This window comes from Myotis yumanensis, unplaced genomic scaffold, assembly GCF_028538775.1.
Source record: "Myotis yumanensis isolate MYYU_CA2020_CCGP unplaced genomic scaffold, mMyoYum1.0.hap1 SCAF_16, whole genome shotgun sequence".
Taxonomy (NCBI): domain Eukaryota; kingdom Metazoa; phylum Chordata; class Mammalia; order Chiroptera; family Vespertilionidae; genus Myotis; species Myotis yumanensis.
Genome location: NW_027223767.1, coordinates 42,169,636 through 42,297,011, shown reverse-complemented (window position 1 = coordinate 42,297,011; position 127,376 = coordinate 42,169,636). Strand labels below are relative to the sequence as shown.

The window sequence follows — 127,376 nt, the reverse complement described above, 5'->3', positions numbered from 1 at the left end:
AATCTAGAAATGTAATTAGAGCAGAGGCTGGGCTCAGAGAAAGCTGCCAGGATTTCTACAGCATGATTAAATATACTAGGCATCCCTTTAGTGTGGGACTGAAAAAATAGGATTCTCATTATTATCTTTCCTTATCCAGGGAAAATCGGCAACCACGTACAGATACGGACTTATTGAAAATGCAGCATTAATTAAAAACTCAACCAGCCGCTTGACGAGTTTTGCGGGGGGCAGGGGAGATGTGCAGGTATTTAATTATTTCCTCCATTTATTGTTTTGTTGTTGCAACCATGACAAGCAAGAAGCCCCCCACCCCTCTCAAAACTCTGTCCTCAGAATAAGATTCTTCTTCTCTCCTCAGGAGGGACTTAATGAGGCTTTTATCTATGCAACAACAATCAAGCTTACAATGGCACCAATTCAATGCACTGCTCCTTGTGATGGTAGGAAACATGCAGAACTCGTTTTCTTAATTCCAAAACACAAAAGACAAAGTGTTCATGGGCTATCAGGAGCCAGGTCTGGGCAAGGACTGTGTCCCAAATGACCCTGAGAAGTCTGATATTTATTCTGCCAATGAGGACCTTTGGCTCCATTTCACAGTCCAGTAAGCAAAAGCATGCTGGAGGTAGAGGGGAGGTGGAGACAGGATGGAACAGAAGATGAGTACAAATTCCCATTTTGGTTGTAAGCACTGTTGGAAAATGAAGTCCTCTCCTCCGTACAGTTGTTTGGTTGACCAGTCACTGAACGCCCAGCCCAGTGGACTGCCCTGGCGGAGCCCCGCGTGGACATTAGGGATGGATCTACAGGAAGATCTTTAGTAGAGGCACGGTCCTGTGCTCTGGGGGTCTCCAGTCTAAAGAAACAAAGACAGATGACACACCCTGGGGCCCAGGCGTAAGACCACACACAAGGAAACATGATAACAAGAACACATTGATGAGGTTGTTCTGGAACCACCATGGGGTTACTAGAAATTAGCAGTGGAAAAATATTGATTTGATTGATTAAATTTCATAGTGAGGCAGGTGTGGCTTAATGAATGAGATCCAGCCTCCTTATCTGGAGACATATGTTCAAACCCAGCACTGGCACTTACTATAATCTAAACTTGGACAAATATCTCTGAGCCTCAGTTTTTCCATCAAAACAATGGAGAAAACAATGCCCAACCTATCATATTGTTGTGAAGATTAACTGAGATACTATTTGAACATAGCACAGTCCCTGGTAAAGAGTAGACCCCGCTTATGTATAGATATGTTACTGAATGTGCTTTTTTGTTGTTGTTTTTTAGGGTAAGTGTTCATCAAGTACCTTCTGGTCTTCAAGCCCCACTTTCATCTGTGCACCATGCTCATTCCTTTTCTCTGTGGGAAACATGAAATCAAGGAAACAACAGAGACTACTCAGCCAGAACACCGCCACTTGCTAGCCGGCTTCCTAAGCAAGCTCCTTGACTGAGGAGTCTGTTTCCTCACGGATCAGTCAGGGCTTCTGGTTGCAAGAATCGCACCAACTCTGGCTATACCAACCCAAACTGGAATTTACTGAACAAATATTTCTGGCTCCCAGAATTGATAGCTGAAGAATCAGACTTAGAAATTTGGCTGAAAACCAAAGTCTAGTAGAGGAAGAACAATCTTTAGCAGGACATTCTGGCCAGGAATTTCAACTGCTGGGCACTGCCCCAAAGTGCCACCACCAGACTCATGGCCACAACTCCTGCCACAGGAAAGGATGTCTAATTTTCCTGCCATCTTTGTGCCCCACGTTGCAAACCCAGAACCCTGTTGGTCAAGACCTGATCACCATGGTGGGCAACAAAGAAAGGTCTCGCTGTGGCCACGGAGTAATATCCAGTACTCCTTTTCACTGACACTAAGAACAGCAGCAGATTCGTCCCAAACAGGAAGTGGGTCAGATGCTGGACTGCCAATCCTCCCATCTCATCTGTGAAATGGGACATTTATTACAGGGTCATAAGCAGCATGGACTAGCATGACATTTGTCCAAAAAGTGCTTGGCATATAGAAGGCATTCTGTTACTTTACTTCCCTCTTTAATAAAACAGAAGGCTTGGAATGGTGTGGTTATCTGAGGATTTGATCAGTGTGCTTAGAGATAATGACATTCTGAGTTTTCAACCTGGAAAGATGGCTAGGAAACAGGATACTGAAGAGTGGAGTGCCGGGCAAAGAAACAGCAGCGGGAAAGAGCGAAGAGAAAATGGTAAGCTTGAGTTTAGCTTTCCTTTGATTTTTGGTCTTGGACTGACAACACAGCTCCTTCTCTGTCTCATTCATCTTTAAAACAGGTCTAAAAGTTGCCTGAAATCATTGCTTCAAAAATAAATCTTTAGTGGATTAATATTTGTTTTCAACAAAGAATATATGACCAAAAATATAGTTATAGTCACTGGTATGAATTCTTTTCAGTGGTTTTTTTTTGTTCTTTTTGTTTTTTTTGGTCCTTTTCTGAGTGGGTTTGATCCACCACCTGTTGGCATTTGCCCTAAAATAACCTCTACCTAAGTGTAGGCAATTAGTTTAGCACAAACACATTTTTTTTCTCTGACTCAACTCAAATAGAAATTACTTTAGATTTTATAATTTGGATTATCTTTGCCATGGCTCTACTTTATCAAAATGAATTGATTTCAATTGAAAGTTTACTCTATGTTAGAATCCTATTTTAAAAAGGAAATTTAATCTAAAATTCAATTATAGAAGGTCTGTGCCAAAGTGAACAGTCAACTAGCACTTACTGAATGCTCCCTGGGTACAGAGCTCTACCTAGGTAACTGCAGAAGTCAAAAGAAATAGAAATATTATCCCTTTTCACAGAGAGTTTTCAGTTTCAAATAAAAAATAAAATTCAAAACTGGAAGGAACCATAAAGATTCCCCATCCCAATGGTTTTCAAATGATTCTTGCTTCTCAAGCTCTGGGCTACTGTAGATTTGTCTCAGGGTCTCCAAGGGGGTTCAAATGGGGCTGGGGCAGATCAGCCAAGCCAGTCTGGTTCTCTATACACTCAGTCAGTCCAGAAATTAGGCATCATCCTTGCCTCCTCCTTTCCCCCTGATACCTCATATCTAATCCATTAGGTGTTCCCATAAATTCTAGTTTTAAATCCACCCACTTTCTCCATCTCCCCAGTCCTATCCAACTTTTAGCCATGATCCTTTTTCACCTGAACCACAATAAGAGGGTCCTAATTAGTCTTCTTATTTCTTTGTTTAACCCTCAATCCCTTCTTCACTCAGCACCCAGGCCAATCTAACTAAAACTTAAGTCACATCATGCTGCCGCCCTGCTTAAGACCTTTGAATGTCTTCTCATTGTACCAAGAATAAAATCCAAACTTTGTACCACTGCCCACAAGGGTCTCATATTCAACCACCTCTTGTGTCACTTTCTTCATCTTCACTTTAGCCGCTCTAGGCATCTATCAATATCTAGAACTGCTAGAACCCATCAAGCTCTTTCCCTCCATAGGCCTTCGTATTCACTGTTCCCTTTTCCTGGAACACTCTCCCTAGCTCTTCACATGGCTGGTTCTGTCTTTGCTCTCAGATCTCAGTTTAATTTTCACACCTGCAGAGAGCCTTCTCTGACCATCCTCCCAATCCAAAATAAGGCCTTTCTGTTCTTTTCTATCAAGGTACTCTGTTTACTTCCTTTACAAAACTAACAACAATTTGTAATTGTTTTGAGTATTTACTTATTTATTATTGGTCTCCCTTACTCATTTGTCAGCCTCATAGGGACCTGTCTATTTTGTTCTCCATAATGTCCCAGCATTCAGCACAGTGCTAACACATGGGCAGAGGTGCTTAGTACAGACGAATGAATGAATGAATGAATGAATGTCCTGGTCTTATCTGGAATGTTAGAAAGGCTTGAACAGAGGTCTGAAGCCTGAAGGGAAGGGTGTAGAGAAGGGGAATGAGGAAGGAAAGCAGTCCAGAGAGATAAAGATCTGAAGGTCAAAGAGCATGTTTTTGTAAAAACTCTAGGAATATTAATGTTGCTGGAACAGAGAACAAGTGGGAGGCTGTAGGAAGTGAGTCAGGAGGGTCAGGCAGAACCAGCCAGCGTCTCTCCCCTAGGATCCAAACCACAGGATTGAGAATATGGGAGGAGTGAATTCCCCAAAGGAAGGTCAGAGCGCTCTTGGCAGAAAAAGGGGGAAATGAATGCGGAAGGCCAACAACAGAAGACCATTGCTCCTGGTTTTCCTCCTGCCTCTTTGGCTGCTTCCTTTGGCCATCCTTTGAATATCGGCTTTCCTTGGACTCTGTTCATTTCCTCTCCTCTCACACTGTCCTCACTTTGCCTTGAGATGGCTCATTCACTCTCACAGCTCCACTGCCATCCATCTGCTGAAGAATATTCCAAATCTATCTTGAGCCAGGTCTTTCTCTAGAGCTCTAGATTTACGCATCCAACTACCAACCTGATATCTTCAGTTGGCTGTCCCATAGACACAAAGAGTCAGCAGATCTAAAACTGGTTTCTCCTCCAGTTGTTCTCCGTTTCACCAAGTAGCTCCAGCCTGGGAACTAGGAATTATTCCTGACTTCTCAAGCCCACTTCTAATTCAACACCAAGTTCAGACAATTCCATACTTTAGTTACCTCCCAGTTCTGTCTACTGCCTTCCATCTTCCTGACACTTCTTCAATTCTTCCTTGGATCACAGAAGCCTCCTCACCTGCTTTCCCCCTTATAGCTCAATCCCTGCTCTGCAGCTAGAGTGAGCTTTCTAAAATGCCCATCTGCCCGAGTCATTTCTTTGCTTATAACCCTTCACTGGCTCCGATTGCCTTCCAGATAAAGTCCATGCTCCTTAACAGGAGTGAAAGGCTCTTTACCAGTGGCCATGCCTTTGTCTCTAGGGGCTCGCTTACCCTCCCAACACCGCTTAGCAATATGGTTTCCAGCCATATACAGAGCTACTTTCAATTCCTTGAGTAAACCAAGTTCTCCCTTTTTGCACATGCTGTTACTTCTTCCCAGAACAGTCATCTCCATACCTTCCCCTGCCCCCATCTCCCCCAGGTTAATGCTCTCCTGATTCTGCAGGCTTTGATGTAGCCATCTGTTCCTCCAGGAAGCTGTGCATGTCCCCTAACTCTGAGCTATGTCTCCCCATATTTCTCCTCCCATGGCAATACCTCCTGATTCTTGGTTGCCTGATACCCTCTCTGTGTCCTTCACTAGACAGTGAGTTCCTTGGAGACAGGAATTCCTTTTTCTGTTTGTCTATGGTATTTCCAGCACCAAGCAGCATTCCTGGCACATAATAAATATTCAGAGAAATGCTTGTGTGATGAATAAATGGATGAATGAGTAAAATAAACATTCCTTTCAGGAACTTGGTTACTGTAGTTTCAGGCACAGAAGTCTCCAGTGGCTTCCTCTTCCTGCATCTCCTGTTTGGCCACAGGCTGGTTAGCAGCCTGGTCAGCAGCCTGTGAGAATGCTGAACACTGGCTCGAGGCTCCTTGACTCACACCCAGTGCTGGGAGCCCAGTCTTCCCTTAAAAGGCCACCTTATTGAAAAGTGCCTGTGATGGCGGTTATGAGCCCTATTTTTATCTATGTTGGAAAAGTTTCAAAGTTAATTCCCAAGCCAAAGACATTAAACTCAGGAACGCGGATGAGCGAGGAAGCATCTACGTGATGCCTTTGAGTCACAGCTTTGGTTTCCATGGCAAGGGACTCCATTCCTTCCCGTCACTGGGCCCTTGTTTTTAAGGACTGGCTGACTGTAAAAAGGCTTTTGATCCCATGTTCTTCATTAACACTAGATCCTGGAGTCCTTAATGGTCTATGAAATGGTGTCGTCTTCCCTAAGATTCTCTTAACTGTGCTGGGGCCCTCAGAGCAGAACACAGAACAAATTGCCAAACGTCTCCCAGTTTAGTCAAACCAGCTTTCCACCCCCTTCCCCAAAGGGATTTGAATCCTGGGTGATAGCATTGCTAGCAGCAGAAAGTAAGGAGGCAGGGTTGCCAGAGGAGAGAGCTCCCAATGAGCCTGGCTAAAGAAATAATTGGACAGAAGCTACAGAAATGAGGAAAGCAACCCAGCAGGGTTGGCGAACAAGTGAAGGGCTATGCCAGGGAAAGAATTCACCATCAGAGTTGGGGGGGGGTGAGGGGGGGAGAGAGAAATTGTGGAGAAAAGGAAAATGTCAGTGAAGGTTAGAAGGAAGGGAAGACAGGAGGGAAGCAGGAAGCAGCAGTGCAGATGGAAGGAATCAGGTAGTTTGTGGAGAAAGTAAGGAGGGGAGAGGGAGCATGAATTCCCTTTCATCCAGTGGAGTCATCTGGGGAGAGAGGAGGTTGGAGAGTCAGGGGGAGGCCCCAGAGAGATAGTCATCTCCTCCCCCACAGCAGATTAGAAATGAGAGCCAGGGAATAGATCAAAGAATGTTCTCACTCCCAGATTCAAGGTACTGAATTTGCTACCATCCCTGCCTCTGGGAATTTAGGAAAAATAGATTTCATCCAAGGGTCCTGGATTCAAGCCCACTGTTTGTTTTTTTGTGTATGTTTGTTTTTGTTAGTCCTCACTGGAGGACATTCTTTCCATTGATTTTAGAGAGAGTGGAAGGAAGGGGGGAGAGAGAGAGAGAGAGAGAGAGAGAGTGAGAGAGGTGAGAGAGACACATCAATCAGTTGCCTCCCACACTAGCCCCAACCAGGGGCGGGGAACCTGCAACCCAGGTATGTGCCCTTGACCAGAAATGAACCCAAGACCCTTCAGTTCTCAGACTAATAGTATGCTGTCCATTTTTTGTTTGTTTTTTAAATCCTCACTTGAGGACCTTTTTTTTTTTTTTTTTTTTTTGCATTGATTCCAGAAAGAGAGAGAGAAAGAGAAAGAGAAAGAAAAATCTATCTATTGCCTCATGCAGGTATTCTGACCCCCACCCAGGATCAAACCCGAAACTTGGGTATGTTCCAATCACGGAGCTACATCAGCCAGGGCTCAAGCTAATATTGAGTCTCCCTCCCCTTTCCCTTAGCAAAAGCCTAAACAATTCAGGATCCATGCCCCATTCTCTCTGCCCCACCTACCCCCCTTTTCCCAGCAGCACACACACAGCTCAGGGTCACAGCCCCCTATGTGCCACTGCCCCTTCCTGCTACTCTGGGGCAGGGACCAGGCTTAGAGCTTGGAGTCTGGGCTGAGTCAGCAGTGCCCGTAGAAGAGATTGGTTCCTGGAAAGTCTTGCTTCAAAGCTCCTGGCTGGCCAAGTGCTGGTAGGAAGCAAGAGGCACACTGGAGGCTGGAGGTAGCGTTAGCTTTCAAGATACCTCTCACCAGAGAGAGCATCATGGGATAGGAATTTCCATAGTCTAGCCTAATGAGTGCTTCCAATGTACTTCAAGCTGGCCAATACCCTCCATCCTCCCCAATTCAGAAAATTGCATTTTCCAGGCCTCACATGAGAGTTCGGAGCCAAGATGGAGGCTCTGATTCCTAAATGACCTGGTTACTTCTCCTGAAAATTAGACAAAGTATAGTTTCTAAATCTCAGATGTCTATTTTCCAAAGATATGTCCATATTCATTGGGGTAGCAAGAATACATACAGGATGCTCTGTGTGGGCTCAAGGCAGCATCCTCTCTTGACACACACACACACACACACACACACACACACACGCGGCCGGCATAGCCCTGGCCAGTGTTGCTCAGTATTTAGATCATCATCCCATGCACTGGAGGGTCTCGGGTTCAATTAATTCCCAGTCAGGACACATACCCAGGTTGCGGGTTTGACCCTGGGTGGGGGTCAGTATACCTGCATGAGGCAATAGATTGATTTTTCTTTCTCTTTCTCTTTCTTTCTCTCTCTCTTTCTGGAATCAATGCAAAAAAAAAAAACAAAAAACAAAACAAAAAAACAAAAAAAAAGTCCTCGGGTGAGGATTTAAAAAACAAACAAAAAATGGACAGCATACAATTAGCAACAATCAGCAGCCTGCTCCAGGGGCCAAGCCCTTGCTCTGTCTCGGGCTGTGATGGGCCGGCTAAGCCACCCCACCTTCTCTTTAATCTGGGAGTGTTGACCCCACTGCAGGGTGAAGGGTCATTTCGACAATCTCACTTTGGACAAGTGAGAAGAGAAAGCATTCTACTTTGATCCCCACAACTGCTTGCTATGCAGTGGGCATTCTACCGGGTAGGCAGTGGGTGACAACAGCTGCCAGACACCTTCCCCCAAGGATGTCTCAGTTGGTGCCAAAAGCCCACAGAAGCTCTTTCTGATCTCTGTGCCAGTGACTACGGGTCCTGGAAGAAAGCCAGGAGGCCACCAAGAGCCCTGCATTCTTCGCCTCCCCCTCATCCGCCAAGAATGGGGAGGGATGGCTTGGGAGCCCATCAAGAAAGGAGCTAGTGGTTCTTAGACATATTTTCCAGCTGTCACACCTGCTCACATGGGAACTCACACTCATGTAGACACACGCACACTCAGAAATAGTTTCAGGTTTTCTTGTCCCATGTGCCCCACACCCAAAGCAGCTGTAATAAAAACTCCCATCAATAAAACCGCTGTTCCCAGTTTGTCTCCTTCCTCCCTCCCTTCTTTCAGCCCTTCCACCGACATGTATTGATGTTTGACTGGCAACTACCATGTGCCAGCCACTGTGGTAGGAGCTAAAGACACAAGGACACAGTCTCGGGGGAGAAAGTATATATGAATACTAATCAGATGCAAGACAATAATAGAGTGTTACATGATGGTGGCCACAGGCCAAATCCGACCTGTAGGCATGTTTAGTGTAGCTGGCAAACAATTTTTAAAAATTGGAAAAGTTCATGTGGAAATCAGTATTGCCATCTTCTTTTGAAATAACAAATCTGGGCCTGGCCGGCGTGGTTCAGTAGTTGAGCGTCGACCTATGAACCAAGAGGTCACAGTTCGATTCCCGGTCAGGGTACATGCCCTGGTTGTGGGCTCAATGCCCAGTGTAGGGCAAGCAGAAGGCAGCCGATCAATGATTCTCTCTCATCATTGATGTTTCTCTCTCTCTCTCTCTCTCGCTCTCTCCCCCTATACCTTCTTCTCTGAAATCAATAAAAATGTATTTAAAGAAACCAAAACAAATCTAGCAACAACTGGAAAGACGTGAAAGTGTCCCCTTTAAGATGGGAAAGGCATTCTCAGTTTGTCACAGGCTACACACTCCCATCTCCCAGCCACACTCTTCACCATTAATTCAACTGGCTCTTCATTCATTCATGTTCCCTGCAATGATTGTACAGGTGTGAGAACATGGAGCCCTTAAAATGAAAAGACATCAAAGGATCCAAAGTAGAGAACCATTAACTCTGCTTCAGGAAGTCAGATGAGTTAACCCTTGAACTAAGTCGAAATACTTCATTGATTTAATTAGTTGTTGTTTCCCTCCTCCCCCTGGAGAAGATAGCATAAGGGAAGGCTATCTTCTCCACAGTATCTCCAGCGAGTAGCAGAGCCTGGTACACAGTTGGTCTCAATGCATACTTGTGAGATGTGTTGAATGAATGGAGTCACTAGAAGCACCAGGTGGGAAGGGCAATTCCAAGCAGAGAGAACTGTGGGACAAAGGCATGATAGTAAATAGTGTACAGGGAAACTGCAAATAGTTCGTGTGAATGGGAGTGCCGGAAGTGTGAGGTGGGTGGGATCACGAAGGGTAGAAGCAGCAGCAGTTGAGCAGAGAAAATAACACCAGTGGGATCATGAAGCACTTCTGATGCCACAGTAAGAAGGTACCCAGGGAACCTTGGAAGTGATTTAAGGAGTGAAGTGACAGGATCGGATTCTTGGTTCACAGAGATAACTCTGGCAGAGTGTTGGGTGGGGAGAAGTGAGCTCCAGAGAAAGACAGAAGAGGCAAATAGAATTCAAGTCAAAGCTCCCCATTACTAGTACCTTTCTGAGGCCCCTACACTCCACTGGGATCTATTTTAAGAAAATGGTGCCCCCTGCTGACTAAGTCTGGGCTTGCGCCTCCCCGGACCAAGAGGGAAATTATGCTTGGCCCCGAAACAGTGTCTGGAAGCCCTGTGCACAGAATTGCGAGTGGAGTGGTGATGTATCTAGAGGGCCTTCCTTCTCCTAGGAAAAGAGAAGCCCATGAGAATGTATGTGACAATGGCTAATGCCACAAACAGTCATGTCAGATAAATACAGAATGCTGACTAAATTTGAATTTTCAGATCAACAACACAAAAATGTTTGGTGTAAGTATGTCTCAAATAATGCACGAACAATTTGTAGTAGAAGTATGTCTAACAAATTGTGTTTATCCAAAATTCAAATTTAGCTGGGCATCCTTTATTTTTATTCATTAACGCTGACAATCCTAGATAAAATGTGTGTAGGAGCTGGGAAGCAAGCAGAAATGAAATTGGATCGATTACTCTCTGGGTATCTCTGCAATCTCAACCCCACCCCTCCATGTAAGCAGTGCGGGAGATGATGCTTTCTTATTATTTTGCAGTGGTGCCCAGTTGTTCACCTCTATTTGGGAAATAACTTTTAATGAAATGAGCCCCATTAATACGGGACCCTCTATATTTGAGAATCTGAAGAGAGCTTCTGAGAAACTGAAGAGAGCCATGGATTCTTTTTTTACAGAGAAATGAACCTATCGGTTTGACACGTGTGAGCACTTGTGCCATTGCTCATACACACACACTTTTACATGAAATTTCAGGGCGTTCCCAGCCTTCATGTAAGAGTGATGCATCCCTTCTAGGAATGTGGCAGTTCTAGATCCTGAGGAGGAAATGGTGCTCATCAGAACCTAAGCTGAAACATGGAGCTTCCTCTAGCTCAGGCCACCCACATACCATGACGAAACACAGAAGAGAGTCCATTTCTGACCTTGGTAAATGCCTTGAACCTCCTCCCTCTCCCACCTCTCCCAGAACTAACAGGGCAGGCATATTGGGACAGAAAACCCACCAGCCCTCATGGACTTGCGCCTCAGCCAAGTGGAAGGCCCTGAATGAAACAACCTGTCCTTCCAAGACCCTCTTGGTTTCCCTTCCCATCCTTCTTGCCATGGCAGGCATGGCCCACTGGTTGCCAGTCTGAGGGCTGTGCCTGTCAGAAATTGGCTTTCACTACTAGGTGAAACCTTCCAGAATAAGTGCTGGATACCCTCAGCTGGGTGAGCAAAACCATGGCCTGAACATTCGGGGATGAGGGAGGGGGGGGGTAGATTTTGGAGCAGAGGAGCGGAGTCTCCCTCTCGCAGCCCTAACTGGGAAGCCCCCTGGCCCCCACAGCCTGCTCTTGGCACTAGAGGGAGGGCAGGAGTGGCCTGGGTCAGGGTGCTGTTTTCACTCTCTCAGTATGTGCTAAATGATGTAAAACCTCTTTGCAGGTTGCTTCCATCTTTGTCAGCATGATTACGGGACATTCCAGTTCCAGTGCCCCCAATTGACCTAGTTGTATCAACAATCATAATGAAATGCCTAACCATGTGTTACCATAGGATGTTTTATGTTGAACATTTTCTGCAATTAAAAAATTATCTTTTTTTCTATATGGTGGTGTGATTTCCAACCATCATTTCTTTGGAGGAAAGGTTTGTTCTTCTGATATGGGTAGCTTTTCCTAATTTAAATATATAAATGTGTATGTGTGTGTGTGTGTGTGTGTGTGTGTGAAACATCGATCTACATGCAACCCAACTGGGGATCTAACCCACAACCTGGGTACGAGCCCTGACCAGGAATCAAACCAGCAACCTTTTGGTGCACAGGATGACAGTGAACTGAGCCACATGGGCCGGGGCTACAATTTACGAGTTAAAATGTCCTTTTCTAAGCCATAATGGTGATAATAGATTTTTAAAATATTCTTACTTGGAAAGATTTTTTTAAAAAGTAGCATACCTGTCAGCCCTCCAAATTATTTGGAAATTCTCCTAGACCAGGAAACCCAAACAGCTGGGCTTAGCTCGCTGACCTGCCCTGTGGTGAGTGGACTCACTCTGGGGCCCTGCCCTCCCACCGAGTCGTGTGACCTTCAGTTAATGCAGTTTCAAATGTGGGGAGACTTGTTTCTGGCCCGAGCTCTCCCCAGGAGTGTTGTAAGGATAAAATGTCACAGACTAAAAAGCTTTGGGAAAGGAGGAGCTCAATAAATACACGAGATTGCTGCTCCTAAGGACAGCTGGTGTGTTCTCAGTGGGAAGGGCCGAATGATCCCGCAGAGACCCGGGGCAATTGCTCTGCAGGGCATCTGGGGAAAGTGACCAGCACCACTCATAAAATGTGCAAACTGTTCCGCTGCCAGTGGGACCAGACAGGCTGCAGAGGCAATGGGTCTCCTGAGGGGCTTTGCTCCTCTCGCTCTAAGGGCACAGGTCCAAGATACTAGAACTCGGAGTCTTGGGTTCTAGCTGATCTCTCGGGGACATACCCAGGGACCTCCCACAGGTCACCCAAGCTCCCCTAACTTGTTTTTTCATTTCTACTAGGTGCAGATGCGTGCTCAGTCCTCTTCATGGGGGTGTCACAGGGCTATGAGAAAGCACACCATCCATTCCCTGAATACCTCACTTTAAAGATTAGCCAGTGTTTAAATCCTGCCCCTTTAAGTCCTCTGGAAAACAATGTATAATTTTTGTTTCTTCCAACGTTTAATTCTAGAACAGCTTTCCCCACGGTTTTATCCCAAATCACACTTGTGGGTGACTCTCCTTGCCCTCGGCTAAGGGGTGTACAGGACATGGAAAAACTGCTTGCCCTGGCTGGTTTGGCTCAGTGGATAGAGCGTTGGCCTGCAGACCAAAAGGTCCCGGGTTCAATTCGAGTCAAGGGCACATACCTTGGTTGCAGGCTCCTCCCCGGTCCGGGCCTTGGTCGGGACTTGCAGGAGGCAACCAATCGATGTGTTTCTCTCACATGGATGTTTCTGTCTTTCCCTCTCTTCCACTCTCCCTAAAAGTCAATAGAAAAATATCCTCAGGTGAGGATTAACGAAAAACAAACAGCTGAGGAGGTGGTTCTGATGGTTTGACCAAAATAGACACAGTACAATACACTTCAAACTCAGAGAACAGTGTCTGGGGAAAGCTGTGCTGGTTCCCTCCCTTTCACACATAGCTGAGAATTAACTGCACATGAAAGTCCTTTGATCTTTAGAAACACGAGGCATCAGGCTGCCCAAGGTTAGGGATCAACATACTTTTGTTTGAACTTGTCTGGCATTTCACATGTATCAGCCCTATCAAACCTAGCAGTGTTACTCACTGTCTAACCTGGCACTCTCAGTTCCTGTGATCCCGTAGGTAAGTATGCCACCCCGAACAAGCTGGCAGCTCACACGTTTTCAAATATCTCCCAACTCAATTGGAAGTTGTCTCACTGCAGAGCCACCCTTCTGCCTGAGCTCTCACTTCAAGTGATTGGAGGGAGAAGCCAGGCAGTTTAAAGCCCCATTCTCTGCTTGGCAGTGGACCCAAAGCTCACTACCTCCTCCTTCATCTTCCCACACTCCCTCCAGCTCAAGCCTCACCGTGCCCAGACATCTTCCTTCCTTGTTACCCCTGAACGTTTGAGATGCAATGATTTGTTTACTCATCTCCCTATTAGACTATAAACCCCTTAAAGGGTAAGTACTGGTTCTACTCAACTTTGAGCTCCCAGCATTTCACAGTATGTGGCACACAAAAGGGAGTGTTAGGTGGACAGGGGACTGGATGAACATACCAGAACTGGGCTCCGAGCCCTCTGTTGGTAGGACATGCTTGCTTTAGTAACAGGTGAGAGCCATGTGAGTTGTTGAGAAGTGTCTTGTTCTTGGTGACTAGCATTAGGCATGTCTGGTAACATACTACCTAACCGACCCACAAAGACAGTTTGGAAGAACAATCAGCTAATTATGCAACTTTCAGGATGAAAAAGAGTGGGGCCCTAACTGGTTTGGCTCAGTGGATAGAGCATTGGCCTGCAGACTGAAGGGTCCCAGGTTCGATTCTGGTCAAGGGCACATGCCCGGGTTGTGGGCTTGATCCCCACTAAGGGGGCATGCAGGAGGCAGCCGATCGATGATTCTCTCATCATTGATGTTTCTCTCCGTCCCTCTCTCTGAAATTAATAAAAAATATTTTTTTTAAAAAAGGAAAGGAGTGGGGTAAGGGATGAACGAATTTCAGTAGATGTACCCAAAACCTCTTCTCTCAAGTTCAAAATGAGAGGGGGCCTTAGGGCCAGAGCTGCAGTGACACCCAGGCCCCTAGAGAGAGAGATGAGTGCGAATGAGGCAGGGCTTGAAAGGCTGGGCGGGGGGTGGCAAGGCAGGGCTCAGGAAGGAGGATGGGCTCCCATCTGGAGAGCCCAGGGCCGGGGCTGCTGAACAGATGGAGTGAAAGTTGCAGCTGGTGGAAATGCACTTTCATGTGTAAAGTGTGGTCCCTGGAGGATTGCGATTTCCAACTCTGAAGGCAGCAGTAGGCAGGTGGCTCTGGTCCATGCTCCGCCTTCTCCCCCCATTGCCACCCAGAAAACTCAGCAGCGGCTCTGTGCCAGGACTCAGCCACCATGCCTTCCGCCAGCAACAGACAGAAGCTGGCATGGTGACACCTTGGCTCAGCCAGGACGGCAGAGGACTGCAGTGCTTTAGCAGCTGAAGGGGGCAGGAGGATAGGAAGGATTAATCCAGCCCCCCCAGGAGGGGACCAGGTGGACTCAGACAGAGATGGAGAGGGAATCGGACCTTCCAGGCTGTTCATGACACACATTTGGGGCTCTGCTTCTGGGTGAGCTTTGGCTGAAGGGGAGGCAGTGGGGAAATGTGAAAACAGCAGACTCTGAGGCTCTGGGCTCAGTGTACCCCAACCTCGAGAGAAATTTCCTCAGGCGAGAATATATATAGTTTTTAAAAGAAATATTTGCCCACCAGAGCTTGGAGAAAGTGTTTTTTTTTACATCCTAAGGCTCTAACCCAGCCACCTTTCCTGGCACATTTAGACTCTCACCTGTGGGATGGAGGATGCAATCTATTAAAGTTCCTCCCTATAATGGTTAGGCTCTTGAAGGAATTAGCCACCCAACCAGGTGACCACACCTGAGAGGAAGCAGCTTGGGGAATGGGCATCAAGGTCTGCCTCTTCCCTCTTTCTCTTTGTGTTAGGCTGTGCTCCAGGTCATCAAGAACACAAACTGCCAACTCTGTCTTGTTAAAATCCAAGTGCTTTTTTTTTTTTTTCCAGAATATGTGATTTTGCTTCCTTTAAAAAAAACACACAAAAAAAAACAGACAAACCCAGTCGTTTATCCCTATTGTGTCCATTTTCCTAAGAGATATCAATATTTGAAATAATAACTTAAATATTCCTGCGGTGGAGGTAGTCTCTCTTCCTAGTGGGATGTCTTCTTGGCTCCTTTCCCAAACTTGGCATCGAGACCGAGACCTATGGGAAGGGAGAAGATGGGCTGAGAATTATGGGGAAAAATAAAATCTACCAATGACTTGGGGGGAAAAGGGAAGTTCAGCCTTGATTCTCCAAAATTGGGGCTTTAAATAAAACTAGTTTCCAAACATGGGTTTTATAAAGCTCCCTCGGAGAAAAGAGAATGGCATCAAATGAAAAAAAAATCACCAAGACACAGGTAATTACACACACACACACACACACACACGTGAATGATTTCACGTGTGTGTGTGTGTGTGTGTGTGTGTGTGTGTATTACAGCAAGACTGAAACAGTCAAATTTCTAAGCTCATTCTCTCAACTCACCCATAGAAAGCACAAAGTACAGAATAAATATAATAATTTTACCCCGTTCAGTTTCTAGGGAAACCTGAGTCACTGGAAGGAAATCACTAAAATGAAATGCTTATTAGAAAGGTTGGATTTAAAAAAAGTTTCCTTACAAACCAGGAATTCTACTTCTGGATATTTATCCAAAGAAAATGAGAACACTAATTAAAAAAAAAAAGTATGTTCATTGCAAGGTTATTTACAATAGCCAAGACATGGAAGTAACGTAGGTGTCCATCAGTAGATGAATGGATAAAAAAAATGTGATACATACACACACACAATGGAGTATTAGTAATAAAAAAAGAATGGAATCTTGCTATTTGCAACAACATGGATGGACCTAGAGGGTGTTATGCTAAGTGAAATACGTCAGACAGAGAAAGACAAATACTGAATGATTTCACTTATGTGAAATCTAAAACAAACAAACAAACAAACAAACAAAAACAGACTCACAAACCAAAGAATAAACTGATGGTAAACAAAAGGGGAGAGGGGCAGAGGATGAGTGAAGAGAGTAAAGGGGAATGAGATGTACAAACTTCCACAGAGATGTAGTGTACAGCATAGGGAATATAGGCAATAATATTATAATAACTTGGCATGATGACAGACAGTTATTAGACTTATTGTGATGATCACATCAAGTATAAAAATGTCAAATCACTATGTTGTACAACTGAAACGAATACACTATCGTATGCCAAGTATAATTTAAATTTTTTTAAGTTTTCTATAAAATAACTAATTTCACAATTATACAAGTAAATTTTAGAGAGGAAAAACAAAGCTCTATCATTCTCTGTATGGCCCAGAGATGCCTGCTCTGCATGGAACTTACCCAAGAACACAAGCACAGTGCCCACCCACTGCATGGAGCTGATGGGGTTGGCAAAGAGGATCACAGAGGCCAAAATGGTGAAGAACTTCCGAGTTGTAGTGATGATAGAGCAGGTCAAGGGACCAAAATACACAACAGTCATGAAGATGAAGCTCTAGAGAAAGACAGAAAAAGGCGGGCTCAGGTTGGTTCTTGGGTATCTGCCACAAGGTCTAAAGTCTGAAACAGGATATCAGAGTTAATCTTGCCACCCCACCTCTCCCAGCCAGGCCAGTCTCTTAGGGAAGCCACGCCACACCGTCTCAAAGCACTCACCTGACCCAGGGCACTGGTTAGGCCAAACAGCAGGATGTTATAGATGATGGCAGGGTACCTTTCAGCAAAGCTCAGGAACTCCCAGAGCTCGCCAGTGAACAGGATTGCTAGGAAGAAATGTCAAAAGGTGAAGGGTGCATCTGTGTGCCCATGCCCTTGCACACACCTGCACACGGCCCACTAAAGTACTCTGAACGGGGATAGGATGTGGGAAATGCATGGAGTGAGCTTTTATCTTCCCATCAGGCATCCTTTTTCTATTTTCCTGACTAGAGAAACTTACTAAAGGCTCTTCCTAAAAAGGCTTGATAACTAACTAGTTACTTCTGCCAAAAGTGACTGAAAGCAGAGATCCTCTGATGTTGTGGAAATACTGATCCACACATCCCTAGTTCAAGGCAGCCCCAAGCACTGGTCACTTCCAGCCATCAGCAGCCTCCTCTGTTATATTGTAAAAAATATATATACTTTCTACATGTGCCCAGATTTGGAAAAGATTATGAAGTACTGATCTAAAAGCAAATACATCCATTTTCAAGCTACATTCGACATACCCCACATACCAATGTCTCACCTCCCTCGGAGGAGGACGAGTTCCCAAGGCACCCCTTGTTCTACCGCTGTGTGTCCTCCCCTGTTACTTAGCACAGTATGCCCCGACTGAGCCAGGAACGAGTAGCGAGCCGAGCCTGCCGGTGAAGGTTTACCCAAGACAATTCTCGGGGCTTGGACACAGGGCATCTTAGAGTCAAGGTAGGACTTTGGCCTGGGCAAAGTGAGCAACTGCCATTTGAGCTAGAGATCAACTGAGTGAGGGCAGTCTGCCCTCTGGTGATACACAGAAAGAACAGCAGAACTGCTCCTTACCAGCTCCCAGCAGCAATGTCGACCAAAGGTTAATGTTCAACATCATGTGGTTGGAGCCTGTTTGGTAATGAGCCCGCATGTGGTCCTGGGAAACACCTGTCAGTCCATCCAGGGTCAGAGATAATAACTGGAAAAGAAAGGTTGTACCCTGCGGTGAGACGGCCAACAGGGCCGCTACCTGACCCAGGACACAGGACTCTCACCTTTCTGAGACTCCTCAGAAAGCTGTTGCCTTAAGACAGAGTCCTCAGAACAAAATGCTGCCATTTGGTCATGGGTGGAGGATGGGGAGAGACCATGCAAGCTCCCTCGTCCCCCAGGCACTGGAATGACAGGCTATCTGAGCCATATAGTTGTAACGTAATCAGAACAGGGCAGGAAGCCTACCACTTTCTGACACAATGCCATGGAGCCTGGCGTGCAAGGACGTAGGACAGGTTGAGCCACATACATTCATCCATAACGCTAGAGAGAGAAAATCTATTCCCAGCACATGAGCCTGCTGGCATGGGGACAGCACTTGAGAGGCTGGATTCTGTAGTCACACTGCCTGGATCAGAGTTATGAGCAGTGTTAGCCACCAACTGCCACTTAGTAGCCATGTGATCATGGGCAAGTAACTTAACCTGTTTCAGTTTCTTCATCTGTAAAATGAAGATAATACTATTTATGTTAGGAGGTTATTGTTGTAAAAATTAATCAATTTGTATGTAAAACACCTGAAACAGTGCCTATATATAGTAAGCAATAGCTATCATAGTATTAGTAGAGGCCCGATGCACGAAATTCATGCAAAAGTAGGCCTTCCTTCTCCCGGCTGCTGGCACCCACACCAGCACTGGCTTCCCTCTGGCACCCGGGACCTGGGCTTCCCTCGCAGCCCTGGCTTCATCCTGAAGGTCGTTTGGCTGTCTGGTCTAATTAGCATATTACGCTTTTATTATTATAGATTTTTAACTCTGGCTTCAGGTTTCTCAGAAAGCCACAGTCAGAGACATACTACTTCTTCACTCTTTGCTCTCAGATCTCTGTGATGTCACACGAGCATTTAGACATAAGCCTCAGTGTCATCCCTTTCCCAGGAGAGCTGAGCTGCAGTTAAATATTTCAGGCTTCCTACTATGGCCTTAGCAGAGCCAGGGGTCATGTAGCAAGAGACAAAGGCCAAAAATGGGGGCAAGGAACACCACAACCTCTCTCAAGACATAAAAGTGGCCTTTTTGTCTGCCTCGGTGGGGTTTTTCCTTGGTTAAGATGACTGAAAAAGGCTGCCTTTCCCACCAGGAACACATACCAGGAGCAGCTCTCCATAGCCAATTGTGTGTTCTTCCATCCCAACTACTTTCTTGGGTTTGTACATGAAAAGGGCCACTCCAGCCACAATTAGCAACACACACAGGTACTTGGCCATTGGGTACTTCTTCTTCAAGAGGGTCACTCCCAGGAGCATGACTACAGGGAAGAAAGAGAATGGAAAATTCAGGAACCTGTAGACATTGATAAGCCCAACACCCTCCTCCTAGGAGCCAAGAAAAGACTCATGGGAGAAAAGTACATCCATGAAGGAAGGCCTATAGAGGATAAGAGGAGGGTGTGGTATGAGGTTGGCACCTAGATAGAGACGAATGAGCAACAGGGCTGAACACAGAGTATAAGGCAGGGAAAAGGTAGATAACCAAGATGAAAGGTCCAGGAAGAAACAGGGCAAAGGTGGGTACCGTGAGGAAGAGTGAAAGGTTGAGAGAAAGTAACTGATGGTCAAAATGGAAGTTAGGGTGACCATGTAAACAAATGGGCCACCAAAATGACTGACCACGTGAAGCCTCTAGCTCCCAGCTCACGTATATCCAACACCAAAGGTATTGATACAGATGAAGGATAGCAAGGGGAGGGATGGAGGGAGTTCTGGGGGTAGCTATAATGGGATGATGAAGCCTGTAGGGTCTCAGAGCTCCAGCAGAGAAGGGGAGGGTTTATTACAGGAAGAGAGGATGGAAGATGGGAGACCATCTTCTTCTCCTTACCTGGAATTGGTTTGCAGGATTTACCAAGGACCTGAAATTAAATTCAGCAAATAATTTCTGAGCATCTGTGATTTGCCAGGGACTATGCTAAGTGCTGCATTAAGATGAGTACATGTGGGCCTGCACCAGAGACGACAGCCTCACAAAAGCAGCCCTATCGTGGCCAACCCACCACCGCTAAACCTCAGACCCATGGCTCTTTACACTCTACATTCCTCAAACATACTTTCTTTTTATTTAAGTCACAGACCTGAGGGAAAAACCCTTAGTCCTTTTCAAATAACTTCTGATCCAACCCTCATCCCATCCTGAGGCTTCACCTGAGTTGGGTAGTTGACAAACTGTAGTGCTGAGTTGCTGGAGACCATGGCACCCAGATAGGAGATAGAACAGGCAGCATAGAGCCAACTCCGAGTACGATCCACCCTGGCAGTGTCAAAAAACTGGATCACTGGGGGAAGACAAAAAAAAAAAAACAGGCAAGAAAAACCTGGTGGGCCTAGAATGGACCACTGAGCAAAAGTTGAAGCCACATAAAAAAAAAAAACAACACAAAACTCGTCAAATAAGATAAGTACAAGCTATTTCTGTCCTCTCACACTGGGAAATATCTGTAGATTATTCAACCCAGCGGTTCTCAACCTGTGGGTCGCAACCCCTTTGGCGGTCGAACGACCCTTTCACAGGAGTCGCCTAAGACCATCCTGCATATCAGATATTTACATTGCGATTCCTAACAGTAGCAACATTACAGTTATCAAGTAGCAACGAAAATAATTTTATGGTTGGGTCACAACATGAGGAACTGTATTTAAAGGGCCAGAAGGTTGAGAACCACTGATTCAACCCTCCAATCCCACCTAAGCCTAACACAAGACCACATGCAGGGCAGAGGTGGGGCACAGAATCATTCCCTTCAAGGGACTAGTTAGCCTGCTGTAAGCCCCCAGGGAACAGGGAGAAAGCTCAAAACATGCCCGAAGTTGACACATAAAGGAAAACCAAAGGGACAGAAAAAAATTAAGTATTCTCAACAGGCAGCTGTAAGATGGAGGACTCATTCTCTGCACATCTGACCCAGGTGGTCTAATTTCAGGGAACAGGGCTTTACTCCATTCCAGAGCCATGCGTTTGAGAGACTCCACAGAAAGGCCATGCACGGGCTAAAGGGGGCGGGAGACCTTGGGAGTGAGACCGTAAGGTTGGGTCCCTGCCTACAGTCCAGGATACGAAGGGGAGGGGGCACCTCGCAAAACACTAGCTCGGTACTCACAGATTTTGGCAAACACGGCGTTGATCACACATTGAATGAAGACCAAAGTTAAGGCAAAAGTGAACGTCTCCTGCTTGGCGCCCTCCCCATACTTTCCTCTTGTTCTAGGAACGAAACGCATGAAAAAGAACGGGGAGGAATCAGTGTATTTCCTTCAGTGTCATCCAGTATGTCCAGCGGCGCTTGACACTTTGAAGTTATCTTGCCTCGCCGGAGGCAGGGAGAGTCTGGCAAGGACCACTGGGCTCATTTACCCAAGGGGCCCACCTGATTGGATTTAGAAACTAGACACCCCAGCTTGCTAATCCCGTGGCCCGGGACAAGAATGTCCGTACAGGATGGAGTTAGAAGAAACGAGGTACCCCCGGCAGCAGAAGGGATGTGGGCTACAGCAGCAGGACCGAGGGCGAAAGAGTCAGCTGTCTGCAAGCATCTGGCAATTCCAAAGAGGAACCGCGCAGGTCACGGAACCTGTTGGGGGTGGGGGTGGGGGTGGGGGTGTAAGCAAGTCCCAGCCCGTAAAACCCAAGCCCTTAGGACCAAAGGGGGGAGAGGGGGGAGGAATCAAGGGAAGAAAAATCACCAGGTCCCGAGAATCCAAAGACCAACTTTCATATTTTGGACATCTGGGGAGGCGGAGCGGCGCTGCAAAGGTGCTGGGGTGCTGGAAGGGCGGGAGGGCAAGAGGGAACACCCGGGGCCGGGACGTGAAGACCGCGAACCCCGCCGCGGGCTGCGGGGAGGGGCAGGATGGCGGGGGGCGGGGGGTGTCTGCCTCCCCACCCGGGGACCCGCTCACATCTTCTCCTGCAGGATCCCATAGTAGAAGTAGCAGACAAAGACGCCGAGGAAGCAGAGCGGCAGCCGCAGCCGGTCGGGCACCAGGGAGTTGCTAGCGGCCATGAGACGCCCAGGAGACCCCACTGGAGACCCGCTCACAGCCGGCAGCGGCAGCGGCGGCGACAGCTCCAGCCGGACATCGCCGACCGGCGACAGGGGCCTCATAGGAGCTGCATGCGACCGCCGCTCAGCAGGGCCCCACAGCCACCGCCACAACTGCCAGCTCAGGGCTGCCGAGGGGGAAACACCTCAGAGCCCAGAAACCGCTTCCAAGGAAAAGAAAAGCACCCTGGGATCTTGGTTTCGTCTCTACGGCCAGGGGGGGCAGCTGCCCCGAGGTGAATGTCTTGCCCTCGAGATTTTTCCAATCAGGCAACTCCGAGGACAACTACAACCCCGAGCTCCACGGGACGACCTACAAGCTATGCGGGCGTGGAGTGATGATGTAGAAGGATGTGGAGGTCACCGATTGGCTGCGCCGTGTAAAGACTGACAGGTGGGCGGGGAGAAGGCGGGGCGGGCGGATGGGCAAATCGAATAGTCTTTTTCCCCGGTCGGACGGCAGGCTTCTGCTGGGTCCTAACGCCATGAATTGCTTAGTGGAGCGTTAGCGCCCCCTAGCGCTGCCCAGCGCCTACCCCCCTCTACCACAAGGATGTGCAAGGCCCGGCTTCGGACAGCGGTCCTCCTCCTGAGGCAAACCAAGGGGGGCAGGCCTTCTGTCCCCTCTCCTTCACCCACAGGCAGGGCCACCTGCGTCTGTCACCTAATTTCGTGCCACAGTTTTCTGTCTGTAAACGGGATAATTCCTAAAAGCGTCCTGTCACCTCTCGACTGTGGTGAGGATCAAAGGAGCTGCGGTTTGTGAAAGTGTTTTATAAATTGTAAAGAGTGCTGTGCGAAGGTATTCATTACTCTTTCTCAGTCCCAATGGTATTTCCTCACGACCTGGAGGTGGAAAGGGAAGCTGTTGAAATAAAGTGTCTCTAGGGCAGAGGTTCTCAACCTGTGGGCCGCGACCCCTTTGGGGGTCGAACGACCCTTTCACAGGGGTCGCCTAAGACCATCGGAAAAACACATATATAATTACATATTTTTTTTGTGATGAATCACTATGCTTTAATGATGTTCAATTTGTAACAATGAAATTGGGGGTCGCCACAACATGAGGAACTGTATTAAAGGGTCACGGCATTAGGAAGGTTGAGAACCACTGCTCTAGGGTCTCACAACTTACCAACAATGGAGCAAACCCTCCCGATTCTTCCCTATCAGTGAGCTCTGTGTTGGACCCCTCCCTTATCCAAGTGTGGGGCACCCACCTGCTGGCACCAAGAACCAGGGCAAGACAGACCCCCGGTCTTTCCACTCCCCACCCCAACCCCCACTTTGTTGCATCTGGGCTCTCTGGGGAGAGGCGCCTTCTCCCCTCTAGCAGCAGCCGGCTCCTTTGGCACAGCCTCGGGCAGAGGAAGGAAACTCGGGCAGCACCACACCCATCACTCCAGGACTGGCTGACTAATGGGGCGTCAGGGGACAGGCCAAATACCTTTCAGCGGGAGGGGAAGGAGAGAGGAGATGGGGTCTGTCCGCGGTCCTCTCTCTCCTTCGTGTTAGTGGGGGAGGAGAGACCGCCATACATTAGCCCTGGCACTGTCTGTCCACCGAATCGGTCAGTGATTGCAGGGCACCAGGCAGCAGCTGGGAGAGGCCTGGGTTCCCGTCCCCTTCTCTGCCTCTTCACCAGCTGGGATTTCAAACGATCCCCTTGACCCCCGAGTAGTCTCCTCCTCTGAAATGAATGGGGATGTAACAAGTGGGCCAGCGCTGTGGTCAGAAGCATGGGCCCTGGAGTCAAATGACCTGGTTCCCAATCCCAGCCATTGTATCTTTCTTTGTCTTTGGGGTGAACGTAGTCAGTCTTTTCTGTCCTTCCCTCAGGAGTACAGTGGGATTTATCACATTTCTCTCATTGAGTTGTTTTAATCTTGAAATGATATCTTATGCAAGTACATCAGTGACATTTTATGCAAGCGTTCTCTGATGTTTACCAAGTTGGGGTAGAAGTTTGTCCTGAGGTCTTTCAGACAGATATAATTGTAGTCATTATAACTGCCCTTGGGGTAGTCAACTTCTCATCCATACCTTGGGGATTAGTGTCTTTCGAGAAAATGCTTTGTAAACTGCAAAACACCATCAGAATGTTGGGATGGTGGTTTCCATTTCCCCAAAAAGCCCAAGAGTTCTTACAGGTGTGGCACTGTTAATAGCTGAGAGGCAGCAGAAGGATAAGAAATTTCTTCTACTAGTCAAGGAGCACCCATGACATCAGATTGTCTTCCACTGGTCGCCCTAATTTCCTCTCTGAAACCCACTCCCCCGAGGTAGCGTTCCAGACTCATTCCAGAAAAGGATGACTCCCTCACCAAACCTCCACCACACTCTTCATTCTGGATGGTCTTTCCGTGGATCCACTGTTTACTCATCCACGTGAAGAATCCACGCCTGGTGGCTTGAGGACAGGGACTCTGTTCATTGACATCATTATGTGTTAAGGCTCCTCTTAAAGACAAGGATGAAGTAATCATTATAATACCCTCAATTTCCATCCCCCCCCCCCCCCCAAATATTGAACAGAACCTCAAACTGCTGGGAATACTTATTTATTTGGTCTATCAACACCAAGATCTGCCAAAAAAACAACTTCTAAACACAGGATAAGAAAACTTGAACATTAACATTCTTCTTCAATTTTGTGAAGCTCTGCGGCACGGAAAATATACAAACTTCAAACAGCTGCAAAAATAGTGTCTTTGGGAGAAAATAGAGTTTCTACATCGATACAAGAAAAATAGGCATTTTTCTAATCCAACCCAGTCCTGGGGCAGGTGGAGGGTACAGAGTCCCCACCTGCCACCTGGAGGAATGCCAGCTCTTCCTTCCTCCCCCTACCCACCTGGGGCTGGGCAGGTTGAGCTGCTGCTTAAGACAATCTTAGTCAGGATGAAAGCGAGATGAAAATGCCACTTGGGAAAACGCTAGGGTCCCCTCTCTGCCAGCAGCTGGATTGGTCAAGTGTTATGGCCCGTTAGGGCTGCTTTGGTCTGCTCCTCCAATGAGAGGGCAGCATGGGATGGAGGCTGAGAAGATGTGGGGATCTATCTTCCCGTCTCCTCTTCTATGTCTGTGGAGGAGAAGGGAGGAAATCTGTGTTGTCCCCTCTACTCCGATCAAGGCCAGCTTGCTCCATGACAAGGACAAGGGCCCCAAATACAGTCCTTTGGACTCACACCCAAGGGCAGGGGACCCAAGACCCTCTGGGTGAGTTTTCCACCAAGTAAGGGAGGTGGCAAGAACACAGGTATGATTTGTGAGCTGCCCAGTGGCTAGTGGAGAAGGCAGGTCCCCTCCCACTAGGAGGGGCAGCGTCCATCAGAGAGGGGACCCAGGGCTTTGACACAATAAGTGAAAGTGCTCGAAGGCCAAGAGGGAAGGGCGCCTTTATCCCCCACCTCAGGGGAGCTAGGGAGGGGCCTGCCACCAAGGCACTGGTCTCCGTGGTAAAGTGGTGGGGGTGCCCTCAGACCACCAGGGAGCTGTGGAAGAGCACGGGCTCCTCTGAGGGCGGGGTGTGCTGCCAAGGCTCGAACGGCAGCGAGGAGGCCTTGGCGGCCTCTGGATCCTTCCGAGGCGGTGGCCTGGGGCTGGCGGGAGGAAGAGGGGACCCTGGGCTTGAGGGGCAGTTTCGGAAGATGAAGCCCATGCCGGGGAAGAGGGGCTTCATCAGGCTGACGGGGCAGAAGGCCGAGCCGGTCGGGTTGAAATGGACTTTGTTCTTGTCGGGACAGGAAGTCAGGAAGGCCACGTCAGGACCTGGAGATCTGGAGGATGGAGAAAGAAACGCACAGATATACACGTGTGTACACACGCACGCGCACGCGCATGCATGCACACTCAGAGCAAAAGAGAAACCACCAGCGTCCAGAGAGCAGAGAAGCTGGGTCTCTGTTAAAACAGGATGGTAACTTGCCAAAAAAAACCGAAAGAGTACCGAGCACAACCAGTCTTTAGGCTCCTTGGCTCTTGTGTTTTAGAAATATGGCTGAACCACAGGAAATCTACTTTAATTGAAACAGGAGGGATTGAAGCGAGACAGAAAGAACTTCCTGACAATCCGATTCTAGAAGAGACTAAGGGATCTTTTAACTTGGGAGATTTCATCAATAAACAGTGTTTTGGGGGCAGGCCCCTTGCTTGAAAGCAGAGATCCGTGCAAATGACTTCCTAAGACTTTTACAGTCTAAAGCAGGGTTTCTTGGCCTCAGCACTGACGTTTGGGGCTGGACAGTCCCTGGTTGTGGGGGCTGTCCCGTGCATTATAGGATGTTAATGGCATCCCTGGACCCTACCCACTCGGTGCCAGTAGCACCTGACCCCTCCCTCCAGGCTGTGACAACTGAAAGTGTCTCCTGACAGTGCCAAATGTCCCGTGGGAGTAACAGTTGTCCTCCATTGAAATCTCCTGGCCTAAAGAATCTCATTCTTGAGCACATTGGAAAGGTGTGATTTTTAAAATATGTGCTAGGAGGGAAAGATAGCAACCATTGTGGGAAAGGCAGCCCGACCTCATCAGGAGCTCTAAGTTCTAACTCACCATGTGGTCGTGGCCTGAACTGTCTCACCTTTAACAAGGAAAGAGTCATCTGGACCCTTCTGATCATGTAGGGGAAATGGAAGGGTAAAAGGAGCTTAGGTCGGAGAGTCCTAGAATAAGGAATCCTTATGATAAGAAAAGGAAGTGGATAACCATGTTTTGAGGTTTAAACAGCCCGAGAAGCTGATGGTTGTGAGGATCCTGAGTGAAGATGAATGTGTAGGAGGATGGGGGACGCTCTGTCACCAGTGGTTCCTATCAACTACCTTTTCCTTGAAGTATAATATGTACAGAAAAAGGCACTGAGTGTACAGCCTGGTAAGCTGGTTACTACTTTGGGTGTAAATTCTAAGAGTTCCAAATCCAGGAAGAAGAGTGGAATGGGCAGGAGAGGGAATGTTCTCGGGGTGCGCAGACGCACGTGAGGAAGGTGACCCAGAGACCAAGCAACGTGTGAGGGACATGAGGGCAGCCAGCACGACCCTGAACAGCTTGACTCCCCCCCTGGGAAATCCAGGCCGTCTCACGGGTCAGCAGCTAGAGAGGAGAGGAAAGTGTGGCAAAAGAACCACGAAATACAAGAACTTCCAGGAGGAAAGTTGACACAGTGAAGAGACCCCGGTGAGCTGAGAATTTCCATCCTGGGATATCTTAGAAAGGAAGGGATGGATCAGCACCTTTCTTAAAGGGCTGACTGGGGCAGGAATCTAGATGAGATGACTTTAAGACCTCTTCCAACATTGAGTCTACAAAAGACTCAAGACGAGCAACTGCCTAATTTCCACAAGCAATTCGAGGTTGTAATTTCTCAGCTATAATGTGGACTAGGGAAGGACACACAAGTCCAGAGTCTGCTACACAATCTGGCCTCTTCCCTCCAATTCACCCAGAGGACTCAGGGTTCTGGAGAGATACCAGGCAACAGTGATGATGCGAGAAATACCCAGTTGGCTATGGTTTTCTCCTTAACTCCTATATATGTACCTCCTGCCACTACCCTGGGCCGGTCTCTCCCTTACCTGAGATGCAAATGGAGCCCTCAAGGCCACAAACCTGTCCCAGCTAAATGTCCACACACACACTGTGACCAAACCTCCTGGCTGCCATGGAAACCAACATCCACGGTGAATCTGCCTTGATGAATATTAAAGCTGGTGGAGGCAGGGGGAGTGAAATGAGTTCTTAGGGTGCCTATCACAGGGGGCTGGCTGTGTGGGGCCAGCTCTCAATTTTCTCTGCTCATGGAAGAATGGCCTCTGAATTGCCCAATCAGGTTTGGGAATATTCCACAGTCCTTACTTGCAAGGACGGGAAATTTCTGTCTGGACATTCTTGACACTTGAATCACTGCAGCTGCAGGGTGAAGACTTGACTCGGAAGCAACTAGAAAGCTTCAGTGGGGACGAGACCCTTCTCAACTCTGCCTGAAGAGAACTACTAATATATCCTCTCTCTCTCTCTGATTACGGTCTAGCAAATTCTCACACCTTCCCCAGGGATGGGAAAAAATAGAAGAAACAAAGGGTTTAGTTTCAGAGCGCTTTCCTTTCCAGCTCCTGCTGCGCTTGTGGCTGGCATGTGGGCAGAGAGCAGGTTTCTATGGAGATAATGATAAGCAAAAATTTGGTGCTCAGAGTAGGTAATGTCAACAAGTTTGATCATGGAAAATCTGCAGCACCAATCACCTAAAGTTGACAGCACCTCTGGGATGAGAGAGAGTCCGAGATGGAAGCAGGGCCTATCCGGTGGGACAACACAGGGCTGGCCCCCCATCCCTGTCCCTCCCGCCGATGTACTCACGTGGCCTCTTCGAACACACGCACTCTCTCACAGCCTTCCGGAGGCTCCCGTTTGAAGACGTAGCTGTGATTGGGCCGAGGGGAGGAGGCAAACGCAAGGACTGGAGATGGGCTGCCATCTTCGAGGAAGGCCAGGCAGCCTGGAGGGGAGGCTGCAAACAGAGCAAGGCTGAGTCCAGTGGAGCTGAAGGAAGGATCTCCACTGCCCTCTGCTCAGGCCCTGACGTAAAGGGAAGAGGCTGACGCAGTAAGGTGGGGGCAGGGGTCATGCTCATCCAGGCTGTTTTTCTATACTCGACCTTAAAAGATCTTTGAGGCAGCTTACAAAAATATGTATCTTGTTACACAGGATAAAAAAAAAAATGCAGCTGAATTGACAGAAAAGTCAGGTCTAATACCAACTGTATATTCCAGGAGATGAACGGCAATGGGAACTCTAAGCCTCGAACTTAAAGGAATCCTAATTTCTGTCTCTCTCTCTTCCTTCTTCCAAGACTGCACTGCCCTGCCTGCCAACATACCATAGCTTCTTCCTCTCCACAGCCTTGAAAATCTATCCCTTCTTCCAGGAAGAGCTCTTGTACTGACTCAGAGAAGCAATCTTTACTCAACCCCACTCGTGGGATAAAATTCCTCTTGCTTGTCACACAGCGAATGTACTTTCCCTAGGCTGCAAATATTGACTTTATCTGTATTTATCTCACATTTATTCCTTCTTACTCTATGCTCTGTTTACCTCTGTGTATTGTTAGGTCCTGCCCTTGGCCAGCCTACCTCATGGGGTTGCTGTGAGAATCAAATGAGGCGATGCAGGCAATGGTGCTTTATAAAGTAAGGATCATTACTATCGGGAGGAAGGACTCGGATCTTGTCCTGTTCGTGATGCGGCCAGAGCACAGCAGAAAGTAGAGATTTGGAGTCAGAGAGTTTGGGTTTCCATCTGGGTCAAACCAGGGCACATTCTCTTATTTTATATCATTTACAACCACCTTGAGACCGAGTGCTGGTAATGGGTACAGTGGACACCTGAACAGACTTGAGGGTTTTCAAGCCAAATATGGGGATGAAGGGAGGGCTTCTTTGGATTCCAGTGAGGATTAAATAAAAGTATAGGTGCAGGGACTTTATGTAAATTACAAATCAGAATCGATATCAAGGACCATTGTTATGACTGGTATAATGTATGGAATAAAGACGACTCACAAAGATATACTAGTTGCCTGGCAAATAAAGATGCCAGGCCTGACATTGACTAGAGGCAGAAAAGGGAATGGAGATGGCTCTGCACCCCAAGTGGGCCCTGCTGCCTCGGCCGCCTCAGGGCCTCCTCAGCTTACCTTTGTCATTGGGGATGGATGCCAGCTCCTCGACGGCACCCCGATGTTCCTCGCGGCTGGTCTGGCCAGAAGGCTGGGGGGATGCCAGGGGCATGGAGGGAGAGCTGGAGAGGTTGCCAGGCTCCAGGAGCAGGAGGGGGAGATCACAGCTGCCACTCTGGGGGGGAGCCGGGGCGCGGTGCCCATCAGGAATATCGAGGATCTGCCGGGGAAAGGGTGGGTGATGACTCTGTCCTGGCTCTTCAGGACTACAGAGCTGTGGGGACCCTTGGGGTCCTCCCTGTGCCCTTGTTCCCATCCTCTAGTTATAACACACAGCAACAGCAGGACACCATTTCCTGAAGTCACTGATTTCCTGACTCCCCAGCCCCATCTCAGGGAAAACCCCTACTATTTCTCCCCTAGCATTTCGGTCTTCTCCCTGGTAGCACTCGCAGCCGATTTATAATTGCATATTTATTTGAATGGTTTCTCAGTGTGTCACCCCTATCGGGCTGTAAGCCTCATGAGGGCAGGGACCTTCTGTGCCAGCCACGAGGACACCGTACCGCTGTAGGCCACGATAGGACAAGTATGCAAACATCATCACGCACTAAACACCCCTGCCCCCTTCACATTCAGTGGCACTTGTACCTACAGCTCACCAAATTGTGCGCATGTGTTTGGGTGGGTATAAAATTCTACATACATGCCAACTTAAAATCAGTCAGCAAGTAAATATAAACTGAGGAGTGTGCCCACTAGATTATATTAATACTGCCCAAATGGCATTCCCCAATTGTACTGTGACAGTATACAAATGTGCCTGAAACTACAGAAGAGGTAGCAAATAATTCTGCCTGGGAGTGGGGTGGGGAAGAAGGCCACACGGGGGCACTGGGCAGGAAGGATGAATATCTGTCATCAGGTGGAGATGGGGGAAGGGAAGTGGTAACACAGGCCATGGGTGGCTTTCACTGGGCACAGGGGTGATGGCGGCGGTGCCAAGTATGCGGGAAGTGAGCTGGTGCTTGGCTGAAGAACAACATCTCGCTCATTCCTCCCTCTGGGACCTGCCTCTCTGCCAGCCCCTGCTCCTCCTCTGTCGACCTACCACCACAAAGCCTTCCCCAGTTACACCCACGCGGCTCAGCTCTGCTGTCCCTGTGGTGAAGTCCATTTGAGTCTAATCAACTCAATTGGTGTTCCTTCCGCAGGCTGGTGTCTGCATGTTACTCTGCTGCTGTGGCCGTAGCCTGTGAGCCCCAAAGAGCAAGAGTCCCAGCCCCGGCGTCCAGACTCAGCAAGACACCACCTGTCAATGCATCCAGGGTGCAGCCCCACTCACCCGCAGCAGCTCCTCTTCACCCTGCTCCTTCACGAACACCTCCTCCAGCTCCTGGTTGAGCCCCTCGAGGCTCCTGTGCAGGCAGGGGCTGAGTCGAAGGACAGGGGACCCTGCGGGGAAGCTGGGAGGGGACGCCTGAGGAGGAAGCACATGAAGCACTCGCTGAAACCCACCACGCCCGGTAGCTATCAGTTCTGGCCGGGGGTGATGGTCGTGTCTACACGGCAACACCAAGTGAGTAAAGGAGGAACTGGGCACAGTTACTGGTTGCAATAGGTCCAGTAAGTGGGGTTTTCTCCAGAAGTTGGCACCTTGAGAGGTCGGGGGTACGCTTTTAACGGCTGCAGGAGCATCACGCCCTCAATTGTACAGGGGATGAGGGTGGAGGAGAGAGAAATTCAGAACAGTAGGAAGCTCTTCCAATGTCATTCACCAAGTCCAAGTTTGCACTAAAGCTTTACCTGGGCACCCACGGGGCCACAGGACATATGGTGTGGTAGGGCTCAGGTGCTGCTCAACCTGAGAGGCTCTGCCCTCATGGTGGGGGGAGTGTGCCCGGGAGGACGACAAAGGGGAGAGAGCTGGGGTGGTGACATACCCTCAGTGTTCCCCGCACAGCATGGTCTCCTTGCAGGGGGGAGCCCCGCTCCTTCTCTTTCCCACTGCGGCTCAGCTTTGTCCTCTGCAGCTGTTGCTTCAACTTGGTAATCTGGGGGCCCAGAGAGAGCGAGAGGGGAGGCAGGTGAAGCAAAGCAAAAGTGCACTGGGTCCCTCCTCCCAGCATGGCTCCTGCCAGAGGCCCATGGAAATGCCTAGAAGGGAGATGGCAGTTCATCTTCCATCTCAAGCCACCTCCGTGGTGTTTCGAACTCTGACGATGGGTTCATCGGGCAAGCTGGGAACCTTATCAACTGGGTTACTTGATAGTTTGAATTACCATGTATTGCACAGATGGATCCGTTTCCAAAAAATTTAAAAATACGTAACACTCAAACCGTTTTTGTCTTTCACAGATTCCGAAGGCATGGAATACTACTCTATGAATAGAAATGGGAAATGATGTTTTTGAATTCACTCCCCAAAGTACATTCACAGCTATCTCAAAGGCCCGGGACCAGGAAGGATGGAAGGATTTCCCCCCATTTTAGAGCAGACTGTGCTGAGCGAGGAGCAAGCTCTCCAGAGGGAATATCAGATTTTGTCCCGACTTCCATTTCCTGTAACAATTATGGATTATCATCAACAATTTTGAATATTATCCCTGTGACATTTGGGATTCTAGACCTACTTGCCTCAGCTGGCAAATGCTCAGAAGCCGAGCTATTTAAATATGGGCCTAAATTAAATGGAATTCGGAGGGTAGATTTGCTGCCCACAGCCACGCAATATGACTGCTGCCAAAAAGAAAGTGCTTTCAGATTTGCTATTGGGGACCATTCAACCATGACTCCATGCTTAGTGTAAATAACTTGCTTACTCTGATAATTACAAACGTTAAATACTTTGCATTTTCCACTAGCCTTACAGACTTCATATTTTTTCTGTTTTTGCAACCAAGAAGGCAGAAGTGACTCCCCCACAAGAGTCCAGGGTGACCCCCGGCAAGCTGGGCGGTGGCAAACAGAACTGGGTTGGGAGCCCTGGAATTCCGGTCTATGGCTTTCTCTAGTCAACCTTGATGACTGGAGCCCTCCTGAGAGAAAAGGAGGGCCAGGAAAAAGTGCTTGGAAACAATAACTATTTTTTTCTTCTTTTAAAACTAAGGCTGGATGAATAGTAAGTACTAGATGGGGCTGGGGCTTTTCAGTTCCCAGGAAGGCACTCCCTATCTTCCTCCAGCCTCTGAACCGCTTATCTGGATCCAACCTCAAAGCACAGTGAGAACAATGGTGGCTCCCACCCTGTGCCCGGCTGCTGAAGGGCACCAGCGGCCACTGGCCAAGCCCCTGCTGGCAGGAGGGTCTTGGCTCCAAAGGCCTGGCCACCAGGCGGCTGGGAGGCAGCTGCAAAGGAGCCATCTCATTAGGGAAAGACCAGGTCAAGGCAAGGGAGATGGAAGTGTGGGTCCACTTGGGAGCAGGTGCACCCACGGTGCTGGGGGTGAACAAGAGCAGCTACTCCGGCCAGGGAGTCAAAGGGGACAGTTACCTCTTTGCGGTGGTCTGTGCTACCCCAGGATGCCGAGCGCTTGTGCGCACAGGAGCTGCTCCGCTCTCCTTCAAGCTCTTGCCAGGACAGGGGGGTCTGCAGGGAGAAGAACCGTGAAACGGAGCAGCTTCTCAGGTGGGCTCAGGGGAAGCAGACACACAGTCTCCCGGACAGAGGCAGTGGCCTCTGCTCTCTCATCTGCTCCACAACCTCCTCAATGCTGTCAGCCTGTTATTCTTCCAGGCTTCTCCACTGACTCCCTCTTTCCCCATCACCTTCCTCTCGATGAGCCAGCAAGGCCGGCCTGCTCTCTGTTCTCTACGACTTCTACACATGGCTGACAGGCCCAGTTCTCAGTGCTCCCCAACAGTGAGCTCAAGGATTGCCCGCCCTGTCCCCACCAGCTTCAAAGAGCATGGGCTCAGGGACCCACTGGCATCCTTCATTCTCGAACCCTCCATGTGCCCAGTACAGGCCCAGGTTCCTGGGAACCTAACGAAAGCAAGTTATTAGACAGGAAGCATGAATTGGAAAAGCAGAAAAAAGGTCAACAGAGATCCCCTCCCTTCATCCCTGTCTGTTCGGTGTGGTGCCTCAAGCTGGTTCCGTGAGTTTCCCCTGCACACAGAGTCAGTGCTAGGAGCCCTCCTGAATACCCAGGGGTGGGACATTTTCAGAATGGAGGGAGCCAGAATTCTGAATTCAGCCCTGACTCCTGATCGCTCTTGGCTTTGTCACAGCTCCTTCTCCTGGGTCCTGCGCAGCTCCTCGTGAGAACAGGGCTGTCAGTCTGCTGGCCTCCCTCCTCTGCTGCACAGAAGACAAAGTTGGCCCAAGCTGGAGGCAGGGGGAGTGTGTAGACCCACTTCCTGAGCCCCAAACCGAGGGAGGAAGCTGTTGGCTCTAAGTTCGAGGCAGGAGGACAAGATTCCTCCCCACCACCAACATCCCTAGTTCCATTCCAAGGGAGGGGCCCAAGGGGGAATGCGCCAGTGGAACCAGTTCCTCTCTAAGTTCTTTGCATGAGCTGCCAAAACCATGAGGGCCTGGGAACCGTCTCCTACAACAGATCTGCTGACCTCCCCGGAGAGGTTGCAGCAAACAGAAGGGGGAGGAAAAGAGAGAGAAACCCAACAACTCAACACCCAACAGCTGCTAAGAAGAGCTCAGCAGGGACAGGCTGAGCAGGGCTGTGGGAGCAGTCTGTCCTGTGACAGCTGCCGGGGAGGGGCCCTGGGCAGGGGCTCCTTGGTTCTACCTTCTCCCAGCTGCCCACCCATCAGAACCTCGGCTGGACTGAAACAACAGCCAGGGTGAGACAACTGCCTACTTCCCTTCCCTGAGGCTAGCACCACGGGAGACTATCAGAGATCCATCCCCCCACAGTCCCCTCCTTTAGGAAAAAGGCAGGCAGCACATCCTCTGGCCCAGACCCCAAAGCCCTAGAGGTGAAGCTGCCTGACAGTCTATGGAAAGCAAGCAGCTGTCTACTCCCAGATGCCTACATCTCTCTAAACCAGAGTTGGCAGAGGGAACCTCAGAAATGGCTGCTGCATAGATTGAAAAGTGAGGAGGAAGTCCCTCTTCCCCTCAGCCCCCTCGGCTCGGTGGTTGCATGAACTCTCCTCCATCCGGGCCTCCAAAGCCAACCCCATAGGTGACTAGCTCTGCTAATCAAAGTGCTGAGTCTCGCACTAGCCTGCTGTCCCTGGAAAGGTGGCGGAGGCTATGGGGGAGGGATGACAAAGGCTAAGGTGATGCGCCCACTTCCCCTCCTCCAGGAAGATGCTGTATTCACAGGTGGGTGGTGAGAGGTAAAAACAGCCATATTCAGGCTGCCACCGGTTCCACTAACATCTCTGGCAAACTCTTCAACTGCCTTCTCTCTTCTGAAACATGTGAGGGGGTGGAAGGAGAAATGTAGGCTCGAGCTGGGGTTTAGAAAGGATGTGAAAATTCACGGCAGTGAGGATCATCTCCTCTCTCAATCTGCTTTTCTTTCCTGCGCTCTGTTCCGCAATGTCTTCCAGCAACTACTGCCTACTCTGTGCTACCAAGGCCACCGCTTTGCCTCAACACTCCACCCCGGCCGCAGATATCACCATCTCACCCTCCATCCCATGGACTCTCCTCTCCATATTTGGCTCTGTCCTACCCAGGCAAACCAATCCCAGCTCCTTCTTCTTATCCATGCATTCAACAAATAGCTCCTCAATGCAAACTGTGTCAGGCAGTGTTCCAGGTGCTGGGGACACTACAATGCACAAACCAACAAAAATCCTCTTCCCCCGCGAGTTTATGTTCTAGTTGGGGACCCAGTCTCAACAATGACAAGTACTAAAGAGAAAAGTACACCAAAGAAAGGGGCTGGGAATGCTGGGATGTGGGCGGGGCGATGGGGAGACCGACATGATTTTAAATGTCCAGAAGTCTTCAATGAAAAGGTAATGCCTGAAGAAAAACCTGAAGGAGGTGAGGGAGGGAGCCCCGTAAGAGTGATCCAGGCGGCAGGCAAAGCAGGTGCAAAGGCCCTGGAGCAGGAGCGAGCCTGATGTGTGGAGAGCGATGAGGAAGTCAGTGCGGCTGGAGCGGAGTGAGCCAGGAGCACAGCAGTGGAGGTCAATCGATGTGACAGATTGAAAAACGGTCACCCACAGTACCAGGTCCTAATCCCTGGAACCTGTAAATGTTACTTAGGCAGTCACGTTTTTGCAGATATGATTAAGTCAAGGTGGAAAAAATATGATCTTGAGTTATCTGGGTGGGCCTTAAATGCCATTACAAGTGTCCTTATGAGAGACAGCGGGAGATTAGACACACACAGAAGAAAAGACGATGTGACATGGAGGCAGAAATGGGAGTGATGTGGCCACAAGCCAAAAAATGCTGGCAGCCACCAGAAGCTGGAAGATGCAAGGAACGGATCTCCCAGAGAGCCTTGAGAGAAAGTGCAGCCCTGCCAACACCTTGATCTTGGCCCAGTGAAATGGAATTTGGACTTCTGGCCTCCAGAATTGTGAGAGAATAAATTTTTGTTGTTTTAAGTCACTAAGTTTGAAGTCATTTGTTATAGCAGCTTTGGGTACCTATACTTAGGTTATGCTGTGTCTGAAGCTGTTTACATGCTGGCCTTGAGAGTTCTCATGGCAGGCATGTGCACAAGTGTGGTCTTTGGTGCCTCCTACTGAACCGGGAGCGTCAAGAGTGGGGGCCATGCCCTGCCCCTTATTTTCAGTGCCCCTGGGTGGACAAGCCCCTCCTCCTCTGGGTCTCACCACAGAGGTCTCCTTGGAGCATAGAGAAGTCACGGCTATTGAAGGCTACCCTTCAAAGAGCAACCCTCTAGGGCACAACAGGAGCCAAGCCATGCTGCGTGACAGCACGGTAAGTAGTCGTTCCAGATGACCCTTTGGAAGCAGGGTGGAGCCTGTGCTCAGCAGGCCAAAGTCATGTTGGTCAACGGGACTCATGCACTGGAACAGATTTGTTTGAACACCCTGGCCCGGGGGGAGCAGCTGAAGGAAAAGCAGGGCTATTTACTAGCCAACTGTGCAGATGATGCTCGGATTATGCAAAACGGAATGTGGGTTAGAGCAAGGAAGCCTTGCCTGGGGTTCTGGGGTCCCAGAGCACCATGTGGAAGGATAACTGGGCATGGGGACGGAGGAGAGATTTCCAAAGACCAGCCTGATAGAACAAGGCAGAGGCCAAATGGAGCTGAAAACACTCCCAACTATAGTCTGTTTCTCTGCCCCCACCCAACTAAGTGTCTGCCTGGACTCTGCGGCAGGAAGAGTCTAGTTGTGTTGTCTCCAGTGACGTTGGCAGAGCCCCGCTGGGTCCGAGGAGCATAACCCAGTATACCTGTGTGGAGGCACAGGACAGCATGGTGCCTGGCTTGGTACAGATGGTCAGGAATTACATGTTGAAATGAAATCCAGCAGGGAATCGGCCCCCTGGGACTCTGGCCAGACAGAGACAGGAAGGACTCTGAGGGGGGTCTGCCGGCCAGTTCTGAGAACGCTGGCTGCAGGTGGCCAAGGCCACCATCTCTGGCCCTACAGTGACTATGCAACGCTCACATTTTCCATCATGAACCCATTTTCAAACATTCTGTGCTGTTGTCACATCATATGCTGAACAACTGGTCCTGCTCACCATTTGGGGAAATGGGCGCTGTGCCCAGGCCCCCACACCCACAAAGGCAGGCCCATGAAGGGCAAACTGAATTGTGTGTCATCACTAAATGTTAAGGCACTGGCTTGGGAGAAGGAGGAAGACATGATACAGGTAGGACAAGTCACAGAAAGGGAAGTCTTCCCAAACAAAGATGCCACCCCTGCCTCCTGCCTTCAGGACACTCCATGAGGTTTGTCAAGGACTTAAGCCATCTTTTTTCCTAAAGGGTAAGTCAGGCCTAAGAAACAAGTCTGTCATGGAGGCTTCCCCACCTCCCCTGGAACAAGTGAGGCTGGGGATGAACAGAAGAGGGGGCGGTGGGTGGAGGGAGGCAGAGCAGGTACCCAGGGTCCCATCTGTCTACAGATGAGAACACCAGCAGGGGAATTTTGCTCAAACAGCCATGCCAGCTGTGGTGAGACCACTTCCTCCCTCCAGAAGAGTGCAGAAGACTCCAGTGCTTTGCACAGCAAGGAGAGAGAGGGGTGACCACAACCGGCATGTGGGGCCACCACCACCCTGGCCCAGGTCCAGCCGCTAGGAGAGGCCACTTGGCAGCCAGCTCTAGTTTACCAGCTGAGTTGGGGGAAGAGTGGTCCGGAGAGGGGAGCACATATTCAGACTGATCTGGAGAATCCTGACAAGCCCTCCAGATGAGGGTGACTGCACAGAAGCCCTCCTCCTCCTCCCTGGCTGGCCACTCTGCGTCCAGCTCCTGCTGCACCTGAGCACTTCCTTGATCTCACCAAGCTGGTCTCTGGGACACCGCTCATCCCTCTCCCATTGCTCATCCTGCCTCAGAACATGCAGCATCTCCAAAGCACTCCTTCCCCGAGCACCACATTCAGACCTCCTCTCCTTCCCGAACCACCAGCTTCCCAATGGGACCCATCCACTTCTCCTCCTCCCCTGCCCCAAGCAGCGGGGGAACTCAGCCCTCCATGTCAGACTCCAAATTGTCTGGACACTACCTGTGCCTGCCTAAGGGCTTAAAACACAGCTAAGCCCAGGGAGGGTTACTGGGGCTGTTGGAGGGCTGAGTTATATTCGACAACGGAGGGCTTTTCACTCCACCTTCTGCCTGTGAGGAAGCCTTGAGGATGCAGCCCGACTGGCTATCTAAATAGCCTGGCAGGTGACTTGTGCTTGCTGCCCAGGTCTGAAACTTGCCTGGAACAGGCAGGGCTCCTGCTTGCTCCACGGGGTTCAGAAAAGGGAGTTGCACAGTGGTTCCCTGTCTTTATTGCAAGGCAGGCCCCCAGGAATGCCAGGGCTGATGTGGTCTCCAAACACACACTCTGGCTGCTGGCTCGGGGGGCGGGGGGGGGGGGGGGGGGGTGAGAGGTGCAGGCGGTGAGGGGAGTAAGAGTGCAGAAGTGAAGGCCAGCCAGATATAGTGGATACTATATTGTGTGGCTGGAAGAGAGAGGGCAGAATGTGGGGTAGGGGTGGGAACAGGCCCCCTCAAGCTCAGAAAACTTAGGGTAAGAGAGGGCACCAATTTATTTTTAACAGTTTAAAAGCTTTCAAAGACTTTGGTAGATCCCACCTCCCTACCTTTCCCCTTACTCCCTAGTATCTCCCCAATAAAAACTCATCTCCAGTCCATCCTGGGTGATATACCCATGCTCAGTAGGGAGACGCCAGGAGGGCCTCAGGTCATCATGGTGTAATACCAGTGTGGAAGGGAGCTTGTGCCAGGCCAGGGACCCAGGCAGGCATTTGAATGGTGCCCAAAACCTAGAAGCAGAAAATTCCCAGAAGGCCAGGAATGAAAGATGGGCAGAGCGCATACTTGGTTTGGATGCCTACGTTGATCAGAATTCTCCCACCTCCTGACTGCAGCCACAATATTGACAGGTTGCTAAGAGTTCCTCGAGGGCTGGAGCCCATCCCAGGGAAAGAGGAAAGCTGCACAGCTCGGCCTTGCCAGACCCATGGAGGCGCATCGCTGACCTCTGTCTTGCTGTGGCAGGAAGCCCAGACTTGTTATATAAAAGATCTGGCCTGCAGTTGGAGCCTGAGCGGCAACACACAGCCTAGAGTCCATGCCTCTAAATCCGGCGGGGAAACGTCCGAGGCCAACCCTGCCTTGAGTTGACACAGAGAATGCTATGTGAAGAGTGGGATGGAGGCTTCCTAGAAGTCTGGCAGCAGGAAATGACAGAGACAGGCTACATGGCAGCCTGCCATCTGACAAAGAGGGATGCATTCATGAGCTTACATACGTGAAGTAACCTCAAATCCTGCTCCTCCAGGAAGCCCTCCTTGACTACATACATTATTTGGGCTAAACACTACTCTCAAAAGAGAAAGGGGTGTGTGCTCCAGGTCGGTGACGGGGAAGCATGACCTATCCTACTTGTCCTTTTCTAAGGGTACAGGGAGCAACAGTTCCCAGGGCTCCCAGGAAGTAGACCTGCTCTGTCTGCCACCTGGAGTGTGTTCTCCCTTCACTTTCTGTTCATAGATCTAAAGGGAGCCATCGATTTCAACAGCAGTAAATTCTTGTAGGGTCAACGTAGGGTATTCCCATGAGAATTCCCCTCCTCTGAAATGTGCCAGATACGTGGCCCCACTCATCCCTTGGCTGTTTGTTCACTGGCCTTCATGGAACTGGCACCCAGACTCACAGAGGCCAGATCTTGTTCTCATTTCCTTATTCTTCACTCCAACATGCCAAGAACAGTGCTGGGCATTCAGACTCTCACTAATAACATTAGAAAACGGACCTCATTAAAAAAAATAAAGAAAAGAAAGGGACTGACGTGATGTGCTCAGAAGAGGAGGCAGGGTAAAGTGAGCGCACAAAACACTTTCCCATTTGGCCACCACCCACCCCACCTACAGCCAGCAGAGCGGGCACTGCCCCCCCCCCCCCCCCCCCCCGCCCTCAAGCTGCATAGGAAGAGCTGACTTGCCCAGTATCCCCAGGATGCTGCTTTGCCTCTGAGCCCGTATCTTCCTTCCTGAGGACAACTCATTTGTTCTGAGGTTGAACAGGAATAGGTTTAAACTACATCAAAAGGGAAAATGTTTGACTCTTAACAACATGACGGCTGAGATTGTTGAAGTCTTGAATCAGATGAAGAAATATCTTTGTATAATTTCACAGATGACTTCTTGCTCAGGCTAACACTATCTTATTCAAAAGCTGACAAATGGGCTGGATGATCTGCGGCGATTCCTTCCAAGTTTACGATGCTTAGTGAAAAGGCTGTCGTGAAGAAAGGGGACCTGGGCTCCACAGGACTCCAATGAGTCCATTGAAATCCCAGACTGAGCTGCTGGCTAGGGATCAACTCTCCATTATCTGAGAGCCTTCTACTCCTATTGCTCCAGTGAGATCTATCCTGGCTCAACACACTTTCTGGCCACCTCTTCCAGTTGTCTGGGGAGTACAAACTCAACTGAATGTTGGCCCCGGTTTAATTTTAGCAAGGTAAATCTCATTTTTTAAAACCTAGAATAAATTCCAAAATCAGCTCTTGCTTACCCACACATCAATACTCAAGCCAAACTGAAAAACCCAGATTGACTTCTCTCCCATCAGTCAGGTGCAATACATACTCATTTTCATGTAAGTTTACAAAGAAAACCGAGCTGGTAAACATTAGATGACAAAACGCTACATGGTGAATATTTACAGCCGAAACCCAAGACAAGGAATTTCAAGGACTGAGAGTTGGAAAGTAGACCAAAGGCCTCCTCAGCCAGCCCCTGCCCCCATCCTTATTCCGTTTCCAGTTGGGAGAGAGCATTACCTGGGTGGCCTTGTCATTGGTACAGCAGGTGAAGGCCCCATCAGCATCTCGTGGCCACTGGCCCAGGAGGTACGAGCTGAGGATGGTGTCCAGGGAGAATGTGCGTCGGACCTGAGGTGGCTGAGGCCTACACACGGGCTTTTCTGGACACGGGACGCTGGCTGGAAGAGAGCACAGCACGCCCCTTGACATCAGCATGGTGGGAAGAGGCATGGAAACCAACCTTCTCTCTTCTCCGAAGCCTTACCTGACTGCCACCTCTTCACGTGCATCCGCCCCCTCCTAAAGGAATTTGAAGCTGCCCATAAAAGCACACACAGAGAGCTCTCCTGATTAACCAGCTGGCTGCTATCACTGGAAACAATTTGCACCATTTTGCTTTGGCCTGGGATGACCTTATATACGTGTCCTCCATCTTTTTCCTGTTCCTAATGGGCTATGAACTGTGAAGTCTGAGGCCTCCATACTGAGTTTCCTGAGAGCAGGGCTGTTTCCCATCATTAGGGAGGGAACGCTAAGTAGACAAAAACCAAATTTTCTTCCATCTTTTATCTCCCGCCCTTCTCCTTCCCTTCAGCACTCACTGCAGGGCTCCTAAGCACTACACAAATTCAACCAACTACCTGAAGGACTCTTTTTTTAAAAAAATATATGTTTTTATTCATTTCAGCGAGAGGAAGGGAGAGAGAGAGATAGAAACATCAATAATGAGAGAGAATCACCTACTGGGGATTGAGCCTGCAACCCCGGAATGTGCCCTGACCAGGAATAGAACCGTGACCTCCTGGTTCATGGATTGACACTCAACCACTGAGCCAGCCACACTGGCCGGGCTGAAGGACTCTTTTATATTTATATTTATATTTATATTTATATGTTTATATATATATATATATATATATATATATATATATTATTGGTTTTTTACAGAGAGGAAGAGAGAGGGATAGAGAGTTAAAAACATTGATCAGCTGCCTCCTGCACACCTCCCACTGGGGATGTGCCCGCAACCAAGGTACGTGCCCTTGACCGGAATCGAACCTGGGACCTTTCAGTCTGTCGACCGACGCTCTAGCCACTGAGCCAAACCGGTTAGGGCTGAAGGACTCTTTATACTTCCTTCAGGATTGGTCAGCCCCAGGGAACCTAGATGCCTGAGACAAAGAAAATGATATAATATTGACTTTCAACTATAGAGCCTGAGGAGTCAGCTTAGTTCTTTTGGTTCTCTCCTCTATCTCAGATTTCTGGCTAAATGGCACAAAAATAAAGCAATCATAAATGCATTCACTTTAATTTTACCTGGATTACAGCTTTCTGGGAGAAAGTAAAAGTTGAGACTGTTGATAACATGTAAGGGTTCCGGAATCATCTATACGTTTCAATCATCTGGGTGGACCATGTTTTCCATGGCCACATTCAAAACACTACTAACTTAAGATCTGTAAGGTTCTTTCCTTTAAACAGAGCAAGATGCTTTCACATCTGTATTAATCCCTTAATAATTCATCTGTGCATTAAGCACAGCAAAAGGAACTGGGGATTGTAGGTATCCATAAACTTGAAGAGCTTGACATTTAAAAAGACACTAACAGCCCTGGCCGGTTTGGCTCAGTGGATAGAGCGTTGGCCTGCGGACTGAAGGGTCCCGGGTTTGATTCCGGTCAAGGGCACGTACTTTGGTTGCAGGTTCCCTGGCCCTGGTCGGGGTGTGTGCAGGAGGCAACCAATCAATGTGTCTCTCTCACATTGATGTTTCTCTCTCTCTCTGTCCCTCTCCCTCCCTTCCATTCTCTCTAAAAAAAAGTCAATGGAAAAAATATCCTTGGGTGAGGATTAGCAACAACAAAAAAAGAAATCATACTGTACATATTTTGCAATGTGCTTGTGCCTTATATCATGAACACCGTTCCAAATCAATATACACTGATTTAAACACATTACAACACATTCCTTTAATAAAGTTTAAATGATCTTAACGTTTCTGTTAAAACTCTTCAAAGGCCCTCTTTTCAAGATGGTAATCAAAGGCCTCATGTTATGGTCCCACTTACCTGCCCTTACATCTCACTCCTTTTCAAAGCCTCCGTCCTGCACACACTACACTACACAGTTTCCCACCCAGGTCCCGGGCCTTCCCTCCTCTGAGGTTTGTACATGTGTCCAAGGTTGAAATCTTATCAGTCCACCAAGGCCTGCCTCCACCTCCAAGAGCCTTCTGGATCCCCTGGAACAATCTCTCAGGATTTTCCCATTTCCTCCAGCACTTTGTACCCTTCTAGTACTTACCACCTTCTCTTTGGGATTATGGGTATGTGTGACTCCTAGATAATAAACAACCTGTGGCCAAGGACGGTCCCTAATTTATCTTTGTACCCCTCCCAGTGCCCAGAGCATAGGGCTGATGATTGGCAGGTGCCTAAGTAGTTGCATAAAATAAACCCTTACTGTAAGGGTAAACTTGCTTTATACCATGGATTCCAAGTTTGCCTGCACATCCATGCTCAACCCACTCCCCCAGAGTAAAGCCACCTGAGCTGCTTGTCTCTTTTCCTCCGAGGCTCAGAAAGGCCCAAGCTCTTTCCTCCCCATCCTGCGCCTTGTCACCCTGTAAGTCAATGACAGGCACGCTGGGTTCAAGTTCCAACTTCATCTCCTACACTAGCTTTTCAATCACTCATCTTCCTATCACTCGCCTTCCTATTCTGCACTTAAGATAAAAAAGCAGCAATCAGATATTTCTGGGAGCTTCTAACCTATGTCAGCAGCCATGTCAGACACCACAATGCTGTGGCCCTCCTACAATGTCTTTAAGAGCCCAGCGGTGAGGTGGGGGCTCTGGAAAAGCAAGTTGACATGACAGAGAAGCAAAGAAACAACGAAACAGGTGGGTAGCAGATGAGCAAGAAACTGGTATAAAGGCCAGAACGCCACAATCCTAATGGCTGCGTCATCCCTGTGTGAAGGGAGAGGGCTGTGGCTCCAGGGCTGAGAAAGAAGCGATGGGGAGAAAGATATCTTGGAGACGCCTCTCCCAGTCCCTTGGCAGAAGTTGCTGCCTTTGCTCTACTGTGTTTATATAGTCCTCAAGTTTTGCCCCATCCCACAAAGTTTGTTCATGAATTGAATCTTCTCTTTTCCCAGCAGCTTTCAAAGGAGCTAGGGGAAGACTGGTAAGGAAACCAACGCGCAGGGAAGCCCAGTCTCAGATTGGATTCAGTCACCCTGCAAGTCAGAGACAGTCCCAGATCTAAATCTAAGCTTCCTCCCTCCTATCTCAGTTCACTGGGGCTCCGGGCCCTCTTGCATGAGGACATGCTCTGAGGCTGCTGGAACATCTGCCTGGACACCTGGAGGAAGGATTGCCTCGTTAGCTACTTTTCAGGGAAGGAGATAATAGGCCTGACCTGAAGGTCAACAATGACCTTTTTCATTTTATGGGTTTCTTTGAGGGGGGGGGGGGGGAATGAAGTCTTTGAAATGTGGGGTTAAAGCATTCTGCTATCTTCTGGGGACAATTTACACCATACCATGTTAACTCATTCCATTACCCTTCATATCCCATCCATTCATGAGCTATAGCAGAGCTCCAACCTCAAGGGCAGCAGTCAATGTGGTACTTTACTCCCTGTGCTCCCTGGGCTAGGGAGGGCTCAGAGTCCTGGAATGTGACATGAGTCTCCAACCACCACTCATGGTCAACTCTACATGCTTTCTGGCCACCTCTGACCAAAGTTATTTACAAAGACTCTGAGGACTTCATGGGTACTGACTTACTCCTCCATACACCAGCAACAAAACAAAACAAACAAAAAGCAAAACAAAACATACCCCATACATACAAAAGAAAGAGGCGGGGGAGGAAGGGAGGCAGGGAGGAAGCGGGTAAGAGAGAGTGAAGGGAATGGGGGAAAATCAAGCACTTAATCCAGACCCAGCAGCCTTGGACACCTTCTCTGCTAGATCTGCAAGGGTCTCACCACAGCTCAGTCGAACTAGAGGACTTGCCTCAGTTTCTTTTCCTCAAATGAGACAGCTGGGCCTCGCCCTATTTCTATAGTGACCACATCCTAGTGCAATGTGTTGGCACAGCTCCTAGGAAGCCACAAAATGACTGAGTTACCTTCTGTCTCAGAGCCCTCAGCAAGGACCTCTTCCCTCCCAAACCCCCAAATTCTTGGCATGTCCTGGCCCCTTGGAAGACACAAAATGCCATGCTTCCTTCATGTCCAAAATATAGGGGAGGGGGAGGCATTTAAAAATTAGATTTTTATTTCAAAAATCTCATCCCAAATGGTTTGGGGAACACCTGCTAACTAGGGCACCAAAATTGATTAAGGGCTAAACCAAGGTGTCAAGTTCTCCCCAAATGCAACCCCAACTAAAGCCAAAATCAGACACATTTTGTTCCATCCTGGAGGGGGCCACAGGCTGAAGCAGTGTTCCCCCACTCGAATATGTGGGGGCTCAGACCGGAGGGATCTAGTACTGACTGCAGCTCTGCCTTCACTGTACTGTAGTGTGACTGCAGCCAACACCAGGCAGCCTCCCTGGGCCTGCCCTCCCATCTGGCTAGCAGGAGCACGACTCCGCCTATATTCCCTCTTAGGGATGCTGTAAAAAACAGATGAGATACAAGTGCACTTGAAAGTCTTCATTAGCTAGATTAGGCCAAACCCACTGTCATAATCCCTCCCCATACCACAATCCTTTAGGATTAAAGGTGGGGGTGAGGGAGCCTAGAAAGAGGCTACCAGACAAGACAGCAGCGCGAGTTCTAGCCACCACTGTCCCTTGGGAAGGTGCACATCTGCAGTGTCAAAGCCCTTCCCTTCACTGGGAAGCCTAACGCGGCACGGACACCCCCCTAAGTAAACGGCGCAGAGGCGGAAATAAAACTGCCTGGAGACGTGGGCATCAGCAGCTGCGGGGCAGCACTCAAGTTGTGCTACCCACAGAGACCCACCTCTGTGAGGAACACCCCCTAAGAGATCTCACGAGCTTGTCCCTCATGGGCCTAACAGAAGGATCTAGGGAGTGGGCTCCTCTCTGCCACTGTGTGATGATGGTTAACGGAGGAGCTCTGAAACGTAACAACGGTTGCTTGTGGTCAGAGGATGAACTGGTTTCATTTCTGGAAAGTACCCCTCTCAGATTTGGGAAAGGGGGAGGAAAACAAGACAATCGGCTCTCCTATCTGAGGAGAGACGCCCGTATCATGACAGGCCATGACAGAGCAGCAGGCCGCCGGGGCACTGGCTGGGTGGCTGCGGGAGGGTGGAGTGTCCTGTTTACAGCGCTGTGGGGTATTATCGGCCCATCGCATGCAGCAGCCTCCGCGGCCCAACCACCTGGCGGGGCGCTTGGCACCAGGCCAGGCCATTTCACCCTGTAGCTGATCAGTGGCGGATGCTTTGGTTCTTGGGCAACGGCAAATGGAAAAAACAAAACAAACCAGCACACACCGGAGATAAGAAGCCTTCGTGCTATCTTCCAGAGCCACTTGGCCCTGGCTCCCAACTGCTGCATTTTTATGGCTTTGGGAGAGGGGGCTCTGAGGGCAGAGGACCAGCAGTCAAATGTCTGCACACTGGGGGACAGTCAATAGGGAGGAGACACACCAAGGGCAGATAAGACACTGAACCAAGAGTGGCTAGCAGGGGCCTGGCACACCGCAGGGGACCGACGGATTGCTTCAGCAAGCAGATTTTGCACGCCCACCACAGGCCGGCTCTGTGATAAGCACTGTGATACAGGAGGAGGAGGATTGTAACAAGGTTACAATCTCTAAGCACCTGAGGGACCCCAGCCAGCGCCTCTTCAGGATCACCAAATTGTCTCTGTGCACCCTCCTATCCCCTCAGGCCTGACCACACCCGCAAACGCCCATCCTTGGTACCCAAAAGGTGACAGCTCTTAGGAGGGCAAGACAGGGTCAGGGGAAGGGGGAAGGCAGCAGATGGCACAGGAAGTGGGGTGTTTGTGGCTGCCCTTCTCAACTTGGCCAGAGATGGACTGTGGGGCGGAGGCTTAGCAGCTCATGAGGAGAAATCAGGCCCTGACCACAGGGTCCTGGCTGAGCATCTAGGGGCGCTACCTCCCTTATTTTACTCTCATGTAGGAGACAGAAGCCTGGGAAATAAGACAAGGCTACCCTCCACCCATCCTCCATTAGCCTGAAACCTAGTGATCCCAAAATACCCGAGCGCAGGAAGAAGAAGAGAAAGGCAGCCAATGAGACCTCACACGTGGCAAGAACTCAACAACCAGCAGGTCCAACAAACAAGTTATGAGTCACTTTCCCATGTTGTTGGGCTTTGAAGCATTATTAGCTCGAGTTGTCTCGCCTCCCCTCTTAAAGAGAAAATAGCTCTTATTTATAACAAAAACTGTACATATGTGGAGGGAAATAAGAAAATGCAGATGAACAAAAAATGAAAACTAAAAACTATGCATGCCCCACTCAAAGATCACTACTGTGCATATCTTTCCTGGCCTCTCTTCATGCACATGTGGGTGCATATATATTTTTTATAAAATGAGATCACATTATACACATTTTTCTACAATCTGCTTTTTTCAGTCACTGATCTTCAGTCAGGAAGGACAAGCAGGCCCAGGGCTGAGGCGGGGCACATGGTTTGCACATGGAGGGAGCAGACACTACCCTGTCCCATTTCCTAGCGGTGATGCAGAGATTTTTTTTGGAGGGGGCGGGGGGGAAGGGGGATGTTAATTTGGAGATGAGCAAAGTAAAATAGGGATCCAGAATTCTAAACATTTCCCCAATAACAGAGTTGCAGTAAGTAGGGGAAGTCCCTCCTACAGCCTCACAGGGATTATTTTTCCATTTCAGTACACGTGCTGGGATTAAACAGTGCAGGCAGTCTTCTGAGCTCCCAGTGCTCCAGCACTGCTTAACTGCTTAACTCAGGGACGTGTGGGTTTCGGAGGGAAGTTGCGGTCAAACCGAAATCCCCAATCTGACTGTACAAGAGTTAGAACCCTCCTTGGAAAGCCCAAGGAGACCCCATCCATCCCAGCTGGGAAAATTAAACTTGGGCCTTTGAATACTTCTTTCAACACCAGGCAATAGCTCGTTTCAACCATAACAGGGAGAAGAAACCAAAGAAACTAGATTAAAAAGGAAGAAGAAATCAACAGTAACATCACATTTCCCTTACCAAGAAGGCTTACCTACCTAACGAGAAAAGAGCGATGAGATTTGTATGTGCATGGAAAACTCAGACAGGCCCTCGATTAAGTACTGACTCCATATTTAAGTGTGTAGCTCAACTGAAAGCGTTTCTGGCTACATGTCTGACTCCCCAGGGTGCAGACCACAGCTATAGGCAGCTGGAGAGAAGGGCCAGGACAAACCCATCTGGAGATGTCATTGTGGGGGAAATAAGGAGTATACTAGTACTAACTATTCACCATCAGCAAAGAGGAAAAGGATGACCCCACTGTGTGTGTGTGTGTGTGTGTGTGTGTGTGTGTGTAGAAAGAGTAGACAGCAGTTAGACATTTTGTTCAATTCTCAAGAAGCTGCAGTTAGAAAAGGAAGTGGGGTGAACTTTTCACCTTTTATCTCAATTCTCTGAAGAGTTCTGTAAGATTTTGACATTCTTAAAACAAAATACTAGCAATTACTGATTGGAGCAGGCTTTCCTTTGGAATCTACTTGGCCTTTGAAAAAATAGCAAAAATTGTGCATAGACTAGCCCTGTCTCCCTAAAATTAAAAAAAAAAAATCCTCACCCCTGCAGTTATTTGGGAATGATGAATTTCTCACAAGACAGACATAAACCCTTCAGTATCTTCACTTCTCACAATGATCTGATTCCTATCAAGTAGATGAGAAATCACAACTTCCAGTCAGCTCTTAGGTAGTCTTTTAAGATAAATGAGGTAAAGAAGCAGAGATTGAGGAGGTTCAACTACAGCACACCCTGTGAGAGGACAGTTGTGATTGAAACTGCACCCTGATTTCTGTTCTGAGTGTGTGCAGTCCCATACATTCTCATGAGGTCTCCTCTGGAAAGGGAGGCAGAGCTCCCAAGTGTTACAGTTGGGGGGCCCATGACACATCCTCATGTAGAGAGGTGAACTGACTTCTCTAATGCCACAGAGCAAATTGAGACACAGGCCTTTTTTCCCCAATAAAGAATTTTTGAAACTACATTTCCTACACTTGCTTTTCATTGTCAGACTCAACTGTCATATGCCTGCCTTGGTCCAGGAGCCACTCCATGGGTCCAAAGGGTCCTAATCCTTCCCCTTGCTAGGAACCAGGATGATCATACATACCTGGGTCTCAGGAACATTGCTTTACCAACTGGCATGTTGGGCGAGGGAAGGAAGACAATTAAGATGTGAGGGATCCCTTTTCTAGTGAGCAAAGTGGAAAACAAGTGAGAGAAAAAAAGGAAATAATAGAATTACTTTCAAATAGTCAAAGTAATTTTTCCTTTGTGAACCAACCACGACTTATTTTTAGCTCTAGTCAGCCTGCTTTCTCCCTGGCCTCAAGCAAACTTCTAGACGGCAATGTATGTGTAAATAACTGCTACTCAATTCGTATCAACCCAAGTCACACAAAATACTTGAGACTTGGACAGAATGTGATGGCCCCATTTTGTTGCCTTCCCTACAATGATTCAAATCCCCTCCCCCAATTTTTTAATTCTTCTTTTGAAGGCTTATGTCAACACTTACATCCATTAGTGTGAATTCAGTACTGGCTTTATACAACTCCCAATAATATCCCAATCAGGAAGCGCCATCAATGGATACCAGAACTACTGGGGGAACAGAATATTTACATAAAGCCAAAGTATCACCACATAAGCCACTTATTAAGAGAATTTTTTTTGTTAATCCTCACCTAAGGACATTTTTCCCATTAATTTTTTTTTTTGAGAGTGGAAGGGAGGGAGGAGGAAGGGGGAGAGAAAGAGAGAGAAAAACATCAAGGTCAGAGAAACACATCGATTAGTTTAGGGATCGAACCTGCAACCCAGGTACATGTCTTTGGGAATCAAAGCCACAACCCTTCGGTACATGGGCCAGTGTTCTAACCACTGAACACACTGGCCAGGGCAAGAGATTTTTTTTTTTTTTTTTTGCAAGAGGCTTTTTAAAAAGACACAACCAAACAAGAACCTTGACATTGGATCCTGGATCAAAAACAACACAAAAAAGTTGTCAAAGGGGAAACTGAAAATGGACTGGATATAAGATGATATGGACTTATAGATAATTTACTTAGTGTAATGATACTGTGATTATGTAGAAGAATGCCCTTATTCTCAGGAGTAGCCACTGAAGTAAAGGGCAAAGTACTATGATATTTGCAACTTATTTTCAAATGGTTCACCAAAAAAGCACACAGGGATGCACAGATGCATGTTTGTCTAGACACACATATACATAATACACAAAAGGAAAGAAGAGAGATTAGATGATAGTGACTAAAAGTTATCAGTGAGTCTAGGTGAAGAATAAATGGGTATGCATTGTGCTTACAACTTTTCTGAAGGTTTGAAATTTTTCCAAAATAAAGTTGTGAGAGGTAATAATTTAAAACTGGGTTAATTTGGGAAGATGGCAATTCAGTTCACTCCCCTGCAAGGATCTGAACCCTTTAGCATTTCACACGTGGCAGGTCACTCGGGTCACTGCTCTGGATTTCTAATTTGGGGAAAGAGAAGATGGGCGAGAAGAAATGAAACAGTGACTGAGGCTTAATCTGAGGCAAGGAATTGAAAGATGTAAATCAGTAGAACGTAGAATAAAAATACTATGTGAAGACTTTAAACCACATTAAGAAGTGTCACGTCATCCCAAGAAGAGCAAGACTGGGGGTAGAACTAAGGGGTTCCTATAGGTCCAGAAACACTGTTGAAGCTGGATATAAGCTCATATAGGCCCAACCAAGTTACCCCTGGGGATTCATTTGCCATTATTGCTCTTCAAAAGGAATGTAGAAACCAGATAGATCCGAGGGAAGATGGATAAGGATGACTAAAGGGACGATAGGTAGATTCCAGGAGGAAGGTGAAATTAATTAGAATTTATCAGTCTTCTGTGTGGGTGCAAAAATAAAGTGTAGTAAAAAGACTTTAATTAGGAGACTCTAGCGAAGTAAAAGGAAGAAGTTGCTCATCAGAACTGAATGAGGGAGATTGCAGCATCTACGAAGGAACAACTCCAGGAAGAGATAATTATATGCTTCCAGATGTCTCAGTGTTCACCCCGGAAGGCAGTATGTTACATCAGAACAGTCTGAGGCTCCACTAGTTCTAGAATTCCCCAACCATGAAAGGGTGAATAAGAGAGGCTTCTTCACCAAATCAGCTAAATTAAAAGCTCAGAGTTCATGTTACTACCTGGGGCAAAATAAGTTAAAGAGAGAAAAAAGGCACAAAGTCAAAGGGAGACTTGCCTTACCTAGGTTGGTCAGACAGCTGTGTTGTGGGCTCCCAGATGATCCCCCCCACCTCCTCCCCCAAGCAGAAGATTATAAATAGCACTCAATTTACCTATGGCAAGCCACAAGCAGGTCTGGTCACATGACTGGATGAGCTGGAGTAAACACCCCGTAGACATCAGCGCTCAGAGGGCAGGTTTGCTCACTTGCTACACCTCATTAGTTTGGAATCTGTCAGGACCTCTGCTTTTATCCCTGGTTCATTTTGCTGGGGTGGGGCAGCGGGGAGCAGGGCTATAGGGAGCAATTGCTCAGTTATGTTCCTCAGGGCCAGGAAGGTACAGTCACAAAATTTGCTTTGTCTTCAGGGTCTAAAATCCTATTAGTCATTCTGCTCAACCCTCACAGCCTTGAAAAGCTATGTGGGCCTGAGTCCCACCGGTAGAAAGTCTTCTCTGGTTATCTCCATCTCCTTACTCAAGTTCTACTCTGTGTGCCCAGCTTCAGAGAGGAGATACCCGAGACCACGACACCCCATCTAGTGGTTCCCCACCTGGCCTTGGACATTCTGGAACTGACCCAGCCTAACCTCAACTCAGTGGCAAACTCCCAGACTGTGTCTACAGGTGGAAAACCCCCAAAGTGTGCTGGGCAACCTTCCAGGTCAGCCCCTGCTCTGACGCCCCGGTCTTGCCAGTTGCTCAGATCTCCTAAGGTTGCGTAGAGCCTCCAGGGTAACCCTAGCCTGAAAAGCAAGATTAGATGGCCCCTCCAGAAAGAGCCTTGACAGGTCTGCCACTGGCAAAATCTATCCTAATATCAGCATATGCCTGACCACTGATGACTTCATAGCAGAAGGATGCTGGTCAGCTCACCTCACCACATGGGCTTCCAGTCACTGAAGTGACACCATCTTCCCTGCAAAATATGGGCTTTGGATCTGGTTCTTAAGTCACGAGCTGCTTAACAGTAAAGCCATTTTCTTTTATGAGTCTTATCCTCCTGATGCAAAAGGGAAGCAGTTTGGAATGTTAATTACCAAGGCGTCCTATCCACCACGTCTCTAAGAACTGAGAGGAAAGGGCTCAGTTGTCCCGGTCCCTTCTAAGCAGGCAGCTGTGGCCATTCGCGAAGCTGCTCCAACGCAGACTTCTAAGCTGCAGACAACCCACTGGGTGGTTCTTTTTTGCATCGTGCCCTCATTCTGGATGCCCATCCACCCAGCACTGATTTTGGGTAGACAGAGCCAAGAAGAATCGGAGAATAATGGGGAGCAGATCGAGCTTAGTAACTGCCTAAGAGCAACTGCCTAAGTATGTAAGCTGGGTAATAATATAGTAAATGCTCATGGGTCTATTTTACATAACTGGCTGGAGCCCATGAAAAAAAACCCTTTGATGCCAACTGAACCACAGTCTCACGGCTCTAGGGTAGCTGCAGGGAGACATTCCAGATAAAGGACACACACGAAAGCTAGAGACTTTTTAAAACCTGTTTTTTCTACATAGGACTCATTTACTTACCCCGATTCTGGAAAACTAGGGGAAATATCAGTAAGTAAAAATGTCAGGGATAATTCAAGTGCCTTCATGGAGCACTGATGGATGTACACACTGTGGTTTGGTGTCAGAGTAGTGGAGCGAGAAATAAAGATCAGTGTCTGAACCTCTACCTCCTGCTGCTTAGCAGTAATCATCAGATCCACCCCTCCTTAGGTCAGGTAGTATGTGGAAGGTTTCATTGACCAAGAGTGAAACCTCCCTTTGTGTTTGAAGTTGTAACTCCTGTCCACTTGGTCAGGCATTCTGTAATAAACCATATAGATGCTCTCTCTCAGGTTCCTGTACATTCAGAAGACAGTTGGTACAATAAACCAACTGGTACACAGCTGAGGAAGCTCTTTCCCCCTCAGAACCTTACTATAAAAATGCAAAATGGTGCCCTAGCTCATTTGGCTCAGTGGATAGAGCATTGGCCTGCAGACTGCAGGGTCCCGGGTTCGATTCCCAGTCAAGGGCACATGCCCGGATTGCAGGCTCGATCCCCAGTAGGGGGCATGCAGGAGGCAGCCGATCAATGATTCTCTCTCATCACTGATGTTTCTATATCTCTCTCCCTCTCCCTTCCTCTTCGAAATCAATAAAATTAAAAAAAAAAAAAAGCGAAGTGGTATACTCAGTGGCTCTGGTGCAAGAGGGCCTTCTGATTTCATGTATTTTATTAAAAAAGTAGAGTGAAGAGCACAATAAGAGTGTTTCTTAGAGTAAGAAAACAGTTTTCTCCTAGAAAGTCCTGGCCACCCTGAATATGCTCCGTGAGTGTCAGCAGACTGCTGTGACCCTGCCGATCCCTCTGCTGGGTCAATGTGGGGAATGGACTGAGCTGGGACACACAGCAGCAGGCACCCCACCTTGTTCAGCTTGATTATTAAGAAAAAGATGAACTCTCCTGAAAGGTGACCTACTATCACAGTCAATTCATGGGCCCAAATCTGCCTCTGCCCCAATGGGCTACATGAACTTAGATGAGTCATTGATTTCCGTTTGTTAAATGGGAAGAACAGGAGATGGCATGAGGATGGTAGAAGAAAACTTCTCCCAGGGTACAAATTGGTCTGGCAAATATTCGTTTTTTTAAACTTTTTACTTGGAAATGATTTCAAAAGTATAGATGCAAGAACAAGACTAGCACACAGAACACCCATATAACCTTTACCCAGATCCGCCTATTGTTAAATATTTGCCCCACTTGCTTTATCATGTGCTTTCTTTCACGTGTACTTTTTCTCACATACATATATACTCTTCCACATTCACACTCGACACACACACATTTACACCCAAGATACACACATTCAGATAAACACAGGCCATCCTTTGTTGGGGTTCTGTGTGGTGTTTTATTTGAAAACAACAAGGAAGTATCAGAGGGTCCAGAGGTTCAAGATGAAGAGAAAGCAAAAGAGGCCTTGCTACCTGATGCTTCCACAGCTCTGCTCCTTCTCCCTCCCTCCAATGCAAACAGCAAGCTCTCAAGTGTTCTGGTTTAGAGATGAACTATGAAGTGGACCGGGACCAGAACAAGTACTTGTTACAGGAGATAGTTGGTTACTCTTACCTTTTTCTTTAAACAACAAAAACCACAAAAAACAACCACAAAGCATTTATATAAACCATGGAAATAGCTTTATTATACAAAATAATATTTATAATATTTGTTTACAATGGGATTTTCTTTTATAAAGTTGGGAAGTAACTGGTAAAGAAAGGTTCCACATAAGCATATGGTTATTAGAACATTCAAGAATTCTACACAGAATCTGGTTTTGTAAGAGAAGTAAGGAGGTAAGACCGCTCATAACCCTGTCGGGAGGGCTAGGGGACCTCTATGAAGCAGGCCAGGCAATTCTCCATGATACCAAGCCCCTAGATCGGTGGTTCTCAACCTGTGGGTCTCGACCCCTTTGGGGGTCGAACGACCCTTTCACAGGGGTCGCCTAAGACCATCGGAAAACACATATATAATTACATATTGTTTTTGTGATTAATCACTATGCTTTAATTATGTTCAATTTGTAACAATGAAACTGGGGGTCACCACAACATGAGGAACTGAATTAAAGGGTCTCGGCATTAGGAAGGTTGAGAACCACTGCCCTAGATGGACTTCCTCCCGAATTCAAGTCCCCGCTGTTCCCCTTACCGGCACATGCTTGTCTCAAAAAGGCACTGTCAGTATCACAATGACGCCAGTCCAGTTAACCTAAAGCTAGGAGAGGGAGACCTGCTTAGGTGGAGCACGGCAGGGGCGTTGGCGGAAGGTTTGCACCAGGGTTTTCCTACACAGAGGACTAAGTTGTCATCATGAGGGAATGTCACCTGCACCAACCCTCAACCATAAGAATGCACCACCCACAGTTATCCCTAGTTGTTTTTATGGGTTCCATATAGTCACAGATAAGAAAGATACCCTTTTCTATAAGCTCCATCTTAAGAAAATCTCCATATGACCCCAAGCTTTGGAACAATGATCATGACTCCTTAGACCAGTGGTTCTCAACCTTCTGGCCCTTTAAATACAGTTCCTCATGTTGTGACCGCCAACCATAAAATTATTTTCGTTGCTACTTCATAACTGTAATGTTGCTACTGTTATGAATCGTCATGTAAATATCTGGTATGCAGGATGGTCTTAGGCGACCCCTGTGAAAGGGTCGTTGGACCGCCAAAGGGGTCTCGACCCACAGGTTGAGAACCACTGCCTTAGACGCTTAGAGGCAGGAAAACCCTGCCTGTCTCCTGGGCCCTACCTGTCTCTGGTGAGCTTCTGATTCAACATGGAAATTGCTTATCTCCAACCAGTTGGAAACACTCAAAAGCCACCACCATATCACACACCTTCCAATTATGTAATAATGTAATAATAATGTAATAATCACCACCTTCCAATTAGCCACACCAAGTAGATAGTCACTCATGGGGTGTTAAAGGGACACACTTCTCTACAGCCCATTTTCCTTCCCAATGACTTTTTGCTTCTGGAACACAGGTGTACAAGTAGAAGGGAAATAAAGACTGGGCATGTGCCGGGCAGACAGCAGAACATGCCAGCTGGGGTGGAAATTTATAACAGGCTGTGCAGACTGTGTAGGAAGAGCCCTGGGATCAGGAGCAAAAGGGCTTTCTTAGTCACATGGTGGGCATCACTTCCTTTCTGGGCCTCAGTTTCCTTATCTGCAAACACAACTAAATGCCACCTGCACCTGAAGGATTGTCGTGTGGATGGATGAGTGAGAAACATTCCAGAGCACCGAGTATGAGCAGCAAAGAGCTAAACAAATGGTACACACTGTCAAAACCAGGGGTCCTCAAACTGCGGCCCGCGGGCCACATGCAAATACAAATATTGTATTTGTTCCCGTTTTGTTTTTTTACTTCAAAATAAGATATGTGCAGTGTGCATAGGAATTTGTTCACAGTTTTTTTTTTAAACTATAGTCTGGCCCTTCAATGGTCTGAGGGACAGTGAACTGGCCCCCTGTTTAAAAAGTTTGAGGACCCCTGGTCAAAACTAACGATCTATACTCTCCAGTTCCCTGAAAATATAGATGAATTTGGGGGCCTACCAGAGTTGGGATTCACAAACTCTTCCTGTCCACAGGCACCTGTTTTAGTCTTCTTCTGTGAACACAGAGCTACCCAGGATTTCGATTCTAATAAGGAACAGTCCAGGTGCTGCTCTCAGCATAAAGATGTGCACGTACTCATGGATGTGACTCATATCGCCCTCCTCTCCCCAATCTCTCAATCCAGACTACGTAATTCTGTGAGAGCTCTCTGGTTGCATCCCCTCTGTCATGCCAAACGCGACTCCACCCTCCACCCCACTGTGTATGTCCTATCTGATGGGCAAGAATTACAAAGACAATCCCAAACAGGGGCCATGCGGCAGGTTTTCAGCCAGCTTGCAGGTGTGGGGCAGGGAGCGCACGTGTTATCAACGGAGGTTCTCTCAAAGCTGTGTGGGCGATCAAACATGCACAGAGCACAGAAAACCCTTAAAGGGGAGGCAGTGTGTGGGGAACAGGAGAGGGAAGAGGAGGTTAAGAGAAGCTGCCTTTGTTTCTTCCCAATCACATTTTCACTCTTGTCGGTAACCCCCCACTGAGCAGGGTTAGGCCATTTTGACTGCACCACCAGGCCCGAGGTTGACAACTTTAAAGGCAGGGGAACACAGACTCCACGGATGACAGTGTCTGTGCCCAGGGGCTGGGGAATGAGAATGAGCATCTCTTTCCAGCATTTCCCCTCATGGCTAGGGAAGAAAAAGAGAAACAGCAGTGCTTTGTATCACAGGATGGCACCTGGCCCGGGAGAGGGGGCTTCCAGCCTGATCACACCTCTGAAGCCACCCGAGGAGCCAAGAGACAACTCCGCTCCCTGGCCTCTCACCCACATCCACTTCTAAGCCTAAAGCCAGGTAGTCTGGCTTTTTTACAAAATCCTAAACATTGGCTGTTTCCATGGATCAACCTGGTAACTAACTACCCAAGTCACCCTCTGGCTTTAAGTGTGTGGGGAAGAGAGTCTACAGGCCTAGCAATGACATCCATGGAAATGCCACCAGCTGGGCTTCAAGCCCAATGACCAAGATGAATAGGAGAACAGTAATTTAGAGAGAGAGAGAGAAGACTAACACTTGGGGGTTGGGGAGCTTATAAGTAGCTGAAGAGAGGTGTTATAAAGGGGCATAGTGTATGGGGACCAGAAGTGGGAAAAACCACTTCAAGTGAGCCTGGGGGAAGTGTGGCTCACTCTCCCCACCCCTGTTGCCTTTCCAGCAACTCAATCCAACAAGTATTTATTGAGCACGGCACTCCCCATCTGCCCTCACCCTCCCTCTGCAAAAACACTCAAATCTGTTCAAGCTGCAGGGTGAGTTCCATTGCACTTGAACTTGAAACATGAGGTGCCTACCTTTTAAAAAGGCAGGCACACAATTTCTAGCATGAGGCAGAAAGGACTAAAGTGATTTGGGAAAGTTAAGGAATACAGCTGATTAGACAAGGGCACATCAATGCCACTTCTGAAAGGAAAAGGAGAATAAAAACTTAACCCTAGAGAGAATAATATGACGCCCAATAAAAATTTTAAAAAGCCTACTCAAACCCCAGTAATTCTCTAATTAAGCCCACCTAACACTGAACACGGTATTCCTTCATCCTGTGTGACCTCCAGCTTGAATTTATACTTTATTCACCTGTGGACATGTCAGTTATTTGCTTTTAGAATTGTGTATTTAATGCTACCTTTGCCTCTCAAGGAGGTTAGACCTCAAGGCTCTCCTGCATGTTTCCATTTAGGATCAGATGATAGGTTATTCAGGTGGCAGAACTAGTAGTAGACTAGACTATACTTGTTAACATAGTCCCCCCTCCAAAAACCACCCACCACTCACAAAATAGGGAGCACAAGGTCAAAGAAGAGGCATCCCAAACTTACAACTCTGCACTGCCAAACACTGTGCATTCTCTAAGAAGTCATAGTCAGTCACCCCTGAGAGGAATCTCCCCCCGTCCCCCAATCATAGGCCTGCTGCTTCAGGTCAACCAAAACCTCCTGAGGAGTCTTCCCAGGCCTCCCCCAACCTCCACCCCTTTTATTAGGGAGCTGGAAAACTGCTAACGTGCAGGCAGGGCTGAGCCCACGGCACTCTATCCACCCCCAGTGTCAGCTGTCTGTGGCTCGTGAGCAGGGCAGGGTAAATGTCTGTACACAGCCCCGACTGCAGCTCCAGGTTCCCCAGGGGCTGGAGTTAAAAGTTTTCCTATTATGAAATACTTTGATAGCATTCTTTTAAGTCTGTTAAAGCTACCCTTGATTGGCTGTGGTGCTCCCACACAGCAAAAGTCAATTGAGGCTTATTCAAGCCTGAGGATAAACATTTAAATGACTCCAAGCTGGGCATTCAGCTTTGTTGTGACCCCAGCAACAGTGTGGAGGAAGCAAAGTGCCAGTTTTCGAAACCAGGAGGTTTGGTGGGGACCAGGAGTTGGAGGCCTGAGTGTGAACAGCTAGCTGTACAGAACTTCCCACCATACAGCTATTCCCCCCAACAGCCCCTTCCCAAGCTCCCCACGACTGGAGAGGACCTGGAGGTCAGCGTTTGTTTTTGGCCTAACAGTGTGAATAGATCTGGCTAATGTTTGGTTCATTCATAACCCTGCAAACCAAATAACGGGAGCCCTCTGTGAAGATTCCGTTCAGGCAGAGGTAGGAAGTTATCAGCGTTCCCACCCATCTTTCCTCCCCCCCACCCTTCCCTGCGCCCTCTTCTATTCACTCAGAGGGAAGTAAAACTCACTCACCCACGAAGAGATTGTCCACTCTCACTAAACTAACTTGCTGGTGGTCACCCACCCTGAATCTGAACTGGGAAGGAAACACAAAGATTTTCCCTTCCAGCCCCTTAAAAAGGCTCCAAACTGCCTGTGGAATAAGAGTAAGCCCAGGTAAGTCTAGTAAAGCATGTGAGCTAGTGTCAAATAGCATCTATATACATAAAAGCCTAAGCGACCGAACGACTGGTTGACCAGTTGCTATGACGTGCAATGACCACCAGGGGACAGACGCTCAACGCACATGATCGGGCTCCCTCCTATCTGGATCGGGCCTGCGGGGATCGGGCTCCTCCTGTCCTGATTGGGCCTGCGGGGATCAGACCAAAACAGGCTATCTGACATCCCCCAAGGGGTCCTGGATTGCGAGAGGGCACAGGCCAGGCCGAGGGACGCCACTGGTGTACAAATTCGTTCACCAGGCCTCTAGTTTGATATATAGTGTCAATAAGAACTCAAAACCAGACCTGTCCCTGGAACATGTCACACCCTAAAGTTGAATCTTTTGGCACAAAGGCTCTCCCTGAGAGCTCTAAGAATCCAGGAGAGGAAGCTCAATTTCTAACATTTCCATTAAAATCAAGAGATAGTGTGGCCTTGGTGCCCATCATACTATTCAGTATAAAATAGCAGAAAATGCAGGGTAAGTGTTCTCTGGGTACTAAAGCCCACCAATCAATTTGGCAATACTCATTTTTTGCAATCCTGCTTCAAATGTTCTGGAGATCTATCTATATCTGGAACTAGAGAGAATGATGTCTTCTTACCACACCCCACTGTTGTTTTCACCTCTCCTCCACAGACCTCAAATGGTTGAAATATCCTAGTTCTACGTTACATAAGTGGAGAACTTCCATCCTATACAATAAAAGCCTAATATGCAAATTGTCCCCTCGGGCGGTCGTTCAACAGGGAGACAGGGAGTTTGACCGCTCACTATGGCATGTGCTGACCACCAGGGGGCAGCGCAGAACATGGTGGGCATTGGCGACACAGTGCTGGCAGTGGTCGGCAGTGGAGGCACTGCTGGCCCTGATGAGAGTGGGACCACAGTGGGATGGTGGAGCAGGTGAGTGGGTGGTGCCAGGCCAAGACAGGAGCGAGCAGCAGCCCAGGTGCTGCCCAGGGCCCAGAGGTCAGCTGGGACCTTCCCTTCCACACCAGACGCTCGCGCTATGATTGCTGGCCAGGCCTAGGGACCTGATGTGCACGAATTTCATGCACCGGGCCTCTAGTATGTACATAATTTTCTATCTAAAATACTGAAGAACACATGGACCCAGTCCTTTAGGTACCAAGGGATAAAGCAGATAGGTACTGTGGCCCCCAATTTCAAGAATGCCCTTGCTGATAATATTTAAGAGTCAGATTATTTCAGTAGTGCATTTTGCTGACCAGGTGCCTGGTACCAGCAAAACCGTCAAAAGCAAGTTAGCAGTATCAGGCTGGGAAGTGTCTGGTGGTTAATACTTCCCAAACAGAAGGTAACTTCACTCACAGGGTTTTAAAGAATAATTGCAGCTCTTAAAAGAGGTAAAGAAACTGCACCCCCAAGCTTCATTACAGCAAGATGGCTCTTTGGCATAGAAAAGTTGCATTCTATTCTAATCTCCAGGCTGTTTCTGGCATCAGGGTCCAAAAGGACCATGGTTTGATGAGGGCTTCCTCCCAGGCTCTACCATAAGCAACCTCCTTTATGGGGTTCCACACCTATCTAAACACCCATCCCCCAAGAACTAAGTTTTCAAAGCATTGCAAGGAAAAACGTTTAATAATTACCAACAGCATTGCTGATAACAATGCTGCCTTATATTCATTGAAACGACCATCTTGGAAAACCTTTAAAATAAACCCTTCCTATGTCCCTGTGGGGAAGCCAGTATTTTAGGGCAGCCGTGACTACTGCCAGCTCACAATGATCTGTTCAGAAAAATAAAAGGTAACAAGAAAAATCCAAAGCAGGAGATAAGCTTAAAGTAATTTCCATCTGATTTTAAAATGTGCTCACTGCAGTTGTGAGTTGTTAGGTTTGCAAGGCGGGTAAGTGGGAAGGGGGCACACATTTGCCTAACAGCTAAGCTTTTATGTAAATCCAGATTAGCTTATGTCTATTGAACATATGTCACCTGAAAACGGTGGGGGTGGGCAGCCTGGATTCACATGTGCTGATCTTCCACAAAGATGGAGGACCGGAAGCTGATAACCCCCCCTTTTGCTTTACCCCTAAAATATGTGTGGGGACACAGGCTTGTTAGTTTTCTTTACCTCTTTAAGATTTTCTGAGGAGGTGGGTATTACACACATTTGAAGCTGATCTTTATATAGGAATAATGGTCAGGAACACTGTTTAAGACAAAGACAGGCTCACTTTTTCTATGAAAGTGCCAAGTAGTAGTAAATATTTTTGTCTTGCAGGCCAAATGGTCTCTATCACAACTACTCAACTCTGTCATTGTTGTGCAAAAGCAGCCACAGACAATACCTAACTGAAGGAGCATGACTGTATTCTGTAAAACATTATTTACAAAAACAGGCAGAGACCTGGACTTAGCCTGTAGGCCCTAATTGCCAACCTCTGGTTTAAGAAGGTCTGGTGGGCAGAGCAGGTACAGAGGCAGCATTTGGCTTCTCCAGCACCCGCCTGGGGCTAGTCCACTGGAGAAGAGTTTGCAAGGCTGGATTAAACATTAGCTTCATTCGAAGGCTATGGAGACAGAGACACTTAACAGGATAAGAAGACTGGAACCCCAAACAATGTTACCTCTTAGTACCATTTTGTCCATCATCATTGGTCCTGGAAGAACATAAACATTAACAGCTTCCAAGAGACATAAGGCACAGATGATAATTTAATTAAAGGAGGAATTTCAGTCAGAAATTTATCCTGGGTTTCTATTACCCACTAGTGGCTCTTAGCTTTCTCAGAGTTGACCTTTATTGTTCCCTCTACTCTCTTCTGCCTTCCACATCCCTAGCCCAGGCTCATAAAATGAAGCCATTCCTTACTTTATGAAGACGTCCCTTATGGATGAATGGTCACAGAAGGTAAATCCTGCTCTTTACATCATAACTTTTTTACAAGGTCTAATATATCTTGTCAAGAACACAGCAGGGTGTGTGGTGGAGAGATAACTGCATGGTGCTGAGAACTACATCACTCTGAGATGGGAAACAGAAACAGTGACGACACTTAATTGTTCCTGAAACCCAGTCCCCGCTCACCTGCCTTTTTAAACAGTTGGGTTTCAGAGCCCTGTTTTAAAAAGCTCATTTTAAAAGATGAGGGAATGGAAATGCAAAGGGAGGCCCTGAAATTCTGAAACCTGCAGTACTGGTTTCAGACCAATATGGGTTTGCTCTTTGAAGCCTGAAAAGGCAATGGGGCTCTGGCCAACAGTGCTCTCACCTTGGCTAGGTGGAAAGAATAACAATATAAGTAGCAGCAAACACTTTTATAGCACCTTCTACGGGACAAGCACTGTTCTAAGCACTTTGTACCTATTACCTCATATGATTCTCAGGATGTTGATAGTATTATTCACATTTTGCAGATGTGGAAATTGAGGCACAACAGTTAAGTAACTCCCTCTAAACCACACAGCTAGGAAGTAGCAGAACCTGGATTCAAAACCCAGGCATTCTGGCACCCAAAGCCGTTCTCTTAAGGGTTTATGACTGCAAGATGTTTCCTTCTAGCACATATGGCCTACAGAAAACCACTTCTACCACTTCTCAAGGCCAAAGAATGGAAACAATCTGAACACACATAAAGGTTAAAGTTAACATGCAAAAAACCTGATGTGCTCCCAAACCAAAGGCCAGGTACAGTCCCTTAATGTCTGGCCACAAAGGAGTCCTCAGACTCAGGCCACTCTTTCCCTCTTCTATCTTTCTTCTCTCCTACCTCACTGAAAATCTACAAATAACCCTACTACACACTAAGTAAGCACTTTATTAATGCCTCTGGGATATCAATAGGTGAAGAAATAATCCATCAGCCCAATCCCTATGCAAAGGACCACCCACCTTGTCCTAAATAATCTGACAGGTAATGCAGAACTCTAGTTCCCTATGTTTTTACCAGTGTCTTAGAGCCCCTGGCCCTATAAAAGGAACAGGTCATGTAAAGAACCCAGTCATCCAAACCTACACCCATCTCCTTTCCACAGCATTCGCCAGTGTTTGTCTTTTTAATATAAATGCTATGGTAGACACAGAATAACGGCTCTTAAAGTATTACTGCTAATCAATTTCTAGCTAGTACACAGGCAGGCTTTCTATTGATTTCTATTAAAAGTGACTAAGGTTCTGGTGCTTGCTGTTACACTAAGTTCCCTGGACTCCAAGGAAGCCTAAACAAAACCAACAGGTTTGTAGTCTTGTGGTTTACTTTACAGCTCATGATAGGCATGAGTTTGTCTGAGCGTTGCTTCGCTCTACACCACCAGATTCTAGGCATACTTTTACTAGTTGGTCACCACCTTGCTACCAGATTTGACCAAGTTTCTGCATTCCAAGATGCAATGCTAACATTTACAGTGAGGTCCGGATAGACTTGGCTTTCTCCTTCAGAGACCTCTTAGTCTCATTCTTACCTAGAAGGCAGGGTAGCAGCTATGCTTTCAGGAGGGGGATGTGTAGGAATTAAGCTCAAGAAACTCTGGTTAGAGAATGTCATTAACGGTTAGATGGCAGAGACCATGACTTTTGTACATTTGGTAGACTCTGGGGCTTTGGAAGTGTGCAGTGATCTCTTCACATATGGTGTGAATCAAATGCAAGCCTCACTTTCAACTTATTGCCAACTTCTTCATGCAAGTAGGTGCCTTTTCCTATTCCTCACTGCCTGCATTGGGGAGGGGGCGGGGGGCCATCACAGCTTGAGTGTGAAAGTCAGGTAAGCTTACTCCGCCCTAGTTTCCTTCCCCACACCAACATCAAGCTGCTAGTAAGACACCGGTTCAGTGCTGCTCAGAAAGTGGGGTATTTGCCACAGTGTACTTGATTGTAGCCCTCACCCCACTGCCACGTTGGCTGACAATGCCCAGGACAAAACGGCATTGTTGGGGGGAGGGGGGAAAGGTGGGGGGGGGGGGGCGGGGGCACGGCGGGACTGCCCAGGTCTCTCTACACACACACACACACACACACACACACACGATGGTTGGTATGAAGCAGGTCTATGATCTGAGGACATACAACTTCTGGGACGACAGGAATTTGGGGAATCGGAGCGGAGCGTTTGCACTGTAGTCAAAGCCGTAAAACTCACTTACTCCAACGACTCAGATGAAATCAGCTCCGGGAGGTGGCCGAAAGGGAAGCGCCCGAGAAGCGGGGAGGAAAGGAACCGGAGCTGAAGAGCGGGATGATGGGTCCAAACTCAAGTCGAAGTAACACATGGCTCCAAAAGGACTCTCCTCCATGCCCTTCCCCCTCCGCGTGCACACGTCCAGCGCCCACCCTGCACGGGGCGCCCCCATCAGGCGCCACTCACTCCTTCCTCACGCCTCGCTGCTACCCCGGCATCTTCCACTCACCCCCACACGACACTTCTGCCACTTTTCGGTTACGCCCCCAAAGCCAGCCTCCATCTGCCAGGTCCCTCCCCTCAGCTCCCGGCCCCGACACCCTGCACACTGTCCCAGCGGTGCACCCCGAGTTCACGACTCCTCGCGCTCGCGCCCGCCGCCCTCTGAGACTTTGCACGACCCCGTTTCTCTCCCCTCGCCCCTGGCCACTTTTTCCTCACACTTCTTCCCACACCCCCTCCCCCACCACGCGCCCCCCTCCCCCAACGGCTCCTCCCCCGGCACCCGCTCCAGGCCCAGCTCACCTGCGGGGCCACCCCCGTCCCGGCGCTGGTGCGGCTGCTGCAGCTGGAAGGGGACCGTGGCCCTGAGCGGCTGCAGCCCAGCCCGGGGGGAGCCGGCGGGGGCTGGGGGAGAGCAGCCCCGCCGGAGTCCTCCCGACCCTCCGCGCCCCGGCCCCCAGGCACCTCCGCCTCTGCCGCCCGCTGCGGCCCCCGCCATTGCCCGCCCGCCCGACCGCCTGCCTCGGCCCCACAGCGAGCCCCACACAGCCCCCAACCCCCGTTGCGGCTGCTTATCTGCCCTACGAGGCAGAGACCGGCCCCTTCAACCCAGAGCTCTCATTGGCCTACGGATTCCCAGGCCTCTCCTCCCAACCAATCCTCGGCTTGATCATCCCTTCCCAGAGGGTAATTGGTTAACATGCCTAGCGATCCAACCCAAAACCCCACCCCCATCCCACCCCCGCCTGCTTTCGCATGTCCGAAGGACCACTGATTGGCCTACGCAGAAGAGGGCTGGTTCTCCAGCGCCCCCAATGAGAAGAAGCAGAAAAGGGGAGCGTCACACCCAGTCCCAGGTAGTATGCAAATACGGTGTCACGTAACGTCAGACTGAGCGGGGCGGGACCAGGCGTAAGATGGAATCAGGCATTGAAATCATCCTGGGGGGTAGGGAAGAGTGTCAAACTTTCAGCAGTTGAGTGAGTCCTGGCAAGCATCAAGAAAGTGATACCTTAAAAGAGCATTACTTTTAGTTTAATCTAAAAACATTAGTTTTGAGCCCTCAGGATCTCAGTGCTGCTTTCAACTCCAAAGTCTACAAATTAATGCAAAGTTTGCATACATTTGCATGCGATTTGCGTTACATTCGTGCACTTAATGGCTACCGTGCCTCATGTGACACCCACATTTGTCTTTCTCCACGTTTCCAAGTTCGTACTTGGTGTTGGTCCTACCTAAACACACACACACACACACACACACACACACACACACAAACTGCTACCCTGTAAATTAAATTGAGACTATAAAGAAGCAGCAGGAATTTCTCTTTAGAGTCGTCCATTTCAAATCTAGCTCAGCTGAGTGGAAGGAACAAAGTGACTGAAAAACTTGCCCAAATTTGCACAGCGACTCCATTCTAAATCCTGGTCTTCTCATTTTAAAGCTCTCTGACCTACAAGTCAAAATGAGAATAGATAGTCCTCAAAGAGAATAAATGCAGTTGTAAAAATCACATGTTAGACTATATATGAAGACATTTGAGAAAGAAAACAGCATTTGAGTCACTATTAAAATTACTCTTCAAAAGAAAAAAATTATTACCCTTGATATTTATTAACCATGTTCTATATATAGAAAAAGCAAAAGACAATCAACCCTGGATTGTCTGCGGTAAGGGACCATCCAAGTAATTGGACAATTCCCTCCAGATTTATATTTAGCTATGAACTCTAATTTTGATCTTGCTACAAATTTATCTTTCTATTTTTGTTTTTGCCCAGTTTAATGTTAAAATAAAGATATTCCCTGAAGCTATACTAACTAATCAAGGAAGAGGAGGTAATCTGGGAGCATGCTGCAAGGCAAGAAGAGGTCACTCTGGGATTAAATATTGAAACAGATAATACCCAAAGTGGAAATTCAAGAGTTGGTTGAATATTAAAATCAGTCTACATACTGAGGCAATGGAACATCCTGAAGGAAGGTTTTCTTTGCAGAGTGTACTCTTGTGGGTTTGAAGGACTTACTTCAAGATCTGACATGTGAAATCTTTCTATATTGACTGGGAAATGTTGTATTTCTTTTCCATGAAGAAGACAACTTTACCAAAGGCAGATAGGAAAAAACACAAACTGATGAATTGTTAAAAACTCATTCTTTATAAATTTAACTCAGTTTTTTAGAAAATCTTCCAATTTAGCCCAGCCAGTGTGGGTCAGTGGTTGAGTGTCAGCCCATGAACTAGGAGGTCAGGGTTCAATTCCAGGTCAGGGCACATGTCCAGGGTTTTGGGCTCAATCCCCAGTGGGGGGTGTGCAGGAGGCAGCCAATTGATGTTTCTCATAGATGTTTCTCTCTATCACTCTCCCTTCCTCTCTCTAAAATCAATAAAAAAAATTTTAAATCTTCCAATTTATAACATTCCTCAATTCTAATTAGCTCAAAGTTTATATATATTCTCATGACAATCTGGAAAAAGAAATGCATGGATTCTTATTATGGTGCAAGTAAGAAACCTGGGGCCCAAAAAGGTTAAGTACTTTTGATTCTTAGTTCATGTCTCTATGAGACCTTATTTGACCACCCTGCCTCACATCTTCATTAATCACAGTAATGGTAGCATCTAACATTCATTGAGTCCCTTTTTCCATGCCAGGTACATGTTAAGCACTGTGCATACATTATATCATTTAACACTCATGACCACACCTATGAGTATTATTTCCTCTTCACTGAGGCTTCAGAAAGAAATAACATGCCCAAGCCTGGCTGGGTAAGAGCATCGTCCTGATATGCCAAGGTTAGGGGTTCAATTGATCCCCAGTCAGGGCACGTACAAGAATCAACCAATAAATGCATAAATAAGTGGAACAACAAATATCTCTCTCCATCTCTCTCTCTACCTCTCTCTCTCTCCCCTTCCTCCCCGCTCCTTCCCTTCCCCTCTCTCTAAAATCAATATTTTTTAAAGAAAAGAAATAACATGCCCAAGGTTACTCCAACATCCTGACTCCAGAGCTGAACTCCTTTATCTCTATTCTTGTAAAACTTTATGAATATAGAAGGCTTACTATTTATATTTTACATAAAGAATGTCCAAAGCTGCACACGTGGCTGATATGTTAAAATTACAGTTGTCTAGTATTTTACAGCTCTTACATATATAATCTCATTGAGTTTTCACAATAGGCATACAAGATAGAAAGTGCAGATATTGTCTCTATTTTACAGAAAGCTAAGTCACAGAGGCTAAATAAATTGCCTAATATCACCCACTTAGTAAATGACAAATTCAGGACTTACATCCAAAGTCTTTTGACTCAGATTCAAGTACTTTTCCAACCAATACTCAACTTCTAAACCATTGGCCTGCCTGAGAGGATAGGCTAGTTGGTCTCTTGAAATGTTCTTGCCTCACAACTTATTCCATTTTAGGAGCCCTCAACATGTAAATTCTCAGGTAGTCTTAGAAGATGCTGAGTGATTTTTAAAAATGTAGAGAGAGGAAGAAACATTAATGTGAGAGAGAAATATTGATTGATTGGCTGCCTCCCATATGCACCTTGACTGGAGATTGAACCCGCAACATGAGTATGTGCCCTGACTGGGAATCGAACCCACCACCTTTTGGTGAATGGATAACACTCACCAACTGAGCCACACTGGCCAGGGCTGATTTATTATTATTATTGTTGTTGTTGTTGTTGTTGTTGTTTGAGCCATACAGTGTATGTTAGAAGTAAATGCCCTGGAATTAAGAATCATGAAATACTTTGGGCAAATGGTATCGTTTCTTTATGCCAAATAAAGACAAAATGGCATATTACTGGATAGCTCATTCTTCCCTTGGGGAGAAGGGTAATGTGGGTAGTCTCAAGGACGTGGGATTTAAATTTTGTTCCAAAGCCAAGTTATGAGGAATTGAGGACCTGGACAGTGGAAGAAGTGCCAGCGGAGGTGGCACAGCTGAAGAATTGGATCTTCTGAGTCCAGAGAGTCCTGGTTCTTCCTGATAAGTTGCTGGCAAAAGACACTAAAGCTGACCTAGCTGAAGGAGTGAGAAGGCAGGAGGCATCGGAGATCCCTGTCCTCTCACTAACCAGGTATCATGTCCAACCAGCTGTCTCTTATTGCTTTCTCTATCACTGATAGCTTCTCCTGGCATGGGCATGATGGGAGGATAAAGCCTTCATTCTGAAGATCAACGCCTGTCTGTTTCCTCCAATACAAGAAGCCATAGCTTTGGGAAGGATGTGTACTGCTAAGGGGTGATGCCTTGACTTCAAAGGCATCTTTTAGCTTATAAGAAACCTTTGTCACCATCCCGTCATCCTTATCAACACAACTGCTATTAATTTACTCATCACAAATTTAGTGAAATGAGCAGTATGTGCCAGACACAGAACGAGGCGCTAGTTAATAATGTTCAGAGGCATGCTCTCTACCCTGGAGTTCACAGCCCAGCAAGCCTTGAAGCCTGTTTGCAGAAGTGGTCCTGGGTTAGAGGCTATTCTCGTTGAGACAAGACCTGGTTCCTGCTTTCAGGGACTTTGGGTCACAGGCAGGCACCCATAAACATCAGAAGTGGAGAATTGCATATACCAATAAATTGTTTTTCATCTATAGGACAATTACTTGCCTCAGAGGGTTCCAATAGCAAATGCTTACTTAGTCCCTTGATCCCGGCCTGCTCTTGGGATGTCCACAGATGTCACAATAAATGAGGATTCAAGGAATTGGAGTTATTTTCTCTACAGGTGTGTATCAGGTGTATAGCCTCTCCCCAAAAAGTACCTATAAGCCCCAAGGGTCTTAAAAGCTGTAGGAGTCTGACGGACTACCAAGGATGAAAGGCTGCAGGGAGTGCTGGCAGATCAGAGGATCAGCAGGGAAGCCTTATCCTGCTGGCCACTGAATTAAAAGACGTCTAGGGTTGTCATAGCCAAAAGAAGTTTCCCAGGTCTGAAGAAACTGGTCCTACTTTCAGGCACCTTGACCTTCACTCTGCATTTATGGCACAATAACCAACCAGAATGGCAATTCCAAATCATCATTTCGCCCTCCCAAAATCATTGATACTCAGTAGCAACTGTTCAGCAGAGAATAAAGAAGTTCTGATATTCCTTGATACCTGGGGGACTGGACTTCTTGGTAAATGTCTAAGTGCTTACGTCTTTGGCCCCCAGGGTTCCAGAATAATAAAACAGAAAATAAGATGACGCAGACACACAGTGTCTCTTTCCGACCTACCTCCTTTCTTCAGCTTCTGTCTGAAATGTCAGGCCTCGATCCTCAGGGAATGAGATCCTGAGGAAATGGGGTCAGAACTGAAGGAGCAGAGCAGCCTGAGAGGGATTGGGAAGGAGGGTTGAGGGAATGAATGAGGTTATGGGAACAGAGTAGGGAGGGGGGCCTAGGCCTCAACAACTCTCCCACTCTGGTGGCCTCCCTCTCTCTCTATCCCTTCTCTCTTACTCCCAAGGTAACCAGATGGCCTGGATTTTGACCTTCGGGACCCTGTCTGACACATTTTTCCCTTCCTGTGGCCCACCACCACCAGTTTCTGGCTTAGTTATCTCACTTGTTCATGTTCCTTCATTCTGACTGCATGGCATTTACTCTTTAACTCTTCTTTTCCTCTCTCTTGGTGGGAATCGAATTTTCTTGCTAAACTGTAGCCTTTTTAAAATTAAGATTCCTCAACCTTGACAATAAAGGAGCTGGCAGAAGTTTTAAAACAGGTAAAGAGTAATCGTGGAATCTGAGATATCAACATTTTGGAATACTGGACCTAGTGGCACATTCTGTGAAAAATACGAAAGTAGGTTGTAGTTTTTATAAGCATTGGAATAGACATTAGAGACTATATATGATGTAGTCCCCGCATTTTACAGATAGAGAAATGGATGCCCAGACAAGGCAAGGACTTGCCAGAGGTCACTCGGCAAATCAGAGGCAGGGCAGGGACCAGGGTTCTTTCATCCCATTCAGTGTTGCCTCAAAACATAAATAATTTTAAAAGAATTTAGATGGAATACTATTCAACAATAAAATGAGACAATCTACTGATATATGCTACAATGTGGATGGACCTTTAAAATATTATGCTAAGTGAAAGAGGCCAGATGCAAAAGACCACATAGTGTGTGATTCTGTTTATATGAAATGTCCAGAAAAGTCAAATTTAGAGACAGAAAGTAGATCAATCGTTATCCAGGGTTGGGAGTGGGAGCAGGGATTACCTGCAAAGAAGCACAATGAAACTTTTGGGGGTGATAGAAATGATTTAAAACTGGAATGTGGTGATGATCACACAACTCTATAAATGTACTAAAAATCATGTATAATTATTAATTTTATGGTATGTAACTTATACCTCATTAAGGTGTCCCCCCCCCCAAAAAAAAAAGAATTTAGATATGCTTATGAATGGGAGATCTATGGTGGATAGCAGACCCTGATAATCTTTAAGGGAATGTCTCAGGAAACAAATGTACCCATGACATCCCTAAAAGGTCACTGTACAAGATGTAAGATTTGGCTCTTTGGCCTGTGGAATATCAGGCTGGCATTTTTCAGTTTTTAAAACTATCCTCCTCTCTAAAATATGTTTCCTGAGGAGAACAGGTGTCTTGGTCATCACTTTCATTACTACACCTAGCTCACTGTGACCAGCATGCAGATGTTGCTTCACAAAAAAATTCATTAAACTCAAATTCTGCTGCATCATGTGATTATGAGTACCGTAGGGGACCATCTGGTTTCTAGAGCAGTGCCTTGATGGGAACAGTTTGCATCCCCCACGCCCGACTTTCCCAGGCCCATTGAGAGATCAAACTCTTTGGAGAGGAGAGTTGGTTTATGTACATTCCCAGGAGACTGGGTATAAACCAAAAGGCCCATTTGTCTCAGCCCCTTTTAGACTTCTCCCTTCTCCACCACTGTTCCCATTCACCTTCTTCAAGTTGGCCTCAACAATGTAATTACCCCTAAGGCAAATAACCTACAATATTCTAAACTACTCCATCTGATTCCAGTCCCTCTCCCTTCCTCTCACACTGTGCACCAAATCAGACATCAGGTATCATTCCAATTTCAAAAATATTACAAATATAACAGAAGGGACAAGCGGCTTGAAAATTGGTCTGTAATCTGATTTCCTTTAGATCCAGGACACAGACTCCAGAGCTATTTTCAGAGCCAAAAATATTATCTCTAAAGGGCTTTTGTAATAATAGATAACTGCAAAATATCACCACAGGTTCTTCCTCTGTTTTATTTCTGTTCCTTGGTTTATGAACATCCCTTCTCCCTGCAATTCCATCTTCCACCATCTGCTTCCATTTCCAATTAGATCTCACTTCCTCCAAACGTTCCTCAATTGACCTTATGAGATACTGATGATTCCCTAGGGACTCAGGTGTTCAGTTTGTAGCACAATATATGAGTACTAGCTTACGGGTAGCTTTATCATTTCTGCTAAGTCATTTTATATCTGTTGGTTTTTTCTTCCCAATTCTGAGCAAAGGAATCCATTTATTCTGGTATTTCTTGTCAGCAACTAGTGCAAACCACTGCATCCGGCAATGTGGAATCAATGTTGGTTAAATATTTGACTGTTTCTCCAACTAATGTTTCTGACCACTCCTAAAAGTTGAGGCTAAAAGTCCTGCAGACTGAAAGCAGGGAAGGCTCCAGGTTTTGTGAGTAAAAAAATTATAGTTAGGTACGAGGGCTTGGAAGGGTTTTGTGAAAATAAGAGGCTCTGACACTTAAGTTTCATGAACTTCAATGTAAATCTGTTTCTAACTGAAAGAATGAAGCCTGGTTACATCCCATCCAACTCTTCAACCCTGATTGAATTGTCTATTCCTGGTTTCTCTAGTGGATATCCTATACTCAACACATCTCTATTCAATGGCTCTGGCTTGACAAAATGGCCTCGGTAGCCAAGTCTCTTTAATGAAAAAGTCTCAAAGGGCTAGATTGACATTCCTCCCACTTAATAACTTGGTGGCACATAAAATATTGCTCCTTTCAAAGCAGGAGGTTTCTCCTGCTATGCACGGTGGAGGGCAAAGACCTTGTACCTAATTCTGGAAGCCCCTGATGGCTCAAGCCTCAAGGAATTATGTTGTTGTGTAGCAGAAGGGTCTGGAATGTTCCAGTACATTCCACTAGTGGCCTCTGTGACCCCTGCTTCTATTCAACTTGGGCAAAGGCCTGGTAGTCTACAAAGTGGCCTGTATTCTGCTGGGGTAGGAAGCAGGTTGGACATGCTTCTTCCATGCCACTCTGATAAAATCACACAAGTTGGCACCTTCTCTGGAAGTCCCACCCAACAGCTCCACCCAATTCTCTGACCACCTGGATATTTTCCCAGAATGTCAAGCCAGGGTTTAGATACCAACTCTATCAATTTCTTGGCTCTATATACCCAGTTCTGAATTCTTCCCCAAACAGACTAGAAATCTGGGTTTCCTGAACCAGTGGTGTGTCTGCATTCTTCAGAATGCCCAAGGAGCCTATACCACCTATAGAGACAGAAACCTCAGGGCCCCAGGAAGGAAAGAATATAATCAGGATGCTACAGACCATCTGCCCTTGCTACACAGCATAGAAGAAAACTTCCACTTACTGGGCACTTTACTATAGGCTCCACAATTTGCACACCTCCTCTCATTTGATCCTCAGTCATAATTATTATACCCTATATAGTAGGTATAATTATTCCCATTTCACAGGCAAGAAAACTGAGGCTCAGAATGATTAGGAAACCTGTTAAAAAGGTTATAAAGCTAGAGGTGACCTGCCTTCACCTCTGCCGTGTATGACCACAACTGGAGGTGGGGTCAGTGGCCTAGGTGAGGGGGATGCAGACCTAGAGGCTCACTCTTTACCCAGAGATTAAAGGTCAGAGATAGGACTATAGGTCAGACTAGTCATGCTATAACTTACTCCCGTCTCCCTGTCACTCCCTCAGCTCTAAATTCTCTAGAACTCTAACTTTGTTTATATTGCAGGGGAGCAGTGCTCAGAAATCATGGAGGTGAGTCTGGCAGGTTCCAGCTGTTCCTGTTGTGTGAGTCAAACTTTTTTTTTTTTTTAAACTTCTCCTTGGCAAAAGCATGTCTGTCCTTCAGTGGACTAGCTAGCCTAGGACCAAATCCATTCCCTTTCTCCAAGCTTCCTATCTCGAGGGAGGAAAGAGAGAGAGGGAGAGATGGGGAAGTTGGGGGATTTCCATTAAGAAGAAACCAGAGAAGATTAAAGGAGGCAGAAGGGTGGTGCTGCCCTTTAAGAAAGCCTGCCAGAGCTCTGGAGCTGGGACTCTTAAGAAACGTCTGTAGTGTGCCAGGTAAAGTGAGAAAGCCCTTCGTGGGGTCAAAAGAGAAGCTACAAGGGGAGGCCCTGGGGAAGACTTGGCAGAAGGTGGGAAGGAGGTAAGACTCTATCCAGGACTGAAAGTGTGTGTTTAATTCTGGAACCACCAAAATAAGAAAAGTAAAGGGGGTGCTCTCCCCGCAGGGAACACGCCCATGCCCCCTTCTCCCCCCCTCCCCTTGCCAGGCATGTTACCATTGGCTTCCACATTCCCAAGCTCCTAGGGCCCTTCCTTTACCTTCATGCTTGTTTCCTAAGCTCATTTCTTCTAGGAATTACTTTTTCTACCTCTATAATTTACCAAATAAATGTTCTCTTACTGGGTTAAGGGGGGGAGGGGGGGATAAGGACACACTTGTAATAGCTTAATAAAGAATTTTAAAAAATGTTCTCTTACCAAAAATAAGTAAATAAAGGGACTCACCCCTTGACTTTCTCTCCCCACCTCTAGGATGGAGCAGCCAAGTAAGGGGAACCCTTGCTGGACCATGCTCTCCATTGCCAGCAAACTGGCTGCACTGCCTGCCCAGCCTGCCAGAGCACTGCTGGAAAGAGTGACCCACCACTGTGTTTGGTTGATAAATGATGGGCACCCCTGCCTGCTGCCCATTCTCTCTTTTCTCCCTGCTTAGTTTGCAGTCTTCTGGCTGGCAGGGAGCTCTGGAGCAGGGGTGGGGGCAGAAGGGTCCTACAGACAGTATTTAATACTCAGTGATTTATGGCAGCTGGAAGGGAAGGAGGGGAAGCCCCTGGGACTAGTTTCCATGACGCATCAGCACACCATTGTCAAGAGTCCAAAGTATTTTCTTGATGTCTGTGCCTTCAGGCCCAGCTTTGGGACAAGATACAGCCCTCATCTCCCCTGGGGCCCACCATTCTAATGCCATATAGGATGAGACCAGCAGCTAGCTGGAATGAGGTGAATAAACATACATCCAAATCCTTATCCTTTGCTTTAAGCCCCACACTGCTGGGAGAGGGAAGAAATGTGAGGTCGAGCAGCTCAATGGCTGTTTTTGGAGGATTTATTTTTTTAACGTACAAGAATTCTTTTGAACCCTCCATGGTTCCAAGAAAAACTATTGGAAATGTCCCTGCTTAAGGGGCCAGGGGGTTAAGTGCCAGGGATGGAAGGCTAAATGCCAGGGGTGCTGGTTGCAGGGATTCTTGGGACTGGGGCTACTGGCCTCCCTGCTGTGGGCTCAGGAATACCAGGCCCAGGCTCTGGTTGCCCTGAGAGATGCAGCCATTTTTACTTCTGATTGAAGGGCACCACCTTCTGGGATTTTCCCTTTTCTGGTGAAAAACAGAGTAGAATAGGCCCAAAGGACCAAGAGTCTGGAGGGCAGTGAAGGAAGATAGCAATGTGAAGCAGGGTGAGACCAATGTTTTCTATAGTTTAGAATTTGAGCCTGCTGGTGGAAAGATGTATTTTGTGGGAGTGGGTGGTAATTGCCCTTCACAAAGATTATCTCAAAAGGTCAAGGGATGGGCCTTGAATAGCCCTAATGCCCCTGAAACAGTCTATTGTATGGCTATTGTCTATACATGTAAAGGAAACCTTCTTGACCCTATTCATACTTTTTTTTTTTGCCTCTGTGGTTTCCCCAAGTGAATAACTGCATACTACTTATCCCCAGAACCAGTCTACCTCCTTTAAGCTTCAGCAACAAAATAGTTCAACTGCATTTCTTAAGCTCCTACTATGTGCCAGGTGCCATGTTAGGTGGTGCAGGTATAGAGACTATTATTCATCTCTATATCCACAGCACCTAACATGATGCCTGGCACATAGCAGGATAGGAGAAAAAGAATATGGGGAAAGAACATTCCAGGCAGAGTAAAGAATTTATGCAAAGGTCCTGAGGTGGAAGGAACCAGCACACTCCTAAGGAATTGCAGGAAGACCAATCAGGCTGGAGCACAGAGAATGAGGTTGGGTGGAATGGGCTGGAGAGTTAACCTGAGGACAGACCACGTGGGACACTGCAGGCCCAGTATGAATTTCAGTCAGTATCCTACAGAAGCACATGGAATAAAAGTATTTACAGAAGAGCAGATAATGGCTCTTTCCCAAATTACTAATGCTTTACTAATACTTGTCTCAAAGGAGAACAATAGCAACAGTCTGAACTACTAGGAACTTCCCCAGTGTCCTTGCATGGTGTGGCTCTGTCTGGCTGGCACTGGGAAGGCCCAAAATTGATGAGCCAACCCCAGGCTTGCAGCCTTCAGGCGAGGGATGGCCCCTGCCAGTGTGGACAGAGGGGTAGGGGTGGAGGGTGGGTGGAGTGCTTTGCCTGAGGTATCAGCTCCACAGTGACATTTGGAACAGCCCCAAGACTATGGCTCTTGTTCCTAGATAACTCTATCATGTGTTCCCCCATTTAAATGGTCTGCTCACCCTACCGCCCTTCCTATAGCAGCTGTGCTCCCCACCCAATCTGGGGAAGGCCCTTGGATAAGAACTCTGACTCTGCCCAGAACCTGGGGTCTTGACCTGCTGAGTTCAGGCCTCTGTACTGCCAGGAACCATGCATCCTATATAATAAAAGGGTAATATGCAAATTGACCCTAACGGCAGAATGACCAGGAACAACTGGTCGCTATGACGCGCTCTGACTCCCAGGAGGCAGACTCTCACACAGGAGCTGCCCCCTGGTGGTCAGTGTGCTCCCACAGGGGGAGCTCCGTTCAGCCACAAGCCAGGCTGACGGCTGCGAGCGCAGTGGTGGTGGCAGGAGCCTCTCCTGCCTCCTCCGCAGCCTAAGCCACAGTTGGACATCCCCCGAGGGCTCCTGAGCTGCCAGAGGAATGTCTGACTGCCACCTTAGGCCTGATCCCCCTGCGAGTGGGCCTAAGCTGGCAGGTGGACATCCCCCGAGGGGTCCTGGACTGCGAGAGGGCGCAGGCTGGGCTGAGGGACCCCCTTACCCCAAGTGCACAAATTTTCGTGCACCGGGCCTCTAGTATTTACATATCCTTGATAGTTTTCCAGAGGTATTAATGGAAACCATGGAAGAGGGTTATGATGGTTGGACTCAGCTTTTCTGAAGACCTCTCTTTGCTTCTTAGTCCTATCTTTGGAGAATGTGGTTTGGTGTAGTGACATCTACTGGCAAGGCAAGGCAGGTAAGAAAATGACCAGATGCCTACTCATCCTCCAGTCATTTCCAGACTAGTAGGAAAATCATTCTTAACCCTGAGATTGGGTTGAGGTTAGTAACCTCATTTGGTTAGAGCAAGACTAAGAAGTCCAAGGTTGTGGATTTGGACCATGTATGTGCTGGTTTGCCTTAAATAGAGAAATGTTTTTCTTAGTTATAGCTTGCATCCCTCACCTTGGCCAGTTGATTCACATCTGGGTACAGTTGTTACAAGGGAGACTGGGTAAGCATTGTATATGACTCAGAGGGACCTGTTCCTAGCTGCTATTCCTGGGAAAGTATTTCCCAAAAAATAAAGTGACCCACAGTTTATAAATGGCAGCATACAGGGTCATTTTTCATCCTCCTAAAGTTGGCTGGTCTGGGAAATGTTTTTTTCTGGGACTCAATTCCTCCCAGGAAAAAAGTGTCTACAGAACCATATTCAAGTTTTCTATAGTGTGCAAGAGTGACTACAGCTTTAAAAGTGGCCTCTTGCCCTGGCTGGTGTGGCTCAGTTGACTGAATGCCCTCTTGTGCACCAAAGTGTCATGGGTTCAATTGCCGGTTTGATTCCTGGTCAGGGCACATACCCAGTTTACAGAGATCAATGTTCCTCTCTCACATCGATGTTTCTCTTTCACATCGATGTTTCTCTTTCACATCGATGTTTCTTTCTCCCTCTCCCTTCCTCTCTTTCTTAAATCAATAAAAATAGCCCAGCTAGTGTTGCTCAGTCATTAGGGTGTCAACTGAGCACAGAAGGGTTACAGATTTTTCTGGGCCCTGGTTGGGGTGCGTGCAGGAGACAACCAATTGGTTTGTTTCTCTCACATCTATGCTTTTCTCTCTTTCTCTTTCTCTCTCTCCCCATCCCTCCCTTCCACTCTCTCTAAAAATCAATGGAAAAAATATCCTTGATGAGGATTAACAAAAATAAATCTATACTAATAAAAGCCCATGTGGTCATCACGCCCTCACGCCGTGATGCCCTCACGCTGTAACAATCCATCACCAGGAGGCTGCGTGTGCCACGGGCACACGTGGGTGGGCGGGGACTTGACGCTGCGTGCACAGTGCAGAGGCGGGTCCTGGCAGCTCAGGCCTACCTCTTTGGGGCAATCCATTGAGGAGCCCCGGATGGGTGGGTGGGGCCTACCTCTTTGGGGAGATCCATTGTGGGGCTCCTGCCCTGTGAGAGGGCACAGGCCAGGCTGGGGAACATCACCACCTCCCCCCGCGCCCCCGTGCACAAATTTTATGCACCGGGCCTTTAGTAAAAATATATTTAAAAATAAAAAAATAAAGTGGCTCTTCAACTCTTGCTGAGATCAGACATAATCTGCTTCCTCACTGTATCATCCATATCATCTACACATTTTGTTCACAATCTCATTCTATTTCTCAACAGATTATATATTTGACAAAGAGTTTACCACTATAGGTAACTGGAAAGCCAGAGTGAAAGTGAGAAGAAAATACTACAGAAATAATCATGAGGCAAATGTTCTGCCTTGTTAATAACACTGACTCTGTAACTGTATGTTACAAAGCATCAGCCCCCCCCCCCTCATTCAAACTTAAAAGTCATTAGACCCCAGTAGAAATAGGATTTCACAGAAGAGGAAACAAAACTAGTAAATAAACACATGGAAGACTGAAGTATGTCCTAACTAGAAGCAAAATCAAAAGCACATTTGATGAGCGATTTTCATTTTTACTAAAATTGCAAGGTTTTATTAAGTGGGAACACTCAGTTCTGGGAACAATGTCTTAAAGTTGGCACCCTTACACAATGGGGGTGACACTTTAAATGTGGGCAAATCTTTGGGGAAAGAAAGAAAGCAATATATAAGAACTATAGACGTATGCAAATACTCACTGCGGCATTATCTGACATAAAAGACCATCAATAACCCCTCACAGGGGAATGAGAATCCATTATGCCACAGTACCATAAGGTAATGTCACACAGTGATTACAATGACAATTATGAAGACTTTTGGAGAAACATGAGATGCTGAGAATGTGTAAAAACTATGAAATTTAATGTAAACAATGAATGTATCTATACAAAAACATGCACATGTAATAAAATGTATGCATGTGGAGAAAAATTGGAAGGCAATATGTAAAAGATAAAAATAGCACTGTGACAGCAGTGAGATTAAGACTGTCTTTTATTTTCTCAAAAAATGTACTTAGTGTAGCCCTAGCTGATTTGGCTCAGTGGATAGAGTGTTGGCCTGTGGACTGAAGGGTCTGGGATTCCATTCTAGTCAAGGGGAGATGCCCAGGTTGCGGCTTGATCCCCAGTAGGGGGCGTGCAGGAGGCAGCCGATCAAAGATATTCTCTCATCATTGATGTTTCTCTCTGAAATCAATTAAAGATATTTTAAAATTTTATTTAGTGTTATTACACCAGGTTCGAATATTTGAAAAGGTGGATGGGGCTGGAGCAGGTGAAAATCATGCAGCCCCCTCCTATACATTCTTTGTCCTAAAATTGTCAGTTTAGGAGGGGAAGGACCATGTCTGTTTATTCACAGTATGCACTCGGCTCTCAGCCCAATGCCTAGCACTTATCAGATGCTTAATAAATATTTGTTGAATGAATAAATGAAAATGCCTGAAGTCTAAAAAGTCTCAACCCATGATGACTGGGTACATTCCATCCTGGGGAATAAAGAGAAATTTGGTTTTGTTGGAATTAAAAAATGAAGGCCCATCCATAATGGCAATTCCCTGGTCTTCTTGCTAAGTGAATTTGGGAATGAAGGACGTGGAGAGAAACAGTCTGTTAAAGCAAACCCAATTACCACCCAGGAACATATGTTGCCCTGAGGCCTCTGCTGCCATAACAACATCATGTAACTATAACTACAGCCCTGGAGGGCTTTGGCCTTGTCAAATATGGAAAAAGATGTCTTCATCATAGCACAGCTTTGTGCTCAGATTGACTTCCCGAGGGAGCTTGGATCAGGGAAGGGAGGTAGATAAGTGGAGGAAGAGGGGGAGATGAAGGGCATGAGGAGGAGAACTGCTATTGAATGAGGAACAGTGATTTTTTTTTTTAGCAATTTTTAAAATGTGGTAATTTGCCTGTTTAGTTTTGGTGGTTATTTATAACCCCAGCTGCAGAGGTGGGGAGCTGTGCCTGAGCCTGCTGGGATCTGTCCAATACCTTCACCCAGGGTGGGGCTGGGAGTAGGTGGTGGGTAAGGGTGATACAAAAACCAAATGAACAAGTGTCCAACCAGGTAAGAGAAGTTCCAGGCCATTTCCAGCAGGAGTAAATAAGGAAGGATCATTAGTGATTGTGCTGACTCGATTTTTAAGGCAGCTCAAAAGTGAAAAAATGTTAATATGAATTATGATCACATTAGCAACCTCTGAGATTCTCCCAGAGGGATAAAGACAAGGCCAATCACTTGTCCTCAGAAGTTATAAGATTGGCCTGACTATACTAATATTGTCCTAAAAGGGTCAAAGCACACTTCCCCACCTTACAGCACAGTTATCTGCACAGAGGAAACTGCTGTTCCTAGCCCCTCCCAGGCACATCACTGGTTCAAAAAGAGGCTTAGAGGAGAGAGAATGGCTAAGTTTCCTAACTGAGCCAACACCTGGCAGTGGCCACCCCATTTACTGAGCTCTTTTAGATGTCAGGCAGTAAGGGAGAAGCTAGAGACAGTATGGCCAGCCAGGCAAGGCTCCCAACCTCCAGGAGCTCTTGGGCCTTTGAAGCAAACAATGAACAACTACACTTTGTATTTGAAATCTGGTACCTATCATTTTACTGACAAGGGGAACATTTTTTTTTTATATATATTTTATTGATTTTTTACAGGGAGGAAGGGAGAGAGATAGAGAGTTAGAAACATCGATGAGAGAGAAACATTGATCAGCTGCCTCCTGCACATCTCCTACTGGGGATGTCCCCGCAACCCGGAATAGAACCCGGGACCCTTCAGTCCACAAGCCGACGCTCTATCCACTGAGCCAAACCGGCTTCAGCCAAGGGGAACATTTTAAAGAAAATTGAGGAACCTTTTAGGGAATTCACAAATGTAGCTGATGAGGTAAGATACAGTTATAAGAAAATGAACAAGGACATACTCAAAAGACTACTCTACCCTGTACAGTTCTTCCTCAATTCTGGGTAAGATGATTACAGCATTATTATAACTAGTCTTCCTGCCTTGGGTCTCCTGCCACTCTGCTCAGTCCCCCTCACAACTTCCAGAGATCTTTAAAGTGCAAATTTGATCTCAGGACTTCCCTGCTTAAAGTCCTTCAGGTACCTCCCATTACTTGCAGTCCAGGTCCTTAGCAGGGTGTTCAGGGCTCTGCATGAACTGGTTCCCCCAACCATTCCTGGCTCTTGTTTAGGCAACCATCCTTAGTCCACCATGCCGTCAGTCACCCTGTACACAATGCTGCTCCATTCCTCTACACTTTTACACATACTGTTCCTTTTGCATGGAAAGCCTTTTTCTCTTTGTCCTCTGGCCAACTTATTTGTCCCATGAAATTCCACTCTTATTTAACCTGTTCTATAAATTCCTTCCTAAACGCTCGAGATAAAACACTCCATTCCTCCTCTGTACCACTTCAGAACTTGGCCCATCCTTCTATTTTCCTACTAGTATTTTGGAACAATGACCTTACTGGCCTGGGGAAACACAGTGCCTTCTCCATGTTGGTGTGACTCGGTGACTGGGTAATCGTTTTGTCTCTTGAGCAGAAGTGAGGGTGAACAGACAAGAGCAAACAACCACTGAGACCATGTAAAGATGCACCGACCAACATTAAGATGTTACAGCCATCACCAGGATGACTAGAATTATTGTAATCCTCACAATAACCCTGTGAGGCGGCTATAGTGTCTCTACTTCACAGGTGAGAAAACTGAGGCACAGAAAATTTTAAAACTTACCCAAGAGCAATGCAGACAGAGCTAAAATTCAAATCCAGACATGACATCAAAGCCCTGTACTAGACACCAGGAGAGCAGATGAACAAAATAAATAGGAGTTATGTGTTCCCATTGTTTGTTTGGGAAGGAGAGAGGGGAACAGCTATCAAATTGTATAAGGAAGAGTATAAGTATCACAGTAAATGCAAAATAACATACCACTATGCCCTACTACCTCAGAAATACTAAATCAGGAAAGACTTTCTGAAGAAAGGAAATTGTAAAGAAGACTGGATGTATCAAGGCAGGAAGAACAGCAGAGCTACCTTTGTGAAGTCTGGCAGGTGAGGATGGGCAGGAGGGCAACTGTTCAAGGGCTTTGAAACCAACATCAGTTCCTGCTTCAAGAGCAAACCGAGTCACGACGAAAATGACACTCAAAGTAAACATGTTGGTTCAAAAAAAGAAAGAAAAACGCTTTCGGGATCCCTCTTTGCTCATTCTAAATATACCTCGCTATTCTACTTTTATGTTAAGTACACATTTTCCTTATGATTATATTTCTATCCTAGTGGTGCTAGTTTTTTCATCTTTCTGCCAGAGTTTACGCTTTCCAAGGACAAGAACCGTGTCTAAATGGAATTGTAAACTCTTTTAGTGTCAGCTGCAGTGTTTGAAAAAATCCAATGTAAGAGATTAACTAATGTTGAACATTTGTAATGCTGGTATTTGTATGATGAATGGTGAAGTCCGGATAAGTTCTTATTCTAAAATATTAACTTCACCATCTTTGAGGACTATACATTCAGAGACTATAAAACAGTCAACACATTCTGCTTGACTAGAAAGCATTTACTGTGGATACAGCATGGTCTGGGAACTACTAAGGATGATATGAAAGAATTGAGCTATGTTCTTTATGGGGGCGGGGGGGGGGAGTTGGTTAAAACTCTTTTATTCATCACTGATTAATTACAACTCCCCCCCTTTTTTTGAGCTATATTCTTTTTTTAAAAAACATATATTTTATTGATTTTTTACAGAGAGGAAGGGAGAGGGAAAGAGAGAAACATCGATGAGAGAGAAGCATCGATCAGCTGCCTCCTGCACACCGGCTACCCGGGATGTGCCTGCAACCAAGGTACATGTCCTTGACTGGAATCAAACCCGGGACCCTTCAGTCCATAGGCCGACGCTCTATCCACTGAGCCAAACCAGTTAGGGCTTGAGCTATATTCTTAACATAGGAGCTCCTGACCACTAGTTGGGGCGGGGGGGTGGGGGGGGGGGGGCAGACATCCAAGAGTAACCTCAAAATACACCAATAAGCGCAAAAATAACAGAAATAGAGTGAAATTAAATGCTGACGTGCTAGGGCTATCCTTGGAGAAACTCGAGCCCCTTTCCATATACGTTTTTATGTGCGGTTCAACCTAAGTAGGTTATTCAAAGGTCTTTATACTAAACACTAAAAGCTAAATATCAAATACTAAATCTGCCCGTGCTAATAGCGGCCCCGGGTATCCCCGAGGAGAGCGCCGGCTAAGGGTCAGGAACCCGCACTCTTCAGAGTCCTCTGTGCAGCTCATCAGTGCGATGGTCCCCTTGTGGCTCTGCTCCTGGGGGGAAGCTCCCCGTTAGCGGGCCTCGGGTGAAACGGGGGTCCCTGCTCCTAAATGAATGACTGAGCTGGTTCCCCGCCTCCGCCCAGTCGCTCTCGGCCAAGCTGCGGTCCTGGACGCCTGCTCTCCCCTCCCAGCCTTCTCTATGGCCCTTCTTCCAGCCTGTATCCTTCATCGACGTCTTCCTATTATTTAAACATCTTTTTCTTTTTTTTTTTTTTTTTTTAGCTCCAGCTTCACTAAAACGATTCCTTCTTCTTATTCCCTCCCCCAACTCCTGGCTCAAGCTTCTGATTTCCAGGGGTCACTTGGGTTCCAGTGGGGTTCATGGCTTCTCCGGTTCTGGTGCGGCACCCCCGCCCCCGCCCGCCCAGGCCTCTCGAACACATACAGAATGGGGGGGGGGCGGGGGGGCTCACCACAAAGCTAAACTGGGAATTCTTTGGAGCTACGGCTTCTGAAGAAGGAAAGGGTTCTGCCTCCTCCCGCGACCTGAACGACTTAACTTACTCGCTGTTCGCTAAAGGCAAGGACAATGTCTCCTTCGCCTGACAAGGAGCTTCCTGGTGGTGGGCGCTGCCCTTTCGTTTCTTTTTCGGAGCCTTCATCCCCACCACTTTGAGACACGGGATGGCTCTTAAAAAATTATTTTTTGTGTGTGTGCAAACTATCCCTTCGCAGCTTTGAGTTTATAGGCTAAACGGAAACGTCCTTTAGCCCGTTAGGCAAAGAGGGGGTTAAATATCAACAACCTGCTGAATTCTGGGGGGTTTCCTTCCCCGACTTCAGAAATGAAAGCTACCGGGAAGGGACGTTTTGCCCAAGGTAAAGATGAGGACCATTACCTTCCACGGTCAGGCTTCTGCCCCAAACAAGAATGGCTACCCACGCGCACACAAAGGGGGCCATTCCCCCGAGTAAAAATGGCTGGCCCCGGTTTGCACTGGGCGCCCAGTTCCAACATGGCGCTCACGAGCCTCACCGGACACAGCGCAACTCCCAGGACCCCATCGGGCCCATAACGTCAGATGACGCGAGCCTCAGCCGGAAGTGAAGGAAAAAGCGCTCCAGCCCGCGGCGCCTGCGCAGAAGGCTGTAGACGCTGTGAAGCAGGAGGCACTTGGGATCGTCCGCAGGATTGGGACTGCCACAGAGGCCGCCACGGAGCCCGCCGGAGCTACCGTTCCTCTTGCTGCTGCCGCCGCTGCCCGAGTCGGAACCGTCGGGCCGCAGCCGCCGGCAATGCCGCGAAGGAAGGTGAGAGGAACGGGACCGGAGGGATGGCGGGTGTCTAAGGACAAGTCGATTGAGCAGCGTGACGCAGTTGGTCACGCTCCACAGACAGCCTCTGGGTTCCAACTTCCCGACCCCCCGAATCTAGCTCCGCAACCCTCTCTTCCGTCCAGATCCGACAGAAAAATGTGGGCCCGACGCTGGCCTCGGCCTGTGCTAGCAACTATTCCCGCCCTCTGCTTGCCTGGCTCGGAGGCGTTCTTCTCGTTAATTGGTCGCTGAAACGTCTAGAAGCATATTGATTGGCTGGTGACACCGCCCATTTGGGCCCAACGGTTACCTCCCCGCGTGCGGGGGAGGTGTCTGAGCCTGGCCCCGCAGCTCTCGGATTGGCTGTAGAGAACGATCCCTCCTCTCTTGATTGGCTGAGGTTGGCAGTCTGTCCCGTGGGGGTGCGGCTTAGCGGGACTACGATTGGGTGGCACGAATCCCCGCCCTCTGGGCCTGGTGATGCTGTAAATGGAGAGGCGGGGTTTTGGAGCATCCTTCCTTTCCCGGCGGGGGGCACAACAAAGCGGAGACTCTGGGTGATAGAGAACCAGCGCCCACTCCCAAGAGATCCCACTATGACCTATTGCATCCCAGCCGTAATTTTTCCGTATTAGCTTAGTTGGACAGCGCCTAGAAAATGCATTTCGTAAAATCAGAAACTTTCTAAAATTACATGGGACTTAGGAGATCACCCCCATCCCTTCTAAAGGAGTGCCCCAAGCGACTCAATTAGGCAATGGCTGTGCCAGCATTACAGAACAAATCTATTCAACAGTTTTTTAAAAATGTATTTTTATCGATTTCAGAGAGGAAGGGAAAGAGAGATAGAAACATCAGTGATGAGAGAATCATTGATCGGCTTCCTCCTGCTGGGGATCCAGCCCCAAACCCCACCTGGAATCCAGTCTTGACCTCCTGATTCATAGGTCGACACTCAACCACTGAGCCACACCGCAGGGCATAATTCAACAAATTTTTATTGACTACTTGCTATGTGCTGGTTGCTGGGGATTCAAAAATTAAACATAATCACTGGCTTTAAAAATCTGATGAAGGGGCAGGGAAACAGGCATCTAAATACCTGTAGAAGGATCTAGTAAATTCTCTACTTAGAAGTATATAGACAAAGTTATGGAAGGCAAGTGTGGGAGCAAGTAATTCTGCTCTGGAGTAGGTTGGGAGTAGATCAGGGAAAGCCAGAGAGAAGAGGTCAAGCCAGGAAAGGATGGTCAGAGATGATCAGTGATTCAAACATCTGGGTAACTGGACTAGATGGGTAACTGGACTAGATGGCCTTTGGTCTCCCCCTCCCTTCCCATCCTATTGATTTACTGTGATTCTGGGGCGTCTGCTCATTTCTGGGCAGATTACCCTTGAACTATTTGGAAAGCTGGGTGGTATCTTGCTCATTTCTGCAGAAATTTTTCTCTTCACAGAAACTTTCAAATAAAATATTTGCATTTTTCTAAGGTCTCCTAAAATGACCTACATTGGTAGATGTTTATGTTAGAGCTCACCAAATGCAGGAATAGTATTGGTGCCTTGGAATAGGTCCACAGTCTCCCCAAATACAAAGAGCTCTTAGACATGTAAGTTTGTTCTTTGTTACTTATTTGGTGGCAAAACCTGTCCTAAACTGTCCTGAGGTTACTTGCAGTTTTTGCATGCCTTCTTTATTGTGATTATTTACATATTATAAAGTGTCTGTTTATCTAAAAAATTATGAATTCTAAACACAAGTGGCCCTAAGGGTTTTGAATAAAGAATAGGGGACTTGCAGTGTGAAGCTTTGTATTTTTTTTTTTTTTTTGCAAATGCTCTTCCCTTTCTGGGTTAGTAAAAGATGTATAGTGTTAATGCCCAACTGATGAAAGTTATCCTTATGGCTAATTATGCCTTTGGAGGCTAATAATTGACAAATAATTATTAATTGAAAAGACAATAAAACCTCTGTTTCTGAATGCCTATAAGTCTTCTTGTGCAAGCTGCCCCCCTTTTTAAGCCCTTTTGTTATTCATGTGGAGAAGCTTCAAAGGTAAATAATATAAGAGAAGAATTTTACTCGTTCTCTGCTTAAATTCTCTTAGGATCAGAGTTGACCATGATATTTTGAATTGGTGTATGGCTTTAAAAAATGTGTTAGCTGTTCATGGAGACTTTGAACAAAAACTCCCTAAAGTTAAATGGAGTCACGCACTAACATTTTTCTCACTGCCTTGGAGTTATGTATAAATGCATAGCTATTATGTCAGCCAGACCATTTTGAGTTGGATACTTTTATTTCTAGTTTATGATACTGACCTCCAAATGCACTTGTTTTAGAATTAATTTCAATGCAGGAAAAATTAATTCTCTTCATTTATTTAGTGAGGATACATTATTTGTAGGCTGTTCATTTAAATGTTCTAAATAAAGGGAGGTTGACTGTTGAATTCTTTCTTAGGTTTGAACTTCGCGTTTTCAGCATCACGGTTCGTTTTATTTCCAGTGTTAATACAAACCCACAGAGTAAATGCTTCTGTGCTAATGTCTGGATCTATGGTGTTACAGAGGAATGCAGGCAGTAGTTCAGATGGAACCGAAGATTCCGATTTTTCTACAGATCTCGAGCACACAGACAGTTCAGAGAGCGATGGCACATCTCGGAGATCTGCCCGAGTCACCCGCTCCTCAGCCCGGCTGAGCCAGAGTTCCCAAGGTAAAAGGCTTCCTTCTCCCTGCCACGTCTCACAGCCTGCTGACTGGTCATCACATGTGTTAATGTGGAAACTGCCCTGTGGCTGATGTAGATGACAGAGTCTGGTGAAATACAGAGCAAATGACAACAGAAGTATCAGGTCTTTAAATATGGTTCTGTGGGAGGCCTGGGTGGAGGTGCGAAAAGAGGGGGAAATGGAAGACATCTGTAATGTCAACAATAAAAAGAAAATTTAACCAAAAAAAATCCCCAAATGGTTCGGTTCTGTTGGGGGTGCTGTCTAACTTTTAGATCCAAACGAACTATGTCGGGTATAATGGATGTGTAGCACATGAATGTCTTGAGTCATTTAACTTTTTTAGATTGCAGTTTTCCTATCAGTAAAATGGGAATGTCATCATGTCACTTTCTGTTAGAATAGTTTCCAGCGGTTCTCAACCTGTGGGTCGCGAACAATGAAAATACATCCTGCATATCAGATATTTACATTACGATTCATAACAGTAGCAAAATTACAGTTATGAAGTAGCAATGAAAATAATTTTATGGTTGGGGGTCATCACAACATGAGGAACTGTATTAAAGGGTCTCGGCATTAGGAAGATTGAGAACCACTGGTTCGACTTAGGGACTTAAAGTAGTCTCTTTACAATTGGTAGGGGCTCAATACTTCTAAAACCATGTTTAATTCCATAATATAGTTAGATACACAATTAATAGTTGACTCAGTAATCAGTTGTAAATACCCCAAATTTCGTTTTGGTATAGAGAATAGAGAATCTCTGTGTTAAAAGTTTCTCCAGTGCCATTAGCCACCTGAGCTTCTTAGATTTGGAAGGTACCCCTGACCCCTCTTGGCTCTGCTCTGGGATTCTCTGGGGAGGAAAGAAGGTTGCAGTTAATACAGAAAGCTCATGATCAGTAAGTGATAATATATTAAGGGGGGAAATGTAATATACTTTGAGCACTTAAATAGTGCTGATTTGGTTACTGCTGTGAGCATGAGAAAAAAGTTTTTCAAGCAAGAAAGTGGGAATAGTCTCTTACCTGTTCCTAACTTGATTTTTTAATTTAAAATTTCAGCTGAATTATAGCTGTTGTCTCTTGATTTCTCAATTGTTAAGTTTTATTTCTAGCACAATGGGAATATTGATAAATGGCTACTGTAATTCAGGCACTATCCCATGAATGGAATGCCATGATGGAAGAATCAGTTTCTGCCCTCAAGGACTGCTCAGTTTAGTGCAAGATAAAGATATGTAAAATGATCATTGTAATGCATTGTGGTAAGAACTCTGAGAGGAGTTTGCATGGATTACTATGGGAGCCAAGAAATGGAGCGGCCAGATGATGGCAGGACTCCCAGATGGACATTTTAAATGATTTAGTAGGAATTTACAAGTTGAAATATAAGAAAGTGTCATCATAGGCAGAAGGAACAGTATATTTAAAGCAAAGGGCATAATGTTCTTAGAAAGTATTAATTGGCACATGAGCTCTGGGTCTCTTTCTGGTTGTTATACTTCATGACCACAGAGTTCTGGGGATGCCATTCACAAGATAGTCTATGGAAGGCGGCCCTCTCTAAAGCACAATGTAGACTGCATTGTAAATGTAGCCCCCTGGCGCTGTGCAGACTGCTAACCCAATTGTGTGCTAATTGACACAAAAGTTCGAGAATTTCAGTTTTCTCCGTGTTTAAAATATGCTTTAATTTCAGGTTTGAATTTCTTTTATTCCTTTTTTAAGTGTCATCAGTTTGGAAATGCTTCAGAATAGGTTTTGCCATCCAAAACAATTTTAAAAGCTGTATTATCGCATTACCCTTTATGAGTCTATTATTTCTCTTCAGGGTTTCAGAAAGGGTAATTAGGAAAAGAAAAAGAGACCCCTAAGGAAAGGAAATATTTGTATATTGTTATGCCTTTAGTAATAGAATATCTGTTATGGTGGGTTAGAGTAAGGAAAGAAAGAGAGGATGCAGCTATTATCTATAAAGCACTAGATCTGTGTACCAAGTATCACGTTAAGTCCTTTACATAAGTTATCGAACGTATTCCTCACAACAAACATGAAGAATATGCTGCTAGTATTTTCCTTTTTAAAGATAAGGAAACGGGCTTGGAGAGATTAACAGCTAGTTGGTATGGAAGAGTGGAATTGAATCATGTTTAGCCTTGATTCCAGAGCCTAAACTATTAATTCTACACAATATTTCATCTCTTTGCCTGATTGAGGGTCTTTTGCTTATGTTTTATTTAATAAAATAGATATTTTAAAGATTTGTTGGATTTTGTGAAATGCGAAGAGGAGAGCGGCCTACATACTAATGAATCATATGGATGGGAAATAGACTTCCTTGTTTTTTCTTTAAGTGTTACATTATCTTTCCAGATTCCAGCCCTGTTCGAAATTTGCAGTCTTTTGGCGCTGAGGAGCCTGTTTATTCTACCAGGAGAGTGACCCGCAGTCAGCAGCAGCCTACCCCAGTGACTCCGAAAAAATACCCACTTCGGCAGACTCGTTCGTCTGGCTCAGAAACTGAGCAAGTGGTTGACTTTTCAGACAGAGGTGAGTGGGTATGCCATTCCAGAGAGGGTGTGGTCAGTTTCTTCATAAGGAAGGCTTGGAGCCACTGCAGACAGATGCCTAATACTGACAATATCTCAGCTACGTCAGTGCTGTTTGCCTGATTCCTTTCTTATATCTTGCTGAGGACAGTTTGGTACTAGAATATTCTTGTGGTCCAGAGTAGTCGGATCTATGAAATTGGACCTGCAATAGGCAAAAGGGTCTGGGTACCTCTTACTCACAGATGAAGAAAGCTTGGACCAGATTTTCTTTTCTTTTTTAAATAATTAATTTATTAATTTTAATTATAGTTGACATTCAGTATTATTTTATGTAGTTTCAGGTGTACAGTATAGTAGTTAGGCAATTATATAATTTACAAAGTGATCCTCCTGATAATTCTGGTACCTACCTGGCACCATACATTTATTTATTTTTAAAAATATATATTTTATTGATTTTTACAGAGAGGAAGGGAGAGGGATAGAGTCAGAAACATCCACGAGAGAGAAACATCAATCAGCTGCCTCCTGCACACTCCCCACTGGGGATGTGCCCGCAACCAAGGTACATGCCCTTGACCGTAACCAAACCTGGGACCCTTGAGTCCGCACGGCGACGTTCCATCCGCTGAGCCAAACCGGTTAGGGCCATACATAGTTATTAAAATGTCATTGGCTATATTCCCTATGTTGTATTCTACATCCCCATGACTATTTGCAACTACCAATTTGTACTTTTTAATCCCATTACTTTTTTCACCCAGTCCCCCAATCCCCTCCCATCTGGTAACCTTCAGTTTGTTCTCTGTATCTATGAGTCTGTTTCTGTTTTGCTTGTTCATTTATTTTGTTCTTTAGAATCCACATATAAGTGAAATCATACGGTATTTGTTTTTCTCTGACTTATTTCACTTAGCAGAATACCCTCTAGGTCCATCCATGTTTATGGACCAGGTTTTCTTACAGCCATGCTTATCAGTCCAGTTATCTCTGAGTTTTTGAGAAGAGGTGCCCTTTAGTAATGGGAATGGTAAGCTATCGAGATTGTGATTCGCCAGCCCAAATCAGAGACCTTTGAGCAGAGGTTTTAGACTGGTGAGCTTCTAGCCTGCCAACATGATTGGTTGGTTTGCTTGCACAGTATTTACATTTTTAAAAAATTTGTTGCCAGTATTTGAAAATACAGAAATTGTATCTGAAAACCTGGACTACTAGTTTCTTTTACAAACTGGAAAGCTCTGGGAAGACTAGGTGGCCCCTCGCCCACAGTAATAATTGGCTAGAGCTGAATGGTGGTTGTCCCTTGAGATGGACAGTCATCTTTCTATTTGACCTTGCTCAGCCCCTTGATTTAACATTTTTCTTTTTTTACTTTATTGATTTTAAAGAGGGAGGAAGAGAGAGAACTCGCAACACAGACATGTGCCCTAATCAGGAATTGAACCTGTGACCTTTTGGTGCACTGGACGACGCTCCAACCAACTGAGCCATGTTGGCCAAGGCTGCAACTCCTGACTTAGAGTTTGGAATTGGAATTGTTAGATTACCAACAGCTAGCTCAAGAGTCAGGTCTATTCACACTTTCACACCAAGTCTGTTCAGTGTCATCCAGAAAGACAAAGCATTCTCATTTGTCTTCCATCCTGTGTATCTCCTAGAAATGGAGTGGGATGGTAATGCTTTTAAAAAATTTTTTTGTATTCAGTTTTGATTAGCCATGATTGAGGGCTTAGGAGAAACACAGATACGTAAAATGTATTAGGGAAACTCCAAATTTAAATTTTAATCAGAATTTAAAGTTGCACAAAAGGAACAATGTTCATTTTTTTGTTCTTCATTTAGCTTTTGTAGCAGCTAAAAGTTACTGGTCAAATCATAGAAGATCTGGGAAGACCATAAACACTTCTGAATAGTAAACCTCTAACTAAATGAACCCTTTTCACAAGTTCTACCAATTGCTTTTATTGTAGAAACTAAAAATACAGCTGATCATGATGAGTCTCCACCTCGAACACCAACTGGAAACGCACCTTCTTCTGAGTCTGACATAGATATCTCCAGCCCCAACGTGTCTCATGATGAGAGCATTGCCAAGGACATGTCCCTGAAAGACTCGGGCAGCGACCTCTCTCATCGCCCCAAGCGCCGCCGCTTCCATGAAAGCTATAATTTTAACATGAAGTGTCCTACACCAGGCTGTAACTCTCTGGGTAAGTGTGCCCCAACTTGGTGACACCCTGTGTTCTGTGGTTCTCTCTCCCTCCAGAATTAGAATCACCCAGAAATGTTCAATGTTCCGTTGTGATCTAGCTTCTTAGGCTCTTCAGTGGCCACATGCTCAGAGTAACAATGAATTGCCCACTTGAATAAAAGCATTTCTGCTTCGTGGCCTATTGTCCATAATAATAGATCTGGAAATTAACTGTGATACACTATTCAGTTTAAATTGAGAGCTTTTCCCATTGGCAAAGTCTCTCCTTTTTCTAGCAAAAATGAAACAGAAGACCAGTTATTTTCCAATATCTCATTGCATGGTACATGGTATAAGCTTAATGAGGATTAATAGAGTATAAGCTAGTGAAGAATAGTGGTGATAGGGCCATAGCTGTTAAATGAGAAAACAGATTACTTATCAAGAGGCAATTAAACTAAAAGACTACAGATGAAACTCTGGACTTTTGTGACTTCAGTGGTTTTTGGTCCTGTGGCTTTGTGTATTTAGTAAATACAAACTAGATAAATATTTCTTTCATATAGAACATTTTATTGTTTTCTTCTGACAGACTTTGAATCCTTACGGAGGGATTCCTGTCACGGCTTAAACCTTATTTGTACTCTCTAGGTGAGCTTAGGTGCAAATGTTAGACTTAAGCTTTTGTCTAGAGTTGGAAGGTGCTGGTTGGGAGATAAGGGGCCTTTCATTACTCAGATTTAGCCTTTGAATGTGGCTACCAGGTTCAGGAAAAAAGGTAGACCAGAGTAAGTCGCTGTTATGCAGGCTACCAGTGCATTTTTCCTAGTATTTTATTTATCTGAATATATTCCTGATTTTAGCAGCAGTTTCTCAAAAAAAAAAAATTAACCATAAAAATGCATAAAATAGAGCAAAAGTTCCTCTGAATGCTGTAATAATTATCATTCAAGATAATTGTTTCAGGCCTAAATCAATTTCCTTGGGATAAATAATGAAAAACTAAGAATAGGTGTCATCATATAAACCCCAGTACAAGCAAGAGATAGCTAATGTACTTTAAGAGGGTAAGGAAATCTGCTAGTCACTATCCATGCATCCCTAAATTGTACTTTTATTTTATATATACTAGTAGTGGCCCGGTGCACAGATTCATGCACATTGAAAGGAAATTAATTAGAAGAAAGAGCTTTATAGTGAGAGCTTTATATGTATCAAGCACATGCGAGTCAACGTTTGTTTTTAAATTGCCAGTGCACATCATGTACCAGTCAGTCGGTTGGTTGGACCAACAGATGGTCGGTCACAGCCTTTTTTATATATAGATGTTTAACCAGTCATTCAGTAAATACTTATTGAATATTTGCCATGTGTCAGATACTTTTTAAAGTTCTGGTGATGTCTGGCGGGTGTGGCTCAGTGGTTGAGCATTGATCCATGAATTGGGGTCACAGTTCAATTCCTGGTCAAGGCACATGCCTGGGTTATGTGCTCAATCCCCAATAGGGGGCGTGCAGGAGGTAGCCTATCGGTGATTCTCTCATCATTGATGTTTCTCTCTCTCTCTCTCTCTCTCTCTCTCTCTCTCTCTTTCTCTCTCCCTCCCTCTCTCACCTTCCCTCCCTCCCTCTCTCCCTCTCCCTCTCCCTTTCCCTTCCCCTACCTCTCTGAAATCAATAGAAACATATTTAAAAGTAAATAAAGTTCTGGTGATATAGTTGTGACTATGTCTAAATCCCAATACTCTTGGAGGTAGCTAACTGGGAAAGGCAAACCAGATAGCTACGTATATTCATTAACTAGAGATACATGCTATGGAGGAAAATACATAGTATGGTGTGCAAAGAGGGTAGAATATTGTTTGTGCATGGGCACACACAGTAGATTAGGGAAAGCCACTCTGATACCTTGACATTTGAGGAGAAACCTGAAAGAAGTGAGAAAGAGCCATATGAGTATCGGGAATAAGTGATAAGCTTAGAGGGAACAGCAGTGCCACAGGTCTGGGGCAGGAGAATGCTTAAGCAATGTGAGGCGCACTTCAGGGCCTTTATGCCTGGGGCAGAGTGACCGGAATGGAGAAGAGGAGATGAAGTCAGAGTAGGGGTCTAATTGTGTGTTCGTTATGCCCAGGGCTTAGCCCCCTTAATGAGGTAGACCAGAGGGTAAATAGAGATGTGCTGGGTCAGAGGAAAGTTTATTTTGACTTTTGGTTTTATTTTATTGGCAGAGTTTGAAATGTATGAACCTGAGCTTCCAAAATTATTCTTGATCCTGTTCTACTCTTTATCATAGGCAAAGCAATGGCATTAACTTAAAAAAAATTTTGGTGTGGAAGTATTATGTGCCTGTGAAAAGTTAAAACCCTATAAGAGGGCTTGAAGTACATAAGTATAAATTCTTCCTTCATATGCCCCAGATATAAAGCTACTGTTGGTAATTTTTATGAGTGCTTCTAGTTAGTTTCTATACATAGAGTATAAGCACACGTATATGTACACATATTTCTTTTGTGTTGGTATTCATAAAAAGGAAAATACACAATGGTTGGTTTGACATCTTGGGTATTTTACATTATTAGCACTTAGAGGATACAGAGCATTCCATTGTATTGATAGTTCATAAATTACTTAAATTGTCCTATGTTGATTGACATTTAGATTATTTTTCATTTTTACCTATTTTGATTAGTACTGTAATGGATAGCCTTGTATGTGTGTATTTGGTGTTTTTAGAAAATCTGTTGGATAGCAATGGCTAGGTCAATAGATCAGCTGTCCTTTTAAAATTTTTAATATAGACACATTAAATTAGTTTTAGTTTACATATAAAGCAAAACATGAATAATTTACTCAGAAGTTATAAATGCACAGTATCTAAAAAGGCTTGCCGTAGCAGTGATACTTTAGATTTTATATACTGTGTTTGACCACTGGGGGTAGTTTTTGTGCCCGATATAAAAATGTATGGATTTCTAAAAATTATCTGTCTATCTACCTATCTATCTATCTATCTATCTATCTATCTACATATATATACATAAAAGGCTAAGTGACCGTCCGACCGACCGTCCAACCGACCGTTACATATGATGCGCACTGGCAATTTAAAAATAAACGGTGACTTGCACATGCGCGATACATATAAAGCTCTCGCTGGCGCCAATCGCACGCATGTGTTTCAATCTGTCATTGTCTATCAGGAATTTGGTTGACACTTCTATTATAGAGAAAGGGCAAATAGCGATATTAAAATATTTCTTCTAATTAATTTCCTTTCAGTGTGCACGAATCCATGCACCGGGCCACTAGTATTTTACAGTTCTTGAGAAATGACTGTCTGTGTATCATATATTCCCATCTCCCTGAAAACTTGGACTATTTTTGCCCTTTAAAGCTTATTCTACAAATCATGAAGTAATTTTTTAATTTCTTTTTTCCCCATGAAGTATAATTTTTTAAATTCCAGTGTCTCATTTACACAAAATTAAATGTCTTTTTTTATGAAAGAAAGGTAAAGATATCCATAGATAGTGATTTAACTTAGCCAATTTATCTTTTTATGCCACTTGCATTCTCTCACCATCCCTCTCAACCTTAGGTGTTTTATAAACTTTTGGTTGAGATGTTTAAAAAGGAAATAATTTTCAATTCCCTGTATGTTTTCACCACATGAAAAATAGAAAAATGAGGAGATGCCCCTTTAGGTAAAATGAGCTTTTTTGTATTGTTATTCCTAACATTTTCTCCTCATAAGAGGGCCTTGTGCAAACTGCCTGTTTAAAAGTTTGATGATGGAAGAAGCCTAAATCTTTTTTTTTTTTTTTTAAATATATTTTATTGATTTTTTACAGAGAGGAAGGGAGAGGGATAGAGAGTTAGAAACATCGATGAGAGAGAAACATCGATCAGCTGCCTCCTGCACACTCCCCACTGGGGATGTGCCTGCAACCAAGGTACATGCCCTTGACTGGAGTCGAACCTGGAACCCTTGAGTCCGCAGGCCGACGCTCTATCCACTGAGCCAAACCGGTTAGGGCAGAAGCCTAAATCTTTAAATGAAACCAGCCCCACCACCCAAATAAGGAATATATTTAATTTGGTCCAAAACTATCAAATATATTTACTTATATGAATAGAAAAGGCCATTTCCTTCTTCATTTTTTATGTTTCTGTTGATTATTGAAAGAAGTTCATCAGGTAGGATAAAATTGCATGATATGAAGTACACTTGTTACCTTATGACTTGATCAGTTTAGCATAGGAAAATTAAATTCTGCCAAAAGAGAATATTCCTGCTTGTGATTTTGTGCCTTTATTATAAGTATATGGCTTTATGACATTTTGCAATTTGAGAAATACATCATCAGAACAGAAGGAATTACAATTTATATTGAACATACACAGGTATCCTCAAATATTGCCACATTCAACCTGTGGAAGAAAAGAATTTATTGTGGGTGCAACTCATAGTCCTTAGTAGCACTTACCTCTTTTGGATTCAGTCTGTCTGATTCAATCTGTTTGACCAGACATATATTTGATAAAAATTATATGGCAAAGAACCAGGTTTGTTATGGAGAAAAACAGCACTTTCTAAGCTTAAATATTCTATCTTGAAATTAAGTTTTCCCCTCCTTTAACAGGACATCTTACAGGAAAACATGAGAGACATTTTTCCATCTCAGGATGCCCGCTTTATCACAACCTCTCAGCTGACGAGTGCAAGGTAATTATGTTCTCGTTTATTCAGCATGTACTTATCAAGTGCTTACCATTTGCCAGGCACTTTGCTAAATAGTGGAGATCCAGTGTGGACAGTTGGCAAGGTTCTCCCTCTTAAATTCTAGTGGAGGAAACATCATATAAAACAACTGTGTTTTTAAAAACAATAGTTAATTAAACAGATAAAATAATTAATTATAGTATGTAATGAATGCTTTGAAAGAAATTAACAAGAAGATTATCTATGGAATATTTGGAGCATCACCTTCTAATGCATTATTTTTCTTTCTTTCTTTCTTTTTTTTTTTTTTAATATATTTTATTGATTTTTTTTACAGAGAGGAAGGGAGAGGGAAAGAGACCCAGAAACATCAATGAGAGAGAAACACCGATCAGCTGTCTCCTGCACACTCCCCACTGGGGATGTGCCCGCAACCAAGGTACATGCCCTTGACCGGAATCGAACCTGGGACCCTTGAGTCCGCAGGCCAATGCTCTATCCACTGAGCCAAACCAGTTAGGGCCTAATGCATTATTTTTCATTGAAAGTTACAAAGACTTCTAGGGACCTTTTTCATTAAGTGCTGATTTGCATAAATATATGGTCTCAATATTTATGCATTAGGTTCTCATCTTGTAAATCTATGAAGACATTTTGCTTTTAAAAAAGTTTTCATAATTTTTTTCTTTCTGTGGAATAGTCTTCCTTTTTGTTACTCTCAGTCACATCTACTCTTGGCTAATTCTTATTTTAAATTCTTGAAAAATGTAGTCTTAAATAACTTTTGGGATTTTAGCATAATGGATTTAGAAGTAGAACCTAAGATCCTATTTTATATGTTTCTGTGTGGGTTGCTGCTATCAAGGATGGGACCAGAAAACTAACTATGGGAAGCAAGAGTTGAGAATATTGTTAATTAAATGGTTTGCTTGGATACTATTTGGACAGGTTATCCAAGCTGGTTAAACCAGAGTATTGATTTGTGGTTGTTATTTTGTTAATAAGTTCAGGGTCCCAGGTTTATTCCTGTCTGAGGCAGTTGCATCCTGAGAAAATTAGATTCCCCAGCTAACATTACTTCTCCCTGATTCAGGAATTTTTTCTCTTATTTACAAGTTGACCACAGGATGGAAAGTTTCCTTATGTGTTCATTCTTGCAGCAACGTAGTATACTGCCAGTGCTTACATGGATTTTAAGGTTGAGGACACTTGTTTTTTTTCATTCCAATTCTCTTGTATAACCAAGGCAGTTTCTTCTGCTCCATGTAAGAGTAAGTGGCAGGTCTTCCCATTATCTTCCCATTATTAGTCTGAGACCAGGTCAAAACGGGAGCAGCTCTGCCAACATCTGCATCAAAGCTGACAAGGCATTATGTGCTTCTTTCTCTGAAAATAGCTGTGATCTCTCTTTTTTGAGACTTGTCTCTACCTCTTGTTTCTAAACAGAACGATCTGATACTGTCAATGGTTTTACATAAAAGTCTTCCTAAGCTATAACTTAAGATTGTTGGCCTGTAGCAATATGAGCATGTTACCTTAGCAATTTATTTTTTAAAAATAAAAATTTCAGTAGTGGAATAAAATTCTGAAGAAAGGAAAGCATTACTTGAATTTTTCCTCTTTCAAGGGGAATCAGGCTCAGCATAATCCATCTTTACCACTGGAACATGTGCTTGGAGGATCAGGAGAATTTCTGAAAGATACATATATTTTTATTATATTTAGAATCCCAAATGGAAAGATTAGACTAATTCCTCACATTTATTCAAAGCTCTAACATTTTAAAAATACTTGCATGTATATGATTACTCTAAGTGTCCTGGTAAATGATTGCTCTCAGTGATATGACCATTTTTATTCAGTCCTAGATTTCTGTGACTGCATGTGCCAGACACTGTTGTTGGTATCTAAGGATTCTGTGAATGAGATAAAAGGCTACTGCATTCAAGGAGTTTACATTCTCATGGTGGGAAGCCAAATCAACATATAAATTACTAAGTAAATAAGAATTTAATAAAGTGATAAATATAAGAAACAAAAAGACTACAGTCATTTCAGAAAGTGACTGCCTTGGGGGTGATGAAGGGGTGTGGCACTGCTTATGCTTGGGTCGTTAGGAAAACCTTTTTGAGGTGTTGGCATTTGATCTGAGTCATGGGTGACGACAAAGAGGCAGTTGTGTCAAGATGTAGGATGAGAGAGCTTAAGTAGAAGGATGAGCAAGCACAAAGGTTGTGAGGTGGAGACAAACTGTTGGGTTTGAGGGACCAAAAGTTGGCCACTGTGACTGGAGCATGATGGGAAATGAGGAAGCCGGATCCAGATCAAAAGGACCTGTAGGTCTTGGCACAAGGGGTATATTTGTATTCTGATGGCTGTGGGAAGCAGCTGGAAGGCTTTATCAAAGGGGTGATGTAATTTCATAAACCCTTTTCAAAAATCACAGCTTGCTAGTGTGTGGAGAATGGACTGGAGGGGCCAAGAGCTGACGCAGGGTAGACTAGTTGGAAGGCTGCTCCAAAGTTCAGGCAGTAGGCAGTGGCCTGGGCTGTTGTTCTGTCAGTGAAGATAGTTAAAATTGGTTGGATTCGGGATATATTTTGGAGGGAGGCAGTGTAATAGACTTGCTGATGGGTTCGATGTGAGGTGTGAGAGAAAAAGAATCAAGGATGACATTAAAGTTTTTGACCTGATCATTTGTTTAGGAAGTGTTGCTCTTTATTGATGTAGGGAAGATTTGGGTGGAGCAGATCTGTGGGAGAATGTCAGTCTTCTGTTTGGACCATGCTGAGTTTGACTGTTGAAGTTGAATAGGCAGTTGTATATGAGTCCTCACTTACCAGAAGATGAAAGTGAAACTATTGGAAAGATGATATGATTTGTCTAAGATAACATGACTACATAGTTAAGTTTCCATATAGACTTGACCCTAGGTATCTAACATTTTCTCTGTACTTCTTCATTCTGTTCTTGCACTTCCTCTTTCTTGCACTGTTTCTTTTTAATTGTACAGTGGAAAGAGTCCAGGCTCAGAGTCATCAATTAAACTTCAAATTTTTAGTTTTATCATGATTTAGTTGTAATTGTTTCACTTCTCTGATTCTCGGTTAATGGCTGAGATAATGGAATGGAAGCTTGCCTTATCTATGTCTTACAGATTTGGTGATAATAAATGTGAAGACCTTTGAAAGTAAAAGTACCACATAAATTCAGGGGATTTGTTCTTGTATTGTTTGCGTTAAGTAAACAGTTGTAGAAGCAGGTGGATTTATTGACGCTGTTGATGGTTGCAGGTGAGAGCACAGAGCCGGGATAAGCAGATAGAAGAAAGGATGCTGTCCCACAGGCAAGATGACAACAACAGGCATGCAACCAGGCATCAGGTATGGGCCTTGTTAAAGCTCTGGCCATTCCCAGTTTGAGAGCCAAGTTTTGGATATGCTCTGCCCATGACTGTCTTTAGGTATTTCATGCCTCTTGTTTCCTATGGTATTATGTCTAAATAACTGGTCTTTAGTCAAACTCAGAATCATAATTGTTTTTCAAATAGTAAATTTTCATGAAACCAACTTCTACATCATAAATGAAGGAAGCATGCAATTTATAACAACAACAACAGCAACAGATAATCCTGGTTATTTGAAAGATTACACCTGCTGCTCTATTTCCTCATTTTGCATCTACTTTTTAACCCATTGTAATTTACCTTTTACCTTCAAATGCCCCCACTCTGCTAGAATGTTTCCAAGCTCACCAGTGACTTTTCCTCAGCATTTGACATTTGTTGCTGATGTCGTTTTTTCTTCTAATTCTCTCTTCCCTTGAATTCCAAGATGCTGCTTTACCCTAATCCTTCTGCTTTTCTGAACATTCATACCCACTGATTACACTTAATTCCTTGTTTCTCCCTGAATGCCCTTGGTCTTTACTCTTGCTGGTTTTCTGCCCAAACTCTATATTCCTATACCAAGAAGAAATTGTATTTACCCTTCAAGGCCTTGTACAACTCTCAGCTGTTGTAGAAATTCTTCCCAAAACTTCTACCATTAATGCATTTCTTCTTTATGCATTCCCACTGTAATGTTCTCAGAATGTTGTTTGGCCTTGTCACATATTAAATATATATAGCTCACCATGTGATATCTGTTTTTGAGGTTAGGTTATAGGTGGATAGCAGAAGAAGCATGGCGATGAGGGAGAAGTTTGGCTTTGGAACCAAACAGGATTTGAATACTGTGATTCTTTCACTTTAGCAGTGTGGTCTTGGACAGGTCAGCTAACTTCCCTAAATTTTATTTTCTTGTTAATAAAAAGGAGTGACTAATACCTACCTAGCAGGGTAGTCAGCTAAATCATACATCTAACGTCCCTATCCTCAGTGCTTGGGGGATAAGCACTCTGTAAATGGTAGAGTTCTCTTTGTTGTCTATCTTTGGCTCTATTCTTACTCAGTTTTTAAATTTTTATGTCAGTACTTGTAAAGCGGTAAGCTTTCAATAAATGCTTATTGAATTGAAATGACCTTTCTTTTACTACTTTTGCTTTGGTGGAGACTTCCATCCTTCCTTTATGTTCTGTTTGGGTTAATATCAAAATAAGTACATTCCTGAACTCATATTAACTGACAGGGCACTCGATTTGGATGTTAAAATTGCCAGTCATTTTAACATGGTGGTTGTAACGCATCTGACATTCCCACGCCACCCCTCCCCAGTTGGTTGTTACTTTCATTTTGAAACTAATTACACAATGCGTTTTCTACCTAGCTTGCCAATTTTCTCCTCTTCTTCCTTTTAGGCACCAACAGACAGGCAGCTGCGATATAAGGAAAAGGTCGCTGAACTCAGGAAGAAAAGAAATTCCGGGCTGAGCAAAGAACAGAAAGAGAAATACTTGGTGAGAAAAAGTTAACTATTTAATTAGCATGAACTTCTTTTGGTTTCTAAGCTTCTGTTTTTCAGATTTGTTGTTTGGTATTCTCTATAAGTAGAAGGACTGTTTTCTGGCAGTTAGAGTTTACTAAAATCCCCCAAAACTGGCTGTTATGAGTGGAAACCGGAGGTCTTCCAAAAAAAAAAAAAAAATACTGTTAGAATTTAGATGAATAAAAAAGTTCAGTCCTCTAGTTGTTAACTAATGAATGCATAAATAAGTGGAACAACAAATTGATGTGTCTGTCTCTCTCTCTTCCTTCCTCGCTCCAAAATTAATCCATCAGTAAAAAAAATTTAAAAACATTTTGCATAACTTTAATTTTTAAGTAAAGATTTACTTTATTATAAACCTATTAACAAATGCTTAACTACTGAAAATACCAAAAAAATAGAGAAGAAAAATTACAGTAAAAATGACCCTCCAAAATATAACATTTTGGCATGTGATCGCTCGGTCTTTCTTTGATGCATTTGTGTGTGTGTGTGTGTGTGTGTGTGTGTGTGTGTGTTTTAATTATTTCATGGAGGTGGAATGTTTGCTTATTTAGTCCTTAGAGTAGATTATTAAAAGTATGGTTTGTGATTACTTAGGCAGTCAGCATGGCGTCACTAAGACAAAAATATGCCAAACTGTATTTACTTTTTTGGTGGTCTTCACTGTCTTGAAAAGGACTTTATGAATAAATGGAGATGGGCGAATGTGAGATGAGTTGTGGGTTGTGGGGTGAATTTGAAGCTAAACACTCCACTAGACTGTGTGGGGTGTGTTGAGGAAGGACCCTGCAAGGTTGTATTCTTCTCTTTGTATTGTTCAATGTTTTTATCTACAAATTGGGTAGAGGTGTAATGGTATGGTAACACATAATGCCACTTATTGAGTGCTTGTGCTAGGCACTGTGGTTATGTTGCTCCCATAATCTGTAGCAAAGATGGATGGTGTTTCACCTATTTTATAGATGGGAAACAGGTTTAGAGAGCTAATTCGCCAAGAATCATACAGGTAGAAAGAGTGTCTGCAGTAAAAGTTCCTGAAATTTATCTTAAAAACATCTGCTTTCTATTGTTTGGGTGAGGTTATTCGGACCCAACCTTCCTGGTGAAAATGCTGGATAGGATTTTTTTTTAAGTTAAAAAATACAAAGTTCATGACATTAGAATAATACTTAGATGTAGTCCAAATTAAAAAAGATATACATCAGCTGGGCCCAGGATAACCTTAAGAAATTTTACTAGGCATACAGGTACTGTTGAATGGTTTCTTCTTGTGCTAATATATGTGTGAAATCTGTAATGTTCTTCTTGGGATGAGCCATTCACTCCTCCTAACTACCATCATCTTCTATTCTCTGGGTGGGAGGTGGAGTCTAGGATGGAGTGGGAAGGGCTAGAATCAAAGGTTTAAAAGGGAAGTTCCTCTTGTAGGATTTCTTTCCAGTGAACGGATACTTGTAGTGAATGCCATGGTAAGGTTTGATACTTGTTTAAAACTGGATTATTTTAATGTTTCTAGTTTTCTGACTGTTTCCTCTTGTTCTTGCTTAGTATTTAGTAAAATATTTTTCAAAGGGGCTAGCTAGTTTTTCATACATACTTCGGCTGGAGTTCTAAAGTGAGAACATGACGGTGCCTTTGGCGGACAGTGTAATGATGGCGAAGAAGTTCAAGGGAAAGAATTTACAGAACACTGTTTCATACAGCTGCCCTTTCCTACCTGCAAATTCACCTTTCAGTCTAAAATCTCAGACTCTAAGGCTTTGAGATTTGTTTTTTTTGTCTTGTTTCCAAATGAGGGAGTTTCCACCAGGGTTTCTTCCAGATCTCAGGATTCTAGGAATCTGTGGTGCTTTTGGGCTTGTTATACTTATTTATACTGTGGTGCACGTTTTCAGAGGGACAAATGGGGAGGCATAGCATTTTTATCCATGAGGTGCTCATTTAGAGATAGAGAAGAATGAAACTCCCTTTTGGAGAGGCGGTAGGAGCATTTTCTTTCCAGATTCACCAGGGTGCGTATGGGTGTCTTCTGGCATTAACCTACCTGATAAATAGTATGTCTGCCAAATCCATGGTGCCTAGGGTAATGCTTGGCATATGGTAGGCATTAGAAAAAGTAGCTTGGCATCGATTGAAATGAAATAGATGATGTTCTTAGAAGCAGAGAGTCTCACGCTCTGGTTGTTTTCCTAGGAACACAGGCAGACCTACGGGAACACGCGGGAACCTCTCTTGGAAAACCTGACGAGCGAGTATGACTTAGATCTTTTCCGAAGAGCACAAGCCCGGGCTTCAGAGGACTTGGTGAGTAGTAAGCCTCTAGCTGAGGACCATTTGTGAGGAGCAGTTCGCCCAAGAAAAATGACTAGTGATCAGTTAGATGGGAATTGATGTACCTTGCTGCTTGAATCCCTTTCCCCTTCCCCCAGCTATCCTTACTTGAGACTGTCTGCCTTCCCATTCATATTTAAAATTAATTACCCCTCCTCCCTCCGCCTCATTTCCTGATGACCTGTTTGGTGGAGGTGGTTAGCTGAATAAAACAATAGGTACCCCCCTTGCCTCTAGTAATTTGCAATTCTGAGAACCTGTGGACTGGGAGATACCCCGCTGTACTCTTAAACTGGTACTCACCTTTCCAGGGGTGCCTCAGCCCTTCAATACAACTGTAAAAGAATAAAAAGAATATTGAAGAGGGATAATGGAAAAGGCTGTTGTCAGACATTTTAGACTTAATCTTTTGACAGATCCAAGTTTTACAATTAAGCTGGTTTTCTGTTCTGATTTTTATCAACAGTTAACATTTAGTTTTGATACTGTCGGCAGAATTTTCAATAAGTTTGCTTTATGAAAATTGTGATTGATTAAATGGATTGAGGGAATCTCTGTAAAGTAAATCTCTTCCTCTCTTTTTTGTTTCTTTACATTTTATTGAATACTTCATTTCAAAATCCTGATACGCTTGTTGAAAGTTTTGTAGGTGGCAAGGTTTGCTAGTTGCTCTTGGCTGGGATGGGCGGCTTTGCTGGTTTTCTCTAGGTGTACTCAGGAACCAGGGCATTCCTAGGCTAGCCTTTCTCAATGCTCTATCTGGTTCTGCTTTAAAATCCTATAGCCACTGAGTGGTGATAGATATCCAAACATATTTCTGCTTCCTGAACTCCAGATTTCAGAAGTAAGCACTGTCCATGTTTCAAAAACCATTTTTTAAAGGACCTAGGTTGAGAGGGTGGGTATATGTCACGTAGATGTACATAGGGCTGGGAATATGTAAAGCACATTCTAGATAATTTTTTTCTGTTTAATTTTAGAATGTCTTATAAAAGGTGGGGAGTTTATATTAGTGGTAGATTGCCTTTTAGAATTCAGTTTGGTTCAAACTGGTAAGAACACAATTTTACCAGAGACTTGTTCTGATGTTCAAGAGAGGAGACCCTAAGTGTTGTACGTAGCGGAGAAAAGCTGTTTTCACTGGGACCTATACTAACCCTTCCTTATTACTCTTGGCCATGTCACCAGCCCTCTTTAGTGAGTTTCTCATGAGTTTAGAAGCCAAATGTGTCTTTTTTTTTCATAGCTTAGCATGATGGTGTGCACATAACTTTACAAAAAACAAGGTGATTATAGTTGACATGGGTTTCAACTCTGCAGGTCCATTGAAATGTGAATGTTTTTCAATAAATATTAAAAATGTATTTTCTTTTCCTTATGATTTTCTTAATGTTTTCTTTTCTATAGCTTACATTTGTAAGACTACAGTATATAACATACTAAAAACGTGTTTATCGACTGTATGTTATCAATAAGACTTCCGGTCAACACTATACTATTAGTATTTATGTTTTGGTGGAGTCAAAAGTTAAACGCCATTTTCAACTGCATGGGGCGGGGTGTTGGTGACCCTAACCCTCCATATTGTTCAAAGGTGAACTATAATTCTAAACCTCTGTTGACTTTTGATTTCTTCTGTACAATAGGAGAAGTTAAGGCTGCAAGGCCAAATCACAGAGGGGAGCAACATGATTAAAACAATAGCTTTTGGTCGCTATGAGCTTGATACTTGGTACCATTCTCCCTATCCTGAAGAATATGCACGACTCGGACGGCTCTATATGTGTGAATTCTGTTTAAAGTACATGAAGAGCCAAACGATACTCCGCCGACACATGGTAAGTTGTCTGGGTTTCATGATCATGTTGGCAGTAAGCAATAGGATCTCTAAATTTTGACATGTGTCTTCATGACAATTATCTAAGCACCTCTCAGTGGTCCACAGGAATGGGATAAAGGCATAGGAAAGCAAAAGCCACATGAGGGTGGTGGTACACAGCCTGTGGCTTGGCTGGTGCTGGGTGGCACTGAAAGCAGCCAATGGTTTTTATCCACATCCTATCATACACACCTCCCTGTCTTTTTTTCTTGCTGCTTGCTCTTTTCCATTGTTCTTTTGTAGATGGATGACCTCTGCCCTTAGTTTTTAAGTGTTGCAAATTAGATGAACATAGACTTCATTAACAGAATGGGTCCTTTGGGGCCTTCTGAAGTTGTTTAGTGCTTTTTTTTGTCTCAGAACATCCTTCTTGTAGGAATAAAGATTTGAATCTGATTTTATTGTTGACAAATATGCTTATTAGCTATTTTGCAGCTTTAAGCCACCTTTCTTTCCCTAGTTGTGGAATTAAAGTCTTAAAGGGACTTTCTGCCATGGAGTAGGATTGAGGAAAGGGTAAGGGACAGAGATGACTCTTTCAGACAGGGAAACCTTTCTTTTATCTTGTTTCTATTGTCATAACATAATTTGGCTCTAGGCCTTTTAGGGTGTCTCTCCTTCCCCTTCTTTATTTTCCAAGGTTTCCATATGGTGAACCTCCATAATCCAGGTTTCCCATGGTTTCTGTTCTTATATTCTTCTCCCCAGTGTGGTGATAACTTTCTTTGTGTGTGTTTCCGACTCTGAAGCACACAATCTATAGCATTGTGGCCCAAAACCACTCCTATGAATGAAGCCCTTCAGGCTCTGGCACACTTGACTTGGGGTGAGAATAGAGTGCTGGAGGGGAGGTGATGGGCAAAGACTGGTGGGGACACTAGGGCACAGGGGAGGATGGTGCTGGGTGGACTGGTCTCCATGATTGTAGACCATGGAGATAAACTAAAGTATGGTTTTGCTATGTGAACGTAAGGCTGCTATTTTTATTGATGTGAACTGCTTACCATTTTTGCCATTTTTTTCTTTTTGTTTCTGGTTATTTAGTGGCACTAACCAATAAAACAGCCAAAGGGGGCAAGAACTAGTAATAGGTGGAGAAAACAGGGTCTGGATAAATCTGAAGGTCAAGTAAACATTCTGAGTTTTTGAGGATCTCTACTGTATTTTATGAATTACAAAAACTAAATTTCAGGAAATAAAAACCTACTTTACCTAGTAAGCCATACTTCTGATTCCTATTGCTTCAGGAATAATCATTGAATTGGACCCAGTTTGGCTTCTGTTTCTAAACTAATGGTGTTAGTTTGTCTGTTTTTGGGAAAAGCCACATGAGTAAAGCGGTGGTGGTGATAGGGACAAACTATAGATGAAACTTTTTCAAAGCAATTCCAATTAATATTTGGATTTGCATGTGACAAAATAGGTCATGATTCTTAAGTTGACCAAAAGTCACAATAAAATATAATGGAAAATGTTCTGGATATGTACATATGCTTTCTAAATGTATTTACATAAAATCTTTCAAGAATTCACCTATTTATAGCAGTGATTTTCAACTGGTGTGGTGCAAGAACTTTTTAAAACATACAGTAATTGACTATTTAGTCAGAGGCACTGACATCTTTCCCCTTAGATTGTGAAATACAAAAAAAGACAGGCAACACAATAGCCGTCTGTCCAGTGTGAATGCTCTGTCTTGAACCATAAACATATAGGTCATATAATAGCGCTGCATCTTATTGGTCAGGTTGCATAATAAGTTTGCATCTGATTAGTTGATTGTTTTTTAAGAATAGTTTGTTGAGCCCTAGCTGGTTTGGCTCAGTGTATAGAGCGTCGGCCTGTGGACTGAGGGGTTCCAGGTTCGATTCCAGTCAAGGGCATGTACCTTGGTTCGGGCACATCCCCAGTGGGGCGTGTGCAGGAAGCAGCTGATCGATGTTTCTCTCTCATCCGATGTTTCTAACTCTCTATCCCTCTCCCTTCCTCTCTGTAAAAAATCAATAAAATATATATATATTTTTACAAAGAATAGTTTATTGATTTTTAGAGAGAGAGGAGGCGGGGGGCGGGGGGGAGAAATGTGAGAGTGTAACATTGATCAGCTGCCCTCTAAACACCCCCAATGAGGGATTGAGCCCACAACCTGAGCATATGAGCAGCCTCGGCATGTGACTTGACCAGAATTGAATGGGCAGCCTTTTGGTGCATGGGAGAGCACCCAACCAACTGAGCCACACCAGCCAGAGCTGATTGGTTAATTCTTGGAACCAGAAATTCTTATAAACAAGTGTAGGCCTGATTTTTTAAAAAAGTAACCTTGGCCGTAACTGGTTTGGCTCAGTGGTTAGAGTATTGGCCTGCGGACTGAAGGGTCCTGGGTTCGATTCCGGTCAGGGACATGTACCTTGGTTGCGGGCACATCCCCAATAGGGGGTGTGCAGGAGGCAGCTGATCGATGTTTCTCTCTCATCGATGTTTCTAACTCTATCCCTCTTCCTTCCTTTCTGTAAAAAATCAAAATATATTAAAAAAAAAAAGTAACCTTGGAACAAAAAGGATAGGTAATTACAATCAAAACTATACCTTTTTTCTTTTTGTCAGATTGGTAAAAAATATACTTTTTGGCATGCTGCAGAATTTTAGTAATTAGTTTATGTGTGCATGAGATGGAAAAGGTTGAAAATCCCTGATTTACAGCAATGGCTGACGGGCTGCTTTAAATCTGTTAACGATTGAGAGTAAGGAAAGGGGTACCTTGTGCCCCCTTGTGGCCAAGTGCCCTGCTGGCGCTGCTGGGGGCCACCCTCCACCCCAGCTTCCTGCTGCTCAACCAAGCTGCCTTGCCCCGCCCGCCCCCCCCCCCTTTTTTTTTTTTTTTTGCACAGAAGGATTTGCTCCTATTTCCTTATGTAACAAAGGGGACACTTGGGGGCAGCCAGAGAAGTTATTGGTAAAGGTGAGAGTAAAGCACTCTTATCTTAACAACTCTAAGCTGCTTGAAATAAGCTGCTTAAGGATTTCCTGTTGTTGCAAGGCATTTTCTAATAAGCAAGGCTATTTTTATTTATCTGGCTTTTATGTAGTAGATGGTTTTAATCTCCTGGATTAAAACGATGCCAGAATATAATCCAGAAAACTTACTCGAAACTGCTAGAAAATATCATAAATATATTACAGTGATTTAGAAGCCTTAAATTGTTATACTGAAAACATCTTGTTTTGCTGCATGTTCTCAAGTGTGTTCAGCTACCTGTCATCTCCGCTGACTAAAATTGTAGTTCTTTTTCGCTTCTGAGCAGCAATCTTGCTGGGAAGGTTTGTTCCCCTGATGTCAGTTCCATTCTCTTGCAGGCCAAGTGTGTGTGGAAACACCCCCCTGGTGATGAGATATATCGCAAAGGTTCAATATCCGTGTTTGAAGTGGATGGCAAGAAAAACAAGGTAAAAAGTGGTGACCTAAGAAAGTGGGGTGGTTGTACATTGACAGGTTTCAGAAGGAATTTGTTTTGTGTCCGTCTCACCTTGTCAAGAAGATAGAACTCGTCTGTTGGCCAAAATACATACTTTCTGCTTCATTAAGTATAATGGTCTGATCTGTAATTTTAGGCCTTTATCTGATAAGTTCAGGAGTCACTGGCCCACACATGAACTCTTTTTCTGCTTCCAGATCTATTGCCAAAACCTGTGCCTGTTGGCCAAGCTTTTCCTGGACCACAAAACATTATATTATGATGTGGAGCCCTTCCTGTTCTATGTCATGACAGAAGCGGACAACACTGGCTGTCACCTGATTGGGTATTTTTCCAAGGTCAGCAGGATCTGGAGATTAAGAAGCTAATGGTCGGAGCAGGGTGATTGATGTTGGCACTGGGAACGCAAATCACTGACAGGAAAAGGTCATATTCTGGATAATGATGACAGCCCTTCCCTTTTTTAAAAAAGGAAAATCCATATCAAAGATTGTTTAATGAAAATGTGCCATTCTTTATTAAAAGCTTCTGGTTTATTCATTTCTGGACTTGAGGGTTAGAGATGCCTATTAATTACTGGTCAGAGCCCTGCCTACTAACCCACAAGCCCACAACTTGTAGTCAAGCCAACTCTCCTGGCTTTGCCCTCTTCTGTTATTAGCTGGAAACCAGGAGTATATTCCTTTTGCCATATTTTTTGGGAAAAAGACTGGGTTCTTCCCATGATAATGCCACAGTGCCTTTAAAGACTCAAAGCCAGAATGTGTTTATGACTTTTTAAGATGACAAATTTATTAAAAACATAATTCCCATACCATACAATTCACTCATTTAAAGTGTACAGTGATCTTCAGTGTAGTCGCAGAGTTGTGCTATTTTCATTACCTCAGTAAGGAAGCCCGTACCCATAAGCATCACTCCCCATTTCCACTCAACGCCTTCCAGCCCTTCTGTCTCTGTCTAGACATTTTGCATAAATGGAATCCTACAATATATGATTGGATTGTTTTTGACCTCCTTCCAGAATGGGGACTTACTGTTTGGGATCTCTCCCTTCACCAGTAGCAACCAGCCCCCTTTTGAGAAATTGCTTTTGAAGGGAGCTGCCCTAGCCTGACTCTGCAGTCTAATCCGATTGGCCCTGCTCTGTGACTATAAAGAGCCGAGAGTCAGCCCCCTTAAGAGAGACTGGAGGTCTCCGAGCTGGGGAAACTCTGGGGTGAATGGCTTTGGCCATCATAAAGAGTGCGTAACAGCTGTGAGCTGGACAGCCACTCCCAGGACTGGTTAGCCAGATACTTTGCAAGCAGCCTTATTTTGTATCTGTGGGACTGCTGACACCTTTAGTTTTAAACCCGTATGACCTGCTCATCTGTTCTTGGTTTTAGGAGAAGAATTCATTCCTCAACTACAATGTATCCTGTATCCTTACTATGCCTCAGTACATGAGGCAGGGCTATGGCAAGATGCTCATTGATTTCAGTAAGTGAAACTGCTACGCTCCGTATGGCAGGGAACATGTGAATGTTGTCGTCTTGTCCCGTGGTCCCTACAATTCCTGGCTTGTAGCCTTTGTATACTGGTATTAAGTGAACGAGTAAGTCGGCAGAACCTGAATATCATCAGTTGGCCTGGTACACATTGAATACAGGACCCTGAGCTTGGTAGGAGACTAGAGGAGAATAAAGTGAGGTTGTTAGGATGATCCCAGCTTGGGATTTATGAACAGCACATAGATGCATAAGACATCAAATCTGTTCGTGGGTGTTAGGGATTTCAGTTTTGTAAGGGCTTTTCTAGAGGCAGACTATATACCTGATAGAGGCTTTGGGGCTCATTAATTGTGGCTTCTGTATTTGGGAATTTGCCTAGTACCGAGAACTGTATTTGTAACCCCAAAATCAATACTCTTAGCAGAGTATTGGCAGCAATACTTTTGCTGCCATTTGTGGATATGTGTGTAGCAGCAAAAAAGTCACCACACATTTCCATCTGAGGTCAAACAGGTGCCTTGTTTCAGCTCTCTCAGTATAATCAAGTGTTCTTTCAAGGGTCTATTAGTGTCATATTTTTCATGTTTTTGTTGCTGATTTTAAATGGCACCTAACATAGTGCTGAAATACTGTCTAGAAAGGCTTTGATGTACATTACAGAGAAATATGTATTACACTTCATTCGGGATAGGTTATTGTGCTGTAAGTTCAAAGTTACTGTATCAACAATATCTATTAAACAAAGTGTTGTTAAACAGAAATACGTAAAAAGGTTACATACTGATTGGTTGACAAAAATGTGACCAGAGGCTTGTAGGAACCTAATTCTATTTTCCTAGGAGCGATGATTCAGTATTTTATAATTTAGTGTTCGCAGTGACTTTTTAGAACATAAGTACAGTGAATAATGAGAATCAACTGTATCTTATTGCGTTCACTGTCATTCCACGTGCTTTAGTCAAAATTAGAATTATAGGGGGGGAGATTACATATTTTTAATGGGTAACACCTATTACAAGAATGATTTTTATGGAAATTTTCAAACATATACAAAAGTAGAATAATCTATCTATATAAAAGCTTAAGCAACCAATCTACCTGTCGCTATGATGTGCACTGACCACCAGGGGGGCAGATGCTCAGTGCAGGAGCTGCCCCCTGGTGGTCAGTGTGCTCCCACTCGGGGAGCGCCACTCAGCCAGAAGCCAGGCTCACAGCTGGGAGCCGCTGCAGCAGAAAGCGCTGCTGGCTACCAAGCAGCAGCAGTGGCAGGCACAGCGGGCCGGGATAAGCAGGAGCCATGCGCCACCTGGCCCCTGTTTGGGCTTCTCCCTGGCCTCCTGCTACTTCGGGCACTGCAACATCCCCAAGGGGTCCTGGATTGCGAGAGGGTGCAAGACAGGCCAAGGGACCCCACGGTGCATGAATCTTGGTTTACCTATATTCCCAAATATAGGTAAATTCCCAAATTTTTGTTCTTATTGTTACTCAGATCCAGATAGATTTGATATATTGGAATTGATAGGTGTGACTTGTAAAACATTTTTAAACTGAAAGTTCCCACTCCATCTTTTTTCTTTGCTATTTAGTTGTTGCAGAAAGCAGGTTCATTTTCGAGTATTTCCCAGACTGAATTCTGCTGACTGTGTCCCTATAGTGTTAAATGGTAAATGTTTAGATAGAGGCTTCTTGAGATTCGGGTGTGTCTCCCCCCCCCCCCCCGCACCCCCCCAACTACTTCATGGGTGGTACTGAGAAAATCTGTTTTTTTAAAGCAACTTTACTGAGGTGTTATTTACATGCCATACATTCATCCATTTTAAATGTAAAATTCAGTGATTTTTTTTTCACTACATTTAGAGTTTTGCAATAGTCTTCACAATCCAGGTTTAGATTTTCATCTTCCCCTCCAAAAAATCTCATATTTATTAGCAATGATTGATTTCGCATTTCCCCATCTCACCAGTTTTAGCATCTACTAACCTACTTTTTTAAAATCCTCACCCAAGGATGTTTTTGTTTTTGGGTTTTTTTGTTTTTGTTTTTTAAATGTGATTTAGAGAAAGGGGAGGGGGGCGCGAAAAACATCAATTGGTTGCCTCCTATACATGCCCCAACCAGGGGTCAAACCTGCAACCTGGGTATGTGACCTGACTGGGAATCGAACCTGCAGTCTTTGCTATATGGGATGACACTCCAACCAACTGAGCCGCCAGCCAGGGCTAACCTTTTTAAAAATACTTTAAATTTCTTCCCATTACAGTTGACGTAGTAGTTTCAGGTGTACAGCATAGTTATTAAACATTTATATAATTACGAAATGATTATCTCAGAAGTCTAGTACCCATGTGACACCGTACATAGTTATTACAGTGTTATGGACTAATCTACTTTTTGTCTCCATGAATTTTCCCATTCTGGACATTTCATATAAATGGAAGCATATAGTCTGCTCTTGTCTGTGTGGCTTCTTTCATGTAGTATAGGTTTTCGAGGTTCATCCATGTTGTAGCATGTATTAGTACTTTGTTGCAAAGACTTTTTATAGCATTGAAAGAGAGCATGAATGACTGATGAGAAACTTTCTTTCTTAGCTCTTCATCTTTAGAGGTATCTCACTGAAAATCTTTTTAAGGTAATTGAATTACATTAAGGGAAGGCAATCTCAGGACTACTAGATCTTCAGAAAAATTCATCAGGGCTTTTACCAGTTTATTGAAGGACATGGTAAGCATATATATATAAACCTCCAAGTGAAAGATGCACAAGGCAAGGTATGAGGAAAGAGTGTAGTAGCGCTTTCATGCCCTCTTCAGGTATAGTTCCGATAATCTATTAAAGTTCAAAACGTGAAAAATAAAAGCTATGTCATGAAATGGCTTCCCATCCCAATTCTTATGTATCCTGTTCCCAACTCACACCTACAGATAACCATTGCTATTAAAGTTTCTATTAGTCTTTCAGAATTTTCAGTGTCTATTAGAGTAAATGCAAATACACATTCTTCCCCTTTTGCTTATACAAAGGCAGCATATTCTACAACAGCTATATAGTATTCCACTGAATGAATGAAGTTGACTGAACTCTAATCGGTACTGCGGAGTACTTCCATACAACTTCTTCCATATTGGCACACTTTTCTCTTAGGATGGGATATGGTGTTGCTAAAAAAGCCTGTGTGTTTGTTCCCTGGCAGGTTATTTGCTTTCCAAAGTGGAAGAAAAAGTTGGTTCCCCAGAACGTCCCCTCTCAGATCTGGGGCTCATAAGCTATCGCAGTTACTGGAAAGAAGTGCTTCTTCGTTACCTGCATAATTTCCAAGGCAAAGAGATTTCTATCAAAGGTTGGTTTTTGACTCTGGAATGGTTGTTACCCAAGATGTTAACTCCACTGAATATTTTAACTTTTCCACTTGGCCCTGTTCATGCTTTGTAACCTGCAAAGATAATGCCCCATTCTGTGTTTTGTCTGGACCTAACAGGAGGCCCACTGAATGGGTCTTTGAACTTGATTTCTGTAGGGGCCAAGAGTGGTTTCTTGCTGTAATGTCTATCTTTTGTAGTTATTTGGACTGGTCAAATGAATGCTTCATAAACTTTTTCTGAGCAGGTTGGGTTGAGTATCAAATGCTGCAACCATCTGGAGGTCATTTGCATATCCTGTAAGGGGGAGGGATTTAGGAGGGGACTTGATCAGGGAGTCTGCATTTTGGCCAGGTTCTTAGTAGATCTTCTGTTTCAGAAATTAGCCAGGAGACAGCTGTGAATCCTGTGGACATTGTCAGCACTCTGCAAGCCCTTCAGATGCTCAAGTACTGGAAAGGAAAACACCTAGTTTTAAAGAGACAGGTAAGTTTTTATCAGCTGCTTGGTCATTAATGAATGTCCCTGGAAACCTAAACAGCAAAGTGGGGCCTTACTCACCCTAAGGGAAGGTAACCTTCCCTTCTTAAAGGAGTTTGACTGTGTGCACCTTTTTATATGGACTCATTTCTTTAGCGTGCTTTGATGCCTCCATCGGCTTATCCTACCTTATCCTATCAGAAGCTTTTGGTAAGCTCCTATCTCATTTGGATGGCACTAGTTAAGCAGCTGTATGTTGTACAACACTTCTAGCATTCAATAATTTTCTTAGATTGGAGAAAATCACTCATCTATAGAGTGGAATGAATAAACTCCAGGGCTTGTGAAAGTGGTTTTAAATTCCTTCCAGAAAGCTATCTCAAATCCATTTTCAATTAAAAAATATATATTTTTTTTATTGATTTCAGAGTGGAAGGGAGAGGGAGAGAAAGATAGAAACATCAATGATGAAAGAGAATCATTGATTAGCTGCCTCCTGCTTGTCCCCCATTGAGGATCGAACCTGCAACTTGGCATGTGCCCTGATGGAAAATGGAACTGTGACCTCCTGGTTCATAGGTTGATGCTTATCCACTGAGCCATATAGGCTGGGCCATTTAAAATATTTTTAGTTGACTCATATTTATCATTAGGGAAGATGAATAATGATTTTCAGCTATTACTAAGGCTGTAGTAGGAAGGATGGATTCGCTAGTAAAGCATTTTGTAAGTTAAAGATAATTTTTTTACACCTTAGTATATTATTAAACCTTTGGTGATTCCTTCTTTGCTGACAGTCATGTTGGAATTCATATATAATGCCATTTTAGTTTAATGTGTGTAATTTTTCCCATTTTTCTCCTCTAGGACCTGATTGATGAGTGGATAGCCAAAGAGGCCAAGAGATCCAATTCCAATAAAACCATGGATCCCAGCTGTTTAAAATGGACCCCTCCCAAGGGCACTTAAAGTGACCTGTTACCTGAGCCAGCGAACCCCAGCAGTAGGAATCCGTACCCTAGGGATCTGTCTGTCATTTCTGTTGCTCTTGTGATTGGCAAGTACAGTATCCTTTGGGAAGGCCATCCCCCTCAGGACTGTCCTGGCTCCGACCTTCATGTACACTGCAGACGCTGGTTCTGAGGAACTGTTGTTTCGGCCTCAGTGAGGTTGCCCGGATGGGATCTATATTAGACTTGAGCGCAGGTCCCTCATAGCACTGACCCAAGGTGTTCTGTTTGGTCCTGTCCCTGTCCAGTCACCGGTTCTCTCCTCATGCTCTCTAGCCCCATGAGGTTGTGTTGTGTCTTCTAAACTTGTAATAGTGCTTCTTGCTGCCTGGTCGCCAGACCTCCAAATATAGTTGCCACTGCCGGGACCTTTCCAATTATTCCTTACATGTGTGTTTTGGACGGGCAGGGAAGAGGTAACACGTGTGTGTGCTGGGAGGGGTCCATTCCTTTTGGGTTTCATCTCACTTTAAATATTTTCCTCCATTTTTATGGAAAGACTTGTTTTGATCAGTGTCAGGCTGACCAGAGCCAAATCCTTTTGAAGCTTCCCCCAGGGATTAGTCTTGAGAACAGCACATCCTCTATGCGAATGAGATGGAGAGAGGGAAGCGGTGGAGATTCTGTGCCGAGTTCACCTGTGGGCAGTGGGCCATGTCTTGGTGGAAGGGAATGAATGCTTTTTGCCTCACCAGAAAGTGCCCAATAGTAAATGTTTTCCCCCCTCCTGACTCAGTGCCCCCGTTATGTTTGCAGGTGCCAAAATAATTTCCCATTCTCCCTTTTATGCGGCATGTTGACTGGTTCATTAACTGCAAAACCATTTCCACCAGTACCAGTCTGATGCAGCACACCTTTACTTCACATAAGTTGCACTGATTTCTGTCTGAACATCCCCGGAGAAGTGGAAACTAATTGAAAGTATCTCCACCCATGACTCAGCAAGGCAGAATGGCCACCCCGCCACGGTTTGCTTCTCTCTTCAGCAGTGCCTCACCTCCCTCTAGGCTCAAGTGCTTATGCTCATCCAGGAACTCCTCCATTTCCTCTCTGGGATTTGCCACCGTCCCCCTCTTCTCTGATCTCCTATCTTTGGTGGTATTTAAGTGAAGGAAGAAATGCTCCCTCTAATTTCTCTCTAGCCCATTATAACCTGCTATTTTGGGGCAGCTTTTGATGTGTGACATGTCACCCTTCCCAACTTGATCGCCTATAACACTGCTGTCTTCTTACGGAGCCCTCACCACAATCCCGACTCTGGTCATTTGTGCCTTTCTCTTGTCATCTCTGTACACTACTTAATATTCACTGTGGGTTGGGGGGAGCTCATTTTAAGCATGTTCAGTGGCAGCTCCCTGCCAGTTTCAGTGTCACTGTTAAAATTTATCCAAAAGCAACTTCACTGGGGGTTTTCTTAAAGGGTAAAGGCCTTTTACTGAAGCTAACCCTTCCCCACATGTGGTAGAATGTGCTGTTCTATATCTACTCAATAAAGCATGTTCTCTGCTTACGTCTGTTTCTCCCAGGAGCTCTTATTACGAAATGGTGCGGCTCACCTGCTACTAATAGGAAATGCACTTGGGGTCTGTTTTCTCTAATGATAAACTATCGAGGGGTGTGGTTTGTGGCTGTGGGATATCTTTTCTCTGTGATGCAGCCTATCTGCAGAGGTATGCTTGCTCTGAACTTGTCCAGGTGGTGGAATAAATTCTCTGCCTTACTTTGGTTCCAACTAATAGGTATGTGTAGCAAGGACTAGTCAGTATTAGTCATTTTTTCATGAAGCTCATTTTCCTCTGATTTCAAGGGCAAATGAATGAGTAGGAAGTTAGGATAGATGGGCTACAATTAACTGATGCTTGCGGGAAGGTGGGAAGAGGTGTCTCCCTTCTCATCTCCAGCTCATTAGCCAATAGTGAGCTGTATCACCTCTAATCATTGACTCTCTCAGGCTGCATGATTCCTGAAAGTAGCTCTGTTTTCCTGCAGCGTTTACCCAGTGCAGGGGAAGGGCGGTTGGGCACTTGTCTCTGTGATGGAAAGGAGGAGCGTGGGGTTTGTATTTGCTGGGTGGTTTTGCTCACCATGGCCAGTAGTGGTGAGAACCCATCCCTGCGGGCAGCTAAGGGTCCTCCTTTGCAAAATTAAGAGTCCTGTGTGCCACTTACGAGGGCTGGAGGGTCGCACAAAGAGAAGCTTAAATAAAATGACGCTTAACATTTTTCTTAGTGTATGATGTGTGCCCAAATCTCACTGTTCTAGATATTTGCATCAAAGGGAAATTATGCTTTCACATTTTGAGACAACTGAAGTAGGTATTATTGACCATGGGAATAGAATGGTGAGAGGTCAAGGCACTTGAAGCTTTGTGCACAGTCCGGGTCCCCAACCTCTACTGATTGCCACCCCCCTTTCTTTACATAAGGATACAGTAAGTTCTCACTTCACATTACCAATAGGTTCTGCGCCTTTAAGTGAAATGATGTTAACAAAATCAGTTGTACCATAGCTAATTGATATAAACAGAGTTAAGTTCCTGCCGCATCTCGTCAACTTACAACAAAATGACATTGAACGAAATGGTGTTATTCGAGGACCTACTGTAAAAGGATTTCTCTGGTTTAAATCACAAGTATAGGAACAGTGTTAAACTTTCTTGTCAACTGGTAGGAAAACCGTATCCCCTCTGACTCCTTTTTTATCTGCACGAAAGAATCTCAGCTGCTTAGGCTCCTTCGTTAGAAGAGCAAGTCTGGCGTTATTGCTGGATCTGGCTAATCCTCTCCTAGTTAGATTTCCTTGCTTTAGCCACCGGCTCCCATGCTTCTAGTGGCTTTCACTGCAGAAAAAATAATGGAACTGGTGAAAACTCTTGGACAAAGGATGTTAGTTGATTCTGTAAGCAGCAGGTGGGGGCCAGAGACCTAACCCAGGAAGTAAAAGCTGTGCCCATTCTGGCTCTGCTGCTGATTTAGGAATAAACTGTCTAGTGAACCTTCCCTTTACGTGGTTTCCTTCGGTCCCTTTTCCACGTGAGAAAATTGCAGCTCAGGTCTTGCTGCTGAGATGCAGGAACGGAATGAGAGCCCTGCTTCTCAGATTCCAAGTTCCATACTTGACAGTGAGTGCTGTCTGGTAGCCTCTGTTCCTGGCTTCCCATTTCTCATCAGGGAGTAGAGTCATTTAATTTTTAGCATGGCCGAAACCAGTTTGGCTCAGTGGATAGAGCGTCGGCCTGCGGACTGAAAGGTCCCAGGTTCGATTCCGGTCAAGGGCATGTACCTGGGTTGCGGGCACATCCCCAGTAGGGGATGTGCAGGAGGCGGCTGATAGATGTTTCTCTCTCATCGATGTTTCTTACTCTCTATCTCTCTCCCTTTCTCTCTGTAAAAAATCAATAAAATATATTTAAAAAATAATAATAATAATTTTTAACATGGTGTGCCCTTGATATAGCAAGGTGATGCTTTGACTTCTCCTCAGCTTTGGTTTATCCCTTTCGTTCTGGGCAGTATAATTGCTGGGGTTAGGAATGTCCTCAAATGAAGTTCAAGGTCAAGATTTAAACTATATATGAAAAGCCAGTATAGGAAAATAGACTATAGCTTGCTTACAGTACACATTCCTCCTGGAATATGAAACAAGTGAGAAGTGGCTTTTTGGATCTAAGTGACTTTCAGGGTGGTCCTAAACACGCCTGCCTGTCTTTGAAGAGCACGTGAGAAGCCAGATGACATTAAAGAGACTTTGTTTATGAGAGGTGCTAAGATCAAGCACCTCAGCTCAGCAGTGATCCTTGCTTTTGAAAATGTAAGTATTGAGTCTTTTTAAAAATTCACGTAATGAAACTGCACACATTCATGTATAGTTGAAAAATTGAGCCCTTGAAGTCCATTCCTGGACGGGGGTTAGGAAATAAAGTACTCTGGTTTGAGAAAGCAGGGATCCAGCTTCTGCCTGCCTTCACAAACTGAAAGACACACATAGTTCTTGGTGTGTGCAGGCTCAGGTAACCCATTCCGTGAGGGAAAATGACAACTAGGGAGAGACCTGGCTCGCTGGCTTTGAACATTCGTTTCCTACAGCCTCGCAGGTGCACATATGTACAAAACTCTGTACCGGGGTTTTGCTTAATGAAAACTAAATGTGATGTGTGCTAGGAATTCTAGAATTTTAGAAACCATTTTAGCTATGCATTGGGATCATGCAATGACAATTGGCTCTCCACTGGTTTTACCTCAGCACCTTTTGATACAGATTTGTGTGACATCCTCTTTCAGACTGCTTCGTAGTGTTGGGGGCAGTATAATTGCCTCCTTCCTTTGTGGCATCTTCAACGAATACCAATAAATGTTACTAAGGAAGAAACAAAGGACTGTCCAGTGATGAAGTGTCCCTGGTGCTGAAATATCTTGCGTCTTGTGCAATACTTTCGATGCAGGTCCTGCCACCACTGCCTCAGGGCTTGGGGGTTTGTTTATTTGTGCCCAAGAGGAGAAAATAACCTGTGCCGTTGCACAACTTTGGCTCCATTGCCCTCAGATGATCTGTGTGAGATATAAACACCTTTGTTCTTGACAAACCATGTTCATTCCAAGAAATTCGTCTTAACTGGGTATTTGTTTCTGGGAAGAGCTCACTTTATATTTACTCTGTTCCGATGTTATTAGAAACCTACGCTCATCTCACGAAGGAGGTGCAGCACATCACCTCCAGAGATGGCCAGTGTGTCCCATCTCCTGTGTGGGCTGGACTTCTGACTCATTAAATGTGGCAGAATAGCCCTAGCTGGTTTGGCTCAGTGGATACATCAGCCTGTGAACTGAAGGGTCCCAGGTCCCATTCCAGTCAAGGGCACATGCCTGGGTTGTGGGCTCCTGGGGGGGCGGGGGGATAGAGGGGGAGGCAGCCAATCAGTGATTCTCATCGTGGATGTTTCTCTCCCTCTCCCTTCCTCTCTAAAATCAATAAAAACATTTTTTTTAAAAATGTGGCAGAATAATATTCTGGCAGCTTCCACTTTTGCTCTTGGAAACCAGCTGACATATTCCCAAACCGGAAGCTTGAGTTGAATTGAATGTTTTGTGAGGGACTAAATAAGAGAGACCACTTGTAGAACTGAATGTTACAGCCAACAGCACCAAAAATTCAAATGACATCCTCCCAGCTGAACACAGCCTCCCCTGCTGATACCTTATGGTACAGAAACATCCAGCTGAGTCCTGCCAACCTAGAGAATTGTGAGAAACGCTGGTTTAAGCCATTAATGGTCTTCGGATGGTTTGTTAACAGCAGTAGGTAAGTCAAAGAAGAGGACTGTTGAAACTAAAGGGCTGGGACTCAGTTTGGCCTTGTCAGTTCCATTAACTGCTTTCCTGTGACTGGAAGCCAGATGTGCCCAGAAAAGGGACACCACCTTGTGTAACTCCAGGGGGCACTATTCATATTCCATTTAACAGCCCTCAGAGCCACTGCAGCCCCTTTGTTCATTCAGCACATCTCAGCTTGTCAGTCAAATTGCTTCTGAGCCCCCTGCCTGGCCTTGGAATTCCTGGCTACCTCCTTGTGGAAGTGGATCAGGAAAAGTGACTGTTCTACTATCAAGACAGGGCTCGTCACTTTCCTGCTCAAGAATTGACCTGGCTTCCCATTGCTCGTTGGATTAAGTTCTCATTCTGGCTTTCAGGTTTTCCCCTGAGCTGGCTCAATCTAACTTGTTCATCATTCCCCTACACACAGACTCACTGTGCAACCAGATTAGTCTCCAGCCCCTTTCCTGCTTCTACTGGGAAAGCCTCCAGCATCCCGGGAAGTGTGTCCATTAGACACAAAGTACTATTGGCAAAAGGGATACTTGGAAACACCGAGTTGAAGTTGGATATCAGTATGTTCCTTGTCTCCATGGTTTTTCAAAGCCTCCCTCTTGGGGTTTCCATGAGGAAGAGACAGAATGTAACATTTCCTGGAGTGATCTGATCTAGAAGGAGCCTTTTTTTTTTTTAAGTGATGAGGTTTTTTTTATTGAGGTGAAATTCACATAACATACAATTAACCATTTTAAAGTGAACAATTCAGTAGCATTTAGTACATCCCAATGTCGTCCAAGCTTGGCCTCTATCTAGTTCCCAAACGTTTTCCTCACTCCCAGGGGGGACCCCGTACTCTTGAATGGGTGTGGAGTTTCCTCTTGGGATATACTTTCTTTTTAAAAAATATTTTTCTATTGATTTCAGAGAGGGAGAGAGAGACATCAATGATGTCTGCACACCCCCTACTGGGGATTGAGCCTGCAAGCAGGGCATGTGCCCTGGAAGGAGCCTCTAGAGAGGCCAGAATGCTGGGGTGGGGGTGGGGGTGGGGGTGGGGGTAGGTGGCGGCAGACTTTTGGAACTTAACCTACTTAATCAACCAACTGAGCCACACTGGCCAGGGCTCATCTTCCCTTCCTTTTAAATAGCTTAGTGCCACCCTGTCCCCCCAAGAATCAGATCCCCTAAAACATCACCCAGTTCCTTCTTTTTGGAGAGGGACACAGAGATGGTCAATGTTATGTAGCCTAGTGAATTGATGAACCTCCTTTACTGCTGAACCCACAGAGCTCCCCACTCATTCAACACCTTGATGTTTATTACCTAAGTGTGCCCTCTAGGAGTTCACTTTGGTTGATAGGCCCCTTTCTAAGCATCCTGGGGTCCTCTGTCTCACCTGCCTATAAACCACTGGGCAGGGACAATGGTCTCCCCATCAGGCTGGGGCTCCCTGAGGGGAGTGTGGGGGGGAGTGTTTCACTCCTCTGGAGCTCGTTTGAATGCCTGTGTCCCCATAGCCCAGCAGTTACCCTCCACAAGAGAATGGATGAAGGACCGGGGATCTAATTCTCCAACTCAGAAGACACATGGATTTGGGTCCTTGAGATCATGACTGAGTCGGGAGAGTGTGTCTGCGTCCAGGCCGGGGCTGTTGCCCTTACCTGTGTGGCAAACCTGTTTTCCCATTCAAGGGTGGGGACCAGGGCTGTTAGTACTGCCCTTCGCATTTCTGGGAAAGGCCTCCTGGCCTGCTGATGTGACAGACTGCTGGGCATGGTGCAGAGCCCAGGCCCCTCTGCCTTCTGTCCTGTACTGGAGAAGAAGCCATCACTGTTCACTCATTTATTGAGCCCCTTCTATGTTCTGGGCACAGGAGATAGAGAAGGGGGGGCGGGGCAGACTCATCCTGCTACGCAATGAAATAAGAGTCTGAGGGAGGACAAGCTCACTCCAGTGTGAGACCGACAACAGCGCCCATTTATGCACGACCGCTTCTTGAGCCCGAGAGTCCTGGAAGGAGCCCCACGGTGTTCACTGTGAGCCTCCTGGGACATGCCGGTGTTGAGCACAGGACAGACACACAGAGAAGAGAGCTGGCCGGGCCGGCTGGTCAGCTGTAGCGTCCAGGTATGGAGAAGGTTTTTCATCCTCTGGGAAGCATGGGATGGGGGCTCTCACTCTGGCCCGTGGTCCTCATCCTCTGCCTGGGAAGAGTTTTGTACATGGACGGTGGTTAAGGGAGGGTTGCCTGGCTCCTCCACCCTTAGAGCCTTCCCTAGTCACTCCACACAAGGCCCTCCATTTGCCTAATTCATGTTTCTGGCTGTAGATATCTAGGGTGACCCAATTACAGACTCACCTGCCATATCTTCTGTTATTCAGTCGTATGTGCCTCAAGAGCATGGACAGAGCCAACCCTCAGTTACCCTCGTAAAGGAAGGGAAGTGGAAAGCCAGGACTTAAAATCCCAAAGGCCCTCCTGGGGTATGGAAAGTGCCTTCGTCGGGGAAACAGGAGACTCAGCTTTTAGTTCTGCTCTGTTACCGGCTCACTGAAAGGTGACTTAGCATTCCTGCCCACATTCTGCGTGAGGGACATTCACTTCCATGTTGGTATTGGGGTGACGCCCATGGCCCTTCAAATGGAATGGCTCCAGCACTTAGAAAAAAATCTTGGAGGAAAATAGAAGATTTCCCCCATCTTTATAGCCAAGAGCCTATGTTGGAAGGAGTAGGTGTTCTGTTAGGAAAGTGAGAGACCTGCTACCTGACTGTGGGAGGGTTTCCACTCTAGGGACCCCAGCCATGGGACCCAGGAGAACAGTGTGGTGTGCCAAGGGTAGCATCATGCCCAGGCCAGGGAGACTAGCTCCGTCTGGGTAGGGCAGGTGGTCAGGAAAGGAGAGATGGGGCTAGAAGTTAAGTCAGCGAGGGCAGCCCCGAAGGATGTGGGTGAGTCAGGGCATTGGTCTTGATCCTGAGAGCACTGGGGTGGGAAGGTAGAGGGTGGGTAAATGATGGTTGTTTTCTTTTGGTTTTGTTTTTTCTTTTCACCAGAGAGTTCTAGGCTGCTCCAATTTGCACTTTTAAGATCCTTGAGGGTGCAAGGTGGGGAATTGATTAGTTTTTCCAATTCTAGGCTTTAGGTAAAAATTCCCCAAGGCAATTTTGAACCTTTGGCAAAACCGAGTTCATCTCGGCTTCCTTATCCCTGCACCTACTCCCTAGGCACGCACAGACCACCAGGTCTGAGGAAACAACCAGGGAGCCGAGCATGTGGCCAAACCACGGCTGGCCCCACCCTTGGTGATGCCAGCCTAGCATGTGTGCCCCTGGCCAGAGATCCTCTCCCCCCTCCCTGACTTGTTAGAGGCCAGGATGACTCAACCCTCCCCAGGGAGCACGTTGAGGGCAAGGTCTGGCCAACACTCACCCAGTTTTCTCTTTGGTTGGATAGGAGGTATTCCTGGAAAACAGGAAAGAAGGAATGAGGGCTGTACCGCTTCCCTGGGGGCTGGGTGAGGTGGGAAGGGCTCATGGCTCTTTGGGGCTCGATGCCTGTGTTGGGTCTTCAGTGGAACTGCAGACACTCCCCACTGTCCTCGTGTGGCTGAGCTGCTTGGCTGCTCCTGCGGGGAGGCAGAGTGGAGGAGTGGGAAGCCATTGGCACCTGGCACCGCCTGGGCATCTGTGCAAAAACATTGAACTTATCTGAACCTTAGTTTCCTCACTCATGCTGAAGGGAATATTGTGAGATTTAATCACATGTGAGCATAGTAGGTGCTCAATAAATATTTCTCTTATACTCCTATCCCCTGCTTCTCATGGGTTGTTGGATTTGGAAGAGAACTCTGAAATGGACTAAAATTCATTTTGTTGAGGAGGAAACTAAGGCTAAAAGTGTTTGGTAACAAGTTGGTTTTCTCTATTTTTATATTTTTTATTATAAAAGCAGTCTTTGAATACTTGCCCACTATAAAAAGAATTATGTAATGGAGAGGCTTGCACAGTAAAAATTCAAGTCCCTCTCTACTCTCTCTCCCTCATCTCTACTTCCTGTCCTAGATATATATCATTACTGTTGACAATTTGATAATCATCCTCCTAGAATGTTCCCTATGCATGTGTATGTATGTTTGTGAGTATGTCATTTTTTAAAAAACAAGTAGATTCCAGTGATACATGTTGTTATATAACTTGCTTTTTCCACTTACCCAGTATCTTGGAGAACTTTCTGTAACTTTCCACAGATCTGCCTCATCCTTTTCAATGGCCACAAAGGCTATATATGGATGTGCCTAATATATTTTGACCAGGAAGCTAGGGTTCTGGCTCAGGAAATCTGGCTCCAGAGGATGCAAAGCATTTGCCTCTACCCTTAGGGTGACTATATTCTCCTACTGAAGGCTTTTATGTTATTTCTAAATTCTTGCTATTGCAGACATGTTGTCAATGAATGCTCGGGTACAACCTCAGGGCTACGTATTTCTACTTGATAGATTCCCTGATGCGCATTCCAACTTTGAGGACTATTGTCAACATTTCCTCTAAATCAGTGGTTCTCAATCTTCCTAATGCCACGACCCTTTAATACAGTTCCTCATGTTGTGGTGACCCCCAATTTCATTGTTACAAATTGAACATAATTAAAGCATAGTGATTAATCACAAAAACAATATGTAATTATATATGTGTATGTGTTTTCCAATGGTCTTAGGTGACCCCTGTGAAAGGGTCATTCGACCCCTCCCCCAAAGGGGTTGCGACCCACAGGTTGAGAACCGCTGCTCTAAATAGACAGGTTATAAAAGTGCTAGGTCTTTTATACCCTCACCAATATACATATAATGTTAACAATAAGAAAAAAAACTGCTCTCTGTCCAGACTAATATCCTTGTCCCCCTAGGACATGACTCCCACATTGAGGGCCCTCTCAGGGAACAGGTTCATTTTAATAACTCGATTGGAGCCTGGCCAGCATGGCTCAGTGGTTGAGCATCAACCTATGAACCAGGAGGCCACGGTTCAATTCCTGGTCAGGGCATATGCCAGGGTTGCAGGCTTGATCCCCAGCATGGGGTGTGTAAAAGGCAGCCGATCAATGGTTCTCTCTCATCATTGATGTTTCTATCTCTCTCTCCCTCTCCCTTCCTCTCTGAAAACAATAAAAATATTTTTAAAACATTAATTCTATCAGAAACAAATAGAACTAGAAAGCTTGGACTGTGGCTTGGGTCACATCTAGTCGCTGATCTGTAGCTCCAAATCCAGCCACAGCATCAAAGGTAATGACACCAGAGGGTGCAAAACATTGACCTCTACTCTTAGGGTGCCTATATTCCCATATGCCAGAGACATCCCAAGTTTACCTGGTGTAGTTAACACTTCTAGTGTCCTGGTTTGGATCATTTATGTGGACACTCTACCTCACCCCATCGCATGAGCGACCCCTACTGGCCTGGAAGCTAGGAGCCGGCTTGGTGAAACCACCCACTTAGAATCGCTCCTCCAGGGGCTGCCCACCTTTGTCACTCACCTCCC

The 127,376-nt window shown here is 45.4% G+C and overlaps 4 protein-coding genes across 11 annotated transcripts in view; 1 reads left to right on the top strand and 3 right to left on the bottom strand.

The window, feature by feature from the left end:
• Positions 1 to 15,284: 15,284 nt before the first annotated feature.
• On the bottom strand, positions 15,285 to 22,116 carry SLC35B1 (solute carrier family 35 member B1). 2 transcript variants are annotated; one of them, XM_070394195.1, is made up of 9 exons: positions 21,917 to 22,116; positions 21,118 to 21,221; positions 20,165 to 20,295; positions 19,845 to 19,875; positions 19,115 to 19,272; positions 17,821 to 17,947; positions 16,954 to 17,060; positions 16,639 to 16,792; positions 15,285 to 15,443 (listed from the first exon to the last, which is right to left on the bottom strand). In XM_070394195.1, the coding sequence occupies exons 1-9, from the start codon at positions 22,018 to 22,020 to the stop codon at positions 15,391 to 15,393; spliced, it is 969 nt and encodes a 322-aa protein (XP_070250296.1). In that variant the 5' UTR covers positions 22,021 to 22,116; the 3' UTR covers positions 15,285 to 15,390. The 2 variants fall into 2 exon arrangements, with proteins under 2 accessions (XP_070250296.1, XP_070250297.1); XM_070394196.1 differs by having other exon boundaries at positions 20,165 to 20,270; positions 21,917 to 21,998.
• A 2,488-nt stretch (positions 22,117 to 24,604) lies between these two features.
• FAM117A (family with sequence similarity 117 member A) lies at positions 24,605 to 84,965 on the bottom strand. 2 transcript variants are annotated; one of them, XM_070394749.1, is made up of 8 exons: positions 84,946 to 84,965; positions 41,166 to 41,326; positions 33,223 to 33,318; positions 31,673 to 31,783; positions 31,075 to 31,209; positions 29,748 to 29,949; positions 28,412 to 28,562; positions 24,605 to 25,838 (listed from the first exon to the last, which is right to left on the bottom strand). In XM_070394749.1, the coding sequence occupies exons 6-8, from the start codon at positions 29,839 to 29,841 to the stop codon at positions 25,538 to 25,540; spliced, it is 546 nt and encodes a 181-aa protein (XP_070250850.1). In that variant the 5' UTR covers positions 29,842 to 29,949; positions 31,075 to 31,209; positions 31,673 to 31,783; positions 33,223 to 33,318; positions 41,166 to 41,326; positions 84,946 to 84,965; the 3' UTR covers positions 24,605 to 25,537. The 2 variants fall into 2 exon arrangements, with proteins under 2 accessions (XP_070250850.1, XP_070250849.1); XM_070394748.1 differs by lacking the exon at positions 84,946 to 84,965 and adding an exon at positions 65,331 to 65,526.
• Positions 84,966 to 85,199: 234 nt separating this feature from the next.
• Positions 85,200 to 118,037, top strand: KAT7 (lysine acetyltransferase 7). 5 transcript variants are annotated; one of them, XM_070394743.1, is made up of 16 exons: positions 85,200 to 85,357; positions 87,935 to 88,082; positions 90,477 to 90,653; positions 92,626 to 92,865; positions 97,492 to 97,574; positions 97,909 to 98,010; positions 100,865 to 100,954; positions 102,369 to 102,467; positions 104,693 to 104,803; positions 106,477 to 106,668; positions 110,064 to 110,153; positions 110,380 to 110,520; positions 111,571 to 111,664; positions 114,872 to 115,018; positions 115,417 to 115,523; positions 116,385 to 118,037. In XM_070394743.1, the coding sequence occupies exons 1-16, from the start codon at positions 85,343 to 85,345 to the stop codon at positions 116,484 to 116,486; spliced, it is 1,938 nt and encodes a 645-aa protein (XP_070250844.1). In that variant the 5' UTR covers positions 85,200 to 85,342; the 3' UTR covers positions 116,487 to 118,037. The 5 variants fall into 5 exon arrangements, with proteins under 5 accessions (XP_070250844.1, XP_070250845.1, XP_070250848.1 ...); XM_070394744.1 differs by lacking the exon at positions 97,909 to 98,010; XM_070394745.1 differs by lacking the exons at positions 85,200 to 85,357; positions 97,909 to 98,010; positions 100,865 to 100,954 and adding exons at positions 85,818 to 86,973; positions 87,828 to 87,855.
• Positions 118,038 to 123,663: 5,626 nt separating this feature from the next.
• Positions 123,664 to 127,376, bottom strand: part of TAC4 (tachykinin precursor 4) — a 6,120-nt gene continuing 2,407 nt past the window's right edge. The window contains exons 2-4 of one of the 2 annotated variants that reach the window (XR_011468407.1): positions 127,372 to 127,376; positions 125,269 to 125,464; positions 123,664 to 124,040 (exon numbers count right to left, since the gene is read on the bottom strand). The exon at positions 127,372 to 127,376 is cut by the window's right edge and continues 89 nt beyond it. Coding sequence is in view for 1 of the 2 variants with exons in the window: in XM_070393993.1 (XP_070250094.1) it covers positions 124,030 to 124,040; positions 125,269 to 125,301; positions 127,372 to 127,376 (49 nt within the window). In the remaining variant the exon portion in view is untranslated. The remainder of the gene's footprint in view (positions 124,041 to 125,268; positions 125,465 to 127,371) is intronic. The other variant, XM_070393993.1, reaches the window with a different exon arrangement.

Bases quoted from the DNA above. Each gene is read 5' to 3' on its own strand.
- SLC35B1 (XM_070394195.1), bottom strand. From the start codon at position 22,020: ATGGCCGCTAGCAACTCCCTGGTGCCCGACCGGCTGCGGCTGCCGCTC. The intron at 21,222-21,916 runs GTGAGCGGGTCC...TTTCGTTCCTAG, and splicing joins GGGATCCTGCAGGAGAAGAT to AACAAGAGGAAAGTATGGGG. The intron at 16,793-16,953 runs GTGAGTGCTTTG...GTCTTTCTCTAG, and splicing joins TAACCAGTGCCCTGGGTCAG to AGCTTCATCTTCATGACTGT.
- FAM117A (XM_070394748.1), bottom strand. From the start codon at position 65,526: ATGGCGGGGGCCGCAGCGGGCGGCAGAGGCGGAGGTGCCTGGGGGCCG. The intron at 31,210-31,672 runs GTATGTCACCAC...CTTCCTCCTCAG, and splicing joins CTGTGCGGGGAACACTGAGG to GCGTCCCCTCCCAGCTTCCC. The intron at 28,563-29,747 runs GTAAGCTGAGGA...CTCTGTTTGCAG, and splicing joins ATCCATCCCCAATGACAAAG to CCTCCCCTCCAGGCTGCCTG.
- KAT7 (XM_070394743.1), top strand. The intron at 98,011-100,864 runs GTACATGCCCTT...TGATGGTTGCAG, and splicing joins GGGATGTGCCCGCAACCAAG to GTGAGAGCACAGAGCCGGGA. The intron at 106,669-110,063 runs GTAAGTTGTCTG...ATTCTCTTGCAG, and splicing joins CGATACTCCGCCGACACATG to GCCAAGTGTGTGTGGAAACA.